This window comes from Anas acuta, chromosome 2, assembly GCF_963932015.1.
Source record: "Anas acuta chromosome 2, bAnaAcu1.1, whole genome shotgun sequence".
In the NCBI taxonomy this organism is placed as follows: domain Eukaryota; kingdom Metazoa; phylum Chordata; class Aves; order Anseriformes; family Anatidae; genus Anas; species Anas acuta.
Window position 1 is genome coordinate 86,258,147 of NC_088980.1, and position 121,896 is coordinate 86,380,042.

The 121,896-nt window shown below is 40.3% G+C and overlaps 1 protein-coding gene and 2 long non-coding RNA genes across 18 annotated transcripts; 2 read left to right on the plus strand and 1 right to left on the minus strand.

Annotated features, from left to right (window-relative positions):
• Nucleotides 1-35,749: 35,749 nt before the first annotated feature.
• IKZF1 (IKAROS family zinc finger 1) lies at nt 35,750-109,635 on the plus strand. 15 transcript variants are annotated; one of them, XM_068671058.1, is made up of 10 exons: nt 36,457-36,787; nt 37,354-37,537; nt 49,597-49,650; nt 57,162-57,281; nt 84,609-84,668; nt 86,828-87,088; nt 93,361-93,528; nt 95,480-95,605; nt 100,694-100,828; nt 105,225-109,635. In XM_068671058.1, exons 3-10 carry the CDS (start codon nt 49,611-49,613, stop codon nt 105,929-105,931), a joined length of 1,617 nt encoding a protein of 538 aa, XP_068527159.1. In that variant the 5' UTR covers nt 36,457-36,787; nt 37,354-37,537; nt 49,597-49,610; the 3' UTR covers nt 105,932-109,635. The 15 variants fall into 15 exon arrangements, with proteins under 15 accessions (XP_068527162.1, XP_068527171.1, XP_068527170.1 ...); XM_068671059.1 differs by lacking the exon at nt 36,457-36,787 and adding an exon at nt 36,934-36,948; XM_068671061.1 differs by lacking the exons at nt 36,457-36,787; nt 37,354-37,537 and adding an exon at nt 35,750-35,925.
• Nucleotides 109,636-113,528: 3,893 nt separating this feature from the next.
• Nucleotides 113,529-117,567, minus strand: LOC137850747 (uncharacterized). The gene is made up of 2 exons (XR_011092786.1): nt 116,984-117,567; nt 113,529-116,350 (listed from the first exon to the last, which is right to left on the minus strand). It is a non-coding gene; the product is annotated as an uncharacterized lncRNA (long non-coding RNA).
• A 1,153-nt stretch (nt 117,568-118,720) lies between these two features.
• On the plus strand, nt 118,721-120,444 carry LOC137851763 (uncharacterized). Of its 2 annotated transcripts, XR_011093442.1 has the most exons (3): nt 118,767-119,128; nt 119,722-119,763; nt 119,965-120,444. It is a non-coding gene; the product is annotated as an uncharacterized lncRNA (long non-coding RNA). The 2 variants fall into 2 exon arrangements; XR_011093443.1 differs by lacking the exon at nt 119,722-119,763 and having other exon boundaries at nt 118,721-119,128.
• Nucleotides 120,445-121,896: the final 1,452 nt, after the last annotated feature.

Below are 121,896 nucleotides of genomic sequence, written 5' to 3' on the forward strand. Positions count from 1 at the left end.
GAAGGTTGCTCAAATTCTGCAGAGAAGCTTCACTAAGACCCCTGGTTTGGAGCTAGGGAGTGTACTCTGGAGGGCAGGAAAGGGGGTTGGCTGAAAGAGTGGTTTCTCCTTGTAGGAAAAAATGCCTTATGCTCTTCTACCTTGAGGTTGTAGCTGAACTCCCCTCCTTGGCAGTTTTTACATGTTCTAGACAGCTGATGCTTTCTGTGGAGTCCTGTGCAAAAGCACCTTATTTCTCTGCATGAATGGTGTAGTGATTTTGGGTGGTCAAGTCAGAACAGTAGACTCTGCTAGACTGAAATATGAGCATTGCAGCACCATTGTTCTGTAATTCTGTCTGTTCATCTGTGTGCCCTAATACTCCATCTGGTGAGAGAAGTACTTCCTGGTATTGGATGTTTTTTGCAGAGATCCTAATTCCTTCCTGGGGACTTGCAAACTGAAACTAGACTACAGATGTTGGATAAATGTCCTAGATAGTGACTCATTTCAGTTGGGTACACAATAAGGAGTAGCATGAAATTTTAAAGATTAGTCATTTTTGTCTAGTAATGAATACATCTAGTTTCAAGATTACTGACATAAGGGCATCTGTGTTTCATTCTAGAGCAAAGAGAATCAAAGTAATATAAAAGAACAAGAGAAAAGAAAAAAAAAAAAAAAGATATATTTAGCAGTAACTCATTTCTCTTAATTTGACTACGAAAAAATTACATATTTATGCAAAGCACAAATACCCAGGGCCTCCCAGCTTCACTACTGACCTAAACTGCTGGGGCTTCCCGTGAAGCTGTTTTGATATGCACTTTGCCTTCCCGTATGATCCATTCTTGCATCCCGTGTGATCAAGCTGGTTTGCATCCCTCTGCACCAGAGTGCCAAAGAAAGCCCAAAATCTTTACATGAAAGGAGACAGGTTGGAGTGCATCAGCCAGGGAAAGCAGGCTGAGAAGTACTGTGTAGAGTAGGTTTCTTCCTACTAGTAGAGTAAGTCAAGCCTGGTGCAAGTTGAATGGACCCTGTGCACAGCACTTGGGATGTGCTGTGCATGACTGCAGCCCCAGCTGTCCCTTGATTCAGTCACCCAGTACCAACAAAACCAAGTCAGCATGAGCTTCATTTGACATGGGCTGTACAGATCTGCCTCGAGTGCCAGAGGCAGCCAAAGGAAGCCTTGTTGGAGTCCTGCCATTGTTGCTGCACGGCTGAGCTGAAGGTGCTTTGGTTGGCTCAGCCCATGCTAGAGGGTTGTGTTTCCACCTGCAAATGCTAACATATCCTGTGAGTTGTTAGAAGGGCTGATGAGCCCCCATATGACAGCAGATCTGGCTTACTGTCATTCATTCCTTCTAGGCATACTCTAGCATGATCAGACCCAAGTCCAGAGCCCGTATTACAGAATGTCAGCTGAGTTGGAAACATACTGCTGTATCAGAATGAGGTGTGCTCATTATATATTTGTTTTATCTCTGAGATCAGACTTCTTTTCGTTGTAATGCTTGCTCTGGATAAATCACATGAATAGAAGCTCTTGATGATGAATTTTCCTAGTCCTGTTTCTATTTTTTAAATATAAATTACCTCAAACTGCCTCTTTTTTTAAGATAACTAGGCACAAGTTTGGAGTTGATAGTGAGTAGTGTAGTGTTTTGTCTCTATTGAACAGGAAAGGATAAGGAAAAACGTGGTTAAGAGGTTCCTAGGACATTTATCTGAACCCTGTCTACATTTTGATAGCAGAAATCTTTCAAAATCCTGCTACCTACTGAGATTCTCACTACTTCCTTCTTTCAGACAGCCTTATATATTTCTAGAAAAATCTTTCCCACCATATTTTTCATATATACTTCCTATTCCAAACCACGAAAAATGCAGCACAGATTACTTCTTGATAAGTTTGTGTACAGGAAAGCTCTTTGGCCTTTCTTTTCAGGGAAATCCCTGACTTTGTTAAAAAGCAAATACTCTTCAAGCAAATAGTCATTTACGCTTTCAGAGTACCATTGACACTTTATCTAATAACTCCAGGAAGTGACGAGGTATGTATAAATGTTAGTGTTAAACTTTCAAAATTTTAATATATGAGTGGTAGGCTGTTCTGTCACTGAAAATTAGAGGGTTTTTTGTTGTTGTTGTTTTGTTTTGTTTTGTTTTGTTTTTTCCCCCCACAAACCAATAAAACTGCATTTTACCCTGGAGGTATGTAATCAAGTTTGATTATTATTTTTTAGATCATGTAGATAGGTATTAGTGATAAACAGAAGTAGAACTGAACAAAAAAAAAGATTCATTTTGGTACTCAGTGTACTTGATCTTAATCTAGCAGATTCAAACCCTGCAATCAAACTTTTGTCTTTGGTTAGATTTACATTTCATCCAAATTGTTGATACTCTCTGTATGATAGGATGCTATTAGAGACAGAAGCTCTGTCTGTGATACTGCCCTACTTCTGCAGAGTGGCTATTTAAAATGCTCTCACAACATGATTTTTTGGAAGGAAAAAAAAAAAAAAAAAAAAGTAAAGCTTATCAATTGAGAATTTGATTTATTTAAAGAAGACTTTGTTGTAGAATGTAAATATTGTATATATACTTGTTATAACTACTATAAATACTATTACTAGAGTAGTAGTACACTGTAGTAACTACTATAAATGCATTTCAGTTTGTGTACAACAATACATATGTTGACCTTAATGCATTGAAAAGGTGATCTAATTCAAAAGCTTTTTCTGTTTATGAAAGAGTCATATTTCCCTCTTCTATGTGTTTTAAAATCCAGCCTTAGCAGCACACAAAGTTCAATATTGTGATTTTCCTGTTCTTAGCTCTTTCAACAGAACTGATTTTCCTGTTCTTAGCTCTTTCAACAGAACTGCTACATGTGAGAGCACTTACTGTAAAACAGAGGTTACGGTGCTGAGCATCATCATATTCAAGAATTAGACATAGCTATATAAGAAATGGCTTTTAGTGATCATTACTGTTGCGATGGAGGAAATTACTATATTCCTTACTCAAAACATTCATACAAAGTCAAGCGTGACTACCAACCATACATTTATTCATACAAAAGAAGTCTACAGAATGTAGGTGTTCCCCTTACATCAGCTTATATCCTGTTGACAACTCAAATGACACTAGGTCCATTTATTAGTTTCTGGTGGTTTAACTGACAACTTTTGGCCTCATAAAATGTACTATAAATACTATCTGTAGTACAGCTTTGCTGTTTAGTGGTACACCAAGTGTTCAGATGGCTGAAAATGCTGTTTCCCAATGGGAAATGTGGCATTTGGCAATCGTTTGTTCCAGTTTCCTTTGAGGACATGAAGGAAAGGTTTTACCAAAGTAATCCCTGAATAAAAACAGGCAACATGATGATTAATACCAAAGCATTGGATTATGGAATGAATGCTAAAGTGCAAACTTTATTATACCTGAAAAGAAGATAGGGTGATTGCATACCTCTACAGGGAAATACATGCTTGTTCTTTCCACACACCAGGATGCTGGGAAAATTACATGGGATTGATTTCATGAGTTTGGAAATGGGCCCTAATGTTGAGAATGACTTCACAGCCCGAACTCTGGACATATTTGGCAGTGTGGATTTAAGAACCTCTTGCTCCCAGAGAAGTCAGTTCTGCCAGTGGTTTCAACACAGAGGGGGTTTGGCTCAGAAAGGACAAGTTATGATATAATGAAGTCCCACCGTGAGGTGAAAAAAAGTAGACTTGTTTTCCTCTGGAACAGGATAGTTTGTAGGGAGAGAAGAAAAAACACCCTGTCCAATTATTCCTCTTGATTCCTCTACAGAGCTATTCAGAAAGCTTATAAAATGCAAGGGTTATAGAAAATACTCTCTTCAGCCCAAAGAAGAGGAGACAGAGGGGAGGCCTCATGGTGGCCTGCAGCTCCCTCAGGAGGGGAGCGGAGGGGCAGGCGCTGAGCTCTGCTCTCTGGGGACAGCGACAGGACCCAAGGGAACAGCATGGAGCTGGGACAGGGGAGGGTCAGTCTGGGGGTTAGGGAAAGGTTCTGCACCCAGAGGGTGGTCAGGCACTGGGACAGGCAGTGGTCACAGCACCGAACCTGATGGAGTTCAGTAAGTGTTTGGACAATGCTCTCAGATGTTTGGTTTAATTTTGGTGTGTTCCTGTGTGGACCCAAGAGTTGGGTTGGATGATCCTTGTGGATCCCTTCCAACTCAGGATATTCCATGTTTCTAGGAGCCTATGATTCTAAGTTTAGCCAAAGTAAGATTAACACTTTGCTGCACTTTAATATCACTTTTCCAATACCTACATTCACCATCTTCCTCATCAGTAGAGATTTTATAATTGGTCTTTTGTTTTTTTCACCCTTCTCAAGGACAGGAGGATTCTGGAGCTGTGCTCTCATAGGACCTTAGGCAGCATGTAGACCACTTGGTGACTATCAGCTAAACTGAACGTGATGTAGGAATCGCTATTATATTGAGTTCCTCCAGACCTTTCTAGAGAGTTCATGCCTGCATAGAGAAAAGTGCTCCAGACTAGAGACTGAACCAAAAGAGGAGAGAAGGAGGCCATCACCTAGCCTTGCAGCAGTGGGCAGATGACCACCTGGCATTGGTGGGTCACAGACACCAGTCGCCCAGAGGCAGCCACCACACACACCACCTCCCCTCAGAGTTTCTTTTTTACGTGACCTTTCCCTCCCCGCACATATTAACTAGGCATGTGACAACGTGGAGGTAGGTAGCAGCTTGGGTGGGCTGTACATTTTCCTTGGGAAGACTTTAACCATCATTTAAAAAATAAGTCTAAACTCTCATGTGTAGATGCAATGAAGTGAAACAGTTAAATGCTGATCTCAGAATAAGACATGAGACCACAAAATCTTTTTTTTTTTTAAGCGGCAGAGTAATAGCCTCACTGCTGAAGCAAACAGAAAATGTGTTGCCTGTGCAGATAAGAGAACCTCAGAGTACCTTTGAAACTGTGACTCAGCACACTGAAGTTACTACTGATTTACAAGAAGTTGCTGACTCATTTACTAATTGTATGTCAATGGCAATCAAAAAGTGTCACTGTTTTTCTCCAGACAGACTTAGACGTTGCTATTGGTGGTGATCACTAGCAAAGAAAGGTCAGAAAAGTTTTTTAGGAAGGCAAATGATTCTGCACTCTCCAACGCTGATTGGCCATGTTGGGAATTACAGACGGCTTTCAGTAACAAAAATAATCATTAACAAGATGGGTGCTGGAGAATATTTGTTTGATTCTGGATGCTTGGTTTCTTGCAGGGTGGTAAGGAAAGTCTGTAATTTGAGATTGATCAAGTCTTGGATGTCATCCTGAGGCACCATTAGAGACAAGGAAAGAAAAGAGTCAGAGACAGATTTGAGTTATTCCTGATACTTCTTTTTTTTGTTGTTGTTGTTTTTTAAGGTACACTGACTCTTTAGATCAACAATCGGATTTTTTTCTTCTTCACAGCAGCAAAAAAGATAATGTATGTCCCTGAAGGGATCTACTGAATTCAGTAAATATCTATTCTGATGCATTTTTTAAGTTTTTTATGTGAGGTTAATGCTTTTCCATCAAAAGTAACTTGCTAAATATGAGTTATTTCATTCAGATTTACTAACAGTGCATGCACTAAAAAGCAGGGAAATGCAAATTAAGCAGCCATTAGTATCCAGACAGTCAGTCCCAGCTGATGTAATATTCAGCAATGTGCTCTGATTCTATTCAGGACAAGTGATGCTGCACTTCCAGCCACCCATAGTACAAACCTCCAGTTACTTCCGCACACCCAAACTAACTCCAGCTTCAGTAATATGAGATGGCATATGGCTGATGCTGTGTGAACACAGTGTTCCTGGAAGTTTTGAGTTCAGCATTCAAATTGGAAGGCAATTCTAGGGAATCCTCTGTCACCTATGCCCTGCTTCCTAATTTCACATTTCCTCACATATTAAATACCTGTTCAGTAATTTTGGAGTCTTTGCGTGTCATTGTCTTTTAGTAGAGAAGTCAGTAAAATGGATGCCAGAGAAGCGTTGCATAGAGATGGTAGCTAAACATTTTGGGCTTTGTAGGGCTGGTAAGGGCACTTAAGATCAACATTGTGTCTACGTGAGACATCTGCTATTCACTTCACGTACAAGAATGTCACCGTAACCAGCTCTAAAAATGCCTTGAAGAGAGAGAAGCTTGTTTCAGCCAAAGGGTTACCTCTAAAAGCACTCCAGGAATCTGGAGTGCAAAGACACAGGTTGAACCAGTATTGATACAACCTTCTCAGATCTCTCAAGATGGGAACAGATGGTGCAGTTGTCTCAATGCTCCCTCACCAAGAGTCTCTAAAAGATATTTACATCAAAATCACTTATATTTCTCATCAATTAAACCAAGGCAGGGCAGGTATGGAAACCATGAGCAATGAGCAATTTGCAAACATTGCATTCCTCTGGGCCAATGTATGTGCCTCACACACAGGGAAACTGTCTCCTCAGCAGAGTCGGGTAGAAAATTCAAAGTACTTGCTTTGCACCTCATGGAGTAGGGCCCAACCCTCAGTTTCCCGTATCCTAGCTGACCATTTTTTTAAATATGTGTAAAAGGATCCTACTACCTTATTTTTTTTCTTTTGTTTAGGCCTCGATGTCCTAAGGGCTGTTGACTGAGAAGTGAAATAAATCCTTCCAAGACTTGGCAGGAGTGAAGTGCTCAGCTGCTCAGAGGAACTAGGACCCTAGCATTTGTATGGTATGCCTGGAGGACTGGGGTTTTTCTGGAAGAATTAGAAGTACCCATAGGCTTAGGCGGCTGCTGGGTGGATTGGATGCCACTAGCACCTAAATACAGGATTCACGCACATCTCTTGTGAGTGTAGTCCAGAGCTTTTCCACATTGCCCTGCCAAAATGCCTCAAGTCTAACCAACTGAGAGATGAGAAGCTAGGTCACTTTTGACGATTTTTTCTTACTGTTCCCTGAAGGGTTAATTAGTATATAGTAATAATAACTGCTTGGTCTGTTTACAGTACTTTTTGACAATAGAGCCCAACATTAGTTTTACAAATAGGAAAACTAAGGAAAAAGGCAGATATTTGCCCAAATTCACACATTTAGTGAGGCTTAACACTAAAGGCAGCTCTGCTTTGCCTATTGACTTTTCTTTCCACATGCCCCCAAAGTCCTTCTTTGGAACCCAACAATTAAAATAAAATTGCCTGCACATTCCCAAAGACTTGTACTAGCTAAAAATGAGGAACATCACTGGAAGAAAATAAAAACAAACAAAACAAAACAAAACAAAAAACACTTTCCATTGAAATCAGAAGGAACTTGGACAGCAAATGCATTGAAGCATCAATTTTATCCAAAATAAATGTAATTATTAAATAAAATAAATAAATTTATTTATCAATTTCATCCAAAATAAAATAAATAAAAATGCACTTTCCCATGAGAACTATATAACTATATATGTGCTATATAACTATACTTGTATAACTGCATGGAATTACACAGCCACACAATACAAAATATAATCAACTAATCCACTATGAGAGATATATAGCAGAGGACAGTCTCTCACTGAAAGTCTTTCATGCTCATGTGTATGATAAGTCCCAGACGCTGTGATCTTCTCTACATTTGGTTTTCATGGGATTTTTTAAGAGGCAAGAAAAAGGAGAATCATAGTCCTGCTCCAAGTCCTTAGAAGATTCACAGATATACTAATAAATTTAGTATTAAAATTAATTCTGTATTAAATTCATAGCATAACAATGTATTTTATTCTGAGGAGAGGGAAAAAAGAAGATCAGTTTAGGGGTGCACCAATGTCCTCTTTCCAGAAGTTATTCTGAGAAAACTTATTAAGCACTGATTTTTGGATCTGACCTGTAACATATTGCTTGGGTGCCTGGCAATAACAAAGTTTATGCTATCGTGCTCCTGGCCATCTCTTCCTATGGCAAATTTACACTTTTTTTGATTTTTACCTTTGTTGCCCATCATGCAGTGTTTCAATATTGTCTCTTTAAATATGTGAGTTCTGCTGTGGCTCTTGCAGTGCTTTTAACTCTGCTAGTTGTCAGGAACTGCTCTACACAGCAGCTAAAGCCTAAAACTTTCATATGTGCTTTGAAAGCAGTTAGTTACAGCCCTGTGGCTTCTGCACATTGTTTTTATCATATGAAGACCTAAAGGCACAGCGTATTTTCTCCTCTAGTGGTCTGCTACTCAGCCTTTTCATTCTCTTCCTTTGAACAGCTTCTGCCTCTGCTTCCTCCTCAAGGTGCTTCCTCCCCACGTCCTTTGCCCATATTTTCCCGCTATGTCTTGCAGCATCGGATCCAGTGCAGGAGGCAGTAAAGCTGCTGTGGGAACAGGAGAAGCTGCCACCAGTGCCCCAGTCATGGAGGGGCCCTACAATGAGGGGGATTCTCTGGGGAGAATCCACTAGCACTCGTGGCTCCCTTGGGCTGCGCATGCAGTATCAGGGGCTGCAGATGGTTGAATCATCCAGCTAGATTTTGTCTTTTTGGAGGAACATCTGCTTGAGGAATAATGTGGTGACAATTCAGAGTATACCTCACTCTACTGAACTTGTTTGGCTGATGTCTTGCTGCTGAATTTTGCTTTCCCTAGTGTTTCACATGGTCTTTATGTGACACTTACGCAGGCAAAAATGAGGTGTAGCTCGCAAAGAGTTTCCAGAGTAAGAGTAACAGGGGGGTGCATGAGGGGAGGTGTTTCCTGGAGATTAGTTTATAGCTGGTATGACTCAACCCTGATAAGATCAGCTTATAACAGGGTAGCTGATCATGATTTCTGAAAAAAAAAAAAAAAAAAAAAAAAGTGCAATTTTATGTCTTGCATTTTTTCTTAGAGAAGCCATAACACTGTTGCAGTCAGCAGTTGGTGATTTTAAAGAATGAGTCTTCAGCATCCACGTATTGCCTTGCCTTTGTCACCGAGGTTACTGAGGTGACATGGTTAACACACTTACATACATAGCATATCTATGCTTCTGAGAACGTCTGCACCCTCGTTCTGGTCTGCAGGTCACCGGAAAGGCTTTTGCTTTCTACCTCAAGAAAATGACATGTTCAGAGACAAGGGTGCAACCTCAGACTGCGTCAGAGAAGGGCAGGGTCCTCTTAAGATCCAGGCTAGGCCTCCTTCTCCCTCAGCATCACTTCCCCTAGCACTGTGCATATGAAGTGTTAAAGCTCTCTGTTTAACACTGATGGAAGGAAGCTTAGACTGGGAAAGGATTTGGTGAAGTTGGTGGCAAAACTCACTTAATTTCAATGGGAGCACATCTGGACCATGAGAGCAGTCACCACCACATTTTGCTGGTATTGCTGCATTAGTTAAGGGTGAGAAACTAACCACAGCACTGCCACAGATACATGCCAAGGTGCTGCAGACAGCCACCACTATCCCTCTTCTGGTGACCTGTGTGGCATTTGAGGAAGGTGGTTTAGAAGTGCTAGGACTTCGTCAGCAGAGGCCATTTGTTGTACAGATGAAGTATCTACAAAGTGATCAAAGGAATTTTGGAGAAAGTGGCAGCTAAAAATAAAAATGTGAATTTCTGTTTCTGAGAGAAACTACCTCTGCAAAATGTCCGTTTCTGGCAAATACCTGGGAGCACGGAGGAGGTGGGACAAAGATGGCTGAAAAAGGAAAAACAGAATATATGAAACCCTCCAAATTTTGCAATCTGTTATTAAAAGCCTTTTGGGTTGTGCATGTGTGTGCCTTCTCACTAGTTCCTCAGGAGAAAAACAGTTCCCAATAAAGGTCTGTACTTGTGTGATACTGAGAGAATTAGTATTATGTGATATGTTTAGCAAATGCTGGTTAAGATACTCTCTAAACAACAACTTCAAATTTAGAGCAATGCGTGGCACACATAGGTACCTTTTCCCCTTGGAGGCCATAAAACATTGACTTCATAATTAAAGGCCATATGGAGAATCATAATGGTTACAGCTTAACGGTAGCTCAGCAGAGAGGTGAACTCAGAAGTATTTACAGTAAGGCTGCCGGTGTTTCGGAAGGGCAGCTGTGTTCATGAGGCACATCTGAATGTGCTTCCCACCCAGCGGGGAACAATGTTCTCAGCTCCCACTCGCTGCCCACCCTGGCAATGCAAGAACCGCTTGGGTGCTTTGCTATATTTAGCCAAGGCTTGGTTCTCTCCTGCCCAGGTGAGTGGGAGGTGCTGAAACCAAGATGGGGGAGGAAATGAGGTGTGTGGGAGCGAGGTGGTGCATCCTGAAGCTGGGAGGCACTGGGAAGAGGTGGGTCAGCCTCCTGCAAACCTCGTGGTGGGAGTGGAAGGCAAGGAGGTGATGCAAAGAAAAAGCAGCTAGCACTCGTGCGGAGGTGGAGTGGGGTGTTTGCTTTGGGTGGGAAGCTTGAGCTGTGTGAATGAAGATGCAGGGGAAAGGGGGGGACTGAAAGAGGTGGGTTAGAGGAAACTGTGAATATGTTGCAGCTCCGCTTTGTGAGCTGGCAGAGCACACGCTGGGACCAGCTCCATACGGGCCGTGTGGGAATGATGTAGAAAAGAGTCACAAATTCCACTAGCTATACGTGATAGAAAAGTTCCCATGCCTGAAAGCTTTGTTACATGTATAGCTGGGCTAATCTTTCATTTGTAATACGTGTTGTTATTGTCATCTTAAGAGTTGATCAGACAATATTCCTCAGCTCTAAGAAATTCCCTCCCTTCAAGCTGAAATCTGATAGTGGAGACAGAACGTTTTTCTTTCTGAACAGGTTTTTTGTTTGGGGTTTTGTTTGTGGTTGTTGGTTGTGGTTGTTTTTTGTTTGTTTGTTTTTTGTTTTGTTTTTTTTTTTTTAACAAAGTAAAAGTTTTAAACTGAAAGTTTTCTACCTGCATTGATGGTTGATTCTTATTTGAACTGGTTATCTCTTAGCTTGCAGGGACGAGTGCTTCACACACATAGGTACAGAGAAAGAATCCCTGCTCCGAAAATCTCACTGCCTTTGAGGATCAGACAAACCATACATCTATTCCACTGTAAAATCAGTGGTGTGTTAATACTTTTTAAATAAGGGGTTTGAATTAAAGACACATTAAACAGTGAAGCTGCAGGGGAAAGCTAGCACAACTTTGAATGGGAACTGCAATTTATTCTCACTGTTGATGAGAAGTTTGATGGCTAATCATGACCACTGAACAAGAATTAAAGCAACTTCTATGTAGCCTGGCATGTGGTATTCAGAAATAAATTCTTTTTCTCAGGTAGATGAGATCCCTTCTGTGGGGAAGGAATGTGTATTATCTTAATTTTACAATGGGAAAATGCTTGTGATCACAGAAGAACAGCTAAGTGAGGAATGACAGATTTTCTTAGCTGATTTCTTTTAGCATTCAAGGAATGTTTGTGAGCTGATATTTCAACCAGGCTCCATGGGGTTGGATAGCACCCACTTTGAACTCAAGGAACCTTAAGTATCTTTAAGATAGAAAACAGGCAAAATGCAAAATGTGGGTATCATTTGTATTTCAGAAGAATATCTGTCTTAATTGCATGATTTTTTCTTTCATAACCAATGAATGGAAAAAAAAAATAGAAAGAGTTGGTATACTGGACAAAACATTATGTTTTGGAATTACAAGAGAAAAAGGGAAAAATAGGGTGGAAAAGAGGAACTGTTTTATTAGGTTGCAACTTGCATTCTTTATTTGGCATCTATTTCATTACCTCCTATTTCCTGCCTATAGCGTAATGTCCTCTCTTTTCCTGTTGCCCAAGCATTTTACAGAACATGTCTTGCATGTCTGTTGGCAATCAGGGACAATTTGACATTCTCTGCTATTTACATGACTTGATACCAGGTCTTTTTCAAAATAGCCCATCCTATGAGCAGAACACATCTCCCCCTTTCCATCACCACTTTATACATTTAAGAACAGCAGAATTTGTCTGCAACTAATTTTAGGGCCACAGATCCATGTGTGCACTCGGACCAAGATACCATTCTTGGCCATTTTCCTTTGTGGAGTCAAAAGGTACACATGACAGCCTGTGCTGTTCCCAGCACCACAAGGATATGACTTTGTGCCAACATCTTCCAAGCATGAGTTTTAATCACCAGATCTTCTACAAGCTGTAAGGTCTCCTGCAATTACTCTTCATATCTCAGTGTTTCAGGGGCAGTCAGAACAGGTTGCTTATATGAAACCAAGGGACGTGTCCTCTAGCTCATGCCTGACACATTTCCAGACGTAAAGATAAACTGTAGTCATTTTTCAACAGCCACTCTCAAACCCGCGGGGGTGGCTCTGTCTCTCCTTGCAGACCCAGTGCCCTCTCAGGCACAGCTCTGTGCCCAGCAGACAGCAGGGCACACTTTTTGCCCTGCAGATGCTTTGCCACCTCAGCTGTCCTCTCCCACCTGGCACTTGCTTGCTCTTTGCTGGCCCATACATGAGACACAGACAGACACTGTCACAAGGTAATACACCCACTCTCGTTTTCCACAGCCCTCTGTTTCTTAACCTGGAAAGCGTGCCCTGCTCAGAATCTGCTGTCACTACTGGCTTAGCTAGGCATGGCCTCAACTGTGTATCAGAGCACTTTTGTTTCAAACCCATGTATTGATACTGTTTGAGTCTATGCAGCAGGGACTTCTTCATGATCCTTTCTCACAGGCAATCACTTGGCAGACACACCACTTCTGAGCTCAAAGGTAGGATGACTGAAACTATTACCCAAATCTATCCCTTCTCTATCTATTTTTCAGGTCACCAAGCAGGTGCTCAGTATCACACCCTCTCATCTCAGCTTGTTATCTTCTTTGGCATTACAGAGTAGATACAAGTATCTTATCATGGGTAACAATCAGTGACATCTTTTTGATAATCAAATTTTGGGTCAATGTAGCTCCATAACCAACATAGTATTTACTGACTGACAGAAGTTTTCTGAGTTCAGTGACACATTTCTTGGCGGCTTTGGCAGTTTATTCTGCAGGAGCTCCAGTTAAGGCCATGAAGTGAAAGATATCCTTTGTCATTTCCACTCCTGCCTTATGTCGACATTTTTCCTTCCATTTTACACCATTTGTTCCACAGTATATACACACGACTATCATCACACATTCTTTAACATCTCTGTGTGGAGAGCTGGGTGAATGGTACCATCCTCAGGCACCTGACATAAGGATCTAGTCTGCTCTTTTTGCTTTGGATTTCAGGTAAAAATAAATAAAAAAATAAAATAAAATCCTGTGACTCAGATGTCTAATTCTGCCCATGGTCACTGTAGTGGTCAAATGGGGCTACCAGGATTTCCTGCTTTTCAGGCACTAATCCTGGTAGTGCTCACTACAAAACTGCTGTGGTGATTATTTAAGTAACTGCCCATAGGTCCTGAGCTACTGAAGATTACACTTCCTATAAAAATATTTTAAAAAATTAATATAGGGCTGTCAGATGCTACTACAGAGAACAAGAAGCTGTAGTACCCATAGCTAGAAAAAAATATATTTTTTGTAATGTACAGAACATCTGTTAATTACCAAAGATTCATGAACTACTAGGAGGTGGAACTTAAACATAACTTAATATATAGTGGGTTCTACTAAAGCCCCCAAGTTCTCCCTCTTTTAAGCAACTTTCTGCAGAATTTGAATGCATGGACTTTGGCTAAGTGAGCTTTATATCTAGACAGTAAGGGTGATGGAAATGGCCCTCTAAGCGTATGCCCAGGTCTTGCAGCCAGGCAGCTTTCAGGGGTGAATCCTCCCGCCTTTGACCCCTGTTGGTGCTAGAAGGAGCAGGTAGGTGCGAGTTCAAAATGACTGGGCCTAAGAATAGAGACTGAAGAACAAGAAATTCCCGTTTATTGTTCATGGGAGGATTCTGTCTCTTTGGCTTCTGTTCAACTGGAACATCAAGTACCTTGGAGGGGGAGAAATACCATGGCAATAAAGGGTGGAGGAGGCCTGTAGCTATATATGCTTTTTTATTTTTATTTATTTATTTTTGATTTTATTTTTTTAATTTTTATTCCATAAAAGTACACCAGCTGAGTGCAATGACAGGAATGCAGGGGTCCTGAATAAAACAACCTCTCTTGTCCCTTTTGAACTGTATAAGCATGGATCTTTGGCTAGAGCACCTATTGTATTGAACAGTGAGCAGCTGCTGCTGATATACAATTGAGAACTGAAAGCTATTTAGAGAAATAATTGCTTTAGTTTCCAAGATGCTCCTGGAAATGAGATATAAATTTCTCATTATAGTCTTACCTGGCAAAATACAGTATGTTCTAAACAATAATTAAAAATTCTTAAATTAAAAATTCTTAAAGAAGGTGAGTTTGTCTTCCAGGTTTGTAATGGAGAAAAAAAAAAAAAAAAAAAAGTAGGAACAAACAATCCTCTTGTACAGGGGAGAATAGTAATCGTGTCCTGTTCTCTCACTGGAGTGCGAAATGGAACACCTGTGCTCGTCTTCTCTGGAATAATGCTTGGGAGCATATTCATCTCCTGGGGTATTTTTCCTTGAAAAAAGGCAACTGAAAAAGGAAGAGCGAGAATCTGGATACCTTTATTTTTACAGTCCATCCCACAAAATATGATGTAGAGTGTCTTATTGCTTAAATTTCCTGACTAACTAGTGCATTTGAGTAATTCTTTTGTAAGTTTTCTCTTCTCAAATTGCTTTTAAGGGATAGTGCTTTTAAAATTCACCCAAAAGTACAAGTATCATTCAAAAGTGTAGGCAGCTAGCATATTTCTTGCATCTTGCTATTAAAATCCCTTTTTTCTTTCTAATGCTGATGATCTCCAGGTTACTTTTTCAGAATTCCAAAACTGACTGCAAACACTGTCGATGAACACAGGTAAACACACAAAAAAATCATCATATAAATATTGACTTAAGAGTCACTTCCTAAATACTATCTAATACTGGGAATCAGGACATTGGTTAAGAGGTTACTAATTCTGAGAATTCATCTCCTGCATTTTATAGTTAAGAATTTCTTCCCTTTTTTGTACTTCACAACAAAGATTGTAACACTTGCAATCTCCCTTCTAAGTGTGGTTGCAGGACTAATAATCTTCTCTAAGGTAGTTCAGTTAAAAAACAGACTTTCCTTACATGCAACCACATTCTGAACTAACCTTATACATGCTACCATTTCTATATCAAATAAGCTTTGTAGGACGTCACCTTCTACCTTTGCTTTTTTTTATTTCCGTTTTTCCTACTACTCAAGATATGTAAAAATTGAGAACTGTGGGATTAAACCATGACCAACAAAAGACTTATTTCCAGAATTTTAACTTGCTCACACAGCTGTCCTTTAAAAGTCCTTATTTTTAAATGAAAATCCCACAGTGACTTCCTAGCAATCCTGTCTTACACTGAGTGTTCACCCATTTTTTTTTCCAGAAGTATGGCTCACTGACAGGCCTCATGGTTCTCATCTGACATGAAAACTTGTAAGTGAAAAACATTAATTTTGTCCAGTAAAACATTCAGCCTTTATCTCTTAACCTGCAGTCTGAAAGCCATGCAGAGCTGGGAACGTCCTTGTGCTTCATGGAGCACATCCATTGCCCCCGCTGTTTAGCATACAGGAGTTGTAAGAACTGCTGTGTTGTCTTCCTCCATACAGTGAGCCTTTTGCATGGTAATGGCCAAATACTGGGGCTGGCAGAGGCCTTCAGAGGCTCCTCTAGGGGGAGGACTGGCTGGGGAGGAAGCCTTAATGTGTGCTGTCTGGATTCAGTTCTTTGAGATTCCTTTAAGTGCAAACCCTGCAATATTTTTCAAATGAACCAAACCTAAAGAGGCAGAAAATCTCCATGTAGTCTAGGTAAGGTGAATATAGACTTTAAAAATGTTATCAGAAAAGCCATCTCCCACTGCAATGTATCCTGTTTCTGTGATGCTGTTTTGGAGAAGAGCAGCAACTACTCCTGTTTAGGAGTAGAGCATCGATATCAGTAGATCTTAAGAGCTGTTGCTTCCCTGTGTCATATACCAAAGCATAAGCAAGTTCCTGGGAAGGAAAAAACAAAACAAAACAAAACAAACAAACAAAAAAAACCAGAGACAATATTAGTACATTTAGTACATTTCTATTGGCCGTTTGAGTTATGAAATCTCTTTTGATAGCTGAAATTAAACTCGTTTCCACCAATGCAGACAAATGAGATGGATGTCTCACTCATAGCCTGTCTCAAAAACTTCTGGAGAAGTATTTCCTTTTGTGAGTAGTCAGTCTCCTCAGTGACTCCAAGTCTAGATAGGACAAGCAAGGTAGAAAATGTTTTGGAGTCCTGGTAAATCTCCTTTGCCACAGCTTGATGCAAGCTATGTAATGAAAGAAAGCTAAAAGAAACCTGTGCAGACAGTAATGGAAGGTTGGTCCTGAACAGGGAAAACTGAAAGGAAACTTGGTCTTAATCTAGTGACAGGAAGTTAACCTAGCAGCTCCCTGAGCTCTGGTTAGCTTGAAAATCTGTTAGCTTACCAGCTGTCAATCCTGTTTTGTAATGTCTTTGTAATTTTTTATTTTTAATCTCTCATAGTGTTGGGACATATTGCAGGGGTGCCTGCAGGGGTGGTGAGTTGCATCAGCTAACAGTGAGAAGTGTGGATGACCAGCCCCTAATAGTCTGGGGCTCTTCTACCAACTCTTTAATGACTGGAGACAGTGAGCAGGTGGAGACTGTTTTCACTACAACCTGACTAGGAGTGCGGAGTGCTTTGAGTGATGTTGATAGGGGGCAGAAAGCCATAAATTCACCCCTGTGCCTTGCAACCCTAGTAGCAAAACAGCATCAATTTGCTTGGACCTAAAGAAGGCTCGGGAGCAGTTAATGTATTAGCAAGCTGGTCTATAATTACCCTAAGAACTAGTTTGAGGTCATTATTACTGTTACAAAATGTAATAGCAGTATTACATAATCATAATAACAATAGTACATCTCTGAATGGTTGCAGATTGCTTCTTTTGACAGCTGTGGTAGAAAATGGATCACTGGATGGTCATGAAATGAATATTTTCCCTAATCAGAATGGAGAGCTTTATTACCCTTATAATTACTTGTTTAGCAGTCACTTATTAATTTTTTTTTTTTTTTTAGGTTCATGAGTAATAAAATAGGCCTGTTTATTAAATAACATTTTAATTAGGAATCATTTTTAACATGTGCCAAGTTCTTAATGTTTTCTCCCATGCAATTACGTAGATGAATGCTTGTATTTCTGATAACTTCATTGACACCATCAGCCAAACTAAGTCTCCCTGGTAGGGAGTTCATATAAAATAACAGGCTCCATATGCCTTAGCTTCTCCAAAACAAGTAATTTTCAACATACATGATAGAATATTGCTTATTCTATTTAATAGCTTTTGCAGCCTCCCCCTAGGTACTGTGTATTTACAATTTGTTTGAATTCAAATGTGCTGGGTTTGCTTAGGTAAATTTCTTATTGACTGCACTAGAGAGCTTGCATTTAAACTTTTTAAAATAAAATTTCACATTTTCATGAAAATGCACCTCAGATAAAATGTTAACAGATTGTTTTGCAAATATATACATACTATTTGGCCATGCATAAAACCCGTTAAAACATTATGAATGTTGATGAAACATTGAGTATATATTTTAAGTGTTGATCTAAGAATGAAATAGTAACGATCATTCTGATTAAAAGAAAATGTCTTTCTTTTGTGTCTTTCATAAGCCTTTTTTTTTTTTTTTTTTTTTTTTTTTTTTTTCCCTATATGAATTTTGAATGAGAATCAGCATCTTCAGAGTGCCTGCTCATTCACAAATCGGATATTGGCATGGTTTCTTCTCTTGTCCTGAGACTGAAACTCACATTCAGGTCAAGAACAGACAGCTGTCTTTGTCTTTTCACTAATGTGGAACATGAACAAATGAAATCCTCTATTACGTCAGCCACTATGACTAATTTTGGCATAGGAATTAGGCTAGAGAAGTATGAATTCTGGTGATAGCATGGGACCTAGAGATTCCTTGCCCAGTGCCAGCTACTTTAGTGAGCCTTTGCTAATATATGCTCACCAGTAATTTTGTTCTGTAAATGCATACATCTTCCATGTGCTTATCTACTGCTTCCCTAGCTCTTCTGTACAGGTTAGAGGCCGTAACAAATGGCAACACAAATTGTCTAATGAGAATCTGTTTCAAACATGAGCTTGTATTTTAGTCCATTGTCATTTTTAGGAATTTCAGTTGTATGTCCCAGAGATACCTGAAATTGTATCTGTTCAAGAGTCAATGTAATTTCACCAGGACAATTTAGCCACTGAGAGACATCCCTAAAAAAGGGATGTCATGTGGTCCCAGCTTTTCCTTAAAACCTCTTGTATGGAATTATTCTAGTGTGTAACAGTTGACATTTCTCAGTAAACAGTGGTGTGTAATTCCTCTTTTATAAGTTTAAACTCAGTTTTGAAAGAAGTTTGAGGTGGGCTAAGTTTTCAAACTTGATTGTAAATGAGAAGTGCATTCTGTTCTGAAGTGAATGTTTTCATTCACACACAGGAATGAAGGGATTGAAGAAAAGAATAAATTGTTCTTCCTTCTGGAAAAATTCTAAAATACTTTTTCACTATGTGACATTTTCAGGGATAAGATCTCCAGTTTGTGAAAAACCTACATTTATTTTTTTTTTATTTATGGATCTTACAGGGCTCAAAAGAGAGCGAACTTAGATCACATGTATACCTCATTCTATACTATAAGAACAAAAACAAACAAAAAGTCCACGGGCACTTCTCCAGGTAGTAGAATTTGGATAATTAAGCTTTTCAAAAAACATGGGAACTAGATGAATCTGGCTGGGGACTGGTCAGGCTTGTGGCTGCCAATTGGGTGACTTGTCTATACATCAGAGAAATGAAGCAATTTGCAGAATGGAGACATTTTCTTTGACTTTGTGCTTCAGCTTTTCCTTTTTCCTTAGGCTTGATTCCTTTCTCCTTTGACCTGGGATGCATTGTAGCTAGTCTTGGGTGGTCAGACTCACCAACCCACATAACTTTGCTCAAGTCTTCTCTGCTTCAATTGTATAACTTACCTGGGAGAATCTCTGGAGTCACAGCATTTTGTCTGGCCACAAATACGGTTTTCCTTTACCTTTTGCTTTGGTGCTTCTTTGACTTCCTAATCAATCTATTTCCTCAACTATGGACCCTGTTTCAAATTTATATGCCTGATTCTAGCCTTAACCCAAGTAATCAGGCCTATTCCTTCTCATCAAATTGGATCTTGCATGCATATTTGAGAAGAGTACATCAAAGCATGTAACCTGCTTTGCTAAAGGAAGGAAAAATACTCCCTTGCTCATCAGTAATGCCAACAGGAGATCAGGTCAGATGGAGTCAGGGAAGCAACAGTGGAAATAAGCTGATTCTCATACCATATAAGGACCTGGCCCTCAGAACACTTAGGCCCAAATTCAGATAAGCAAAGCCACATTAGTATATAAAGTCTGCTATAGGAGTTACTCACTGGTATCAAAGCTCTTGTCTGCATATTGATTCTATGATACTTTATTCTTTAACATCTACATGCATTGATAATGCCTGGGGTTACACTTATTCCATTGATTTACTTTGTTAGCACCTAAGTTTCATGACTTAAAATTTGATTTGCCCCATGGAACTCAATGAAAATTTCATTGTCTTTTCAAGAATTAATTTGATGTTGTAATGAATTATTCCATGGTTAAACTAGTTTCCCTCCCTGTAATTAGGCAAATCATACAAACATCTGAATGCCTGTTTGTATTCATAAACTTTGATTGTCTGTGCTGCTTTTTCCCCCCAGTTTGGTGAGCAGTGTAGCTCTAGCTTTGCAATTGGACCTGCTCTGAGAGCAGGTGGACTTGGTGACTTCCCGAGACCTTCCAGCCTAAGCTGTTCTGTCATTCAGCAGCTCTCTGTCACAAGTTTTGACCATCAGCAAACAGTTTTGAAGAAAATAGGGAACTTCAGGAGAGTACTGCTTAGAAAGTAATTTTCAGTGAGAATTTGTTACTATATGGAACAGTGTGAGAATATGAAAGGAGAGGACCTGAGTGTACTTGCAGTTCAAGATGTGAAAGAATTTCCACTACTTGTTAATTTACATACATGTAAAACACATGTGCATTTAAACTTACATGTGCATGAAAGAATGGTTAAAAATAGTTAACAAGAGTTTGTGCTTGTTTAGAGTTTGTGCTGTTTTTTCCTCCTGAGAGTCAACAGACAGGGTGCATTTAGTCTTCCAGTGCAAAAGTGCATGCCTTGCAGCTTCCTTGCAGACAGCAAGTACCTCCCAGCTGTGAGGTGACTGCGATGTGTGCACTTGCAGCATTTCCAGTGAAACTTTTTTTAGGGTGGTCAGCAGCAGAAAAGAACTGCCTCTTTGCCCTTTACTGGTACTCAAGGTTTGGCAGTTGAGATGATAAAAAGATGGAAGGATGGGCAGGTGAGATAACAGAAGGCAGGTAGTTGCTGAGATAATAAAATACAGTGTAATTTAATGATGAAAACTGAGCGTCTTCACTGGCCCAGCCTCTTATTTGACTTGTATCTTTGTAATGTAAACTCTTGGAGAGTGAATCCATTACTGCTTGTGTGCCCAATAGCATTTCTATGTACTAACTCAACTGAAACATGTAGTGGTAATAGAAGCATGTAGTGATAATTACTGGTTTGAAATAACGGCATGACACAGGAGAAATTCGAGGTCTTGTCTTTGCTCTCCATAGTGGAAGTTACAGGACTCATACGGAATCACAGACTTTATTTCCAACACGCCCAATAAAATTACCTTCAGTTCTCACAAAAGGGTAATCCTTTGACTGGCATCACTTACAAGTGAAGATTTGATTATGTTGGTAATTCTGTGTAGTTTCTCCAGCTTATCTTGTAGTAAAGGATAGTAGAATTGAGTGTGTGATTTTCATGTAGTCAGAATCTGGGTTTGAGATCCACATCTGGTTCCTGGGCTTTCTGTGCCCTCACTGGAAATTCTCTCCTGGACAAAGATATTGCAGCATTGAATTGAAATGAAAATCTTGGATTTCTTCAGACTGTTGCATGTAGAGAAATTATTGTTGTCCCTGGGCAATGCTTCCTTATTCCCAGGAGTAGGGAAAACTCCACCATGTTCTGGTATCAACAGGGCTCTTTGAAGGCTGAACAAGGTGGAGAAGGTGGGGAACACAAGCTGGTTCTTGATAGTCGCAGTCCTTGAAATCTCCTTTGATAGTTTAGTTTTACATTATGATGTCTGCTTTTTTTTTTTTTTTTTTCCTGACAAAACACAGCAGAAATTCCTCCTCTCCACCTGCTTCCTGCTCTCCCACACAACCTTTTATCTGACAGTCCTTGTTACAGCCAGCTATAGGAGACCTGGGCTCAAATTCCCCATCTGCCTGTAGGATGGAGCCCATACTTGCTATAAAAGGACCTTGCCAGTTGATTGAATGGCAGATATATTGACCATGCAGGGCAATGCTGTCTGTCTTGCCTATTAAAACAGCTTTATGCAAGTGGGAAAGAGGCTTGAAGCTAGATTCTGTAACTGAGTGCTTTTCACAAATTTTTCACAGTAGTGCCAGCAGGGTGCACAAGTAAATTTGAGTTTGCTCAGGCCGAGGAGGGATGTGGATGTGGATGCATGGTCTGTGTGTGTGTTCTGACTCCTGGCTTCTATGATAAAAGAAGGGTGCTGGCTTCTCTGGGGGAAGCACAAAATGAGGGGCTGCCACATTTAGGTGGCAGATGAGGTTCGGTTTGAGACTCCACGTTATCCTACTGAGACACCTAAGCACGTAACTTCATACATGTCAGTTTAAGACCTTTTGTGCATCAGCTTCCTTGACAGTTGGATCTGAGGCTCTGAGGCTTGGACCCTGCTTGTATCTGTGCTACTTCTTCCTCTCTGAAAAAAACCTTCTGATGTGAAGATTGCCTTATCACGACAACCTCAACTCAACTGTTTGGAAATGTTCTTTAGGCGAGATAAGTTTCCTTTTTACAAGGAAAAAAAAAAAAAAGAAAAAAAAAAAAAGAAAAAAAGAAAAAAAAAAGAAAAAAAAAAAGGAACATTGGTGCTCTAAGGATTAATAGAAGGTTTTCTACCTAATCAAGTCTAAAGGGCTGCTACCATGTCTAGCCGTTCTGGTTTCAAGGACACAGGCAAACAATGCTTGTCAAACTTGACTCTCTGAAAAGACACTAGCTTTTTCTGTGGTGGTACCCCTCAGTTTCTATTGCACTGGCTTGTCCTATTTTAAATTTGTAATGAAAGAAAAAAAAATTCTAAAGCTGGTAATCATGTGCCTTCCTTGTATAAAAACACATCTTGTTTTTATCATCAGTAACCTGTACTACACAAGAGCTCTGACACATACATTTCAGGATAGATTAGGAATTGCCTGCTGCATTTACATAACATTAAAATCACTGTCTAGATACACAAAATAAAATGAATACCTTCCTGATTCTCTAGTATGGGCTTGCATAAAAACGATTTTACCTTGCTTTCTTTTTTTTTTTTTTTTTTTTTTTTTTTTTTTTCATGAATGCAACAGCCCCTCTCTTTATTTAGTAGGTTGGAAGAGAAGAATTTGAAAGCTGAGTGAGGGGACACCTATGTAATTCATTTTTCTGGCAGACTTGGACAGCATGCTTACTGCATTTTAAAAAAATGGGGGGAAAAAGTGTTATGAAAAAGTGTATGGAGTGTGTGACATCTGGGCTCTATCTGACTCCCCATCATTCCTTGCAGCTGCCGGAAGCCAGCCGCTCGTCTTTCCAAACCACAGGCTCATGTGGGTAATGATATGATTTCCTCTCTCTTGTGTTTTTTTCATGTGCTTCAAGAAGAGTAACCCCCAAAACTCTACACACCCAGTTAATCAGGACAGTAGTGGCTCCTCTCATCCTCCTGAAGTGATTCTTGCAGTGCTGGGACAAGTGGTTGGAGGCTACATCTTCTGGCCCAAGTAGAATGGTTGTCCTCATAAGCATTTTTCTTGCTTGCTTTGGGTTTTATCCTTCATCTCATTAATAAGTAGTGCCCTTACTAACTGAAAAAAGGAAGTGGAATCCATATAATCTGTTTTAAGGCTAGTATAAGATCTTTGCTATTTGACTTTTGGAGGCAAAGCATTCCCATGCCACAAGAAAAAAATCCCAAATTTAGAGTTTTGTTTCATTTATCATCGGTGTTCTCTACCGAGGACCTCTAAAATGCTACCTGTATGTCTATAAGTGTTGTAAATAATAGATTTTATATCAAGGGAATTAAGGTTACACTAATCACACGAAGTATCCATATAACTATTTCTTATGATCAGAAGCCCCATATAGTTTATTCTTCAGGTAACCGTCTTGTAGTCCACATGAAGCCTTTTCTATGGTAGCTATAAATTCCAGTGCTTTTGTGCCTATTACAAACAGGCTGTTGGTTTTAACTTTAAGAAACAATAATCTGAGTTTCACACAAAGCTGTAGATGAGAACCTGGAAACAGTGAAGGAAAGGGCAGAAAACCCATTGGCTTCTTGGGGGCAAGGATTGTACTCCAGCCCTGATTTGGTTTTGCCGGCTTAAGGTATTTCAATGTTTGTAAACCTTCCAGTATTTGAAACTAGATGCTCAGGCAATAAGTGTTTGCAAACACGCTGTTATCAGGTTTTATACTGAAGAATGTATTTTGTGAATATAAGTAGCTATATGAGTGGTAACTTGCTCATACTCATTCTGCCTTGACCCATGAGGTCTGTTTTAAAATGTGGCTCATTGTTCCTAACCCTCTAATAAACAGCTTTATTAAATACTGTGCCCTAGCATTAAATGAGTTATGTTTGTTCTATAAGATTGATATGGAATGTAGCAGAAGATGTTGTTTTTAACCAAAGTTAAAACATTTTAATATTTAAAAGAACAACTCATCAAAGACATGTCTTTAACATATATGTTTTTTTTTCTCATTTAGATTCTATCTGTTATAGACTCTAAGGGCTACCTCAAACTTAAATTTCTTAGAAAAGAAGGCCTTTTTCTCATAGGTTTTGTGATTTAAGTTTGGGCACTTGGGATTTTTGGTTTATTTTTTTTTTGAGAGTCCAAGAGGTAAGGGAGCACTCAGAAGTGATAAAACAGTAACTGTTTAGTGCAGTATCACTCTCATCCTGCTCACAGCATATAACTATTGTCAAACCATCTGCCAAGGTGAGTACAAATCCCTATTGACAGAGTCACAAGGAACATGGAGGATTTTGAGAGCCATTCTCAGTGAGGAGAGAAGAAAGATTCATGTTTGGAAAATGCAACTGCAGGCTGGTGAAGGCATAATGCAAAGGTCCATTGAATGTCAGTGCTTATATTTTGATAGATTGAGAGTTTATAGGCTGGAAAAGCCTCAATCAAAATGCAAGTTTATTTATTTATTTATTATCGATTGACAGATAGAATGAATAGCTAGTGAATGAATCTAGGAAAATATTTAATTTGGTCAAAGGGGTGAGCAAGGATAATGAACTCTAAAGCCATATTCTCAAAGAATATAACCAAATATAGATGTTTTTTCTCATCCTTAGAAGAAAGAATATTGCAATAATCAAGAAAAAAGGGAGGGGGGTTGAATTCGGCTGTTTTATATGTTGGATGTACAGCAAAGGTCTTTTTTAGCAATGTTCTAAAATAGGAGTTTTCAAGGACTGCCAGTAGTCTAAATGTGAAAAACACAAGAGAGTTTTGAGTTGAGGGGGAAGTTTCATGGTGACAGCCTGAGTAAAGAGGTAGGATGCTGGTTTTGTCTACTATGATTCAGAGGAAGGAATGACACCTGTTTTGGCACTGTTGAACGTGGTTTAGAGAAATATCCACAAAAACATGTTAGACGAGGCTGAAATTTCACTTTGGACAGAAAATTACTAGCCCGACATAGTCTCTCAATGATCAACATGGAAATAATTGGTAGCTGAACTTGTAATTGCAAGAACACCTTCCATCTTCACATTTGGGAGGGAAAAAAAAAAAAAAAAAGGCCTAGGACTGAGCCCAGCAGAATCCCCAGAGAAAGAGAGAAAGAGGGGCTTCCAAAAACTGTGACAAAGCTAGGAGGAGAACCAAGAATCAGCCAAGAATCAGCACTGATTCTGAAGTCATCAAGAAAAACTAGTTTATGTAAAAGGATGCAGACAGAACAAGAAGGGTAAGTGAGTTCTGGCTCTGAAACTTGGCTGGGAAATGATCATTAGAGATTTTGACCAGAATAGTTGGGGGTGGTGGGAAGAATATCACTGTATCCTTGTCTATGCTGATAGCACTTCATCTGGCTTTGACCACTGTTGAAGACAGAATATTGGGTTAGAGGATCCTTTGGTCTGACCAAGTTCATCTGTTCTTAATTTCAGTGGGAGTAAAAGGTGCAGAAACTAGATTAGATGTTCTGGGGTGCAAATGGAATACGGGAAATGTTATCGGTACTTGCAGACAGTACACTCAGCGTGTTCAGATATGAAAGGGAAATGTAGGAGGTAGCTGGACAGGCAAGGGAAGCCAAGGGTGAGAGAGAACAGCAGAACTGGCATGGGAACCATGGGGGAGATGGTTTGTACAGAAAAGTAAAGAAGGGAGTGAAAATGGGGGTGAGGGAGATCAAGATATGATAAGGTGGATGGAGCTACAGGGGAAACTGGAAGTATTAGAGGAAAATAATTGAAAAAATCCTGTGCCTGTGGGAGTGGTGAAGGGGAGTTGCACAAAACAAAGGAAACAAAGTGGTGCTGTTGGGATTGTACAGGAGATGTTGGGCAAGTTGCAATTGTTGCATCTGTGTAAATTGTGAACTAGAAAAGCAGGGCAAAGTGCAATAAATGTCAACTGTTAGTCCTCACCCTTTTTGTTCATATAATAACAGTGAAATTATATATGCAATATGAGGAACTTACACTGCGAGCACCTTGCAGTGCTTTGGCCAAACAGCCACACGCAGAGGTGGCCAATTGCTTGCAGTCATCCAAATACATAAATAACATGTGATTCCCTCAGTGTTTTGCTCACTCACCCCTGGGGACTGCTGGGGGGGTTCCCTTATCCTAAATCCTTCCTGCAACAGCAGCAGCAGCAGCAGCCAGCTTTCCCTCCACTCTGTCTCCACCTGCCTGGCCAGTTGGAGACTGGGTGCACAGTTTGCGTAGTCCTGCACAGCCTAAGAGCTCAAAAACCCAGGGTATAAAATGTTAGGGATGTCAAATACAGAAAATTTTATGTGATCACAGAGAGATTATAGGAAGCAATGTGGTCTAAGGAGTAAGGCATCTGGTAAGGGCTGGAAGGCATGTGTTATATTTAGCTCTTCCATGGAGCAGCTTCACGTTGTTGGTAAAACAAAAACAAACAAACAAAAAAACTTGTGAAATTTGTGAGGACTGTTTTCCCCAAAATGACCTAAGGAATTTAGCAATTTTATGCCACTGTACACTGCCATTGCTTTACGTGGTCTGAAAATTCCTTCCTGGCAAAAAGCTGCAGCTTAGTATTGCACTGGTCCTAACAAGAGTACCTTAATTTGCCACAAAGAAGTCTATCAAAACTATGCAAAATCCATCCAGTTCTGAACTCACTCAGGGAATACAAATTGTGGCATAGCTGCATGCATATACCATGTGTACCTGGAAACAGTGGAAACTGAAAATCCAGCATTCCCCCCAAGAGCCAGGCTCAGAAGACAGCTTCTCACTTTGGTTGCATTTTACTGTAATAGGAGTGAAATGAGAACTTTAATTTCGGTTCTTAAGAGGATAAAAATAGCTTTTGATTATTTTACTTAGTTATGCGTTTACTTATAAGGTATATTGCAAGGTGTGTATGTTCAAGAATCTTTGTACTCCCCTTCCTTAATATAGTTAATAATCTCAAATTACTTTGGCTGTAAAGCACTTCTGCTCTTTAATTTATAGAAGTGGCAAAATGTGGCAATGATTCTAATACATGTTTATCTTCCTGATTCTTCATGGAACAAGAAGAAGAAGCTGGCAGAATAAACATAAGAGGTTTTGTTAGTTAGTTTTTGTGTTAGTTAGATTTTGTATATTTAAACAGTATTCTTGACTCTGTTTCCCTATGTACTTTTCCATGAAATATTACATTTTTTTTCAGACTGATATCTACTAGGCCAAATTCTCACTCGGGGTAGATCAGACTTGCACTTTTAGAACTGGTTAGTTTGCCTCGACTGAACTGTGGATTTTATTTTATGTGATGGAGCTTGTGAGTGATGACTTTGGTGGTGATGGTCTTTACTAACAAGCTGTAGCAGCAACCACAAGAACAATAAAGTGACAGGAAAATATTTTATAGTAAATAAAATTTGGAATGTGTGATTTCTGCATACGTTTGGAACGATATAAGACAAAAAATCCTGGGTTCTGAAAATGCTGAGGTTCTGAAATAATGGCCAAATTCAATTGCTTTTATTTCAAAATCAGTCTATGAGTTACAAGCAAGCAATAGTTAGGATGCAGAGACGAAATGTGTATAAACAAAGAATCATGGGATCTGCTCTATGAATGTTCATGCCTATTATTTTAATATATGCACAAATGAATACTCCAAGAAGTTGGAAGTAACCAAAAAGCAGAGAGGTGTAAGTGGAATATTGCCTGCTTTGGCTGAATTCAGAGAGCACCATTGTCCTCTGATTAGAAACTTGGGTCATATTTGTGGATGTTTACTCTATTAGCTCAGCAACTATGAGCGATAGTGTTTTCTGAACTTCAAACACAACATTCTACATGTTCAGTCTGATTTTTTTTTAAAAAACCGTGAGCCCCGCAACTGTTGGAGGGAAGCAAGAAAAATGTTCTCATTTACTACATGCCTACTTTTATTCAATTATGAGCCAAACTTTTACTCTATGTAACAATAAGTACTTATTGATTTAAGAACAAAAAGACATATCGATCCAAAGGGAAAATACACTGTACATGTTGATCAATACTTAACTTGTAGGACAAAACATCTTGATATTCACTTCAGGGCATCAATATATACATATTACTGCATGTTTGTGTCATTAAGTCAGGTAACTGGGCTAGATTTCCATCTAACGGTCTAAACTCTCTTAATGATTATTTTTCTAGTCAAATATTAGTCTCTAAAGGGAAGAAGGAGTTAGAGGACCAGAAAAAGAATTATTGTTCACCTCCCTTGAGATAAATAATACTTTTCATTAAGCTCAGCTAATGCCTATCAAGAGCCACCAGATTGATTATTTAATATAAACAGTTATAATTCTGCCAAGTAATTACCTTGGTATTTACCTGTACCAAGGTAAAATTTGAATGTAAGCATACCTGTGTGAAGATATTTAGGTGCCTAACTTGTAATTAGTTCTATGTCAATATCAGCTTGTATGGAAAGGAACTGTTTCCTTTTAATTTTCAAAGATAAAGCGCATTTAGGTTCCCAGAATACCTTTAGACACTCTGAGCAATCCGGGCATCACTGCTTCATTTCTTTCAGCCTCGTCATAAACCAGGAGTTTCTTCTTGCTGGAATTCATTGGCATAGAACTAACCATAAATTATACAAAGATAAACTAATTATGGAGTAATGGGGCAGTTGCAGTACACATTTTTTTTCTCTGACATTTCTTTTCTGTCCTATAATAGCTCTAACACTGGGTTAATCATTTTTATTTAAATGTTTTCTTTATGGCTAATTTCACCCCGATATCACTCGTCTCCATCTTGAGTCTCCTGAGGCACTCGCTATGAAGGACACACCCAGGGAAGGGGCAGGCTTGGGACAAAGAGAAGCTGTGACAGCTACATAGTTAATATTTATTCTTGACATGATCAACTCCATAATAAAAATGTATAATACATGTTGCTTCAGACCAGAATAAATTACATGGCACTCTCTTTAAACCACCTTTACAGTCTCCTCCTGCAAATAATAAGTCTGCAAGCTCTGGGTTCTTTCTGCATGACTTTACCCATGTGGAGCCTTTCTTAAGCCTCCACATAGCTGAAATTCATGTGTAAATTCTCATCGTCTTGTGTCTCAGTCACCTCTGCCTCATCTCTTGCCCTTGACAGTTCCAAGCCTATCTTGTCCTGCTTGTAACCTTTCATAGTGCTGGAATCATCATTGCTTTAGCACATGGTTTGGGGGGTTGTATTTGTTCCTGGCTCTCCCTCCTCTGGTTAATTTAATACGTTCTTTACTTACCCATACTTTTCCTGGAAGCCCTTGTATCCCTGACTGCTCCCTGCAGCCTGCTTGTTCACTTTTCAAACCAGCACTTTCTCTTTCCTCACTGGTTACCTGTGGGAGTGGGAAGGAGGTGTCTGTGTGTCCCACCCTGGCTACTTCATTTTATTCCTTGAACCTGTTCATAGCTGTTATTCCTAGAAAACTTGATAACAACTGCAGCGACATTCCACTTCAAGCCCTGGCCTATTGGTTTGCCTGATAATATCTCACGTTTTCCTCTAGTTCCCTGAGCTGTGCGCAGCTTTTGGTTCTCACTTGCCTAATCTATAGGTTGTGAGTTGTCTGCACACTCTCCCACATGATGGAGTCCTAATCCCTGGGTGGTACCTGCCCATTTTCAGGTTGTGCAAAAAAAAATATAAATAATCCTAAGTATGGCTCTTTAAAAGCCCAACTTGTAAAAGGTTGCTTGCCTGTAAAACAGACAAGTGTGAACCTAGATGAAGGGAATAGGTATGGCGTGAATCTACTGAGGTAAGGAGCTGCACAGCAGGACTCAGATAGCCACATTGGTGTCCTCAGGCTGGCATTCGCGTGGCTATGGGCTTCCAGCTCACAGCTGGCTGGTCAGCAGAGAGCAAAATGTGACAGCAGAGAAGCTCAAGCCTGCCCTGTAAACATGCCTTTATAATGGACTCCTTTACTATGCTTCGTGAACTTTTCAAAATGTTTGTGGTGTCCTGTGAACCCCCTTGTGAAATAAGAAAAGTGTTAACATTGCCTTTTTCTCCAGAGAGCTATGGTTCACCCAAAACTGCACAGCAAACACTGTCCAAGCCTCTTGCTTGCAAACCAGAGCCCCAATCTCTACAGCTCTCCTTATCGCTCTTGTTTGTTATAGAAGAAAACTCCCCCTTGGATCCCTTAACAGAAAATTTTAACTGCTATTAAACAAAAAAAAAGGTTTCCAACAAGTGATAGAGATCACAACGGCAGTCTGACCACAACGGCAGTCTGACCACATACCTGTCTTCATTAGCTACACAGATAACCAAGAGAGGAGACATATACTCTCAGCTATGTTGAAATACTTTGGAACAGAAAGGCCCAAAGGTGGGTCTGTTTCCCCAGACCTGGGATGTTTGGCACATCTATGCAGCAAGAATCCAAAGCTGTAATCCCCCACTAACTATACACAGGGAGCATAATGGATGGTCTTCTGAGCAAGAGGGGCCTGTAGGAGATGGCAGACCTCATGGAGACCAGTTTTGTTTTCTAGGGCCAAATGAGCATGCCTATTGTAAACCTGAATTAAACTTTAGTAATATAAAGGTTTAGTGAAGGAAGATCTCTCACAGAATGAATACTAGATTCACTCATTCTTGACACTTTCAAGCAGTTCAGAAATGGTGTTACATGATTCACATAATCATAAAAAGCAGCTTAATGTTGAACCACCATGCAGTGCAACTGTTCAGAGATACTCACTGAATAATTACCCGTAATAAATTAATTTGAAACAATCAGGATTTGATATTGAGACTTTCTTCAGCAGTAAAGTTGGGTCAATCCTTCAAGTATTAGCAATGCCATTAGTTTACTTTTTCTGGAAATCAAACACAACATGGTTTTGGATCTTTCTAACCTGAATTCATTAGAGCTTTGTTATGTGAAGATATAGTCAGAAAACTCTAAGAGATGGATTTAAAAAACAATAATTAAAACACAAACCTCTATGGCCAATATACTTATTCATTAACACAACTTTCCATTGCTGTCTGCCTGCTCCTTAGTAGACAGCAATAAAATGACAGTAGGCTTGTTTCGTTACACAGTTGTCAGAAAATCCAACAGATATGTACTTTTAAGTTTTTAAATATGTCCATAATAATTTTTAGGTAGTAATCATAAAAGTCACTGAGGAAGAGGATGAACTTTCCATTTGCCAGTCAACCATCATTCTGAATTTCTAATATCTTCCTTATTAATCAAGATTAAAGCCATAAAATAATAATGATAATAATAATAATAAGATTTTTATCTTTTTCCTATTTCCAGCTAATTTCTGGATAAAATTTTGTCAGTAGTCTCTCAAGAGAAAGAGCTGCAAACTCTTTTACAACTCTATTACTGAAGAACATTGTGGATCTTGGTGTTTTGAGTGTCTGACTAAGCTCATGCCTGAGTTCCTAACCACTGTGATCTTCTACTGTATATGGTTGTAAACAGACAACCATAACACCTCCATTTTCCATGATACAATATCCATGGGAAAAAAATAACGTATTAGTTGAACATCAGATGCAGTGGGTAATGCAAAGGCAGTGTGATAATCCCTCTTAGCCCCTTTTGTATATGTTTTACCCCTCTTTTGTAAAAGGACAATGACTTAAGACATTTTAACTGAAGTTCAGCTATAGCTATACTTCAAGAATTCACAAGTTTGGAAGGGACCAGTAACAGAAGAACTAACATGATAAAACATTTATTTTCTTAAATTTGTACATAGGCTTAGTGATATCTGGAAAGCAGGTGATTGCCCTTTTGTAACCACAGAATCATTGAAGCTCTTGAGATCATCTAGTCTGACCACCCCTGTTCAGCTAGAGCAGGTTGCCCTAGACCATGCACAGCTAGGTTTTGAATATCTCTGCAGATGGAGACTCCACAACCTCTCTGGTAAACCTGTTCCAGTGTTTGACCACCTTAACTGACCACCAGTTAAAAAAAATATTGTCTTGTGTTCAGGAAAAGTTTTCTGTGCCCGTTGCTTCTTGTCCTGTCAGTGAGCACCACTGAGTAGAGCCTGGCTCTGTCTCCATTGCACCCTCCCTTCAGGTATTTGCATACACTGATAAGTTTCCCCCTGAGCCTTCTCTGCTCCGGGCTGAACAGTCCCATTGCTCCCAGCCTCTCATCATGTGAAAGATTCTCCAGTCTTTAATCATCTTTGTTGCTCTGCACTGGAAAGGGCATGTTTTCCTTCATGTAGGGTCAGAGAGTTCTGGAATCCGAGCTGATATGTATTAGTACAGAAATGATTGCAGTCCTGTTCTAAAGCATTTCTGTTCTCACTTTTAACCTTGGAAATCTCATTTTTAACCCTGGCAACTACTCAGGTTCAGTAGCTGTCTCCAGGTGAAACTCTAAGTAGAATTGTTTCTATATTCTATGTAATATGAACTACAGAAAAAAAGTATAAACTTGATCTATCATTTAAAATAGTTGAAGGGGGGAAACATTTTTTTTTTTTCATAGGCCATTGGGGGCATTTTAGAACAGAGAGTCAGAATTTTGGTTTCAGTTACGTTAGATTAAACCCTACATGTCATGGCTTTATATGCAGAGTAACTTTGAAGCTGGAAGAGTGGTGTGGCCAACTCGTCATGTGTATCCTAGCTGAGATTGCTGTTGGTAACAGTACTGCCAACTGCTCCTACTTCTGGAGCCAACACTTTCTTACTGTATAAATAAATCAAGTCCTCCTCTCTTGCCCCAGCACATGGGTGTTACAGCTGCAAGCAAGTCCCTGGTAGGACTATAATCGATGGTGACCGTAAGTGAGGATGTCCCACTTTGCTAGATAGGCTAGGTAGTTCACATTGCCTGAGAAGACAGCAAATTGGAACAGCACATAGGAAGGTGACACTTGTTAACCAGTGCCTCTGGGTACTACCTGGACATAGCCAGCAGTAATTCCTGAGTGCCTGTGTAAGGAAATGGAGTGGTGGTGTGGCTGGCTCCTATAGCCACCATTGACAGGCCCACTAGCCACTTGTTCCGGAGATGGGCTGTTCAACTTGTCAAGGCTGTTCTGTGTGGAAATGCCAGAGTTCAGCCTGTAAAATGAGGAGAAAACAGGATGGATGCTAGTGGGAGCTCGCAGAGAAGTACTGGGTCTGCATTGAGCTGTGGTCCAGATGTGACTACAAGCAGCAAGTTTTAGAGAGGATGCTTTTCAACTAGTTGTGTGATACAATGTGTGGGGCTGATGATGTCCTGTGTATGCTCCCTCTCAAGTGTTTTGCTTGTGTGTGCATGTGTTTAATAAAGTGTTTAATTCCACTATAGTCATAAATATATGTAACCTTGAGACTCTGATGACTAGCAAACATCATTCAACTTCATGGTTCCACTTCATTCATTCACTCAGCAGTCATACAACATGTGGCTGCCCTTGATGCCAGAATATGTGTGCAGTCATATTCAGCCTGGCACATTCCCTTGCTGTAACATATTTTTCAAGTTTTTTTTTTTTTTTTAAATAGAAAAAAATCATTTATTAGAATATCGTATTCTTAAAATGGAAAGAATTTAACAAGGCCAGTGATGAAAAAGTGTTATTTTTTCTGTCTTTTCACCTTCTAATTCATGCAGATTAAAATCTCACCTATCTGATCAACTGTCATCCATATTTCCCTTGCGTTATTACAACAATTATTTATTCTGTGTTTGTGGTAGTGTCCATAAGGCACTAAGAGTTCCTCTGTCCTCTAGATGAGAAGCTCGAAGAGAATAACTTGAAAGAGAGGCCCAGGTACAGCAGTAGAGGGGCTTTTTAATTGTATGCAGGTGATTCCCCCCAAAAATGTTACGGTAGAAGTCAGTGGAAAATACAGAGACAGGGACTTGTAGCTTAGTTTGAGGAAGTCTGTGAAGAAAAGGTTTTGTGGAAAAAAAAGCCTAGAGGCAATTGCTCAAAATGCCTATATGTACATAATAAAACCAGAATGATGTGAGAGATCAAGAAAAGGACAGGTGGAATCCAATATAAGGTGGCTTAAGAGAGAGGTCAGTAAGAAGTACGGTGAGGAATCGGCACAGCAATGCAAGGAGGAAAATGACAAAATCAAATTGATGCAAAAGGAAGAAAACTTTGGTTCTGACATTTCATATTTACGTGTCAGTAGCAGAGGTGGTATTTCCCATGGTGTGCAAGGAGAGGAAATTGTGGACCTTTGAGATGCTAGTGAGGTAAAAGCATTACAGATTTGCTAAAAGGTGAAGGAGTACTTTGCTGAATTCAAAAATCTGAGACTGTGGTATAATGGATTAAAAATATATAAACAAAGGAAGATCTATGAAATGTTAGATATTATGCAGAATGGAAACAGTGACACCTATTAACTAGAGTCTCTGGGCACTATGTACGGTAAAGACTGTGGAACAAAGCTGGTCACACTTAGTATTATGGTAGAATTCATTGTTTGGGGGAGATTTATGACTGTAAAAAACATCATCCATTACCCATTTGTGCCTCTGGAAATTTAGCACATTTCAGGTGATAAACCTTCACCATGCTCATCTTGACTAGAACTTGTTTTCTGAACTTAATAAGAACTACTCACCCAACAAGTTTACAGTTCTGTAAGCGAATCCCATGCACACTGTGCCCAGGCCATCCTCTAAAAAATTAGGACTGGAACATAAATCTTGCAGTGGAGCAGCAACAGGAGCAGGAGCACCTGTCTGCTGCATTCCAGTTGTTATAAAGAATGTGAATGATCTGTGCATAAAGCTTCTCTGCTGATTCTCCATTTATAACACTTTTCTGGTTTATTTTTCTGCTTCCTCCTCCTCATCACCAGCCTGACAATGAACTGAAGCAGCATGAATGCAACACGCTGTCCATTTTGAGGACTGTTTGGTTAGACTCCTTTAATAAAGCAATGAATGGAGAATGGTAATACACTTCAATAGAAACATTGTACCTCCTGCAATAACAATTGCCATTTGTAATTAGGAAAGAATCTGAAGAAAAGCTTTGACTGTACAACCATGTTAGATGTTTTCCACAATAGAACTGATAGCAATGGGAAAATATCTGTAGTAGGTTTGGTCTGAGAATTTTTAGCCAGTAACGCGTTAGATGACCGTAAGGCCAGTTGTCCTTTTCCCTATGCATTGCCTACCTTATATCCTTTGCAACCCACTTTGGCTCATACAAAATTCCCAGTGATGTCAGTGGAAATACTGCAGGAAAAATGACTGCAGCAAAGATGACTGGCTCCTAAGGCAAGGGTCTGAGTGTATATCTGCACCTATAATTTAGCAGACCTGCTTGAACTATGACATTGTGGTTCTCCTCAGGCATTCACCACTGCTGTTCCAGCTAGGAGCCTGCCAGCAGCTAGAAACTCCCACAGGCTTCAGCCATAAAGGGATCCTCACAAGATCTTCCAAGTCCTGAGGGCTCCTGTGAGCCAATAACAAACCTCCGCGCAGTGACATACAGAAGATGCTAGACATCTCGCAAGATATAACTTCATCAGGCTCAGCTTGCCTATGTCCAGCAGCTTGATTCTAACCTTAAACATCAAATGCTTAACAAGAAATTGTGGCTTGTGTAGTGTGAAATCTGCCTTTAAGAGTGCGTGCCGAATTGGCTTCCCCCCTTCATCTGGGGCAGGCTGACCTGCGGGCTCTATGGGAACTGGAAGGCAGAAAAGCCTCAAACAGCTTCTGAAAGCACGGCTCTCCTGCGAGATGTCAATCCTTCCACTTCAGAATATCCGGGCAGGACGCGTGCATCTGGGTAAAGCTGCTGTGTCCTCAAGTTAACCAGCTTCCACTTTCCAAGAGGGCAGTCAGCCAAGTTCTCCCTGCCCGTGTTCCCCAGTCTCACCAAGGCAGAGCCCCCTGGATTTCCTGGAGAAAGGTATTAACTGCTGAGGGCACGGTGGCACCTTTTCCTGGATTTTTATGTTTCTTTCTTTCTTTCTTCCTTTTAAATGGCTGGGTGTGATTTACAGATCAAAAGCTCTTGTTTCCCTATATACAAACCTGCTGAAACATGTGGGGGTCTTCTGGAATAAATAAGAGGAGAATTTGGCTCTGGGTTTCAACCCGATGAGACCTATAAGGTCTGCTCATGAGCAGTGACAAAAGGAGGGCTCTGCGTTTTTGCCAAGATGCAGTGAGGAAAACACTGCTTAAGAAACTGAGAAGCACCCGAGCATACCTGGCTCTCCTGGAGCTCACACAGGTATCACCCGCTCCATGCACACACAGCAGCGGTGTCTGCAGAGCTTCTCACGGGGAAGGAGTGCTTGCCGTAAACCCCCAGGTGCAGCCCTGCCGCTGCTGTCCTGAAAGTAGCCCGGCTTTGCGTTGGAGACGTTACTTTGTCACACAATATAAAATTTTATTAAGGGAGCTGTTCAGAAAAGCTTACAGTACAGGGCCCTCATCTTTCGGATGCTTACACACTGCCTCACTTTGCATCTCTGACCTGTCCCTTGCAAGTCACCGAGGTTACTCACACGCGTAAAGTTACCCACAGGCCGATGGGTTCTGTACCATGAGAGTGCAGATGAGGATAGGATATGAGAAAGGAAGTATTATTGTCCTCCTCTCGCAGATGAGGAACTGAGGCACGGCCAAAACGAGGGCCCGATCCTGCACGGCCGCTAGCTGCGCTCAGCCGCCGAGCATGTGAGCCGCTTCCCCCGGGCTCGCCGTGCCCCCCGAGCGCCCTGCAGGGTCTGCATCGCGGCGCCAGGCTCTCGCACCGCTTTTCGGTGAGTTACTTCGGATCCGGCGCCGGAATCACTCCCCGCTGCCTCCCGCAGCCCCGACCCGGACGGGGGGAGCGGGGACCCCAAAGGTACCGGGGAGAAGTTGGTGGGAGGGTGAAGGCGGGGGAGTGGAGGCTGGGGGGGCAGCGGAGCCCGGTAGGCAGGTCCGTCCGTCCGTCCGTCTGTCCTTCTTTCCTCCCTCCCTCCGCTTTCCTTCCTTGCCTCCCCCATCCCGGCTTTTTTTTTTTTTTTTTTTTGGCTTAAAACGCCGTCGGGGAGCGGAGGCGCTGGCTCCGGGAGCGCTGCCTTCACGGAGCCGAGCGGAGGTGCCCCTGTTCCCATCATCTCCAATCATCTCCCCATCTCTCATCATCTCCCATCTCAATTTCCCCATCTCCATCTCCCCATCTCCCATCTCCCATCATCTCCCCTCTCCCCGCCTTTCAGCCCCCGTGGCTCTGCTCCGGGAGCCTCATCCCGGGGACCTGCCAAATTAGCGGGGCGTTTCAGGGAAGCGCAGCTGCGGGCGGAGCGGCTGCCTGCCACAAGTTTTGTCCCTTGTCGCCCAGCCGGGGGGCTCCGCCGCGGGGTCCCCCCCCGCCCGGGCAGCGGCTGCGCTGCTGGAGAAGATGCGCGCAGGCACCCGGTGTGCGAGCCCTGCCCGCCGCGGCACTTGCTTCCGAGGAAACTTTTAATTTTGCGCCTCAAGAACCGGACCGCTTCTTGGATTACTTTCCTGCCGTGGTCCAGAAGGTAGGGTAGCGCTGCCAGACGCTCTGCGCCCACGGTTTTTACAAATTGGGATGGCGAGAGTACTGTGTCGGGAAACATTTGTGCCTTAGGTTCTCAAATGTTCTCAGGAAAGTGATGTTTTGTGGAATGCAACAGTTCCTAGACTAGCATGGCCACTAGCTTCAACTCTGTGAATGACTGTAAAGGACGGTACTGGTTCTTTCTTTTTTTTTCTTTTCTTTTCTTTTCTTTTCTTTTCTTTTCTTTTCTTTTCTTTTCTTTTCTTTTCTTTTCTTTTCTTTTCTTTTCTTTTCTTTTCTTTTCTTTTCTTTTCTTTTCTTTTCTTTTCTTTTCTTTTCTTTTCTTTTCTTTTCTTTTCTTTTCTTTTCTTTTCTTTTCTTTTCTTTTCTTTTCTTTTCTTTTCCTTTTTTCCTTTCTTTTCCTTTCCTTACATTAGGTCTGCATACACATAAAAGTGCAGATAGCATTTTCACAGGATTTTGTGCAGGGATTAGAAGTTAGAGGGAGAGATCTTCCTGACCAGATAGTTTTCTTTCAAATAAGTAGACAGCACAGAGGTTGCATGCGTATGCATTTATTGTCCAGCAGTCTGAAACAAAAAGGTATATAATCCTGATAATAATTCATGCCTTTACCTTTACAACCCATTTGCTAGACTTTAATAATCCAGTTTTAAAATTAAAGGCTGCAGTGCATTGTAAGGGTCAAATCCTTTAAAAGACGCACTCTGCTAGCTTTCAGTTGACTGCTCACATCAGTAGTTACTCGCACGCACAAGGGAGTACAAAATAGTATGGCTGTCTGTGAAACATTATAAATGATCATTGAAATGTAGTGAAAACTGTTAATATATTGCAGTGAGAATTGTTCCAAATACTTTGAAAGACTTTATCTGAATCAGCTCTACAGGCGGATGTTGTGACCAGCTTACTGCGCTGTTCTCACCTTGCTGGTGAATCGCATAGTTTATGGGGCTGGGAGTTTTACTGAAATGGAGAATATTGAGGATGGAGTGGCTTGCTTATATGAAAGGGAAGTTGCTCCTGAATTTCACAAACCACAGTTTTACCCTTAACTAACTTTGTTAATTCTTAATCTTCTTCTATTCTCTAATGAGGGAAATTTTAAGACAAAAAAAAGTGAGAATAGTTTTAAGTTACCACGCAAAGGCCCAATATTCCTCTTTGTGGGTTAATATAACAGCAGCATATAGTAGTTCGTGCTATGTGCCTTTTCCAAAAGGTGTCACCTCTCCCATGTAGGAGCTTCTGTTTAATGTTGACATGCTTTCCTTTGATTTTTAACTCATAAATGTTTTTTTTTTAAACTGAATAAAACACACAGGATATACTGCCAAGACTGCAATATATCTCCACTTGCTCCTTCCTCCCTACTGCCCCCCCACCCCAAAGGGCACCCCAGTTCTGAACAAAGCTCTTCCAAGCTGCAGTTTGATGGGCTTTTTGCCTTATTGCTGTATTAAAGCCTCTGAAACTGCTACATGTGGGCATGAGAAACCAAGCATAGACCATGTACAAGTACTCTTAAACTGATAGCTGTCCTTAGCAGAACTGCATGGGGAAGTGTCCAAAATACTGCAGAGCTCTGCACTTTCCTTAGTTCATGTTTCTGTTATCCCAGACTCGCTTCCAGTCCTAAAGATTTTCTCACAAATGTTGAAATTAGTGACTATCCATATGTTCTTGGAGGGGGGTGGGGTGGGGAGAAGTACATTAACCTAAACCCAGAACACTAGATATACTGCAAGTCTGGAAAAAAAAAAAAAAAAAAAAAGAAAAAGAAAAAGAAAAAAAAAAGAAAGAAAAAAAAAAAAAGGAATAGAAATGATATGCCTTAAGAGGAGGTGAATTTAAAACAGAAAGACAGGAGAAAGAAGGCTTATCCGCTGAGAATATCCGAGCAATCCATAAAGAGGTCGGTGGCAGCCCAGTGCTGGTCATCCTCAGGAGCCAGGGTTTCAAAGCTAATGCACTCTGTTTATCTGTGAGAGTCACCCACTTTCTGGGTATGACTTCCAGGGGAAGTAGCAGGCAGGCAGAGGCATAATGTGGGATTTTGTTACTGTCCTAACTCAGCTCAGAAGGACCAGTGGACCCCAGTGAGGAACGAGTGATCATGGATCTCTCTGACCCAACACAGCGATGGGAAGACAAGGCGTGGGGCTGGCTTATCTCCTTGCCCTTTGTGTCCACGATAACTTGGAGGAGCTTAGGCATTTCTCCTATACACATCATTTGTCCCGGCTGAGTACATCTCAGGCTGTCCCCCTGAGCATCATGAGCTGACGGGTTTTTGTAGGTCACGCGCGGGGGTAGCAGCGGAGAGAAGCCGGTCGTATACCTGTGACTTCCCACTTGGGCTCCCAGCTGCCCGTGAGCTCCCTGGGAATAGTCTGGTGGCATGTCCCATTATGCAAGCACGAATGATGCCTTTGTCATTTGTGTTACACGCAGCATGCAATAAAAATGCAATAGTCTCCATCCCCACGTTACCGTAACAGTTTTTCTTTCCCTTGTGGAGGTTAATACCGAAATCCTGGTTTGCTTGCCACTTCCACTGCATAGCTATGCAGAAATGTAAGTGCAGAATCAATCCACAGAGTTTTACAACAATGCAAAACTTGTTTCTCATTGTTAAAATTAGATAAGTGCAAAACAAAGCCAAAAATATTTCCAGACATTTTATTTGAGCTTAGGTACTTCTCACACTAACAGTGCAATCTTACAGAAAACAAGGAAATGGGTCCAGTTTGTATTTAAGCAACAGAAAATGAGGAAGGGCATAATGAATTGTATGCTAGATCTGGCAGATCATTTTTGGCAACTTTTTTTTTCTTAAAGTCCAGAGGATATCAAAAGTCATGGATCACAGCCTAATTGTGTGGCTCCTCATCAGGAAAAACTTCCACTGAGGACTTGTGGGATTTTATTTATATGTTTTATGTGTAAAAAGAGCTGGGTCCACAGTGAATTTTATTGTTTTACAGTCAAGATTCACATATGTATTTGATTACATTTTGACCAGTCATTATGTTCTACCATTATTAAAAGTAATAGAATTAGACCAAAGAAAACATAATAAAGTAGTAAAATGCAGTGCAGCAACAATGGGGTCTTTAGAAAAAGTTGTCATCTTTACGTGCATAGAGAGGGATATGTTGCCGACATTGTAATGGACTCCCGTGGAATTCCCCTTTCAAATCGACAAACCCCACTTTTCTAGGAAGTATAAGATCACCCAGATGAAAGGTTTGGGAACGTTTTCTTCGCAGAATCAAAAAAGAAGGGGGAATGGACGAGGTTGCACTACTGGAAAAACATCAGATGGTTAAATGCGTTTGCTAGATACATTCGGTAGAATACCAGGAATCTATTGTATCAGCTGAAAAGTGGGAGGTGAGGACTCTTGTCAGTTTTTCTGGGAATATGATTCTTTAGGATTTTTTTTTTCAGTGCCTGCCACACAATGCAGGAGTCAAAAGAGGAAAAATTTACTCCTCATTGGCATTTTTTCTTTAATCCAAAGATTTATATATATATATATTTATCTATTTTCCTGTTGGAGAGCTATAGCATTTAGAGAAAAGTTTTAATTCAATTTGAAGCAAGACAGGCAGCCTTGGTCTTCTTGATTTTATGTCAGTTTTTAAACAGGAGGATACTTTAAGTACCTTCCACTCATCCAAAGAGGCTGCACAAGTTTCACCTCCCTAGTGGCTATCCAGCAAAACTGACTTCAGCTGGGAAACTCCATGCTTCCAAGGTCAGCCGCGGTGCATTGTCCCTAAGACTGTAATCTATACATAAACATAACATCAGCTCAGAGTCAGCAAGAGTTTTGTTTGCTTCCTAAACTTAAACAGCATTATGTTAGCCCCAGAGGCTTTGCTGTGATGAATCTTTATTAAAAACCCAACAACGTTTGCCTCACCCTTTTCCTTTAAGACTCACCTTCCTCGATGCTTTAAGCTCGTGGACAAGAAGAGGCTGCAGGTTTTTTGCACTGGGCAGGTCACTGCCAAGGCAGTGTGGTGATTGCAAAGGTAGGTCCTAGTCCTGGAAAGATACGTGCATGTTCTTAACTTTATTTGTACCACTGAAAATTCATGTGGATGGGACAATGCAGGTTTGGGACCTGCATGGCACACTCGTGCATCTGGTATAAATGCCTCAAACTCAAAGGGCCATTCAGATCACAGTTTTGAAGAGCATTCACACTGGAATTGTCTTTTTTTTTTTTTTTCTTCTAATATGGGAAGTGTCTACTACTTCTTTAGCTTATTTTGAAATATATTACATCCGAATGATTTAAATTTCTTCTTCTGATCCCAGTTGCTCTAGCTTTCTCAGTAAAAGAAAAACTTGTTCTCTATGATAGGTTTGATTCCCTGCTGCATTGCTTCATTTTTCCACTTGTGTCAACTCACTGAGAACAGTGGAGTAATTGCAATATGAAGCTGGAATTGTCAGTAGTGGATTGGGTCCAAAATATTTGCAAAAGCAAAATGAGTTAACTGAAAAATGTAGTGTGGAGAAACTTGCTAATTCATTTCAATTATAGTAATTTTAGGAGTTATTTTTAGGTTTATTTGGGAAAAAAAAATCACACGGATCTTTAATATGCTTATTCAGGCTGATAATGTCCTTTAATAATCCGTAACAGCTTGAACAGTTTGGAGAGAAATTAGGAAGCAATTCTGAGATCGTGAAGCAGAGTTATTGAAACCTCCTATAATTTGGACAAATCGACTACTGATAAATTGTTGGGGATACTTGGCAATAACAATTCAAGACATAAAGAGATCCTTTTATTTTTTCTCGGTTGCATATTTAGATATGCATTGCTAAAGACATCCTCTGCTTTTAAGCTGTATGTATGTATATACATGGATACAAAAAGTTCAGGTTTGCATCTGCTACTTGTTTTCTCTCGAGTGAGAGCTCTGGAATAATATCCAAGAGCTCCGTTTGGTCACTGGAGAAAGTGCAGTGTTCTTAGATTGAGTGCCTCAATTTACACAGCTCACCTTTTTAGTCAGTTTATTTGTATGATGGAAATGTGTGCATTTTCCCTGTCATGGCGAATTTATTTCTCTTTTCTTCACTAAAAATCAAGCAAAAAGGTGACAGAGTTTAATGAGTTAATAAAACGTGGCCTTAATTAGGAAAATTACCTTCATATTTTTCTCATATTGTGCAACTAATTTTAATGATTGGTTACAGTTCAAAAACTAGAAGGAAGAACCTTTTTCATATTTGCAAGGATATCAAGTCCAGCCATTTGCATACAGTCACTGAAAGACCTTTTAAAGATCCCCTCTAACTATGAATTGTAACAAAAATATGGGTCAGTACAGTAGAATGTTAGAAGGAGTACATATGGAAAACACATACATGCATACAAGATACACTCTTTATCATTTGTCAGCACTTGTACAAAGAATTCCCAAAGAACTGAGAATTATGTAGGAGCTCTGAGACAACTTTTTTTACACCCTCACAATTGTTCACTAACATGGAAATTAATTTTACATGTGCCAGACATACAAATGTTTCAAATCTGTACTGTTAGCAGAGTTCTTTTCTTAATCTCATGTGTTGAATTACAGAGCTTCCTTCATTCTGCAGACAGGAGCTCTCCATTGAAATTTGACTGTATGCTTATAATTGTATTGTCAGTTCGTGTAGTTAACCAGAATTTACACTAGGCAGGAATAGAGAAGTGATTGAATAAACTAAACATCTCCCTAGACTTCATAGAAAACTCTGAATATAAAATTAATGGAGAGAGAGGAATAAAGGGAGAAAAAATGATCCACTTAGTTTTAACCTTTTTTATTTTTAATGCAATCTTTTAAAAGACCTGGGGGGTGTTTTTAAAACAGCATTGGAAGGACACTGAAATGCTAATTGTGACTCTCTGGTTTTAGTTTTCAGAAAAGGACCACCCCCCATCTTTGTAGTTATTATTTACATTGAGCAGTGTGATGAGGCGGAAATTAAAAATAGAATTAAAATGGTTCTAAAGTAGAGTCATTCACAGAGATTGTGAAGTCTAGCATATTAAATTACAATAATAAAGCTAATTATCAGCTGCTTGCTGAGATATTGAACACTTTTAATTAAAACTAGTTTGTAGGATTCTAGCAATTTTCTTCAAGTATTTCCACTGGTTGTACAATACATACTACTTTTTACCCACATTTGACAGCCTTCCTGTTTTGTGCTCAGTCATTTGTAGTAGGTAAAAGTCATATGTGAAGGTAAAAGTCTATGAAAAAAAAAAAAAGTTATATTATGTCTTTAAAAAAATAATATATATATTAATAATATATATATTAAAAAAAAAAAGGAAGCTCAAGATTAAACAAGATTAAATACTTCTACAGGGCTGTCTTTATGCGTCCTTTCTCTTGGTTATTACTTCAAACCCATCAACTCCAGTGGATGAAAGGGGCTTGTTTCAAGGCCATCTGACCATGCAATGAGAAATGCAGCTGTATTACAGGTATGCAGGTAGATGCAACTCCCATCTTAAAAAGAAAAAGGCTGATGACGCAGCGTATATAGCCCTTATCACCTGTTGTTAATGTGCAAATTCTCCCATGGGGTACACTATCTGCTATAGGTGTTCAGCTGGTGCTGAGTTTTCCAGGCTGCAGCCTGGTTTTGCTTTATTTACTTATTTTTTCAACTTCTTCACCTGCCATAGAAGGTTGAATCTAGGACCTGTCTTGGGTGCTTTGCTTCAGTTTAGGTTGTAAAGTGGGTTGGGGTTTTACGTTTTTGCTTGCTGGTTTGGATTTTTGTTTGCCAAAGCCATGGCCTACATGACTAGGAGCCAATAAAATGCGTCAGAGACCACAAAGAGGAGACGCTCTCACACAAGCACTCGGCCAGGGCCAGCCACTCCAGCGACCTGTGCAAGCGGTCCCTTTTCCTGCCGCCAGGCTGCTTGCACAAGTTGGGGTTGCGAAATCGACCATTTCCCCACCGGGGCTGTGGAAGCAAGGCTTGGGTTGGCCAGGTTGCTCTTTTGTTTTATCACAGTTAACCCAGAGCTAGCGCGGCTGGAGAGTGCATGTTCCACGCACATTCTGTGCTTTCAAAGGACCTGGAGAACACAGGTCCTCAGAACAAAGTTTTTACTCCCCTCCAAACTTCTCAAAAGCTCCTGTTCTCTGCTCTAAGGCTTTGTGGAAAATCGTACGTGCACCTGAAGGTTGTATGCAGGACAGAAGTGTTCCTTCAGGGACCTTTCTGTTTACTCGAAGGCTACACCTACAAGTAGGAAACATGCAGCAGGACATGGTGTGCATTTATGTACTTTTTGCAGCACCAGAAGTAGAGCTATATATAGATGGAAGGACAGCTCTGAGTTTAGGTGTGCTGATGTAAGTCCAAACAAAGTCCACAAATGAATAAATTGGTGACTTCGTGTCCATACCATAATGGCACTGGGCTGAGTGTCAAGCACATCTTTTTGCAGAGAAGTCAGTAGCTTCTACATAGCTGTTAAACAAAGAAGAAAACACAATGCTTAGTGTTTGGCATTGGATTAGGTCATCTCATTGAATTATTTTGTTGGCCTTAAGAGAGTAGGGTTTGTAGAAGGACTGATGTGCTTATATATTTGTTTGAATTGATAATACACTGCATAAATGCTAAGCATTCATTTTCCCAGAAAAGTTTACTTTTGAATTTGCATCATAAAGCAGGAGATGAAATAATAAACTAAGACTTGCAAATAATTAATTTGCTGTATTCTGATAGATTGGAAAATCTTGACCTTGCAATGACTTTATCCTATTTACACACAGAATCCTAAAAGGTCCCAAATTCACTTCCAGCTGTAATTTACATTTGCAGTAAGCAAAGCAGTGCCTCAGTGATTCATAGGACCTGCTCTGATGTATGCTTAAGACATAGCACAAGTTGTGTTGCGGAGAGTTGCAAGGAGAGAAAACAGTCAAGTGTAAATTTTCTTTTGGGCTCAGGATGCTGCACAACCTGGACAAATGCCAGCTAAGTTAAATCCAAAACTTTTGTGTGATCATGGTCAGTAAGGCACTTTATTTTTTGAAACAAAATCAGCACAGCCTTTCAGCTTTAGTGTGTGTTTATTATCAATTAGCTCAATGCCTTAGGACTGCAACATTTGATTCTTTTTCCAAAACATTAGAGTAGCTTTATCTGTGATCTGGTATTTGAATTGTGAAGAGGAAAACATACAGGTTTGAGTTCTGCATCTGAAAAGACTTGAAGAAATGCTTTTATATATTTTTGGTGGGAACATGTGAGCCCTTTCAGTAAGGGAGCAAACTTTGAAGCTCTTTGGATTCCTAAACACAAAAATCTGGTATCACCTAGGTGCTAGTCCATTTACTGCTATACATGAGAGCTACATGTATTCACTGTTTGAAAGTGACATAGCTTTGGTGAGCTGCCCACCCATCTTTTGATTTCTAATGTAGACTCCTAAGTTACCTAATGTAAGTAGATGAAAGTGCATTGAAGACAGTGAAGTCAAACATGCTTCTTATGCTAGTGATAAATTGGATTCTGTAGACACAACTTGCAATGCAAAGTTGTAAAACATTTTTTGCTTGACAAAACAAACAGGGTCCCATGTCATAAACACTTCTTATAAGAAAAAAAAGTGTTTGTAAAGGTCATTGACAAATTGATATCAAATAGATACTTTGGTATAAATCCTGATATCCATACATAGGGCTCTCTTGTGCTTTCCTGGAACCTGGTGTCAATGTTTCCGCTAGAGCAGAGGAGAAAAGGGAGGCAAACATAGGTCATAGCTTCCTATTCATAGATTTACTATGCCAAAGCCAAAGAGATGAATTCCACTTTTAGCACTTAAAATTTAGCTCAGGCCACGTTACGCCCAAGTGCTGTTTGAAAAAAAATAAATAAATGGTAACGATAACAGAGCCCAAACCAACACACTGTTGCCATTGCAGAATTGGGGGTGGAGGGATGCCCTGCCATGTTTATTTTGGTGATAAAGAGCCTACACTGAAATTAGCTGCGATTTCATTGGTATTTACGAGATACAATAACGTAATATAGTGTAGGAGTGTAATGTTCCCCTGTGAGTGGTTCAGAACATTTTTAGGATTTTTTTTAATTTCTTTTTTTCTTGTTGTCGTTTTATCCATTCACTTAGTGCTTGTGGATCTTCAACCACATTTAGGAACCACGTTTATTTGTTCTAAGTAATTGTTAGAGGAAAAAAATCTTTCCCTCCTCAATTTTCCACTGTCTCTATTTTTCTTTCCATGTTTCATCCCCAGGAAATGGAAGAGAATTCATCTCTGATAAGGGAGGGCATCAGTTTTAGGACAGACAGTAGTCTACTCTCACAGAAAGTAAGCCAGATGATAAGCCATTCCACAGATGATAATAAAAATAATAATAATTGTACTCTAGTTTACCTCCCCATTTGACAACTGGGGAGTGTTTTCAAATTGAATTCTGTCTGATGGCAGCCAAAGGCAGGAAGGAGTACAACAGAAGTGTGATGCCAAAATTGCACGAATGCGGAATGCAAAGCTTGTCATGTCAAGGGCAGGTAAATTCAGGAATACTGAAATGGAAGCATGGCTTTTAAATACTCTTGTCTGCAAAAAAAACAAACAAAAAAAAGTGGCAAACACCATTGATTTCCCTAAAGAAGGTATTTTCTCCTTTGTCACTTCCTCTTCCCATTGTCATTCCCAATCCTGACGAAGCCCTAAGCAATTGTGAAAAAGCGGGTGCAGTAGGAATGAAGTACCCTTCATGAATGTGATTCCTTTCTTGTGGACATTTTCTTAGGATGCTTTCTGTGGTTGGCTGAGGTTCACTGTATTCTGTGGAAAAATGTGTAGTAATCAACTGATTAATAGCAGCCAGGTAACCCACGCAGGCAGTAATAAATGCATGGGTATGTCTTTTTTTTTTTTTTTTTTGTCTTCCTTTGTGTTCAGTCATGCTTGCAGGAGAAATCAGGGACTGAGCAATGTTGCACTATACCACCTGCCATAACTGCACCTCATTTGCAGTCACTGAGCAGGCTACCATTATAGAAAGGTGTTGGGTTTTCCCTCTTGCAAGAGAAGCTGTATTTCCCACTGACTACTTATTTAAAAATGGACCAATTGAATGCTCTTCAGTCCCATAGGAACAGATGCAAATTGTTGGGTGGTAGGTGACTTTCTGTGTTTTGCATAGCTGTAATCATTTCTGAGAATTACAGATAAAAGTTACACAAATTGTTTTGTCTGGAATTAAAAGTTTAAGACAGAATAATGCAAGACAAAACATTAGTGAACATAAAGTAGTGTCATGGTAGGTGTGCAACAGGCAGAACCTTCTGTAAGAATTCAAATCTTATTTTTTTTTGCAAGCTGCATAGGCAAAAACCTGTTCCCCAACCAATCTGTCTGCAGTTCTGCAGTCTCCACTCACTTTCTGCAAGTCTTGCACAGACCTGATGATGGAAGCTGGCTTTTGCAAGGTGGGGCAGCAGCGTATTGGATCTCAGATATACTGCTGGCATACAGAAGAAAGGAGGCCATCAAACTTATGAGATGAATATCTGTGACCACTGCTATTATACTTCTCCACTGCAGTTTGCTGGGTAGCGGGCTGAAGACTTGGAAAAAAAAAAAAAAAAGAAAAAGAAAAAAAAAAGCAAATTATGCAAGTTGGGCTAAAAAGGCAAGGCTATCATTGGTACCCTTTCTGTAAGAACCCAGGCCACATCCTCATCCACTTCTAACCCTCGAGAAAATGCATCTTCTTTAATCCCAGGAAGCAGGGTTGATGGGAGAAGTCTCTCGGTTTTAAGGAACAGCAAAGAGCCAGCTCCCTTTCTGGAGGGATGTGAAGTCAGTCACGTCCCGCTGGAGACGTGACCTAGCGTGCCGTAGCTGAACAGAGAGCTCACAGGCCTTTTCCCCTCCCCACCTGAGGCCACCTCAGCCTCCCACGCCAGACTTTAAGGCCGGGGTGGGTTGTGCTGGGACTACCTGCTCTGGCAACACACATATCATCTACAGGGCTACCAGCTGTCCGCAGCTGGCACATGGGGCCCAAGCCTGCTGGCTCCTGTGCTGGCTGAGAACCTGAGCTTTATTTCTACCCCACTAACCCTCTGCCTGCTTCTCCCTGGTGTTTGTGGTCAGTGGTCGCTTGCTCTTCGGAACATGGTGTGTCGCAAGAGGAGGGCAGGAGCTTCCCAGTATGACTTACCAGGCGGCGGAGCCAGCCATCTGTCAGCAAAACAGGAAGGCCTGGGTTCCCTTTCTCTCCTGGGCTCGTTTCGCTATTTTAGGGAGCTGTACTTCTCCCCGCGTAGCGCGAGGCCGGTGTGGTCTGGAGGAAGGACTCCTGAACGAGCGAGGGGCCAAAGCCTGAGGCTGCTGTTCTGCCCATCTGCTGCTGCTTGAGGTGTATTCATTATTAATGGAGGTAGTGGCGGTGGCTGCTCAGATATGCAGCCCTGCCTGGGTAAATGAGACATTCTTCAGCAAATTGCTTCGTTTTTTGATTGCTGATTGTACGCGTGTCACCAAGCTGACTCAAGGTTCATCGATGCATGCTCAGTAAATTAGAAAGAACATAACTATGGATCAACCAAGAGAATGAATTCTGTGCCTACAATGACCCAGGGCCATTTAATTTTCTGCTTAATTTTGTTGCAGTCAGTTTGCATTTTGGGTTATTATGCAGTAGGAAATTAACAATAAATAACAAATTTGGTCCTCCTGTGCTTGTAATGATATTTTTATAAATCTTTGTAATGCTGTTTTTAAAAGGATCAAGGTCTGTGCCAGTCTGATACTCCAGCAAGTATGCAGGGAGGAAATAAAGAGAAAAATACATTATTCTTCCCAGATAATCTTATAGTTAAATAGCAAAGGGCTTTTATTCTTTCCCCTTCTTTCTCCTTCTATGTGCGTGTGTGTGTGGGGGGGTTCTTTTTCTGTGTGTATATGTGTGTTATTTTGCATTAACTTAAAGCTTTTCCTCTCTTCTCAGATAACTTGAGGAAAATGGAAACAGATGAGGCTCAAGATATGTCCCAGGTTTCAGGTGAGGTCCTTAACAAATACATCTATAAAGAAAATCCTAAATTCCTGCTCATCTTTCAAGCACAGTACAATGATTTTCTTGTTGTCAATAAAATTGCTTTGGGTCTTTTTTAAAAATCAGAATGGGAATTGAGATATAATTAATGATATCACTTAATATCAAGCTCAACAGTGCATGGATTTTCTAAAAAGAACTGGGAAAATAAAGAAGTCAAGGGAATATAGCAGCATAAAGTAATTTTGCATTAAACCTGTGGTAGCGTATCCCTGAAGAATGGTCAGGTGCACGTACACACTCTTTCTTTTGGGAGCAAAATTCTGATTGTTACAAAATAAATACAGAACAAAGTTCACCAGAGAGGAGGGGGGCAAATACTAATTAAAAGCAAACAAACTTTATTTACCACATAGGATTATTTGACTTTTTCCAAAGCTTTTGGTTTTACTTACAAACATTTAAAAAGAAAAAAGAAAAAGAAAAGGACTGATTGACATGAGACTTTAAGCTTGTAACTGCTTTTGTCCAAGGTGATAATATTTTGAAAAGTGTTTGAACAATAGAGAAGGTAGGTTTCTAAAATGTGCCCTGTGATGGTATGGATAGGATTTTGCAGTCTTATCACCTATTGATATTCCTATGGGGAATTCAATTCTTAATTTCCTTGGAAATTGGTTCTTTAGCAAATTGGTGCTGGAACTTAGCAAAGCAGCGCTTATTAATACTTCAGTGCTTCAGCAGTTGAAAAAGGACAAGTTAGCCTCTTTCCTAGTTTCCCTGATGTGTTGACAGCTGCAACGGTTAATGGCTTTCAGTTTTCACTTTTAGTGTTCAGACTGGAGCACGCCAGCCCTGTTCACTGGGGCCTCCTTCCGGCATAGGTACTGGGCACGTGGCTCATTTTCAAGAGAGAGCTCTTGGGCACTGCAGGTTCAAGACCTGGAGGCCAATTGTAAGCTCCTGGTATAGTGTGGCTGGCCAAGTTATGTGTTCCGTGACATATATTAACACAATTTTCTCTATATATATTTTTTTTCAATCCTTTATAAAAATATTGAGGAGTTTCCACAAAAATTGCAACTGAGGACATTTAGTGTCATCTGAAAATTGAAAATCAGAGACACTTTCCAATTGAAAGAACACCAATATAACAATTCTTCATGCTAACAGAAGGTTCTCAGTCATGTTTGGTATAGGGAAGTCATTCCTAGTCAGCTCTATGGTGGCATGTTGCACTCCCCTCCTCAGTTTACAATTTTAAAATTGCAACTGGGTGTGCTTAACAGCAATGTTTTGCTGCATGCTGAAACAACTTGTAAATGAAATAAAACATGTCCTGTACCTGCTGTGTTTGGAGCATGTGTGGCTCCAACAGAAAAGGCAGTGGGCTCTTACTCCTGCAATTCTGTGGTGACAAAACACTGTGGATCTGCTCAGGGCACTGAGACGGGCAATGATTTGAGCCCAGCTATTCTGCATGCTGCAGAAGCCCTTTCCTGCTCGCGTGAGCTCCGGGGGGCAGGAGCTCTGACCTCCTCTTCCTGCATGGTGTCACATATTGCCCTGGATGCCCACACCTAGCCTTTGTGGTATTTTCACAGTGGCATTAACTCAAGTTCACACCTGTTGCCTCTTACAAGGGCACTGATATTTTTCTTTGGATGTAAGGAGGAGAAATGTGGAAGATGCTACCTTGAGTCAAGAAATGGATTAGAAGGTCACACACTTTGCCTTCTTTATGGTCTGCCTCTTCCTCTAAGAGGGGAGATTTGCAGGAAACTAATATTGTGAACGTAACTATGCATTTAAATATGAATACATGTAGCTAATTTGTAGCTCTCAAAGTTTTCAGGGTCTGCAGTACTTTCCAGTGACTTTTAGCAATTCTAGCAACTCATGCTGATGAGTATAGTAATATTCTGTGATGAGGGAGGGTTTCCTAGTAAATATATCAGTGTAAGAGGAATTTTACCTCTGAAAAAGACATAGACCTACACAAACAGATTACAGAAAAAGAAAAAAGAAAAAAAAAAAAAGGAAAAAAACAAACAAACAAAAAAAAAAACGTTTTGCACTGAACTCTTCCTGTTCTTCCTGTCCCCAAGCTGCTGATAATTTCATCTGGTACTTTCTGTGAGCAGAGGGTATGGGTTGTACTGGATTGTTAACTGGATTTGTGAACAAGTGGTCAAAAAAAAGAACTTGCAAATGTACTTTCATTTATGATGTGAGTTGATTGTGAATGCAGCCCTCTGCACACAGATGTTTATCAGATCACCTTCCATAGATATTGGCTCCTCATCAGCTCTTACTAGACCTTAGAAATAGAGGACCTGAAGGTACAGGGATATTATTCCTTTCTTATGGGCTGGCAGATCCAGAAAGGCAGTTTCCCCCTCTTGTCCTCTTCCTGGGATTCTACATTCTTCTTGGATGAATCCTTGCATGGTGAGGGATGGTTCTCTATACTGAGAACCAGTTAGACAGTTGCACAGTTTCAGGAATGTGGGATTGTCATGCCAGTTGAAAAGTACTTCTATTTGTTTCTCCTGCTCTGTGACTAATGCTCATCAGATGTAGAATACTCTGAGTCTTTGGAATTAGATGACTTGGTTCACCAGCACACTGGGCTATGCTTTTAAAAAATATAGTTGGGGGGGATTGTTTTGTTTTGTTTTTAACCACCAGAAATAAAATAGTTCTCCAGAAACAGTATTCCAGCTCAAAGGCAGTGTTTTGTAACCATTTGCCCTATGCAGCTGTAGCTGACTCAGGTGTGGCAGGGGTGAGCCAGGCCACTAGACTATGAAACTTGCATAAGTGAGCCAGACCCCGTGTGTGTGCAGGTATTCCCATGTCTGGGAATCCAGGCATTGCTTGCTCCTGGAGGAACCGAAATACTGTGAGACCAGCTCAGAGTTCACGCTTTTTATTCTTCTCCTGAAAGTGGTATTTCATGAGGCAAGCAGTTGCAGTTCTGAAATGAGGAGAGAGCTGACATACATTTAACCAAACAGTATCCGGCACCCATACAAGAGAGTCAGAAAACACAGATAATATCTCACTTAACAAGCAGTATTTTTCCTGCCTTTTTTTCTCTCTCAGTTCTAGGGCCTAACAGTTAAGGAAGATGAAAAAACAGTGCAAATGTTTCCACATCTAACATAAAAAGATCCCCCCAGCACCTACAGGCTGTGCCAATGCTCTGCAAAAGCAGGAAGAAGAGTTTTGCATTTGAAATTCTTGCTAGATTCTGGGGAGGCATAAATGAGTGTATCCTGGGCTGATTTCTACCACCTGAGAGCCTGCGTGCTGTCCCAGTGTGACTCTCTTCATTCACTTGGGACCAGAGGTTCTGCTAATGAAAATGAAACATGAACTGGGTTCTGACTGTCATCTAGAAAACCTGAATATTGCTGTTCCTGCTTAACTTCATCAGTGGTTCCAATATTCCCATACAAAACAACCCTCGGATATTAAATACATCCAACATTCCTTTGTGAGAGAGTAGTGAGCTAAATTTCTGTAAGAAATCCTGTTCTGGCTTTCTTTTCAACAGCTGTAGCTTTAGGAACACCGTTTTGGCATGTGAATGGAAGAGCTTCCAGAACTGAGTGGGGATATTAAAGCACCACGAGGCACACAAACTTTGACAGGAATAAATTACAGGGCTGGGTACTTAATTCCCTTCCTCTCTTTCCTCATATCTTTATTAAACTGGTAGGGCACAGATGAGGATACTGAAGTACTGAAGATCTTACCAGACACCACTGATAGGTTAGGCCATTCTGTGAAAATTTTCATACAGAGATGGCAATGTTCGAAAATCTAAGGCTGTCTTTCAGAGCTTCAGTAGAAATCAGGGTTAATGTGTCACACAGCCTTCATTTGAAGTCACTTGTGTTTATGACTTAGCCAAGGGCACCATCAGTCAGTGTCAGTGCCAGAAATAGAAATTCAGCTCTACAGCTCCGTTGTCTTCTTCATTTGGTATCTCACATGGCTCTATATAAAAGTAATAATATTAATCATAAGACAAAAACAACTCCAGAGATTAATTTATGCCTCTTTATTGTCTTTGAGAAAAATATAAAATAAGAATGGAATAAGTCTATGATACTTTGCTCTGTTATATGACATTTTAATACTTTACGCCAGTATTTGCACTAGCTTTTTTTTTCGTCTCTGTCCTTTTGACCAGTCATTATTCTAGACACGCCTGTTAGAAAGTAAATGGGAAACTGTTCCTCCTTTGCCCCCTTTCCATTTCTAAATTCATTGGCAAAAGGATGTTAGTGAGATTGCATATCTGTAAGATTACCACACAGTGGTGAACTTATCATGGTGTAACAATTTAGATGTAGTTAAGGCATGAAATATGAATATCATGCTCTGGAATCCAAAACACAGAACTCAACAAATGTATCTATTTAAATCAACTATTTTTACTCTGCCTTTTGCATGCAGGGATTTCTCTATCATGTGTAACATGGAGAAATCAAATGATGTGAGATGAGTCAGTAAAGCCAAATTTACTTAGTAAAGTTTTCTTAGCTGCAGTCTCCTGTGAAGAGGAAAGCATACCATACCTCCACCAAGTCCGTGAGGCTGGTCTGATTCATGCCACCTGGACAAATGGTTATTAATTTAAGATGTAGAAGGTCCATATCAGTTTAGTAAACTCAAACTGTTCAACATAAACTGTGAAAGTACTTATCTACTAAAAGGTTTCTTTTCCAAAAGAGTGCATTGACTTGTCTTCAAAACATCCTACTTTGCCTACTTATTTTAGGCTGCCTAACTGCATGTTAAGAAAGTTTTAGTTTGCTGTTTGTTACCTCAGAGCTCTGATACTGTGTGTTTATACCAGTTAGCCACATGGGTAGCCATAAAAGCCCTCAGCTTTTTTAGGTTAACTGTACTTCTGAATCTAGAGCAAGGCAATGCTTCAACTTCCATTTGGGTAACTGGGAGCATACTTTGAACCTTGGAAGTTGCACGTGGCTTTCAGTTATTTTTAACAAATGCCCTTAAGCTATATGTAGTGTCAAGAGAGCTGGTTCTGACCAGACTATCTCTTGCCCTCAGATTAACCTTCTGCTTTTTCATTTATTTTTTGATTGTTTTTGTTTTGGTTTCTGTTGTTGTTTTTCTTTTTTTTTTTCTTTTTTTTTTTTTTGGAGGGGGAGAAATTGTAAAAGCTGGAATATTTCAGCTGTCACTCTTCATCCACGCCTCCTATCTGTAAGATATATCTCAGCTCGGCATGCATGGAATTTGCATCAGAAAAGCTTCTGGAAGTTCTTTAAGTTCCTTAAATCCCATAAATAAATGTTTTTACTTTCCTCTGCTGTGAAATTCATAGTCCTTCTTTTCCATTTACACAATCCACTCTCGCTGTTGCATTCGCATGTGGTGGGCATGACTTTGTCCAATGAAGAACATAGCACAGAAGCTGAAGCCTTATGAAATCAACTAGTCCATGCCACTGCCTGCGCAACCCTGGCCTTTACCTGTCCTCAGGTCCTCTGGCTGGACAGTTTTAGATGGTTCACCTAGTGCTGCTCCCACCATCTCTTTTCAGAGATTATTCACAGTTTGATAGGTGCATCATTAAGAAATGTTCATTTCATTAATTTAAACCTAGATTTGTGCACGAATACAACCCACACCAGCAAATTTACCCCACTGTTACCCTATTTTCAAATATTTTGAGCTGATCTTCACTAGAGGATTAGTCATTCAAGGCAGTTAAGGATCAAAGAGATCTAAGTGGTTTATTGTCCTTCTTTCAAGGACATACAAATACATATTTTTAACAATGTTTCTTGTGGGAATTTGAGGCACCTATACTCTTCTGCAAATGAGAGAACACAGATTATCCCAGTGTGAGAGGGCTTCAGTTGCATGACCCTCAGGGCACAGGAGGATATTGCACAGCCGGGCAGCCTTTCCCTTGGCCTGAGGAGGAAGCCGTGACTGGGACTGTCATAAATAGGAGCAGCCCAAAGTTTGCCAGGCTCCTGGAAGAGAGCAAAATGTTGTGTAAAATGACTTAAACCTACCTGGCTTTCCTGCTGTGATCAGTAAACAGTTCAGAAGGCATGATGCTTTGCTCTGACCTGGAGGTTGGAGGTTGAAAACCATTTTCTTTTTTTCCCAAGTCCCATCTAGAGCAAATCCATAAAGACCGTTATCACTTAAGTAAGCAAAGTCTGTTTTATTTTTTCCTTTTCTGAGAACTAATTTCAGAATTAATAAATGTTTGTGTGTTAATGCAGGAATGCTCATTAGAAAAACACTAATTGGCTAGGCCTCTGTGCCATGAAATTGCTGCCCCTGATGCTGTGCTGATTGCCATAGGATGTCTAATAGATTGCATTACTGTAAATTGGTAACATCTCCATTTTGGAGACAAAGGTCTTATGTCAATATTACTGAGTTCAGATACTTATCTGGGCTATTACTCTTTGCTATTAATCCAAAGACTAGTCTCTTTGTAATAATCAAAGAAATTAATCGCGTAATAATTCTTTTGGTAGTTGCTTCCATGGCATGTTTTGCTGGCAGATACGTGAAATAATTTTAAAAGAAGTTCTTCAAGACAGGGATTACTGTGAGCAGTACATGTATGCTATGACTGAGATCTAACCAAGAAACCATTCCTGGAAGCGCATTACTTAGCAGGAGTTATTTTCCTTACTGTATTGCATTTGGCACTAAAACAGTTCCATTATATTTAAAATAGGCTAAAGCACTAGACTGGTTTGTTCTGCAAAACCTTGTGTATGAAGGATACTGGGGTTTGTTTCCTATCTACAAATAAGCGAACATAAAACCCTTGAAGTCGTGCTTTGACTGACCCCTCCTAATTGTACATGTTTTTAGAAGGTCCCAGGAGCTGTAGGCACTTAATTACTTGTGGGTACAAGGACCAGCCAAAGCTTGATCTGTGGGTATTAGTGAACCTTGCTGAAGATTTAGTTGAATTTTTAGCTGAAGATAAAATTTTATTCTTTGGGTAGTTCTGTCAGAGCCTCAGAATACTTGTGGGTTAGACTTCACTATGTTTTTGAAGCAAAAAAATGACATGCTCTCAAGAAGCTTTTGCAGAAGAAAGAAGAGTATTTAAAACAAAGACTATTTTATACCCTTTATGCTCTGTCAGTCTATGTTGGCTGAACTGGATCTTCTGAGCACAGCAGCTGAAAAGCATCTGTGTGCTATGAACACACAAAAGGTTAAGATTTGTAACCATGTATCCAGACTTCAGTAAATTTGGAAGAAACAATGGCCACAGGTTCATCTCACAGATACAATTCCTCTGTATTCTAATGAAGCTTTCTCTGCAAGACAGCAGGTTTTGGTCCTGAAGAACGTCATACTTTTAGTAGCATTATTAATTGACAACTTCTTTTTTGTTAAGTTTTATTTGGTTTGTGGTTCCTCTTATGGTATTATTTGAAAATGAGGCTATTCTGATGACTCACTGATGCTGCTTTCTTCACTACTAGGAAAGGAAAGTCCTCCAATTAGTGATGTCCCAGATGATGCAGATGAACCTATGCCTGTACCAGAGGACCTTTCAACTAGTACTGGAGGACAACAGAGTGCTAAGAATGAAAGAGTCTTGGGTAAGATGACTAGTCCACTCTGATGGGAAGTATTACACAGTATAATGTTAAAGTTCTTTGTAGCATGCTGGTATACAAGTAGGTCCTGTGCTTTTTCATCTCGTTCAGCAAAGGATTACTCAGGTGCTTAGTGTGTTTTGTGCAATCATCTCTTGGGGAAAGGCATTTTGAAGGACACCAAGCCTTTTCATCTGCAGAGACGTTAAAAAGATCCAACTATTTATCTTATTTCTAAAGCATGACTGATTGCATGAAATTCCCCCCAGGAAAGACTGTTTTCATTCTGTGTAGGAAATGGAAAGAAATATGTGGTACGAGGTCAAAACTACCTGAACTCAGATTTGATACAAATTCAGGAGACTCTCAGATATTTTTATTATTATTGACTATTTTGAATGTTAACTGCTATTAAGATTTTTCCTGAAATGTCATAGTAGAAAACATACATTATTTGTGTTTCAGATTCTGCCATCTGATCTTCATTTTTCCTTGCATTTTTAACCTGGGAGAACTTTAAAATACATTCAAATTTTGTTCTTCTAGGTAAAAGTCCACCATCAATAGCCTATTGGATTAAGATTATTTTCAAGAGATGATTTTGCAAAATTCTGATTCTTTTTAGGAATCCCAAGGTCTGCAAGAAGGACTAGTGATGCTGCTGACTGCTGCATGCATCAGCTCACATGTAGGCTGCTAAAAAAATAATTTACAGTATTACTTGAGCGTGATGCTTGTTTGCCAGGAGGGAAAAATAAATAAATAAATAAATCACAATGACTCCCAGCATACCAGAATGCTTTGATCAATGCCCTATACGATAAAAAATATTTAAGGACAGGAGTGTCTATCAAAATATGTTTATCTGCAAATAAAAAATACCACTCTTCATTTTTACATTCCCGCTGTAAGAATGAGGATCAGGGTGGGAGACTGTTGCCTTTTAATGTTTATAGTCTAAGGAAGTCCAGTAAAGGATGGTAGGTATAATGGGAGATTGAGAAGTCAAAATAACTAAGCCAAGATAATACAGCAGGATGGTGTCAGCATTAGGAAGACAGCCTACTTCCAAACTCCAGCCCTAGCTAGTAGGTAATAGAGCATCTTTTGCAGCTTCACTTGACCATTTGATACCCTCTTCCCAAAAATGTGCATGTAAAATTCAGCTCCTACATTCACCTAACAAACATAGTTAATTTTCAAGAAAGCATTTTAATAAACTGATCACTTAACTAGTGCTTTTTTTTTTTTTTTCTCAATCTGTAGCTCTTTACACAAAATCCTGCCTTTACTGCTTGTCTGTTAACTCAGTAAAACAAGTTAAGCCTCCTTTCTCCCACGGTAACAAAATCCTACAAAATATTCCAGACTCAATAAAGAAGAATAATACTTTTAAAAGTCCCTTGTCTAAAACTGAATAATCACACAGGATTTTGTATGTATTGAATATACTTCACCTCACAAATATCACACAGAATCAGCAATGATGAAATTTATGTTTGCTGATGATGTAATGATTTTCCCAGTAGTTCAATTATTTATCAATATAAGCACATATTAAAAGTTACTGTAATAAATGAAGGAGAAAATGTTATTTCTGATGTCTGAAATACAAATTCCATCTGTTGTTCTCATTAGTTTAACTTTGTGCACTCAGCAATAAAACAGATTTTACTTGTCCTGACTTCAACACTTTTTTTCCACAGCCACTTTCTCTAGCTGTGGTGCTTTGGTTTAGAAGGATACATTTTATACAGAGGTGTTTACCATAGCCAACAGACAGAAAGACAATTCATAGCATTCTGTTTTACAGATAATCTTAACTGTAGGTTTCAACTCCAACTTTTGTCATGTTTGTCTTTTCTGTAAAAGTGCTCATACTTTTGCCTCGTCTGCTTCCTTTTCTAGCCCTAACCTGACTTTTTTGAAAGAGTATACTTTTTAAAAATATATACATATTCCCCTTATTCAAAAAAAAAAAAAAAGATCTGAACACATGCACCAGATGTGTCATGATCTGAATGATTGTTCTGCACATTCTGGATCATTTTCAGATCAGTCTGTTAGTGATAAGATAAAGCAATGCCTTAAGAGGGGTGTTTGGCTTATATGATCCCATAGATCTACTAGGGATGAAGGAGACCGTCTTCTTATGTTGGTCTGGCAGCGTAGGCAGGCTTAGCGTTCAGTTCATTGCTGTCATTTCTAAGTCCTAGGATCTGTTTCTCACCTCTATTTATGACAAAACTTAGGTAGAAAAGGATGCTCTGAAAACGTAGTTTGGTAGATAAGCAGGTTGTAAAGAACCAGTGATGTTATATATATCTTACATCTGGGAGATAGGCTGTGGCCTATGATAACCAACAGGCAGTGCACATGAGCAGATACAACCAGGCAACACTTTTTCTCTATATGACTTTCCTAATGTTCCATCTGCTTCTGTCATGAAAAGGGAATCCCCTGTGCACTTTACTGCATATGCATTCTACTTGATCCGTGGCACCCTGAAAGATCAGCTGCCCTCACTGCATGCACTGAGGAATGTTAATTTGAGTCAGGCATTTATCAAAGAGGGCCACTGGGCTCTGGAGAACTTTTTGTACATGTAGTGTTATAGATGTGACAATGGAAATTGCAATTTTCTTAAATTAAGAGAGCAACTATTTACCGCATCTTACTAAAATAAGGTGAGAAATCTGTTGTTAATTTTAATCAGCCTGTGAGATAGAAATGTTCAAATGACCGTTTGCTTACTCAGATTTGTAGTAACACTTCATGAAACCTTTAACCCCGGTGACAAAAGTTTAATTACCTTCTTCATCAATTTAGCATTTTAAAGGTCAAAGATTAGGGGAAATAAGTTATTTTTAAAAGAGAAAGATAGGCTCTAGCTCCTTTGTGTATTTTTAAAAGTCTCCTTTCTTTCTTCTTCAAACTCTAGGCTGAGATTTGAACTTGGTGCTATAGACCTGATAGAAAGAACCATTTGAAACATCTTTCCCCCTCTGAGTGAAGGTGAAGTAGACTTCATAAATTAAAGTATTAAATTCACCTGCCAGATTTTCATTGGTGCCCTCAGTTTCTGAGTGTCTCAATTAAAATGACTAGAGAGGGTACACATTTCAAAGGGAGATGTTCAGATGTTTGTGAAATGTATGCTCTGAGTTGTATTCTCAGACAGAGGAACTCAAGCAATGGGTTGCTTCTGACCGATGCAAAAATAATAAATGGGTGTGAAAAGATCATTTGTGGAAGTCGTCAACAGCTTGTCGTAAGAGCTGAAGCATGTTAGCATGTTAAAAAAAAAAAAAAAAAAAAAAAAAAAAAAGTGTCCTGGTTACTGCAACATCTCTTCATTTCCTTCATGAGCTTGCTATCTTTTTAATGTTACAAATCCCAGAATGCCGTCACGTGTTGAGCAAATTTTATTTCTGCTGCTCTGACCACTAAGTCTTCACCCTTCTTTGTCTTCTTCTCCACCCCAGATTTCCTTTTCAGGCTGATCTGGTCCATATGGCTTTTTATTTATTTATTTATTTTAATCTGCTCACCCACCTGCTCTACATTGCAGGAGTTAGTTGTTCTAGAAAACACAGTGAACACTTTCAGACAAGCAAAGAGATGGAAATTTAAGGCACAAGAGACTCTCTTTCACCATCCATATTGGTCCATGAAGTTCCTAAATACTTTTGGAACTTCTGATCTAAGTTATTTGGAAGTACACATGCCACTGAAATTCCATTTCATTAAAAATTAGTGCTTTGTAGCCTATTTTAGAAGGGCTGCCATATTTCCCACGCTAACCTGTAACACAGAAGCTAATTTGAAGTATCTTCTGCTGATTTTTACTGCCTCCGTTCAAGTTTCACGTTAAATGTTGCGTGCACCTTTTGTGGATAATCAGTACTGAACATCCTGTGTGTGGTAGACGGTTGCAATTTAGGACTGTTTCTGCATGGGGACTGCATCCTAATTCAAGCCATGTGTAGGAAGCTAATGATTCAGTGAGCTGTAGGTCAGGCCCTGCCTCTCGCAGAAAAAAGCCACTTGTAGCAGTGGTAGTGCCTAAAAAGGCAACTAGAGCATTTCTTTATCATTAACAGCCCATACTATAGCTGGCCATGGGTGAAAAACACAAAGTCATCTCACAGTTTCAATGGCTTTAGGAAGAGACTGTGGGCTCAGGGGCTCAGTGTTTCCGTACTGGCGGCTGCCTGATGCTGAAGATGACCATTTAGACTTCCAACACCTAATTCATGGGTTTTTCTCTGAAAAAAAGTGATCATACCTTAGTCATGGATTACAGTATGGGCCTGAAATATACAACGCATACAGATCTTCTTCTTCCTGAGAAGGGGTAGTGGGGAGACCTCTTCTCACAAAGCTGTGTTAAAACATGGGACAACTGACAGAAGTGCTTTATTTCCTTAAAAGGAGCTCAGGCACTTGAGAGCCAGGACACGAGCAGAGCCGAGGGGCCACCAGGCCAACCACAGCAGCGTGCCATTACATCAAACTGCTGCAACCCATGCAGAGCTGGGTGGAGGCAGAGCAAAAGTGTGGAAAGGCTGCAGGCGGAGGGGAGAAGGGAGAAAAGCCAAAAGGGGAAGTGCCCCACCCCGGCTTGCAAAATCGGTCCCGCTGCTTGAGACAGGTCTGGCTCGCTGCTGCCCTGGCACTTTTGTAGGGCAGGGAAAAGGGTCAAGGAAAAAGACTGCCAGAGCCAAAACGCTCCTCCTGTAGGAGTTCAATTGCTCTGATGGTAGTATGTTGTGTGTGAGTAATAAAATGCATGTGACATGTATGCACGTGGACATGTTGTTATTCAGAGAGCTAACATAACTGGGAGGGCCATGTAACATGTTTTGCCTGCTCAGATTTCAGATGTATATCTCTGTTGTTCAAAGGTATGAACCTTTTCATATCTTTTCAACAGGAGCCAATTAGCCTTTGTACGTAATTGGTGATGAAACCTTATCTAATGCGGTTCTACCAGCCCTGAGAGCAGAGAGAAAATTTGTTTCCAGATGTTTCAGGGAGCTTTAAGAATTGTCTTTAGAGTACTCACATAACCCTCCACAATGAAACAGGGCTTGAAAGTCCAACTGAGGAGACTTCTCAAGGAATTGAAAAACTTGTAAGTGAAATATTTCAGGAACTTTTTGAAATAGGGAAGTTGGGAATCTCCCCTCTCGCTTGGTCTGAAGCCCCTAATTCTAGCCCCAAACAAGTCCCCCACTGAATATTGCGAGCTCTGAGACTCTGTTGGGGTCTGTATTCCCAGAAGGGGAACACAGGAGATACTTTTGTCAGGATTATTTTCAAGTTGTATGCAAAATTCCTCTGGGAATTTGCATAGAGGAGGATGGAGTGGTCTAGTGGGAGAAGGCACATGACTGGTTTAAAGAATGTCCTTATATATGCTGTATGTGGTGTACAATGTATGTCAGTCTTCGAAGATACATGATGCTTGTGCAAAGTGTGAAACAATCTGTTAGACTGAGGTGCAGAATATGCAGGTAGACGGGGCCACAGGAAAGCTGAGGTATTCACCACGCTACCAGAGCCAAGCTCTGCCCAACGTCATGACTTATAGCTTAGCAAAATTGGCATGGATTTTCAAAAGGCCAGTGAAAAAACAGACCTCTTATTGAAAGCAAATTCCTTTGTCAAATTTAAAAATGCTTGCTGCAATGGTGGAGGCTGAACATTTTGAAAACCAACTTGCAGGTAGTTTTTTGAAGGGCCTATGAGGAGAACTTCCATAGTCCTAGTGTGTGTGCACTCTAGTAGCTCAATTAACTCAATCCATGCAAAGCACAGCCAGACCGCTGTGTAACCTGTCACATAAAACTTTGTAAAACCTTGTAAAACCAGAGCACATGATAAAATCAAATCCTTAAGAACAGAACTGATCCTAGGGAAAAAAAAAAAAAAAAATGGTTGCACTTTCCAACAATTTTCAACTCATTTTGCAAGGAGTTTTTCCGCTCCTCGCCCCTTTGGTAGAAGCGTGGCTTCTGTTGCCACTGTGTGGCAACATAATGTCGCAGCAGGTGATGAAGCTGCCTATTTTTCCCGATTTCTCCAAAGCTGAGTAGTTTGTGGAGCTGCAGCCAATTCCAAGAGTGTCTGCTGGGTTTCAAAGGGGCACATCAGTGCAAAAGGCAGGGAGAGCCTCAAAGCCATGAAAGTTGTATTTCTTCACTGTTGAGAAAGCAGCGAGCATCGTTTGAACTGGAGACATGCAGTATGTTTAGCAGTGTGGCTTTTAAGTACGGATACTGAGCCTGCTGATCTAATCTGCAGTTAGAGGAAGTTGTCTTTATCTCAGCAAAAGAGATGTGCCTCAGAGATAAGCCCCTTTCTAGCTCGGGAGTTAAAATTATCTAGCAGGATCTCAGCCGTGGCTGCAGCACGACTCAGAAGCACAGGGCTTTGGCTGGAAGTGGGGCATATTTTAAGCTGAGGAGGACCTCTTTAACTGCAGCTTGCTAAGCCTCAGGTTATTTTAGGGGAATGACTGCACCATGAATCTGGATGGACCTCCCAGCACCACCCATCCCTCTATTTCGTACTATTTCTTGTTTACTCGTTATTGTAGGTTTGCTTGCTTTTCGTCTTGAGCAACTTCTCGTTCAAGCCAAGTGCTCCCCAGGAGCCTACCCCAAGTGGAAAGGTTAACTGCTGGGCTGAGGCACAGCATGAGCCACCTGCCTCCACAGAGGCACTGTTTTGGAACAAGCTTCTGTTTTGATTTAGTTCAAACTCTCCTCACATTTCTGTAATTTCAGCTCTTGCTGTGGTGCCTCGCTGGGAGGAGGCTGTTTCTGGCTGCAGCTGACCTGCAGAGGCATGCCTTCCCCAAAGTGCAAGCCTCCCAAGCACTGTCCCACAGCAAAACGTGCAAATGAAGTGTCCCTGTGGCTTCATCTCTGCATTAGAGATTTGCAGCATTGCTGTCCTACCACGGTTTCTGCAGTGTAGAACAAACCCTTTCATGGAGGGATGTCCTTTCTGGAGCTGTAGTCCTAAAGGCAGGAACCAATACCCCTTATTGCAGCAGGGCAATAGTCCTGCAGTTTGTCCCTGAAACACCATTCTCACTGAGCTCACTAGGTGAGACTGCTTGAAGCCTCAAAAGATAGTGTCTCCAGAAAAAAAAAAAAAAAAAAAAAAAAAAAACATTGACACATCTGCAGTAGGGTAGGAATGCCATAGCAGCTAGCACAGGCTCTCTCTCAATGTGTCATTTATGGGGAAGAAGCAAGCTGAACTGTGAATGTGAAGCAGCTGGGACCCCAGGCTTTTTGTCCCCAGAGACGACTTGTTGGAAATTATCTTGCGTCATCCAGCTGCCTTCCTGAATAAGCAAGCCAGCAGAGCAGCAGCCCAAGAGCAGGTTAGACCTACAACATGCAATTTGAGACACTTTCTGCTGCTCCCACCCTCCTAAATAGGTGAATTCAGCATTGTAAAAGTGTGTATCCTAGAAAAGTAATCAATTTGGTGTGTGTTTCTCTTCCCTTGTTTTTTACACATTTTTAAGTTGGAAGTAGTGCCTAGTTCTTCTATTCACTGGGGACTTGTTTCTCAAAAAACACTCTTAGGTGTCTAAGTTATAGGCATAAGATCCCAAGAAGGTGTCTAATCTATCCTTCCACCATCAGCCATAGGAGCACCACAGGCACCAAATGGGATTTTTGGAAGTAACACCTGCTCCTTTGATGTCAATTAAATTTCAACTGTAACATGCCAAAATTCATATCTAAAAGTGGAATTAAGAATCCCATTGAAGATTTGTAGAGGATTAGTAAATGCAGAGGTAACACAGAATTACTGCCAGTTTAAAACCAGAAGAAGGCTGCTCCAGAAATGAAAGTAAAACTCCATGTTTTGCTCTTTGGTTTTCACCTTCCATTTCCCCTGTTTCCCCTCTCCTGAAGATAGTCCGAAAGTATCTAATTTGGGAATTTTAATAAATATAACAAAGGTGGAGAAACAGCTGAATTAGTTGACTTCCACTGTTCCAAGCTACAAATTAGAGTGTGATGTTAAAAAGAAAAATAAAATAAAAATTAAAAAAAGAAAAAAAGAAAGTACCAAGTACCCCCTGTACTAAAGAGTAAGGAGAACTTTCACATAAGCCTGTTTTTGTTTTGGTTTGTTTTTTTACCCTGGAAATGTAACTTCTGAGGAAGAAGTAACTCTCACCAGAGTTTTCAGTAACTTCTAGATTATTTTATAGAACAACGTAAGAACTTGCTTGCTTTCTGACCCCTCCTATAAAAAAAATAAATAAATAAATAAAAAATGAGAGGTCTAAAAGGGATTGTTTAGTCCTTCATATAACACAGCATCTGCACATGATTTTAACCCTCCCTGCTGATTAAGTAATGTAACAGAAATGATTAGTGCAAAGGAAAGGTGGGTTTTAACTAGTGGGTTGGTGTCACTTCCAGCTTGTTTTGCAATTAATAGAAGAGGAAATATTCATTCTCCATATTTCATCACTTAAAAGCATCCTGTATTTGTAAGAAGCTGTGATCAGCCAACATCCCCACTATGGATTTGAACTTCCCAAATCTTTGGTGGGTTTTGTGTTTTGTTTTTTTGTTGTTGTTGTTTTTTTTTTTTTTTGTCTGAGCTGAGAGCTTTGTGTTGTGATTTTTAATGACGGCTTAGGGTGTTTTGGGGAGGAGATCAGTCCCTTCTCATTCACAGTACTGTGCACCTCAGCATTACATGGACTGAGTTCTGAGCCTATTTTTTCCTGCTCTGAATATGTGTTGCAACGCTCGGAAGTGGTGGCAGTGGTTGGTGTTGAAGTGGGATGGTTTCACTAGCACTGAAATGGCTCCTGCCGGCTAGGGAACCCTGCCATTTCTGCCCCCCTCATGCTGCATCTGTGTTTTGGAGATATCTTCCCAGGTCTTTCCATATGAGAATTTCTTTTCAGGGGAGACCAACACATGCACACATGCACATAAAGAACTTGCCACAAAAAAAATTGATTAGCCGTACTGTGGGGTCAGTGTGACAGACTGAGACCTGCTGCTCGCCTTTTGTGCCAAGATTCACAAATGGAAAGAAACACCTAGGTGGCCAAGGAAAGTGTCAAATTGTCCGTGATCCCTCCCAACCCACCAGTGGGCTGGATTTACAGTTTGGGCTGTGAATTTCACTGTTTCTTCTGAGCAAACCACCCAGTTGCTCCCCCTGCTTCCCTGCTCATTGTCTTGCCAGTATGGAAGTGCTCAGCACTGGTTTCCCCTGGCTGAAGCCATGAGCAAAGAGCTGAAAATATCCCCTCAACATCAAAATGACTTTGCTACAGAGGCACCATCCTTTTTGAATTGCGACTACTCAGTTTTCCTTCCAGAGCCCAAATAATTCTGTAACTGACACCTCACATTGCTGAAAGCTGGAGGGGAGGTAGGGAAGTCCTGTGGGCCAGCATGCTTGCTGGGACTTTGTTCTACTGCAGGTGTGGATCTACGACAATTTATCTAGAAGTCATTTAGGAACTAGACTTTTCTGGCAAGAGGTTGAGCTTCCTTCCCATTTGTCCACATAACGGCAAGTAGAAATAAAAATGAGAAATGATAATGTGCTAGCGGAAAACTTCAGTGGCTTTGGAGCCTAACACGTGCAAAAGACAAGGAATGAGTAATGGTAATGAGGCATTACCTCTGGTAGCAACACATTTGTTTAATCTTACCCTGTGTTGCTAGTAGATCCTAGTAGAATTGGTATGCTATCATGGGCTTATTGCAGTGTTAAGTGGATTTTTTTTTCTCCCTGCAAAACAGTCTTGAGAAGTCTCATATTGTTTGTTCTGTAATTACACATTAATGAGTCTGTACATTTGCTATACACTGTAACCATTGCTAATAAGCTCTTTTCCTCTGTGCTGTGAGAGACTGATTTATACAATACACGATTTAGCCCTTTGTGTTAAAGAGACAGTGCAAAAATATTTTTCATTCCTACAATTTTTTGTAATTCATTGCTTCTTTCATAATCCCTTTGTAGTTTGAAATGACTGTGTATTTTCCAGCCAAAGGGAGGCATTTATTCCACTTTCTCTCTTTTACACATTAAAGGGCATGCACACATGTATGTACAAAGATTTGTCTGTCTGCACTCATAATTTTGTGCCTGCAAAGCCAAATTCTCCTGTGTGTATGTGTGTGTGTAAAAAACTGAGAGAGCACATGTACACAAAAGAGTATTTCTCCTGAAAGCTGAGCTTTTCATTCTTTTTACAGGGGAAATGAAAAAAACTATCAAACATACACTCTGAAAAAAAAAAAATAAATGCACGTAACAAAAAAAGAGGAATATGTTAGTTCCTACTAACTCGTCTGTATCCCTGTAAGAAACCCAAGTGTAAATTCCACTCGGGAAGTGGGCAGCAGCTGAGGAAGATACATTTGTACCCATTGTGGCTTTTGCAGTCTCTACAGAGCCTAGGAGCCTCTCTACTGTGAGGTGGATGTTTTGGGCCACCAAGAAGTTAATGAAGAGAGGAGCTGGGAAGAGGAGAGGGAGAGTCGTGCTCCATCTTCATCCTTTCTCTCCGCTCCTCGCCTTGCAGGTGGTGCCCTGCAGAGCATGTGCATGACACGGCTGAGCCCAGTGAGGTTAAGATGAAGGAGGTGGCTTTTCGTCTTTCCATACTGTGCTCCTTGCTCGGCAGGTGAAGGCATACATAGGCTCTTGGGGTTGTCTCCTTGCAGCACAGGAGGTCATGACAGGAGGCTGGCAGCCGCCCTGTCATGCTGATGCTCACAAGGGGACATGCAGTGGGAAGCAACCAAGGGCTCCAGGGTCCTGGGAGAGAGTTTCCTGCAGGTAACATTGCTCCAAGAGAGAGATGGCTCCTCATCTCTCCTGAGAAGAGGCCAAGGAGTTTCCTTTGCCTTCCTCTCTGAGGAAAAGGCAAAGTACAGAGCCCTGTCCCCATAAACCCCCTCAAGCCCTGCAAGCTCTCCTGATGTGAATAGTCATTCACCAGCTCAGTCACCTCTGGTTGGCATCAGTTTAAGTGCTGTTCATTCACTTGTTAAGATATTTTATTCACTTAATTTCCACCAGTGTCCATCAGATGGAGTCTGTAATGGAGAGTGAGGACTAAGCTGATGAAGTGGTTTCCTCAGAAGATTCTTTTACAGTCCTAAATTTAGCTTTGCACAGTGAAGCTTTGGGAGACATCTGGTCCTCAAAACAGAAGGATAGACTGACATGTTGAAACAATTACATGGAAAAAGCTGATAGAGTATCTCTTATCTCTTGTTTGAGATACAGCTTTCCACTAAAAGCTGATGCATGCCTAACTCGATAACTTTCTTAGAGATATTTCAGTAGCTAATTGAGCAAATGAGTATGAAAGCACGATTAAAAGAACAACTGTAACAGATGTAGTGATGGACCCTTCCACTCCCCCATCCCAGAAAGCAAGTGATGTTCAGGGAATCTCCTTATGCACGTTTTGGGGAGAATATGACCCCTCCTCACAAGGACTAGGCTGGTTGAGCAAAATGCAGCCTCCAGCCTACCTCAGTGAGGACTGCTGTTTGCCATACAATGTTTGTTGTTTTTTCACCCCTCTCTTTTACCCTCAGTGAGACAGAGCACAGATAGTTATGTTACTTGCATACTTCCTGAGAACACAGTGATCCACACGTTCTGGGCTGTGGGTTGCATTTTTCATGTTCGGGCCTGGGATGGGAGTTCATCAGATAGCAACGTGGAGCTCTAGCAAGTAGCACATTTGCATCAGCAGAAACAAATTTCACAAGACTTGCTGGGAAGGTTTGCCGCAGCATACCACGGTCCTGTGCTGCTAACAGCCACTGTGCATTCATTCGATAAAAAGATGACAACAGAAAATGAAACTTTTAACGTTCTCTTCTACAAGCACTCAAGAAGCATGTCACCCTGGAGGCATGAGCCCATGGCTCACATCAGCTCTTCTGGGACTCAATGGAACCTTTCAGTAAAGGGAACATGCAGCTGTGGATGAGGCCAGCTGCATGTGTCCTGGTGGCCAGGAGAGTTCTCAGTACTGCTGAGACAAGGGGCAACCAAATGAACTGGTTGGTCCAATATTTTGTTTCTGCTTGCTGACCAGTTTACCAGTTAATGACTTATTTTCTAAAGGCCAAGCCTGCACACTTGCCTGGCAGTGACCTGGTTTAGCCTGTATGACCCGGTAAGCCATCTTATAATTTCAGATGTATGTGTTCACAGGCGGTGAAGTTTGCAGGATTAAGTTTGCTTTCTGGACCTCACACTGTACTCCACAGTGCAGCGCAGACAGAACACAGATATCAAAGTATGCTTTAGCTAATAAGAAATAACAGCTTCTCTAGAGGTGCCTTGCACCTCAAAGGTGAACAGGTTTTTCACCTTTTCCATTTGCCTCACTCTTAGTCTGGCCACACAGTCTGGGTGTTAGCATGAAATTTAGGTACATTGTGAAACCTGGACTGAGTAGTATTGGAGCAGTCTCTCCAGCTTGGCAGCAACAAATAGTTGCAATATGGTAGTCTATGGGAAAGAAGGAGGTTTCCTAGTGTGTAGTAGCACATTAGGTGATTTTTCACATGCCTAACAGCCTAGGATTTTTATTTTATTGACACCAAACATGGGAATGAACTTAGAGACACAGCTTTAGAGAGAAACTAGTCACTGTGTGAGTAGTGCTATCAGAATGATCAAATTCTGTGTAAATTATATTCAGCAAGAATATAATTTTGAGTCTTACCAGTTCTTAGGTTTTGAGTTCAGTGTTGTTCCTTTAAACACACAGACACACACACACATACACACACATACATTTAGATGCTTGCAGAGTCAGAACTGCAGAGTTTTGCCTGTCTAAAAACCATCCCTATTTGGCACTTTAATAGGCTCCGTCACCAGCAGATAAATGTGGCTGCATGAAATATACAGGTGCACAGCAGAAAACTTGTAACAGATACTCTTAGAAGCTTTTGTGTTTGGTAAAAAATGCAGAACAATGTGTGTTCTTTTGAAATATTTGGAAAGACTTTTAAGCATAAACTGAGCAGGTGCTTTCAAAAGAGGCAGAGTCCTCCAAGTAAAGGGCACTTACACTGTCTAGGACATGCAACCAAAAGCAGAGAGTAAGTTTGACAAAACTCTGCCTGCTAGATACTTTCAAATAACTCTAAATGCTGAGAGGGCAAGAAATGCCAAGGCTGATAGTCTGAGTAGATCACAAACACTTACAGGAGGCAAAATTTTGAACACTTGCTGAATGCCTGGCACCAATTTTCACAGCACAGATCTTATTCTAATTGTGTATAATTGCTTGTCCTGTGTTCATATTAGCTGGAAAAAATCACTCTTATTTTTTATCCAAGAAAAGGGAACAGGGGATGAATTGAGCTTTGAGTGTTTCTACTGGTATTTCTCTGATTGTTTTGCTTTTATCTATGAATTTGCGTTGTAACATAGGGTTTCTAGAAAAGGAATCAGTGCTATGCTTCTCTAGACACCGCACAAACACAAACAGCATGCCCCAAAGAGCTTGCAACAATCTAGTTAAGGCTATCATCAGTGATTAATTAAGTCTCCTATTTCCTAGGAGCAGGACACAATAAAATATAATAAACTGTGATGTAGAATATATAACATAAAGAGTATTCTGGAGACCACAGGGCAAATTTGTTTGTTTTTGTTAGTTGCAGAAAAATAGTTTAGTGTCTTCTTCCAGTGTGCAGTGGAATTGGTTTGGCATAAAGTGTTCAAAGTACTCAGATTCATTTTAACAATGTCTCCTTAACTTGGAAAGTGAGATCAAAAAGTATAAAACAGGTAAATATAAATAAATTAAGGATTTTGTGATGTTACACGAGGGCAAAAAAATATATTGGCAGCAAGTGATTAGATCGTTTTGGAAATCGTGAAATCATTAATTTCCTGACTCCTGACTGATCTAGAACTTAGTACAGAAGAACAACATACAACATCACTTGAACTTCTGGAAAAAAAGGGGGGGTGATTTCCAGCTCTGTGTCTGATTTGTATGGGCAAGAGCCTATGGCAGGGCAGTGAATGGAATTGCAGTCTAATGCTGATGTGAGAGGAGAGTGAATGAGGCCGATTCTGTAGGATGAGCAGGTGAAGGTAAATCTTGGATTTATGCCCAAACTGTCTTAACTTTCAGGGGTTCAAATCCATACTCTTATCCAGGCTTTTCTTTTTGCTGAGATACTTCTGAAGATCTTTTGCATTACAGAAAAATACTCCAGCAGTTTGTTTTTGGAATGAGATTTCACACCTCGTAACTGAAGATGTATGAGAAGCACTACAAATCTGAACTGGAGATGGCACAGTTTTCAGTATTTAGTCATTTCCTACAATAAAGGCCCAGGCTGAGCCCCTCTCATTTCTTTTCTCAAGCCACTCGTATCTTCTGCCATGCTGGTTGCAGGGTAGTGGGAAATTTTAAACTGTTCTGGATATTTTAAACAGCTTGCACCATTTTTTTCCTGAAGTAGACTTTGGGACTTTCACATCTCTCTCTGAACAGAGAGATAGCATAGGAACAGGCCAGCTGAGGAAAGTTACAGTTCCTTACCTGCTCCTGTATCAATAGTCTAGGGAAGAAAAACCCTGCTTTTTGACCTGGAGCAATCCCAGTTAAGAGGATCTCCAATTTTTTATAGATATAACCAAGGTTTATTAGGCTGGACAATAAAAAGCTTCCTACTGAAGTGTAATTCTGTGGGACATGTCACAGATTATCAGTGTATTTTTGCAATACCTAAGTGGTACAGCCTGTCTAGCTACCCCTGCTGTCTGTCCTGTGGTCGGTCCCTAGTTGCCTCCCGCGGGACACGTGCCAGGAGGGTGACTGGTGCGTGGACAGATTTCAGCCTCACGTGTTAGGACACTTGTAAGGCATGTACCCAGATATAGGAATCACTCCAGACAGTAATATAACTTTTGTGTTTCACCATTATTAAAAAAAAAAAAAAAAAAAAAAAAAAAAAAAAAAAAAAGTCACATCGCCATTAAAAAAGAGTTGAAAAATGTCCAGATAGGGAAGTAAGGGCACATGATGGATTAAGTGCCTTTCCCATGGCCACACAGGAAGTCTGTGGCTGAGCTAGGAATTAAACCTAGATTTCCTGAGTCTCAATCCAGTGCCCTGTCCATCTTTGGGGACATACTATTTTGTTTCTTATCAGATTTTCTGTAGGCTGAAGCAGAAACTTGCTGCTTGTGAGGAAGGTAACTATTAAAGGTACTATTTATATTCAATGAGAAACTGAGAATAGTTCTGGACCAAGTATTGCCCATTTCTGTTGCTACTTAATGTTCTCTTTTTTCCAAGTTTACATCAGCATAAAAATCCCCTTGTGGTATTGCTCCTTAACCAAGCAAACTGCTCATGCCTTTCCTTATGGCTAGAACTGCAGTAGAAGCTAATGCTTAGTTGTTTCCCACTGTCCTGATTTAACAGTTAGTAGCATTATGACTGTCCTGACAGGAAAATAATCATGCTTCTCCCTCTTTCACTTGCCGCTTCTCATCCAAAATCAAACAGAAAAATTGCATCCATTTGCTGTGGAGAACATCCATAGCTACGTTCTCTCTCACAGTACTCTTTTGACTTGGCAGGGTCTTGATTCTTGCACAGCTGCGTGACTGATTTTTGTCTTTGGAAATGCCGAACTAAATCAAGAGTAAAGATCTCCACTGAAGTTAAAACCAGACTAAAGCCAGGAGCAGTCAGGTCATGGCCATCACACCCAAAATACGCATCAGCCCTTCCCTGTAACAGATAAGACAAGGCAGGCAAAACCTTCACAATGCTCGTACTTCTCTCCCATAACATCTCAGGAAATGCTGCCATTCTTCAGAAGCTAACTCCTTCATACACGGTTAAATTCCTCTCTTCTCTTTCCTGCACATCCCAAAATATATTAACGTTAGCTGAGGAACTCAATACTGATTGAGTGGCCCAGAATGTATTTCCTAATTCACAGATAAACAGTAGGGAAAATATCAGAGCCTGCTGGTGCTCTCTGTGCAAGAGTGTTTCAAAGAAAGTGAAGCCTCACTAATACCCATTTCTTATCACCTCCTGACAGCCTCCTTTGTGGGGGAATAGCCACAAATGGTTTTGAACGAGCTCTTCCAACAGGGTAGCTTTCACGCAGCGATGAACAAATAATTATACCGCAGTACACCTTTGTGTAACACTCCTGTCTTCATTTACATACAGGATTTCACCACTATCTTCCTGAGAAACTACAAAATTCAGTTAGCCGCCGGATAACATAAAGAGTGGAGCTTGACTCAAAAGGGATGCGTAACTATAAGGGCTGTGATATATATAGAGGGTCATTTCTCAAGTTTTACTTTTTACTCAGCCCTTTATCAGACTAATTCTCACTGAAAAAGCACTGAGAGTGAGGGAGTGTATAAAGCTTGGTCCTGTTCTGTTCTTAAAGAGGTTCACATTCTGCTTTGTGACTCTTTTGCCTGCAAATGGAGAAGAGAAAATTCTGCATGTGAATTTTAAACGCATTCTGCTCCAGACGAGTTTCATTCTGAAGCAGCAGGACAGAACGGCACATGCTCTCAGTGGAAGGACTTCCTAAGCTGTCTGCTCCATCCACTGGCAATCGGGCAGGATTGCCCGGTTAGGCAATTCATACTCTTCTTTAGCTAATTTCCTTCTGTACTCTTCCATCACTCTGTCCTGCGTGGCTACCCTCAGCAAATAAGACCATTGCCTAATCAAGCACACTCACCCTGAAGCATCCTGAGACGCTCATGTTGGATTTACCTCTTTTCTTCTTTAGAAGGATTTGAGTCCATCCACCTGCTTTATATGAAGGCAAGGAGGGGTTTCTAGGTTAAGGGTTGGTGCAGCCTTGCTGCATAGAGAGCAGCGCACTTCAGTAACTGTCTTAAAGTAGGTGGAAAGGGGAATACAGGTCAAGTGAGTGAAAGTCAGATGGGAGTAGTAATCTAGAAGATTGCTGGAGAGGCAGAAAAAGCTAAGCCTATGTATTTTATTATTTATTTATTTTCTGCTAAGCCACCAAGTATAATTCCTGGTCTGTGCTTCCCTTTCTGTCACTTCTCCATAATTCTTAGCATTTCAGTTGGGCTGCTGTCTCTCGGCTGCTTCCTCTTTTCCTGCTTTCCTATATTTCATTATTTGCACTTCTTCCTCTTCAAGCTCTTTTACAACAGAGCAAGGAGGATGTGGAAACCCAGTTACAATATGACACACAAACTGCAGTGTCACAATTGCAGCTATTTGGTTTCACCTCCGGGAGTGTGCAGAAGCAGGTCAGGGTGGAGAGGGAGGAGTGGGGGCCAAGGGAAAGAAGGGAAAGATCTATAAATAGGCAAGAGAAATGACAGAAAGTCATGAGGCTGCTGGCTCAGGAACTTGGGATAATGGCTTTCCATATAGTTTAAGATAATCCCAAACTGAATAATCACCATTTCCTTGAATGAAAGAAGAGATGGCAGTCTGTCCCAGTTTAAGGGTCTCCCATGATACTGCTGCAATAGAAAAGTTAAAGTCCTGATGTGTTTCTGAACTTTGGTGTGGAGTAAGAAACAAAAGCTTAGCAGACCTCTAGGCCTCTTGTGTGCAGAACTCATAGCCTTGCCCTTTCAACAACAAAAATAACAGAACCCCACAGGAAAAAAATCATATTAGTACCTGTACATGTATGTGTGAAATAAGGCTTTGGAAGAGGCCATGGGTGAGAATGAGGAGGTGCTGTAGCTCTCTTGAGACATCACGCAACTGGGAAAATATCCCCTCAGTCTTTGCTCCAGCTACTTCCTAGGGCAGCCATCAATCGGAAGTATGTATTTCTTCTCTGTTTTTATTTATTTGTTTATTTATTGTGGAATTTTCTAGAAGCCTTTCAGCTTGGTTGTTATGATTTTGCATCGTAGCAACTGGTGTAGGACTTGCTCCAAACTTCTAGGCCATGACAGATGCTAGGGAGATAAACAACTGTGGGTTGGGAGGAAATGGGTAATATGTCCAGACTGCTCAGTGTGTTTGTGGAAGGAGTTAGAGGAACAGCAGATAGAGGTTTCCTGTTAAGCCGGACAAGGGGGAAGCTGTGATGTTTCTCATCTATGGCTGCGATTGGACTCAAGTTCAACAGCATTCTTAGTGTGGGTTTCTTATTTCTCCACCCCCCATGAAAAGCTCAGGTTGTCTTAAAAGTCTAAATACTACTATAAGTCAAGGAGACTTGAACTTCCAAATAATTTAGATACTTCCAAATTGCTCCCCACTGCTGCACAGTTGCTTGCACTCTGTAGGGTGCTGTGGTAGAATAGGGGTTTGATGGCCTCCTTCTGCTGCAGATTAGGAAGCAAGGCCTGAGCCAGCTCTGGAGCTCTGAAACCAGGATATGTCAATACGTGTCCCTTTTGTTAACTACTTCTTCATTGATCAACTTAGAGGTCACGGCAAAGAGTTTGTGAGAGGCTAACACATGCCTGCCTGCACATGCATGCTAAGCAGAGGGTGGTCTGGTTTTCAGAGGTGACTAGATGCCCAGAATTTAGATATGGAACTTGAGATAGTGGTCTTACTTCTCAGTGAACAGTGTTTTCCAGGCTGATCTGTGTCTTCTGATAATCTCATTTTGTTAGTGCCTCAATTCAGAGAGCCTCAAAGCATTAGTTGCTCTTGTAAAAATCTTTTGTTGATAGGCAAATGTTTATTTTTGTTTGTTTGTTTTGTTTTGTTTAAAAAAAAAAAAAAAAAAGTAGGTGTATTGAAATGAGTGGAAGAGTTTGGAGAAATCCAAGCAACATTTAAATCATAATAGGTTACTCTGTACTACAGCCAGAAGTGAAGGCCTTGATGAAAGAATTCTGTGGTCTGCTATGTAGGTTTCACCTGACCATAGTAGGCTGTTTGGAGCTATTTATGAAAATGTAGTGTAAAAGTGGTTCTACTGAAGATCATTTAATTCAACAACTATTATTTTGTAAGCCTTTTCCCTTGAAGCTCTGCCAGCAACATGTTGGCTTAGATGCTTTGCTGATCTATCCATGTGAAGAAAACGGTTGCATTTTGATGTAAGATACTGACACTCAGTATGGTGATTGTTTCTGACTGTTTGAAGATTGTGATCTTGACTGTGTTTCCAGCGAGTTTCAAATGTCAGATTACTCGTTCGAGAGAACAGAAAATATTTTTAAAACATTTTTTCTACATTCATCAGCCTTAAGCATTGCTAAAGATTTGTTCAGGGTTTGAGGAAGCTGGGCCACATGGCCTTTCTCATCTGGAGGCATGATAATACCTGCACCCAACCTCAGCTTGGAGCACCCTTCTGTGGCATGATTTCCTTCTGATTTTGGAAATACCCATCAGGACAGGAATAGGGACTCCTCTAAGTTCAGTAGTTTCAAATGGCAGCTGAGGTGCACTTGGAGATGAGAGCTAGAAAGTTGCCACAAGCTTGGCCCACTTTGAGTCTGATTTCCTTCCTGAACCATTTTTAGGGCAGAGCAGCCTCACTAAACTCCTCATGGCTTACTTATGGCCTCAGTGAAATTAGAAGAGTTTCACAGGACTTTTTGCCATCTGTGAGCATTAATTACGTATCTCCACCACTAATGACTTCAGTGGAATTATGGGCACTTGCCATGAATGAAGTTATGCCCCCCTGTATCTAAATGCTGTAGTTGTGAGAATTCCTTCTGATCTCATTTGCATGTGTATTTTTTTTCTTTTTTTTTTTTTTCCAAGAAACTGGGATTTTTGGAAAAATCTGTCCTTGTTTTTGAGTCAGTTGTTACAGAAAGCTATTGAAATTTAGGTTTTCCTCTTAGCACTGTGTTCAGAGACCCCAGGAAACAGTATACAACATTGCAAGTGTTGGATGTCTCACAAAAGGGAAAATTATGTCAAGGATAACTTATCACAGTGCTAATGTGGTTAAGGTTGGATTCTGTGCAGAGAAGGAAGGCAAGGAGGCTGTTTTTGCTGAGGTAAAAGCAACTAAACAGCAGACATGAAAAATGGCCAAGGAAATGAGGAAAGACAAGAAATCTCTCAAAAAAAATTGGACTGAACAGAGTCTGCAGACTTCCAGAATGATCCAGATATGTCAGCTCTTCAGAGTCTCCCCACATCATTGGGAGTTCCTTACCAGTCAGCATGGAGGACTGATTGCCTGGAGGGGACTCACCACAGATCCAGTGACAAAGCATTCACTGTAATATGTGATGAGAAAGAGTCAATTTCGTCCTGACATTTTTCTCCTCAATATCTATCCGGTGTGATTCACCATTAGATATTCATATAACTTCTTTCATTAGATATTCAGATAACTTCTTTAGGATTTCTATAGAACAGTTCCTGCTTCTTCCCCAGATGTAGACTAGGATTTTATTTCAGTGGATTGATGAGTGATCAGGTAAACAGCAGTCTACATTGCAAAACCTTCTGGCAATATTTCTACAACAAGAAAAGAAAAAACAGCATCAAATAAATACTTCTAGAAAAATAACTGAGCTCTCAGGAGCAGCAGGTCTAAAGTAGGCCACCTCAGTATTACCTTCTTTTTAGAGTCATGATCATCTGCTTTACTACTGGATTGTGATTACTACATTTAATCTTCTTTAATCTAGAATAAAATACTAGTATCCCTGCTTTTTTCACTTTCTGGTGAGGGAGGGAGATACAGAGGAACCTGTTATGGAATTTATTTTGACAGTTGATCATTCAATAAAATTGTCATAAAATTTGTCTCAAGTGCTGAAATGGCAAGATTCTTCTCCATTTCAACCTCAGACCTCTTCTCAAAAGAGGAGACTGACAATGCACAGCATTGGCAGAGCACCCATAGGCACCTCCCCAAACCTAAACACAGCTGCTTGGTCTAATTTTAGATCTACTAACCCTTTGACAGCTGAGGAACTATCAACACTTGGTAAAATAGTGCTCAGGGCATCATCATGGTACCTAAATAATCCCTGGTAAAAGTCCCTGTGTTTGTCTCTCTGGCCGAGAAGGCATAGCATAAATGTTCAAATGGATGGACTTACAGGGCCAGATCCCGAGCCAGTGTGGATCTGTGCCACTCCAGGGACAGCATGAAAGATTGTAGATTCAGTTCACTGAGCTAGAGCATGAAAAGGGGAAGGTTTGCAAGGGCTAGTTTTGCATGTAGGGCAAGGCAAATGTAGGTGCTCTGAAGCAATATACAAAACAGTTCTCCTTCCCCATCCCTGTGCACCCGCACACCACACCAGCTGTACAGCAAGCCCATGAGCTGTGTCCTTCCATTACTACCACAGATCCAAGGACAGACACCTCTTTGCTTCTAAGCAGTAGCTTTCTTCTGCAGGGTAGCAACTGCCATCTTCATCTGGCATAGGTCTGACCAATATCCTCTGTACACGTTCAGGTTTCAAAAAGTTTTCTCTTGCTTGGACAGGCTTAAAATTCCCCCTCTGACTGGTGTTCACAACACTTGTACATAACTGACCCCATACTTTGATCCCTGTATTTCTGCATTTAAGCCCTGTGCTTTGGCTTTGTAGCACAGTAAGGATGAATTCCAGTGATGACCGCATGGCTTCATGTAAGACTCTAGCCATCTGAAAGGAGTTTCTTCTGTCTCCTTGTTGAATCTTGTCTTAGCCACTCCTCCAAAATGCTGTTATTTGCAGGTGCACACTCTGCATGAGCTATAAGGGGCCTGTAATTGCCAAACTCTTGTTTTCACCTTCTCCCACTCTACCACGTGCAACTTCCATCAGCTAGAGTTTTGTTGCATTAGTTGAGGGCAAGTTAACACTCATTAATATTACAAAAACATGCCTTGTGGAAGGATTAGAGAAGGGGGATACCTTGCAAATACTAAATTATCAAATGTCTTTGGCTTTGCTTCCCCTGGACGACTGCTGCTGTGTTGGGAAGAGCGCAAGCTGCAATGTTTATAGGGTTTCTGGTGAATGCAGCCTTTGACAGTGCCAGACTCAGCACATAAGCATGAGTTTCCGCACAAATATACCCATGTGAGCCAGGAATATTTTCATATAAGGCAGTGTTTTTACCTCACTGTTGTGTATAGTTACTTGAGGTTACTTGGCTTTTTAAAAATTTCTTGCTAAATGCCCTTTTGCTACTTCCTCATCTTTTAATGCCCACATAAAAAAGTCTGATGGAAGCAGAAGACATAAAGTTCTTGAGGATGAGAAGCTCTGTTCTTGCCGTAATTTGTCGGCAAACCTTTCTCTCCAGTTTGAAAATCTTCCCAGCTTACTTCTCAAAACAGAAAAGTGTCAAGAAATTCTGTTACCAGCAAGCCTCTAGCAGTTTCCTTAGCTTCTCTATCACGCGGCCAGCAAAAGACAAGGAGCAGTCCCTGTAGAGGAAGCATGGGTTACACTATGTGTGGAACTTGAGAAATAGGTTTAGCATGTCTTTTCATGATAATGCTCTTTCTCTCTTAACTTCATTTCACTGGTAATTCAGATGAACACCAAGCAGCCAGGTAGTTGTAACCAGTTCTTTGAAAAAACAGCTTGAAGCCAGTACAAAATGTACCAGCGAGTAGCATGATAAAGACGATGAATATGAACTAGATCGGAGCCTTGGACTGGTTACAGATCGTTTCCTGCTGAAACACCAGTTCACTTTCAAAAGCAGCTAGCTTCAAGTGTGTGAGTAGATTTCAGGATCATTACTTGAATCTGCCTTCAACCTCTCCATCTTTGCTGGTACGTTAGAGGATCCCCATAGGTAACCAACTGGCGATTACTGTAAGTCTGCACCGCGGAGCAAGAGTTGCTTCTTTGTGAACCTAGAGAGGAAATATTTGTCGGTTATTTTGTTTGCTTGCTTGCATTCCTTTCAGCTCCAGAGTACTGGGTCGATCTGCTTGCTGTGCTGCTGCAGCCGAGCCACAGAGGCAGACGGGCATGTGCATGGGTGCTGGCATGGGCAGGCTGGGAGCCTCCCACCATGCAGCCATGAGAGGAAAATGGCCACGGCAGGCATGAGGTGGGTGGAGCGCCTCACGCTGGTTGTCCTGAAGGAGATAGCTTATCTGAGGGCGCCTGTCTTTCTGGAATAATATACGTTTGATTGAAAGCCAAAATTAGAGTAAGGGAGAAATAGGCTGCCGGCAGCAGATTGGCACTTGGTGTCAAAGGAGGGGCAGCTCTGACCCCGCCAGGGCAAACTTCTTATCCGCTGTGCCCAGTCTGCCGTGCCTACAGGTGTGCCCCAGCAGTTCATGCTGTTACACTTCTTTCTGTTATTTTTGTTTCTCTTTAAAAATCCAGCTGAGAGCTTCTCATTAAAAAAGCCATAATTTTTATCTGTCTCCCCCTCGCAGCCTGTGGTAAAGAACGCGGCGCGCTCAAGCAAAGCGATAAGGTGCCTGCAATGCCGTATTGCTGGGCTTCCTCACCAGCCTTGGGCGTTCGCCTCCCTCTGTCTTAGTGGTCTCATGTCTCATGACACCACAAATGCTCGATCCTTTTTTAATGGACACCCTGCAACATGAGACATGTGCAACATGGGCTGCATGCAGCCTGTTTTATTTACTGATTAGTTTCTTCTTGTACATAGCAATTACGTCACATTGTAGGCTCTAACCTTTTAGGCTTTTCTGAGCTGGTTTCTCATGTGCAGGTACCGCAAATGCCTGATAAAACTGGACGGTGCAGTGCCCTATGTACAAAGGATTGGGCAAAACAGTCATTTCTAACAGCACCTGGATATATCCCCTTTTCCTGAAGTTGAATATCTATTTACTTGTGATCAGTCCCAGCTATTCTGTGTCTTCTGAATTTCACTGAAGAAGGGCTGAGACCATTACATAGCTCATTGTGATTGCTCTGCTCAGGCCTTTCGTTGTCATTTTATACAGCTACATGATTCTTCGTGTCACTTCAGAAGCTCATCAGGGAAAGATACTATTAATGGAAACACAATTTAAGTTAAAGAATCTGTCTTTTTGGTTGTCAAGCCTAGCTAGTAAGAACTGAATCCTTAAATATTCTGAGGACAAACAACCTGCTTGTGTGTCTTGTATTTCTGAGAATGGCATCCTCCACCTGCAGAGCCTTTCGGTTGTGAGAACGGAACTGATGCCACAGAAAATGACCATGATGTGAAAAGAAAAGGGGAAGGTTTGGATTTCAGGTCATAGCTACATACTAGGGTTTGGTGCTCCGAAACAAAGCAGAGTAGCTGTTATGCCTTATAGTAGAAATAACAGGTGGAATTGCTTGCAATATTCTTTTATATCTATATTTTGCATTTATGTAAACAGGAAGAGATCCTGGTTGCTTTGCTGACACATTGGTGTATTGGGGTGGTTTATTTTGGTTTAATAGGCTTTTTTAAACTTATACCTTTTTAGCAACATTTTTTATAATTTGCTAGCAAGGATGGTGTTAAAGGTTTTCTCCTTCTCACCATAACATTGCTAATCCACTGTTCAAATCAACCGAATATTGTTGCAGCTTCACCTTTCTACTGCTTGAATAGCTGTGGTGCCTTCATGCAAAACTCTTGCTGGACTTTAAAGCTACCGTGAAGCATCAACTAACATCAACAAAATACTTCTGACTTGTCTTGGAATAAAAAATGAGCCATTCAAACAAAAAATTACATGCACCTAAATTATTTGAAACAACTTGAAGATGCATTTTCTCTGCTATTGGCTGCAAAGTATGTGAAGGACATTGTATGGACTAATGTCATAACCAAAAATTAGATTATCATGGTTATTTTTAAAGAAAGGCTAAAGGACAACTTCTTCAAGGCATTTATATGCCACAGGATGCAGTTAAGTACTTAGCTGGGATAAAAGTACTAAAGATACTTAAATCCCATTAAAAATAAAAGGGAGTTCAGTACCTTTATTTTTCATATGCCCCAGAAACTTCTGTATGATCTATTTTATTTTTATTTTTTTGTTACTCCCTGAATTCCTTTGATAGCCAGGTATTATGTTTTTTTTCTTTAAAAATCCCAGCTGAGAAGAATATAAACTGGGATGTAAATGACCCCTTTAAAGGGGGATTTTGGCCCAGGTGCTTAAAACTCGTCTCACAAAACTTTGCAAGTCTTTTACATCTGGGAGGGAGTCTTGTAACTACAAGAGAAGGTAAAATGTCAGTCAGCTGGAAACAAATCATTAGTCCTTCACATGCCTTATCCCTAGTTGCCTGCTACTCTTGTCCTTTAAAAGCTGCCCTCCAAACCTTCCTGTTTCTTGGGAAGTCAATTTGGTTTCTCCTTTCTCCTTGCTACCAGACTCTTTCACACATTGCAAAACGCCCCCCTTCCCTCTTGACATTGCTCAGCTCTTTCCAGGGAAGCATGACTCTGGCTCCTTGCCCTCTTCCATGCCCACCCGAGTGTCTCAGCCTGAGTCCTCTGCAGAGCCCATTAAACTGCCCTTCCCCAGAAAAAGGTGCCTGGAACTGGAAAGGGAGATTAATCGTATTGTCACTCCTCTTCCCCTTGATACGTCTTTTTTTTTTTTTTTTTTGTTCCATTTCCAAGGACTTCTGCATAAACCACCTTTAATCACACAATGCAGGACATTCTTTGTAACATAAAGTTCAAATGTTCTTCAGAAAGTCCCACATGAAGCTCCCAAGAGACACCAGAGAGTGCAAGAGACCCACCCAATGCCCAGCTTTTGGGTTGCTTTTCCACAATATGGATGGGTAAAAAGGCAGGTGAGGGCAGACCTGTCAGTTCAGTGACACTGCAGTGATACTCTACGCTCGTTGCACAAAAAAAAGTGTTCGTATTAAACTCTCCTGAACTGCACCAGTGTGTACAAAGAGAATAAAACACAGAGCCTTCTAAGGTAATCTCCAACAAAATTAACGTAGATTAAGTAATAGATAAGTAATACCTTAATGGTGTTGGCAGAGCCAATGAGAAATTATATTACCATGATTTATTGTAGAACTAATTAGTGTCTGCATGTATGTGTAGATAGTCATGAATGTGCCAGAAATGATTTCTACAAAGACTATATTGAGTAACTGTTTGAGAAACCTGTACAAATGCTGAATGTGCATCTGAAAATATCTGATTCCTAGTTATTTGTCACATTATCAGTGCCCCAGAAATGATTCTGCCCATGATAACAAGGGAGAGACAGAACCTCTCTCACAAAAGAAATAATTTTTGTTTTGTTTTGGTTTGGTTTGGTTTCAGTCTAAGTCTCCAGACAAAGCTGTGCAGCCTGTTTTCCCATTTCTCAGTCAGGCTTGACAAAAATCCTGAGTGTTTCTGCTGGAGTGCTTTCTCTCTCCCATTCCATCTCCTGCACTGGTGGAGCTTTTGTCAATAATTCTCCTTTGAAGAAACAAGTTTGTAAAATGTGCTGCCAAAACAAGTGCAACTGTAGGGACATCCTGCATGCTAGGTCTAGTCTACACAGATTACTGTGCTGCACAGTGTAGCTGTGCTGCTCCCGGGGCACTGCTGCAAGAGAGCTTCAGCGAGGTTTGATTGGATCAATATCTCGCTGTCACTGTCAAGTAATGACCTGTATCAGTGTGCTCTGGGGCATGTTAATTTGCACTTGGCACTCATAATATGCACTGTATAGTGTATATGTGCAGCTACTTTTCTGTAGATACAATGAGAGCCTCAGAAATAAAAACAAACAAATATACCACTACCTAATAATACATATATAATCCAACTCCCTCTTCTTCCATTACATAAGAACATCAGGTGTGAGAAAACAAAAACAATACAATTTAACTTTTTACAACTGTGGTGACTAGAAAGAAGCACGTATAAGAAAGAGATCTCTGGCATACAAAGAGGGCGTGATGGGAAAAAAAAAGGAAATAATCCTGAGAGGAAGCTCGCATTGTAGGGGCCTGTGGTTCCTTTGGGGACCAGGAGAAGACTGGGTTAGTTGCTCTGCTCCTGTGTTGACCCTTTCCAGACACTTCAGCCAAAATTCCTCTTAACTTCAGCAGAAGTTAACCTGTGAGCAAGGGGAATGCCCAGGAAAGGTTATGCTTTTAGAAAACATGATAAAACTTGTTGGATACTTTGGAAAATGTGGCATTTTTACAAACCAGAGTTGTTTTAGGCAGATCAGAATTCCCCTGCTTGCTGCCCTAATGCTGCTCCTGCTTTGTCCTGAACTACCTGTGTTACTTCTGTGCTGATAGCTCTGTCTTTCTCCTAGGTATTTCTCGTATAGCAATAATGCCATCTTCTTTTACATTTACTGCTAGCAGTACCACAAACCAGCATCCTGTTTGCCTTCTTTGTTGCAGCTGCATATGGGGCAGAAGGCTTTAGGGACTTTCATGCAATAATTCCCAAATCTTTTTCCCGTAAGTATACTGCAAATTCAGCTTACTACAGAGAGCATTTCCATCAAGTTCCTACTTTTATGATATTTTGTGTGTCATTTCACTTCTCAGTAATGTACATTTGTCTGCATGTGCTATCAAAGGGCTTAAGGAGTCTGATTTTTTTGATTTGTTCATATATGTTCTGTTTTAACTTAACATAAAGCCTACTTCAAAAGTCACCTTTTCCAAATTCCTGGCAGGCAAGGCATCTGTAATTATATTTACACACAAATTATTATGTACATGTTTGCATACTAATTATTAATCTTAAAAGAATTGGTGTATGATTTATGAAAAATCTGTCATATCCTTAAGGTGAATAGTTCTATTGCTTCTGCTCACTACAGCGAAAACATCATTATGGGGTAGTATTCTATTAATTTGGTGGAATACTACAGACCGCTTCTGATTAGCCACTTATGCTGTCATTGTACAACGTTGTTTTGTCAATGATTTTTTATTTTATTATGTACCTCTAAATTATTGCCCTTTTTAGAACATAAGTTTTAAAGGACATCCTTCTATTTAGGGTATGCACATTCTATCTGGCATATGATTTCTACTCAAAATGCAGTATTTGAAAAAAAAAAAAAAAAAAAAAAAAAACATTCAAATGCCTACAATGGCAGACATTATAAAAGGTGTCCAGTCAAGCAGTGCTCAGAAATGTGCACACTTTTATTCCCAGCATGTTCCCTGATAGGGCTTTGATTCAGGTACTATTGTCAGTCACTTCCATGCAATCCAATTGGAAGACCTGGGCGGCTGCAGGATGTAACAGAGGACAGTTTGGCAAACATTACATTTTCCAATAAATCTCAAGATCTTTCAACCTTTGATGTAATTAGTGCCCATATTTTAGTTATGTCATTGCTACAACAACACTTATGAATAAAGCTACCATGTAACTACTGCTGTACAAAAGACAAAGACCTGGTTCTTTATGGGGTGAAATAGACCCCTTATGTACTCAGCTAGCCACTACAGCAAATGCTTTCCTTTTTGGAGGTTCAGTGAAGGATGTTTTTTTTTTACTAAAAGGAAAGTAAGATTTGGGGCAATGAACTGCTCTTTTGGAGCTTAACGAAGAACTGTTTTTCCACTGAAATCATCAGATCAAAAAACAAGGAATTAACTGTAAAGATGGTTTATTTTACACAAGAGATAACACAGTCCTGCAGCGAGAAGAGGAACAAATAACACCATTAACTGATCTAAATCTTGGCCCTTTTCTGTAAGATTTAGGTTTGAGTCTTGACTGTGTTTATATCAGATAAAGTTTACCAACCTATGTGCTATCACATGTAGTCAGGCTATGCCAAATTTACACTTGCCTTTTTCTTCTAGTTGTAACCAATTGTCACTTATGGAATTCTAATACAAAGGAGTTGTCCAATAAAGTCAAAACAGTTCTCCCACCCATCTTTGTTGATTTGGCTGTTTTTTCAGAGCAACTGATGGCTGTAGCTGATTCTCTCCTTTTACTTTGTGACACTAATCTTGCTATCCTAAAACACAATTATCACTCCTATAATTTCCTATAATGCCAATCCTTGCCCTTAAAGTCCTTTCATCGTTTTGCACTCTAATTTATTTATCAGTATTTGTACTCTTTCCTCAGTGTGAACATTGTCCTTGCTTACCCTATAGAAACCTACAAAGCAAGTATTTGAATTTAGCACAGCCCTCAGGACATTCCTGCCAAATGGATTATGTTGCATTTTCGATTCATTTTCATCCATTGTCTTTGATATGTTACATATTTTCACAATTGCTTGGGACAATTCCATGAGATGTGGATTCGTTATAAATTTAATTCCAATTAGCCTGAATTGTCAAAATGAATATTACAAATGCAAAAATCTCAAAGTGACCTAGGAACAGACTTGTAATGTTATTTGGGTTCCCAGATCCCCGGATGTCTTGTATTTGTCTTACTGATGATACTCATTGTTCATTGCTCCATGTGTTGCAAATTCATCACATGGCACATAGAAATGTAGTCATGTTTGTAGCTGTTGTTATTCAGGTATATTGTACATTCTGTGTAGAAGTTATCTCCTTTGATGTGACTGTTTCTTGGCCACTATATTTGTTCTGTAACAAAACTGAGTGGCATCCTCTATTGTTTTTTTCAGCCGGTAATATTAAAATAGAGACTCAGAGTGATGAAGAGAATGGGCGTGCCTGTGAAATGAATGGGGAAGAATGTGCGGAGGATTTACGAATGCTTGATACCTCGGGAGAGAAAATGAATGGCTCACACAATGGCCCAGGCAGCAAGGCTATGTCAGGAGTTGGAGGCATTCGACTTCCTAACGGAAAGCTAAAATGTGATATCTGTGGGATAATTTGCATCGGTCCCAATGTGCTCATGGTTCACAAACGAAGCCACACTGGTAAGGCCTGGCATAGTTTTTCCTTTAGTTGTCAAGAATTGGCCACATATTAGAAACTAAGACTTTTTCTTTGAGTATCATGCACGTTTCCTCTTGTAAGATAATGCAGCATCGGTGGGCATTTGGAACTTGGTTATTTTGTTATTGCATTCTGGACAGCACAGAGACCGAGATTTCTTCTTGATAGAAGTCCATCTATTGGGTTAGAATTGGAAAACAGTAACAACAAAACAAACAAACAAACAAACAAACAAACAAACAAAACCACTAACCAAGATTTGTCAGCAGAACAGAAAATGGGCATAATTTCATTTATTCAATTTTACAGTTGTACAGTATGCTGATACCAAAATTGATGTCTGAAGGACAGCTTCTTTGGTTTGAAGCTATATGAAAAAATTCAAGATTTTTTTTTTAATGAAATAATTCTTGTTTAATTTCTAAGAATTGCTGAAAAATATTGTGAACAACTCTGAAATTGACACAGTTCTGATGTTTCCAATAATGCAGCAAAGTTCATTATGGATAGGTGATTATGAAAGTGATTGGCAAAATGAATAAGTAGAATAAAGTTTTAAGTGAACTACACTGGCAGTCTTAGGGAAAAATGAGTTAATTTTCTGTCAAACTTTTCATGAAGTAAAAGCAAGTATTGTCACTGGTCAGATCTGGACTAAAAGGTCTCCATTGGGACACTAAAATAGACATGTAAAAGAGGTTGTGCTCTGCAGTGATAGCTTTCCATTATCAAAGTGCTGTGAATCTTGCTTAAATTTTCCAATTCTAAATAGTCTCAAAGATTGCAAAAAATGAAGAGGCTGAAACAAATGAAGACGAAAAGACCAGGGTGAGTCTCAGCTTACCTGATATAAGCTATATAAAAACAAGGCTTCCAATCTAAACTGTAAGGTCTTCTGTAGACAAAGGAGAAGAGCTAAACTGTACTGTTGTGCTGCTCAAGTTACTTTGAAAACAAATAATTATTTATTCAGCAGTTTTGCATGCTTAGATTCCACTGAAATAGTTGAGCAAACAGATATTTTCTTCCTCCACATCTCCCCTAAACATGCTTAAATGGTTTCCCCAGAATTGCTAAGGAATGAGATTAGCAAAGAGCCTTCAGAGTTTGGTGGAGAGGATTCTTGAGGAACCCTGAAGCCCCCCAGTGATGATGTCTGCAATTTTACTTATGACTGCTCAAGATCTCAAAGTGTGCTGTCCCTGGGTTAACGTGGATTAGCCATGTTCAGAAGCAATCCACAGGTAGCAGTGCTGTGTTTGCCTGCTTCACAGTACTCTGCAGTTCAGTGTGATGAATCCTTCAGCCAGGGAAGAGGAGATACATATCTTTATTGGAAAAGCCACAATTTGTTCCTAGAAGGGAGGCTGCAATGCACTTCCTAGATACAACAGAATGCTATCTTAGCATTGAATTTTAGCAGGATCCTTCAAAAGCTGATAAATGTCCCCAGATTAAGGAAAATAGCTAAGAAAAACAAGATGAGCAGTGCAAAATCAGTAAAAACAAAAAATCACAAGCCCTCTAGTCACAAGAGAAGAAAGAGAAAAAATTGTGTACGGAAAACGACTTGGACCTGAGGCCTTTACAAGAGGCCCATGGGTTTAAGGAAGTTTAGTAGCACTTGAAATAAAATGCTGCAACTTAAAATGCATTCAGAGGCAGGCTTTGCGTTTGATTAAGGAGGCTGCTGCTTTATTAACTGTAAGTTGAGGAGGAACAGAAGGAGCTACTGTTTGATTCAGTGCAGTTAAAATACTAAGTCAATTAAAAACTTGATAAAAAAGATGACAAAATGAGAAAGAGAAACAGAGAAATAGTAGACATGTTTATGTGCAGACACGTGCACGTGGAAATGGGAGTGAGAACAAAGCAACCCAACTACAGCTGTGCTTGTTCCAGTATTACAAAAAAAAAAAAAAAAAAAAGAGAGAGAGAGAGAGAGAAGAAAGTGGCTTAACCATGTGAATTTGTCCAGAATTCATCTTGTAGAGATGAATTGTTTGCATGGCCCAGTCCTTCACGGTGGATTATGGCCATGGTGAGCACCTCTGAAAATCGCAGGGTGGTGGCAGCAGAGCAGCCACAGCCGTGGCTAACACATCGCCTGCTGCAGCTGAGAAGGAGCTATTTTGGGTTCCCAAAGATCAGAAACGGTGTTTACACCAAGGCTGAATGGCCTCTGTGGGGACACGCCTGGCTTTTGCGGGGCTGTGGGCAGAGTAGCGTTCGTTTCCAGCACGCCAGTTAGCATCCGGGCGGCCGTGCCACACCAGCCGTGCCTTGGTGGGGGGAACTCTGCCACGACTCCCCCTCTGCCAGCCTCTCCAAAGGCTCCATCCTTGCATCCTAGGGAAGACTTAAGCTTCCACAGAACTGTACTGGGCAGAGCAGTCGGTTCCAAACACCCCCAGGCACTGCTTCGCAAGCCCTGTCAGCCTGTAGGTGCAGGGCCTACACGATTTCTTGGCCCCTTGTGGTGCCCATCCCATGACAACAGAGTCCTCTCTTTAGTCAGGGAACACAGCTAAAGCCTCTTGAGCTGTACGTGGCTCAACAGAACCTCCTCCTGTTACCAGTAATAAAACTGAAGGCTATCAAGTCGAATCCCTGTATCTTTCCATGGAAATAAAGCCTTTGCTTTCTGTCCTGTCTCGCCCCCAAGCCCAATTGCAAGCAGACCTTGTAGGGGAGCTGTGCACTTTCAGGGACTGGAGGTACCAGGGGCTCAGAGCTGGTAGTCAAAAGGGATGTCACAGGGAGATAGTGGTGACTGCTTTTCCTTTCAGTTGTGCTGTGAAAATTAAAGTAGAAATGGGGTATACAATTACAGACATTTAACTGACTATGCCGACGCCCGTTTCAATACATGCCTGATGAAGGAATAAGCCTCGCAAATGAATTACTTTGCTGCTAATTCATGTAAAACCTGCATATGCAGTGAGGTTTCCTTAAATAAATATTTGATAGGTGAACAAAACTCTAGCACACTGAACTGCCAAAATAAAATGACTGCCTGACCTGATAAAAGCCATAATTACTTTTAATGAATACACCTGCCAAGTGCAGATATGCAGAGCAGCACCTGATATGTCTAGCCCCTTCTGCCTGCAAGTAGCTGTAAAAACCTGACTGCTTCCCAGGACTTCACCTGTTGCTTCCAGCTGTGGAGTGAATCCAATTCACAGGTGTCCAATTCCAGTCACTCCCTTTCCCTGAGGCTTTTAGTGAGTTTATTTTCTCCAGCCTGCCGCTGCTTTCTTGCTCGGGGTTTATGAAAAGGGAGAGAAAAACCTCCTCCTGCCCCCTGAAAACAAGAGATCAGGGAATCACATCAGGCTTCCCTTTCTTAGTGTGCACATATGGGTGTGCATGTGTGCAGATATGTACATATATGTGTGTGCATTTATTTGTGTATATTCCCTCTTTATGCACACACTCCTTTAGCTTAAGTCTAAGTTAGTTCAGTTATGTCTTGATTGGATCTGAATGTCTCAAATTTATTTAGAAAGTGAGTGCTTGCTGAAGAAAGTGTTTCTGAGCATGTGAAGGAGGAGAGCTATGAGCAGCTGAGTGTTAGGTTACTTTGTCATTACATTGCTTAATAACTGAGAAATATTTCAATTAAGATGATAAATATTCTTCTCAGAATAAGTAATCCAGGGCCTGGGTCCCACTAAGACTTGCAGTGCACCATGGTGTTGGTTGATTCAATTCAGGGCCCCACTCCAGTTTTGTTCTCGGGCCCCTGTTCCTCCATAGCTGCATGTTGTGAAGTGAAATCCACACGAGGCAGACAAGTGCTGTTCAGTAGGGACAAGAAAATAACACACAAAGCAGGCAGAAGATGCATTATGCGTTTTTACCTTTCATTCTCTCTCTTCCCCATTGCCAGGGGATGCTGCCACAGCCAGTGACCTTCTGTCAGGGACCAGCTCCCTCCTAACATGGCTGGGAGCTGTGCTTGGTGTATGGGATGACAGAAACCACACAAAATGCAGGAGATCCCCACACCAGTATCTGTAAAACGAACAACCAAGGGCTGGCAAACCTACATGTCGTACCAGGTTCTTTAATGCTGATGTAGTTTGATGTGTACAGCCGTGCAAGCCTGGGATCCCTTGTGTGTCATCCCATTGTAGGTTTTGTAGAAATACTTGCTATGCATCAGCCTCGCTGGAAATGCTCCATCCATCTGTCCTTTCCACCAATGCAAGGTTTCACCCTGTAATTATGAGAGTTGTAGGCTGGAGCTACATTTCGTTCTTACTTTACACATATCTCCCAGAGTACTTTTACAATCTTCATTTTCCCCTCTAAGTAAAAATAACAGAGATGAATGCTAGGAAAAACTGTCTAGTAAAAATTAGCCATTCCTTCTGAATCCGTGTACCTCATTGCAAACTGGCTTCATTACTGTTTCGGTCCATTTCTGAAAAATACTTGCCACACTGAGTACTGTCACAGAGACGAGGAGGTAGAGCCGGTACACTCGTACCCATTTTCTTTTTCCTCTAAGAACTGCTGTGCATGGCTTATTAAGTACATTGCAAAATCCTGCAAGCTTAATGCTTGCATTTCTGTAGGCCCCCAGTTGTACCAGCTGCGGATGTAGATGAGATGCATACGGTTACTAGACGGTCAAAAAAAGTGGGTTCATTTGGCTGGTCAGGGAGTAGGCTGACCTGCTTGGAGTTATTTGACCAGTGAAAATATCTTGCCATAATGTAGGTTTATTTCACTGTTAACTAAATGCTACAGTTTCTAGCCTTGATTGAAGAGCTTGCAGATTTTTGTGTTGGGACTGTGCTGCTATCTAATTGCTTTGAAGCTTTTCTACAGTGTTACCCAAAAGTAAAAAATGATCATGCTGCACATAAATGCACGTGTGGACATACAAGTTGCTCCTTGATGTCCAAAACAGTAAATGATGATTAAGTGACAGAGAAGAAAGAAATTATTTAACTTGTATTTATTTTTTACATGTTTTAACTTCAGCATTGGAACTATATATTCAGTTTTATTGCTATATAAAGAAAATCAAAGCTAAGAGCAGGTCATCTCTGAGCTGCTCCTAATATTGTGAATGCATTACAATTACTAAAGCAGATTACATCGGTGCCTAAGAAAAACAGAATTCAGCAAATGAGTTTCAAATGCTGGTTTGACTTAGTCAAGGGCTATGTCTTATAAGTGGGTATGCAGGAGCAGTTCATGTTTATGAAGTGCTCTCGTATAGATTTTCCTCTATTCCTATCTGGTACAACTGGAAACATAAGAGATTTTATTTTCTGCTGACTTAAGAAAAGGCCTCATGCAACTTAAACTAAAAATAAATAGCTAAGTGAATAAATGACCATTTGTAAACAGCATTAACGAGTAAACAACAGCCATACTATTTTTTGCAAAGGCCGCCTGATTTGCTTCCTTGATAGCAGGTACCCATTTAGAAAAAGCAAGGCTGTGTCACTTCAGGTTTTGCCCTGTGTGTTTCCAAAGCATGAACCAGGAGAACCCATTTATACAACTCCTCTGCTAATACCTTGCTGAGAGAAGAGTTGGGACTCCTGTATGGAAGTACAGGGCTCTCTTTGCACTGTCTTAACTTATGTGATTTTACTCTCTCTTTCTCTCTCTTTCTCTGTCTCTTTCCTGATTTGGCTGCTTAGGGACAGACAGGTAATGGAGAAGAAATTGAAAGGGAAAATACAGGGAAAATGTAAATGAAAAGAAGTTATTATAACTGTTATAATGAAGTGCCTTTCATTTAAATATAAGAATGTAACGCTGAAATGAACTTGTGATCCTGAAATGCATTTTTAATGAGTTTCCTTTTTATTTTGCTGCTTCAGTGGCATATTTTAAAGACCCTTTGAAAAAAGCCACATTAAAAACCCCACCAAATGCCACAACATGCAAAATTGGATATTGGTTTATTCCAAAACTGCTGATCAGGAAGAGTGGCTCTTCAACACAAAATGTTGCAGTCACTTTATTTAAATGAGTTTGAATTTGCATTGTGATGTGCCATTCTGATTTAGAAAAAAAAAATTAGATTTTCAGATCAAATTGACCCAGCCAGTGAAGCATTAAGAAACTGGCAGGTTTAGTCTGAAAGCCTCATGTTATATCAAACCTGCAGCCGGTGGAAGTCACAGAGCAGCAGTGAGAAAACAACTTTTTTCGCTGAAATCTTTCTCTTGTTACTGCGTAAGATTTTTTGTTCTCACATATTTTCTCCTTCTCCCCTTAGGAGAACGCCCTTTCCAGTGCAATCAGTGCGGGGCCTCTTTTACCCAGAAAGGCAACCTTCTGCGCCACATAAAGTTGCACTCGGGCGAAAAGCCCTTCAAATGTCACTTGTGTAACTATGCCTGCCGACGCAGGGATGCCCTCACAGGCCACCTGAGGACTCACTCGGGTAAGTGAAGGTGCGGGACCACTCGGGGGCACCGAGAAGGTGGGGGCTTTGATGGCCACCAAGCCTGAGAGGTCTTCTCACCCTGGGAAGGCGAGTAGTCTCATGGCAGTGTTAACCAAGCTGTGAACTGGCTACAGTGTTTTAGCAGCAAAGAAATGACTAATTTCTGCTTGCACTCATGATCCTTCAGCTGAGCTGATCTTTTTCCCATACTTCTTGGCCAATTAGAAGTTTCTGTATTAGGGTTTCATCTTACAAGCCTTGTGTGAGTAATTCATTTCATGGAACTACCAACATGAATGAAAGCTGTTGAATGCTTTAGGGCTTAGATGTCATTTATCCGCATACAGAGATATCACAGGGTCTAAGCACAGTAGGTTTTAAGTCATGAAGTCTCAAAAACCTTCAGTCTGGTAGTCATTCTCAGTGTAAGGCGTGAATACCACCTACAGCATTTAGCAGCAGTTATTTGTTGCATCTGGTTATTACAAGTATGTTGAAAGAGAATAGTGGGGGCAAGTGAGAGGGAGGGAGAGAGAAAGATAAGAATATTCCAAAAATGAGGATTCTGCTAGAGGTTTTCTGCATTTTCCCTCAATAGTAATATAGAGATATGAATGAATATTTTTGAATAGTTGCATTTTTCCAGTGCTGTTGACCTCACTGATTTACAAAAGCCCTAGTCACATTCCTTCTGTGAAGAAAAAACAATTTAGCAACTTTATAAAGTACCTTAAAAAGCAGAGTGTAGTCTCACCAAGTTTCACAAGCTAAGCTGGAAATACAGATTGAATATGACACCTCCAAGACAAATTGCTGGAACTGACACTGGTAACTTTACTTGTGAAAGGTGACTTTGGGGACAGTTGCTTTGACTAGTGGAAGGAGGCTCTCAAAGGGACATTTTTGTGTTGTACAGAACTAAGGAAATTCGTCTAACACACATTAAATGATAAGAACCCTAGGGTTGGTCCCACGTATCCAAAATAAATTCATGTTTAAAATTCTATTTTTCCTCTCTCCCCCTTACTGATTTTAGTGGCTGTGGAATTTAAACCATGATTTTTCATACATACATGAAACTACACCTCAACACTTTCAGCAAATGCTTAGGATTCCATAGCTAAAAGAAAATGCATAAAATATAGATTTGGATTGGTTCCTGTAATTAGAAAATTGACACAAAGACATTATAAAATGAGTTAGATGCCTGAGTCTGATATTCACCTGAGAATTTGTAAATAAAATTCAAAAGTTCAGCTGTATAACCACCTAAAATTGTTAAACCACTTATGAGGTGACAGTCTTTTCACACTAAGACAGAAAATTCAGGTCCAGAAGTCCACGAAACCCAACTATCATTGTGAAATTCCTGGAACTGCCTGGATCTGCATTGGTGTAAAACAACACTTTTTGTCAGGTCCTTTCTCTTGAATTTCCAGAAGCAGAGAGCAAGGAAACACATGAAATCTAACAATCTACCAATCATTGTCCTAAAAGAGTTGAGCTGATTCTTGTTACAGGAGAATTAATATACGGTCATGGGCAGGTGCAAAAACAGACCTATGAACAGGTCTTCCTTGTTCACAGTCTTCGTGGGAGCTAGGCTTTAGGATAACTTTACTCAGATCTTTGAAGGTGTCTCAGTTTCTAGCTTGCATAGATGTCATTTTGGAAGATTTAGTGTTACAGTCCTTATCTGATGTGAATCATCTGAAATAAGTTTGCAGCACCCACAGAATTGGCTTGTTTATGCAAAGATATACAATTAGTTTTCCATTATTTTCTAAAAATTGACAAAATCTTTCTTCAATTCACCTCATGGGTTTCTTTTGGGGTGTTTTTTTTGTTGTTGTTGTTTGTTTTGGTTTGGTTTGGTTTTGTTCTTACCAGTATTAACATGCTGTTGAATACCTCATCTGAACTTTTCAATTAATTTTATTTTCTCCAGTTGGCAAACCCCATAAGTGTGGATACTGTGGTCGCAGCTATAAGCAGCGCAGCTCTCTGGAAGAACATAAAGAACGCTGTCATAACTACCTTCAAACCATGAGTATCTCAAGCAACCTTTATTCAGGTAATAAAAGCATCCATTTGGGGGTTAGCAGTGTACTGTCGCATACTCAGAAAAAGAGTTTAAAAGGAACAGTAGTACCATTTGTGGCATCTTTTCTTTGTCGGAGAGGCAGAATGTTACACATACACCCAAACACTACCATATTTATAATATTGCATCTGAATTTATTCTATATTTGATAAATATTTGGATTTTGTCTTATTTTGTTTAGCTCAAAAAAAAAAAAAAAAAAGCCAAAATGAAAGTCAGATACATATTAAGACATTTGCAAGACCTAGAACATTCCAGTTCACTATCTCAAGACCAAAATGTAACTACATCATCTCAACACTTTTTCCTTTTGCTTGGAGACCTATATCACAGTACATCTGTGGGTGTGTTCTTAATAATGAGTTAGTTAATATCAATGGTTTAGGTAGGACTGGAGGATCTCCTGCAGCATTTCTTATCTCCTGCCATTCCCAGGATCTTAATGGACTCTCTTGATGACTGGGACCAATGCATATGGCAAGAATGAGCTATCTGTCTTTCATTTCAGTCTTCCAAACAAGAGGACAACTAGCCAGAGGGATTTAACGTAGCCAATCTTACTAAGCCCAGAAAGGGTAAGAATATGTTGACAGCCTACATCAACGTCTTCCCATGTCCCACCAGTTTTAATAGGAACTGTTGCTCTTCTTTGAGAAACTGGTCTTATGTAGAATGTAAAGGCCATCTCTTGAAGAATATAGAATCTAAAACTATGCCCAGAAATACAGCAAGCAGGCATATGTTGGGGCTTAGATCTTTTTCTTTTTTTTTTTAACAAAGATCATTAGGATCTGTATGGGATTGTTTGCAGAAAGTACCCACACATAATTTTAGCTAATTGTAATATCTAGCATCTGAGCTTCAGGTTGAGTAAGTTATGTTTCTTGCACACCTTTTGATCCTGTCAGTATATATTATTCAGTTTGTCAAATGACAAAGTGGAAGGTTCTCTCTGACCCATTTTCAATGATGCCTCATATTACATCTGGACAGAACCTGAATATGTTTTTACATGCCATCAAATAATGTAAAGTATATGCACATAATGGTAACTGGCATAATGTGACTGACAACTGTCTGGCAGACAGTGTGTGAGAGCAGTGCCTCTTCTAATTTTATTGGGGGGATGGAGAAAGTATAAATAGAAAAGCCCAAAGTAATATACAGTAGGCAGCAATACTTACTCCTCAAAAAGGTGATTGGATTTAGAAGCAAATATTCTGTCTTGGAATTCAATTTTTCAAGTGTCTGGCACTGGATTTGAAATGCCTGCATGCAACACATGTAAATCAGCATGAATTAGTAGCTGAACTACTTCTAAAGACTTAATTAGTAAGCAGAAATGTCCATATGAAATTGATGTCAGGAATCAGAAACTATAATTAGAAATATTATAGTTTTAGAGATAGATAGAACTTTGTTTATAGCAAATCATGACAGAAAAGAGTTTACAGTAACTTAGTATTGAATGTCTAATATCTGATAGGGGTGAAAACCTGGGATATTGATGAATGCTTTGGAAGAATTACCTTCCTAGCATATACTGAAAATATCACATAAATCCACATTAGATATAATAAGAGTGATTTTGCAATTTAGGAAAAAAAATACAGGATTAACTTCTGGTTTTAGCCCTTGTATTCTGCCCAAGATTTCACTCTTAAAAATAAAATTCTAAATATTACTACGCAGTTAATAAATCAATCCTTTATTTTTCTAAAAATAAATCTTGCCCACTTTTATTTTTTTCCAGTATATTGCATTGTAAACAATCTTTTCTGTTTCACTGCAAACAGGGTAGTTCTGGGTATACATACCAACATACCATTTTGCAATGTTTACATTATTTCCCATATAAACTCAAAGATGAAAATGTGCAATGAAACAGTTCAGAATGAGTGAGCATCCTTCTGGATTTTTTCTTATATTTCTTCTTATATCTAGAAAATGAAGTAATTATACTGCCACTATTCTTACGATATGTGAGGGTGTGATACAGAGCTATGAAGGCCTTTCTTTTTCCAGACTCAGAAAAATTGGTACAAATATTTTCTAGGGCATCTGATTTGACATTCTGCTACAGCGGGTTGACTTTTTACAGCATTTTTAAAATACCTCATGCAGAATAAATTAAAAAGAATAAATCAGTTGAAAGAAACTAAACTGGTAAAAGGTTTCCATCAGCTTGTAAATCTAACAAATGTAATTGGGAAAGTACTTATATAAGGGAAAGATCCAGCAAATACGAGTAAGAAGGGAAACAAGAGATTGTATTCATATTTTATTTTTTGATTGCTTTCTTTAAGAGAAGGAGATTCAGCATGAAATTAGGAACCTGTTGAAATTAGTGGAAAAATTCTTTAGAGATCAGTGTCCATGTGAAGCTCTTCTCTTGGAGGTATTCATTGGAGTTTTGCATTTGACTTGAGTGGAAGTGTGCTGAAGTCCTATCAGGCCTATGTAAAATCATGGAATCACAGAATTGTTTGGGTTAAAAAACATCTAGTTCCAACCCCCCTGCCATGGGCAGGGACACCTCCCACCAGACCGGGTTGCCCAAAGCCCCATCCAGCCTGGCCTTGAGCACTTCTGGAGATGGGGCATCCACAGCTTCTCTGGGCAATCTGTGCCAGTGCCCCATTAACCTCTGAGTAAAGAATTTCTTCTGAATATTCAATCTAAATCTCCCCTCTTTTAGTTTAAAGCCATTCTCCCTTGTCCTGTCCATCCACTCCCTGACAAAGACTCCCTCTCCAGCTTTCCTGTAGGCCTCCTTTAAAGAGGGCTTCCAATACCTAAGGTTTCCCCTCTGTGCCTTTTCATCTCCAGGCTTGACAACCCCAAGTTCCTCAGCCTGTCTCCATAGGAGAGGTGCTCCAGCCCTCTGATTATCTTTGCGGCCCTCCTCTATATGCACTCCAACAGGTCCATGTCCTTCTTGAGCTGGGACCCCCAGAGCTGAAAGCAGTGCTCCAGGTAGGGTCTTAGGAGAGTGGAGTAGAGGGGAAGAGTCATGTCCCTCGACCTGCTGGCCGTACTTTTTTTGATGCAGCCTGGGATACAGCTGGAAAACCATATATAACAGAGAAAAAATAGTTTATGAAGCTTAAAAAGGGTCAATTACAGCTCTTGAAGCACCTGTGGATTTTGACTAGGAAAGACAATTTTTTTTTGTGTGTTTGTGTTTTTTTTTTCAGTTCATAAACAAAGAATTACAGAAAGTTAACAGGTGGGTTGCAAATGTCAGAAGGGTCAGTTGCAAAGGCTGCAAATTAGTATTTGATTTAACTTGTCCAAGTTTATATATATTAACAGTTTTAAAAGTTGTAATATTGAAAGTTTGAATGAAGTTGAAGATATAATTTACCCTCTTTTGAACTATGAGAAATGAACCGTTGTACGTCCTAAACAGATACTTCTCAATCCTTTCACTTTTATAACTAGAAATCCAATCTCCTGTTTCACTGCTAAACTATCTGCTTTAAACATTCTTGGTAAGTCTCTTCCTAAGTAGTAACTGGAAGCCTTAGCCAGTGCAAGATGCTATCACATGGTTATTCAGTGTTGATGAGATAGCTTCAATGTCCTTTACTATCCTGCACCCTCATGACCAAATGCTGTTAATTCACATCTTGTGTCAGTCACAGGCTTTTGCATCTTCATGAGCTGGGGCATCATTACATCTGACTCCCTGTCATGGCAGCAGTGAATCAAGAGCCAGCCGTGTGCTCTTCTGCTTGGTAATGTGAGCCATTGCTGTCTGGGGCACTTCTCCTGCTCTTTCCAGTTATCCACCAGGGCCTCATGTTTAAATCTTTCAGGAGCAATGAAACTTCTACAGTTTTTGCTTTTATGGCAGTTCTATATCATCGAAATAATATTGCACAGGACCTGCATTTTCCCAGCTACTAGGAAACAGACAAGTACCAGACTAATGGTTCTGGGAGCCTTTCTCACAGCTAAATGGAATAAATCCATAATAAATTCTCAGCAAGCACAGAAAGCAAAATGTAGCAAAGTACCTCACCTAGTTGAAATAGTGTGTGGAATCTAAGTCTAAAAACCATGTTTTGCTTCTACCTTTTATAGTAACTCACAAGTTCAGGAACAATATAAATATCCTAGTAGCACGTAAAAATAAAATTAACTGCTTTCCCACCTTCCTCTGAAAAAAAAAAAGAAAAAAAAAAAAAAAAGTGCTGTGATCTCACAACATATTACCTTTTCATTATTTGCTGGAAGTCAGAAACACCTTTCCATGTATTTTTTAGCCATTGTTTCGCAGGTTCATTTTCATATATCCCTTCTGTTTCTGCAGGAAAATACTGAAGTGAAATGTAGTGAAATAGTCTCCCTGCTCTAGAGCCTCACAGCCAAGTTCCTTTCTAATTCTACAGTGTCTTAGCAGCTGCAGAAAGTTATAAAACAGGTTTGAGTATCAGAAATCAGCGCTCCACTACAGATGTGACTTTAGCAATTTAGCTGAAATTGTGATTTAAAGTCGAAAATTGCATTGAGGAAATATGGCAATATTTACTAGTGGGGAAAAAAAAAAAAAAAAAGTAGGGGAAAAGGTAGGGGGCATGGTGATGTAACTTGCAACTACATTTTCCACTACTGGAGCTGAGAAGTTTGTCCATTGTTCCTGCTAAAGAAGTGGTAATCATGTAGGCTGTTCGACTGTGAGAGGTGGGGGTGACAGCGGGAGGGTGAAAAGACGAGCTGCTTCGCATCCAGTATAATGTCAGAGCCTCACAGAGCAGTGCAGAGTGGCTGTATATCAAGGGCAGAGTGATTGTGCTACATACAGGCAGATGCCTTGCAGTTGCAGTCTCGTTTCTGTATCCTGAACGAGGGAAACATGAACATGTGTATAGAGGTTAATCAGCGTAAGGGACTTTGTTACAGTCAGAACTGACCTGTGTCTGCAGTGGTGAGCTCCGTGTTTGAACTGGTTGAGAGCTGGAAGACATTAGCTAAGAAACTTTAACCTGAAGACGATGGTTCCATTAACATGGAACAAGCGTGCCTAACCCTTCTGATGTCATTTGATTTCAGTCATAAAAGAGGAAACTAACCAGAGTGAAATGGCTGAAGACCTGTGCAAGATAGGGTCAGAAAGATCCCTCGTGCTGGATAGACTAGCAAGTAACGTCGCCAAACGTAAGAGCTCTATGCCTCAGAAATTTGTTGGTAAGAGTTAAACGTTTGCTGTCTCCTAAAAAAATGAAACAAAACAAAAACCCCAACAAAACTCACAGGATTTTTACTTTTGCTTTATGATTTTAATTGTTTAACTAAATTAGCAATATTTACTTCTATAGAAGCAGATACAGCAATGTGTTGGGGAAGAAAAAGCCAGCCAATCTGGCTATACACTATACATTTCTGCAAGTTTAAATTCCCATATCTGGAGATCTATTTTAAGTCTTTCTTTTTTTTAATGCTTATGAGCCAGATCTTTACAAGATCTACCCAGGTTCCTGAGGTTGCCTTAAGAACCTGAAAGCAGCTTTATGAATGTCTTCTGTTGGGGAAGTATTTGACTACAATTTCAGGATTATTTTATTATCTTATTAGATGAGATCCAGATCTGGGCATGCTGGTATATGTGAATTCATTCATGAATAGTTGAGCATAGCCTGGATAACGCTCTTCACCCCTTCACAAAGTCTGTATATTTCTACAGCCCAAAATGATTGTGGAAATAAATGTACATAGTTCTGAGAATAATATCTAAATGAAAATAACGTTGGGTAAATTCTAAGTATAGTGCAAAAAAATCATGGCTGTTTGCACCTAGTAGACATATTTTTTGTCTTAACAATGAAAAAACAGAGGCTACACCTATTTTATTCTGCTTGTTAAGCCTTCTGCTAAATGATGGTTAGATCAGTTCTGTAGCAGTCAGACACAGACAATATTTTATCAGCTATATTGAATTAGTCTTAAATGAGTAATAACATGCGAAATTTGATGATAGCATATACTCATGTCTACTCAGATTCTTTTATAATTCTCTGTACATTCATTTATTTATTCTATAAGAGACAGAGAAAAGTGAAGTCTTTATAAAAACACAGATTATAAAGGTCTTCAGTCAAAAGTCAAGGCAAAACTAGACCCATTTATGTGACAGAAATTGCAAATAAACATTCTTCAGTGAGGACACAAGAATGAACAGAAAATTAGTATTTTTGAGACAAGGGAAGGAGAATCTCAGCTACAGCTGGAACAAAAAGTTTGCAGTCAAAGTCCAAGATTGTGTTCAATTCCCAAAGGAAAAATTGCAGGAGGTCGTCAAGGATAAAAAATGCTTATGCTCAGAAAATGAAGGACAAAATTTGTAGTAGAGTTAGCTACTAAAAAATATAGCCACCATGTGAGGCAAACCAGATTCCTTTAGACTCCCCAGTATTAGACTGTATTAGGCAAATATATTAATTCTATGAAAGCTCCAGGAAGACCAGAAGGGTTAAAATCTAAAAGGTATTAGCAAGCATCTTACATGCAATTTAACTGTGGGTGTGGACAAACTTTTTCATTCTCTTTTTTTCTCTTCACCCTGAGAAATGGTAAAGGCAGCCAGTTTAACTATGAGTATTAAGAGAGCAGAGTTTTCTGTCAGTTAGTTATTCAGGGTGCAATGTAGGAAGACAGTGTACTGACAGGAGATATTTATGGAAAATTGATAACCTTCAAAAGTATAAACTTTTCAGGCTGGGAAATGCCCTCAAATCCTTTCCTTTCCCATTCTCACCTGCTGCCTCATGTAATAGGTAAATTCCTGATTAACATGAGGTCAGGGCAGTTGGTCAGGAGACCTTTGTGTAATAAAACATATTTATTGTTCCTGTAGATTACTGTGTCATCCCAATCCCCATGCTGAATTACAGGGAGAAGGAGCAAATGGCATCCTTTGCATAAGAGAATGATTGTCTGCCGCTTCCCCTGTTGTTCTCACAGCTAAATCCATTATCTATCCAAAGTGAGATTGTTCACCAAATTAAGCCAGTTATCTGTAAAATTCTTTGACAGCAAAAGTGTTCACGATGCCCTCTATGTATTGCAAACTGGAATAGTTCCCAGACCTGAAAACAGAACTGGGCCTTCCAAACTAGAGAGTGGGAACGACAGGTGAGATTGACACATGTTTATCACACTAAAACAATAGGCAGCAAAGAAAACTGAGTGGTAAAAAAATAAAATAAAAGGTCCACATGCGCTGAGTGCGTTTGTGTTACTGTTTAAGTACTTGCTGCAGAACTCTGAACAGTGCAAAGCTTGAAGTGCATCAAACCATTAGTAGTTTAATTTACTTATGCTCTAATAACCACAGAAATGAGCTATTATTTTTAATGAATGCAAGTATTATCGGCTTTGCCCAGATGTAGAAATGATACCTGCCTACCTCAAGTTTGTGTATTTTCAGACAGTTCTGTGTGGAAACAAATTTTTCTTATGAGTACTTGATCCTTTCAGTCCAAGTACCAGCTAGTTATGCTACATAAAGCAAATACTACCCAAGAAACGGCTATTAAAATTATGGTTTCCAGATGCCCAAAATTTTGTGCATAATGAAAACCAGTCCAAATTTTCAGTGATATACAGTGTCCATTGAATACAAATGATCTTGACCTCATTTCTTCCCCCGTGAGTCAAGGGTATATGTTCTTATTGGGAGAGTTTTTCTGTATATCAATCAAGAGTCTTTCACAACTCCTATTATGAATCTTGAGCCTCAAACTCTGCCTGAAAACTATACCACTAGAATGAGTAAATCTGAAAAAAACATGTATGCATCACAGTAGTGGGGTGCTCAAATTGGCAGAATGATAGGGAAAGGAAACAAGAGGAAGCAGAAGCTTGTGCAGTACGGTTAGAAAGTGCCCGTACTCTGCATCCCTTATAGAAACTTATGTAGTGCCAGGAGTGTTTCTTTCTCTGCTTGCAGAGCATGGACAAACTGGTATGGAACTGCACCTCATGGGAAAGGCAGACAGTAGGACTTTCTATACTTGAGGCCTGTCATTGCAATAGGTCATGCCAGAAGTTTTCTAGGCTGTGGTTTTGCTCTTCACTGGCTTTGAATATTCAATTTGAGTAGAAACTGGGTGGGAAATCATTGAGGAATTAATTTGGGGAACTTCTGGTAATTTTTCCATGCTCCTATTAGCATTTATTAGGCAAATGAAGATACATTTTATCGTGTCATTTGTATATTGGGGTCTTCAAGGAAAAGGACAGGGGAATCTTCTAAGGTCTGCAATTAAATGTCATGTTGACTAGGAAATGGTGACAGCACTACAGACTTCATAGAGATGTTTATGGCTCTCATTGCATTTCCAAAGATTTCCTGCAGAGCTAGGAAAGCTATCCAGACGGTACATGATGTGGTACTGGTAGTCCCTAGGAATATATTGGGATTTTTCTCCCTTTTTTATCTGTGCAGATTTGTTAGGGGCCTAATAACATTGATGGTTTACAAACACTGTTTGAGAATACTGTTCAGGTTCATAAAATCAGTGTCTGTGCCTTTAAATAGTTTCTCCCACTTATTAACTTTTACCTTCTATGTTTTTCTTGATCCTTTCTGTCCAGAAATTTTCAATCATAGAATCATAGTATATCACAGAATATCCCAAGTTGGAAGGGACCCACCAGGATCACCAAGTCCAACTCCCAGCACCACACAGGTCTACCCAAAAATTCAGACCATATTTTGAGAAATTATAGTGACGTTCAACATTCAATATGTGGGGATCCAGCCAGAGATATATTAGTGCAATCTGATTTTAAGAAATAAAGAGTACCCCTTAGCTTTGGCATTGCAAATCAGAGTCAAGGTTAGAAGCAGTAAGAATCTTGCTCTGTGCATGCCTTTCTACCTGATAGGAAAAATATATGGTTCTTCCCTGCTCTTGTAGGTTATAATGTTTTTGACACAAAATTTCTAAGAGCATGTGAACCTTCTCATAATGTGTCTAATGTATGGCTTGTTTAAAAAACAATGCGTGGGAGGAAGGTTGCAATATGGAAAGTTAAGTTTTTGTTGGTTTCTTTCAGAAATTACATATGACCACAGTAGTGATATGGGTTAGTTGTAAGAAACCGAAAGTTTAAAACTAAAACATTGTAATTACAATTAAAAAAGTGTAATGTTTTAGGGAAAAATTGGTAATGTGTTTCATTCTCTGAAGTATAAAGCCCAGGCTCCCTGTAACTGTGCTGGTACACTAGCCACAAAGGTATGCCCCAGTTCACTGCAGCAGTCAGATGAGGGAGTTCACTTAGACAGGATAAGGCAAGGATGAAGCACTCAATCTGTAGCTCCCACAAGTCCCCATAGAATTATTTTAAAAAATCTGTTTTCTTCCATTTTGGTTTTCCAAAGAGCTCAGATTATTTTTCAGGTTAAAAGAGCACCAACCTACCAATTTTCTGACCAGCTATATTAGAGATCTGTGAATACCACAAGTGAATTTCACATGTGGATTTAATCAGTTCTGTTGTTTGATTAGTCCATGGTAATCATCTCCTTAATTATGTAGGAATGAATGGTCTAACTCCTGACTGTTTTCCACCACAGGTGAGAAATGCCTGTCTGATCTTCCATATGATGCCACCACCAACTATGAGAAGGAGAATGAGATAATGCAGACGCACGTCATAGACCAGGCCATTAACAATGCCATCAGCTACCTGGGGGCAGAGTCCTTGCGCCCCCTCGTCCAGACACCGCCAGGTGGCTCTGAAGTGGTGCCCGTCATCAGCCCCATGTATCAGCTCCACAAACCTCTCGGGGACAATCAGGCTCGCTCCAACCACACAGCTCAGGACAGCGCAGTGGAAAACTTGTTGCTGCTTTCCAAAGCCAAATCTGTCTCCTCTGAACGGGATGCCTCTCCCAGCAACAGCTGCCAAGACTCAACAGATACCGAGAGCAATAACGAGGAACGCAGTGGTTTAATTTACCTGACAAATCACATAGGTCCCCATGCAAGAAATGGCATATCCATAAAAGAAGAAAGCAGGCAATATGATGTCTTGAGGGCAGGTACTGACAATTCCCAGGATGCTTTCAAAGTGATCAGCAGCAATGGGGAGCAAGTGAAAGTTTACAAGTGCGAACACTGTCGAGTCCTTTTCTTGGATCATGTGATGTACACAATCCATATGGGCTGCCACGGGTTCCGCGATCCTTTCGAGTGCAACATGTGTGGCTACCACAGCCAGGACAGGTATGAATTCTCTTCCCACATAACTCGAGGGGAGCACCGTTTCCACATGAGTTAAAACTCCTCCGGCATGGATCCAGCCTCAACAGCTGCATTACTGGAGCTGCACAAGCAACAACAGCAGCGAAGCACAAGTCTACTGGACAGCAAAAGGAACAAGAAAATCCAAAATCCAGAGATCTTCTCCCACAAGAAAAGAGTTTTCTTTTGGTAGCATGCATTGCAACTCAGTTTTCTAAAGTGAACATTAAAGTTTTTACTGAAAGTATTTGATCACCAAAAACCTTTAGTAATGTAAGTAGGAGCTTTTGTAGTCAGATAGCTGAAAGCCCTTCCCTTAAGTGATGCTTCTTGCAAATCTCCCTTGCCAAAACTGTTAACCATGCGCAGAATGCACAACACTGATGAGAACATGATAGACAGGAATGGCCTAGCTTGCTCTCTTAACACCCTGAGCATAGGGCTCTTCCACCAGATGCATATTTTTTGACTTTCTGGTATTATTTGACTCATTTGGGAAGAATTTAAAGTCAACTAAAGATTGTAGGGGCCCATCGCAGATGACTTCACAGACAGCTGGGGTGGGACTGGAACCCAGCCAGAGGGTCCAGGGTTACTTTGGCAGGAATATGTAGAGTATTTCCACGTGCAAGGGTGCTTCTGGGATTGACATCATGGCATGCCTTGTTTGTGTCTCTAGGCAAGCGAGCAGGTGTGTGACAGATACGAGGCACACCCCTGTAATATACTCTGTGAAGTACGGATTGCATTTAATGTATAGAAAAGAGTGTCGATGGCTCTTCTTTAAATAAATGTTTTCTCTCCCTATCCAATAAAACCCCACTTTTCATTAAGAAACCCCTCCTCTTGCTGCATAAACAAGTTACAGTGTATTTAATTTTTCTTTCTCTTTTAAGTTTTAGTTAGTTAGAGAAGTATGATGTACAGTTGAGAAAAGCACTAGCTAGAAATATGTGTGGCAAAAGTCTCCTTATGCACATTTCTCATCTTTTTACACTGCCTGGAAAATACCCAAATACCCCTATATTTTGTCTGTGAGAAATTCTCACTCTGCTACCACAGAAGATGTCCTCTTGTAGATTTTGTGGCTCTACTTGTGTTGCACTTAATTACTTGTAAAACACCGAGCTGAATTAAACCACCCAGTCAAAAATCTGTAGCCCTCTCCCTCTTTCCTTACACTTGCTATTTAATGAGGGACCAATCCCTCAAAGGTGGGTTCCTTGGCAAAGGTGCTGAGCACCCTGGCTTCCTATTCAACAAAACACTTACTATGTACTTTAAGTTAATTTTACTTTAGCAGAGCTAATTTTAAGGTTAAAAAAAAAAAAATGGTGTATTGCTGAACAGAGACCAGAGAATGCAGCGCTTTGCAGAGCACAGTAAAATCTGTCAAGAGCTTTCTCCATGGCAGCTTCTGCTGCAGATATTGTAACTTCGGTCAGAATAAAAACTTCTATGACACATACTTTTTATCCCCAAACACATCTGATATAAAAAAAAGTATTTTTTAAAAACTTCTTCTTAACTTCCTCTTCCAAATAGATCATTCCTTTCCCTGAACATCCCCGTAGTGTAAGATGGGTCTAAAAAGAAATCTTGCAGCTACACAAAAAACTCTCATTGGTGCTGCAGCATTTCCTGGTCAGCATTCATAAAAACAAGCCACCCAATTAACTTAATGAGTAAATACTTTCACTCAGAATAACAAATGGATGTTCTCCAATAAACAAGATCATGTAACCAACAAGGGGAGCAGTCTTGTAATACAGTTACATGTTCTCCATCCCCAAGTGCATGCAAGGACAGATATGTGTTATAAAAGAGATTTGAGGGAACTGTGAACACTTGTACCTAGGGCAATTCTGCTTGGTAGGCGTAGTTATATTTAATGCACAGTTCTAGTACAGACACCCAGTTCCTTCTTCTGCTTTCACTTTTGCAGGTGTAAGCCAGGAGCAACAACACGGAAGTCAGAGGAAAGATACTGATGAAATAATGAATTATAAAACTGTGCAGAACAGAAGCTTTTACACTCTTACCTTTCTTAGCTTTTTATGCCACTGGCAGGACACTTACTGGATAGAACGTGTGTGCACAGACAGCAGTGCTGTTACCCTGTAAGTGCATGTGGGCGTGCACGGTGTGCAGCTTTGTCACCAGATGCCTTGCATGCTTCTCTGCAAACTGCTTCATGTACCTGCTACATCAGTGAAAACAGATCGTTAACACACACCAGGAAGGGCAGAGCACACTGAGTGGCCAGAGACCCCCAGACATTGGTACAACACACCACAGACCCAGAGCTGAGCTCCTCCTGCTCCCCCATTTTAGCTCTGTTCCCTCACAGGACAGCAATTACGGTTTGGTCAGCGATGTTTGTTACATATTCAGCTTCTGGACAGCCTGTGTGTGACAATGAGGCAGTACGGCTCTGTAAAGGGATGACCTGGAATAGACCTTCAAGGGAGGAGCTTAAAATTTTGTTTGGGTGTTCTAAGTAAAGTTTAAGTGGGTTCATTTTTTCATAGTTGGTAGGAATACGTTCACCTGTCCTTACCCCTCTCAATTTCCAATTGATTCAGACCAAGAAGGGACAAAGTAGTTTCTTAGCCCCTTTTCAACACCATTTGTGTAGTCACTCTGCTTTTATTACTCTTCTACCACTTTTCCACTATTCTTAGACTTAGGTCTCTATACACCCCATGTTATAATATTTTTTTTAATGCTCCATTTTAAGACACACAAAGCTATAAAATAGGGGATGGGGGTGGCAAAAGTTTACTCAGGTGATTTTGTTTATTTGTTTTTATGAAAATACAATACAAATAAAGCCACATTCCTCAATCTTGTAAGCAAGCATAGTTTCAATTGAGTTCAAAACTGCCTCAGACTCCGCTTTTAAATACAATTTCTGATTTCTGGCAAGGTTCACTGCCTTTGCAACATTTGTGTGCTCACATGCATGTGTATGACTTTCCGTGTCGCTTTTCTCTTCAACATGCACATGCCCTAACAAAAGTTTTGTGTATCATAAATATTTTATATACATATATAAGTGTGTGTATATATATATATACATCTAAAATGGTTTGTATCACATGACGATGCACTGTCAGTCACAGTGGGTTTGTTTCCTGGGTCTGGAGCTTTCTTATTTATAGTATCACAGAATATGTTGATGTTGTATATTAAAAAGTACAGTGGTATAAGTAAGTAATATTAAGATACAGTGTATCAGAGGGCATAGTCAAAATGCAGAAGCAAACAGCATTCCCTTTCATGAAGGGGCTTTTTGGGGTTGTTTTTTGTTTGGATTTTGCACAAAATCACCTTCCATTTGTTTAGAACCAAGTGTTTCAATAATTTTATTGATGAACATGCAGGGAAGACATGAAAGTAGGATGTTGTGTGTGTACATCTAAACAAACTGTGCCCTCAGAAAACTAGTTTAGCATAATCTCCCTTTTCTCTCCTTTGCTTTTGGTGCAATAGCCTAAGATGGTTTAGCTGAACCCTAAAAAAATAAACATGGTGAATGGCTTTAAGTTTAGACCTGTTTGAAAAAAAATGAAAAAGAACCGCTTCCCAGCCCTCCCCAGGCACTGCCTTTTCCAACAGAAACATTGTATTTACACATTTCTTTTCTGTGATTTTCTATTGTAACTTTGTTTTATCTTTGAGAACATTGTATTTAAAAAAAAAAAAAGCAAATTTCATAAAAATTGGAAATGTTATTAAGTTATGTCTGCAAAGTGAGATGTATCTTGTAAGAGAAGAGAAAGTGGTTTAAAAAAAAAAAAAAAAAAAAAAGAAAGAAAAAACACCAAAACCCAGGACATTTCTGTTGCTCTCCTGGTAGGAGACAAAGTAGTTGTGCTCATCTGCATGCGTGGGCAATGTGTGGTCCCATGTGATGCTCAAAGGGGAAAGCATCAGGCAGAGCCTCAGCCTCTGCTGCTGCACCCACAGCTCACCTCACAGCGAGGCTGACCTTGCTGCCCTCCCAACCCGTCCTCTGTGGCCAAAAAAGTGGCGCTGTTTCAACCACCCTGCACCTCCTCCAAGCCACCTGAAGCAGCCCTATCAGGCCACTTCCAGCTGAATATCAAACCCATACACTTGCTACATCCTACCTGCAGTGCCCCCAGCCACAAAAACTTGGGCAGCTGCTTCGAGCGCCTGACTTTAAGGAGGTTTCTTCCCTTCCAGCTGTCCCTCACCCTTTCCTCCCATCAGCAAGGCTAAGCCATTACCGAACACAATTACTTCTGCATGTAGAGCCATGGTAATTCAAAATAAAACACTGAGGAATTATTTCTACTACTTACCATAACAAAGGTGATTTCTCTGTGGGTGTCTCTGGTTCCCTCAGATTCCAGCACAGTAAATTTCACATCACATATTTAATGCAAACAAGAATCATTGGCTGGTTTAGGAAGAGCATAGTTTATAAAGTTTTAGAAATATTTCCATTTGTAAAACTGTATTATTGTAAACAAAATGAGATTAAAAAAAAAAAAAAAAAAAAAAAAAAACTAATGATATTGTAATCTTTTACAGGTTCCCAAAATCTAGATTTTTCAAATTACTGTGATAGGTTTTCATCAAAAACTGCTACTACTTTTCTACAAGAAGGAAGCTTCTGATGTTCTGATTCTTTTGTTCACCACCACAGCCAGTTCTCAGTAAATGAGCTGAACTACAAATTTCTGTTTCAGCAGGTGACTCTCTGGCAAATTAAACAGGGGCTGTTAGTAATAAATCACAGAAATAAACCAAATGTAATATTCCCCATCAAAGTTACTAAATCTTTGAACTTAAGTAGAGACATCCACAGATAAATGAAAGTTTGTGTAACTAAAGATCCGTACTATCTATTATGTTGCAAAGACTCTCTTTCCAATCATCTTATATTTTTGTTACTCCTGTAGCTTGATTAGATTACATCAGTAACTGCTGTAGGTGCAAAGAGATGAAGTATTACACAGATTCAAACACAGAACAACCAGGGGTGAACATTTTCAGCTGTGAGTCCCCAGCTAGGCTTCCCAATCCATCTAAACATCAAAAACATCTAAACATTGAAACAGTGTTAAAATGTGCTCGCTCACCAATGCTTTCTAGTCCGTCTTTAAAATCATGAAATAAACAAAAACATTCAAAGTTTTTCCCATAGATGTCAAAATGAGAACTCAGAGCCAGACCTGGAGCACATAGATGTGATAATGAAACAATTTCCTAATTATTTGAGGGGTAGGGAGGGAAAAAAAAAAAGAAAAAGAAAAAAAAAAAAAGAATACTTTATTTGAGGAAAAGTGCTTAAAAATGCTCCTGACTTTCCCAACAGACAGAAAGTATTGCACCATTTTTGCCAGCTTGTGAACAGAGCTGATCAAAAATGAAGGAGAGAAGGTTTCCCACTGAAAGCTTCAAACTTTCAGCAGCAGCAATTTGAAAGCTGGAAGTGTTGTGACTGGAAAACCAAAGTGTTTGATTTCTGAAAAATCTGTTCCCCTGTGCCTTGTGGGTCAAAGCTCAAGGGCATCCTCCCCTGCTCTGGGCCAACTGGGTTGCATCCGCAATCACGAAATGCAATCTGCTGCCTGAAAGGAAAATGGTGTGAGATCGTCTTGTGGTCCTAATGCATCAAGGAAGACCCAAATCCATGAGATCTGGCCTGTAAAAGCCAACAGGAATCTTCATTTTTGAATGAGGTCCATGATCACCGTTTCCCAGTTTTAATTTTTGGCCCATCTTTTCTTTTTCCCCAATTTTTCCCCAAAATTTCAGGGCTGCTGAATGCACAATTCTCGACTAAATCACTGAAGGCTGTGCACATGCGCATTCCTAAAATCCTGCCACTGCTGCCAGAAGATGGGTATCAAAAAATAAATAAATAAAAAAAAAATAAAAAAATTTAGCAGTTTCCCCAAAAATGAGGTGGATGGCAGTAAGAATTACAAAGCCAGGCCTCAGAGAGGAGGAGTTCATCACATCTCAACAGAAAGATGGACTGCAGCGAGCGTGGCTGGAATTGCACTCACACCAAAAAGGAGAGATTCCTATTAATTGCAGTGAGAGTTTGGCTGAATTCAGCCGTTAGCATTACAGGTTGTTAATTTATTTAAAGTAAGGCCTCACTGCTTTAAAGAAGGTCCCAGGTCACAGAACAATTCCCATTTTATCTGTCCCGACCACACGTATGAAGCATGTGAGTGATAGAGGGCAGCTGCCGCTGTTTCTGCCGCGGGTGGCGGCTGCAAATCACACAAACCAACGCCTTCCTGTCCCTTGGGAGAGAAGTGAAGGTTCTGGTTTATAAGCAGTTAGTGAAAAAAAAAATAAAAAAAATCTACACCTTGCAGCAGACAGTGAGCCCAGGGCTGGCAGGGTGAGGAAGTTAATCAGCACCGAGCAGGCTGTTCGGGATGAGGCCAAACAGATGGCTCGTCTCTGAAACGGCAAAACGGGAAGCAGATGTGGCCACCGCTTCTCCCCATGCATAACTGGGAACCAGCCGGTTGGTGAGGAAATTTGCATAACAAGGATAATTTGGTATCAAAACTGTCCCTAGAAGTGATCTGAATGGATCTGGGCACAGTTGACAGTTTTCACTTCTTGTTTCCCACTCAGTGTTCAACCAGATTAAATTTTAATTTTGAACCTAGTGTCTGCCCGAGGTTGCTTTTAGCTATTTTCTAGGGAAACTATGATGCGGGCAGGGGGGACTCATCAAGTCCGTACTGAAGCTTTCAGGGCCAAAACACTCATCTCTCTTAAGTCAGTGAAAATTTTAGTGACTAATTTCAGCGGGCTCCCGTTTTCACTTTAAAGCCTGTAAACTTCACGCCACCCCACGAACAAAGAGTAAAACCTCCCAAGCTGGCATCCCCTCTTTGCACACACCGAACTTCATCGTGACCGGAGGCGAGCATGGTGCAAGCCCAAGGTGCAGCCCCCGCTTTGCAAGCTCCTTACTGTGAAGAACAGAGCCCAGAGCCCCAGATGTGTGAGCTCGTCTCCTCTCCTTGCCTCCTGGCAGCCAAAACAACTCAGAACACAACATAAATATTTGGGCAGCAGCTTAACATGTACCTATGATATACTATAAGTGAAGGAGGGTTTTCTTTTTTATTTTTTCCCCTCTTCCTCTCTTTGAAAGGCTGTAGTAATGTCTATTTGACCACAGCTTTTACTTTAGTGTTCCTGTTGCATTGATAAAGACTAAATACTGCAGTCTTTGTACACCATCAAAATTAGAGATCCAAAGAGCTCTTAAAATTCAAGGATGTTCAAATATGGATTCAAACATTGCAGATTTGTTTCACTGATAGCAGCAGAATGAAAAAGCATCTTCATCATCTTACAGAGATTCCTGTGCTCAGCCAAGGGAGAGACTACAGGATCCTTCTCCTTTGAGCTGGAGAAAAAGACAAAATAAATACTTGCTGAAAAACATGCTTGCAGGTGCTAACAGATGCGCTGTTACACGAATTTCACATTTTTTTTAGCACAGCACATTAAAGATTCACCTTTCCATCTCAGAAGTCCTACTCTGAACCACCAACAAGCTCTATTTTTGCACTGCATCCAGTCACGAGGCTGACACATAGCCTAATAATCTGTATGGTATTTTATTTGCATAGTCTGTAGCAAAAGCACTTGACACGCTTCCACATGTATGTGGGGGTTTTTTTTTGGACTCATCAAATATTAGTACAAATTAGAATGATTACTTCTGCTTTGGAAACATCTGTCTCACCATGCCTTTTGTGAGCTCTCTGAGATACAAAACAGTTTCAAACCGCCTAATATTATGCTAGTACCTGTCAGAGAATTCTGTTGAAGTAGCCAGAGTAGTAAACCTGAATAAGGGAAAATAATCAAGCTGATGCAGAGTACACCCTACTAAAACACCCTGCAGTTCATGCGTCTGCAGCTTTCTGCTTCTCCCTAAGCCACAACTACTCTGCATTGACCTTAAAATAAAGACTGGATCCTGATCAGCAGAGAGTACAGATCAGCAGACAAGAAAAGCTGATGTGGTTTTAGGAAGACAATGAAATACACTTATCAATAAACTGAGAAATGTAAAATTGAGGATTTTCAACAAAATCCCAAAGCCCAGGACAGAAGAAAAGAGACTGTTGGCATCTGTTTGAGTTTTGTATAACAGTTCTCGATGGCTGAATCACAATTTGGTCATTGAAGATAGGGACAAATGTACCAGAAGTGATAGGAAGACCAGAAGGGAAATGAAGGGTGGTAGAAGATCAGGTGGAAAAATTAACACATCTAGTTCAGCAGTGATGAAGAAAGAAATTACTCTCTACCATAAGGGTTATTACCAGAGAATTAAGAAAGGCCCAAACCAGTGCATTTCGGGAAATTCTACCATACTTAATGTCATACTTGCACGTCTTTTATACTATGGAACAGTTGGCCTCTTGCCTTCATCACTCTTAAATGTGAAATCAATTTGTGAAGTAAAATTACTTTTTGTTTGGATATTAGCAACTTCTCAACCTCCCTTTGTAAAAATAAAATAAAAAAATTTAAAAAAATCCACTCAGCCAATGCAGGTGTTCTCATAATACATTCATACTTCCTTTTTTTCTGCAATACCTGACAAAGCAGAGAGTCAGATAGTGTAAATCCTTTTTAACAATCCTTTTCAGTTTGTCGTTAACCTTATTTGATATTTTGATATTGATATTTCTTAATATCCTGGTCTCTGGAGACGCAGTTGCAGAGAATATCAATTTTTGCTTCAAATAAAGGAGGTATTTAGCCCAATTTACTGGAAGGGGGAATTAAAATAAGTGGAGTTTTCTTTAATGACTCAGAAGCGAAAAGGAATACCATTTCATCCTATTATCTTTAAGCTTATGCTCTAGTTTCCAGAATCCAAGATAAAATTTACGTAAAGTTGGTAAAAGGAAGCTTTACTCTAAAACTATTAAATCCTTCCCCCTTTTCTGAAAGGGAAATTGTGGCAAAGAAAGCCTAGATTCCTTATGCAAGATCATGCAATGAGTTAGTGACAAAAATCAGGATTGGCAGCCAGATCTTCTATCACTTGCTTATTCTCCAGCCACAAAGTAGGCTTCCTTTCCGTGGGTAGAAAATTCAGGAATCTGTATTTGCAATCCCTTGCACTAAACTCTTAAGAGCTGTAAAAAGGACCTAAATTTAAGAATCCAAATCAGGCATTAATTATGTCAAAATGTGTGTGTATACCTGTACTGTATGTGCATCTAATTCAAAATAGTTAATTTTTAACCAACAGTGGTCAGTTTTCTTTCCACTTCTCTGTTACTGACAGTTCTTACACTACCTACATTTACAGAATATTTTGCCCAGATATACAAAGATATATAATCCTTTCCATGATCAACTGCTGAAGTCAGACAACATCAGCTTTGCAAATGTCTTTAAATGATGCATAGATGAAGAGGAAAACAACAGTGGAAAAGAGGTTCTCTGCCTGACATACGGAACTTCAGACCTCTTCTCAGCATTCCTATAGACACGTAATGAACTTTACTAAAGAGTTATAATGAGCTGCTCAAAAAAAGAGGTCTGTAGCAATTAACCAGTTTAACAGTTGGGATGCTTTTCTAAGCTAAGGAAATAAATAAATAAATGAATAAATAAATAAGGGGAAAAATAAAGCCAAACCACTCTATTTAGCCTCCCAATGATCTCAGGCCAAATGAAGCAACAAACAGCCAACAGGGGAATAGCCCAATGAAGAAAAATATCATGCTCCAAACAAAAGGAAGCAAAGGATGGATTTAGTTTAGCAGGCTAGTTTTACAGCAGAAAACAGAAGTCTTGCTGGAAACTTTGCACAAATACCAACGTGCAAAATAGAAACTTCAGATAAGATGTGGAAAGAGGGTGGGATTTCCAGAAAATAGGGAAGGACTTGTTACACCCTCCTTGTCAAATTTTGCAGGATCACCACAGCTTCTCTGGAGAAACAGTACTACACATGGGGAAAGCTGAGAGCTTTCCTTTTGGTTCTGCTTCTCCTAAATAAACTGCTTGCCTAATTTCCTTTGTAATTAGAGAAATATTTGAGTCAAAAAGCCATCCTTTCTATATGCTACTGGCCATACGTATTTGCTACTAAGCCTCTGGCCACTTAGGCAATTTGGAACATTATATCCTTAACCTACTTTTTCTCTGAAGTCAATATGTAGGTTGTACTGATCTTTAGAAAGCTAAAGCTGCTGGCAGGATCATGTCATTTAGCAGCTCTGAGAAGAGCCTCTCCAAAAGGCACACAGGAACGGAGGGCCAAGTCTCTGCTGTTCAGTACCACACCATCCATCTGCTGCCAGTCTCAACTGCGTGCCTCAGGACACACCATTTCCTCATGTATGGGGCACGTGCTTCCACAGCACTCCTTGGCAAGTTCGCTAGCATGTGGCTACAAAGCATATACCTAGGAGAAACACATACACAGAGGGTTGGTGGCAGTGGAGAGAGGATGGTAGATTTACACAATATAAATTAGGGACAGTAAAATACTAAAATTAATGTCTTCAGAAATGTACTTTGCCCATTCTTGTTTTCTTCAGACTAAGCCTGCCTGTGCATCAGGAAAACACTGTAAGGAATGAAGGTAAATGGTAACTGCAAGAGAGTGGCTTTTGCAGTTAGCTTTTTAGAAAGTGTTTTTTCAGTGATAAGGAAAAATCTTTGTTTTGCCCAGAGAAGCTGTGGTTGCCCCCTCCCCTGGAGGTGTTCAAGGCCAGGTGGGATGGGGCTTTGGGCAACCTGGTCTGGGGGAAGGTGTCCCTGCCCACAGCAGGGGGTTGGAATTGGAACTGGGTGATCTTTAAGGTCCCTTCCAGCCCAAACCATTCCATGATTCTATGGGAAAAACAAACAAAAAAAATGGAACAAGTGCAATGTAAAATCAGCATACAAAAGGTAGGCCTGGAAATGAGTCCTGTGAAGATGCACATTATAGAGAAGGGATCCTTTTCCTTTTCTTTTTTACAGCTGGTCCTATATTAATTTCATTTTTAACTATGTATCATGAAAAAAAGTTTACCTATGGAAGTCTGCTTACCTCCAGGTGCTAACCTCCAGTGGTCACCCCTAGCAAGAGTTCAGTCACTGCACATTCAGACCCACAGGACAGATCACGAGAGAGGTGTTGTTACCATTTCCTCTCTCTTCCCTCGGATGACTGGTCTTTAAAGTGAATGCTGCCTTCAAAAAAGGAGCATTGCAATGGCGTGCTGCCTTCCGCCTGACCCCCCACGCCTCTGCTGTTGCCTTTCCAGGGATTTGTCAAGCAGCACTACACCTCAGATTGAATGCGCCGTCCAGTAACTTGTTGGTTCAACAAAAGGCATCGCTGAAACAAGCTGTCTGACTCAAAGAGCATGCACTTCCTGTTGTTGGCAGAAAGTGAGACTTCTCACTGTTCCCCCTTGCTTCCTTTAAAAACAGTGCCAGGAATTGATGTAAATTGGCTGCAAAGCATCTGACCCACAAAGCAGGGAAGTGAGAAACTGCAGGACTCTGGAAGACAAAGCAATATTAGCCACCTATTTTTAAATATACGCTTTACATATATTTTTGATTAATGATCTTGGATTGCATCAGCGTGGTTCGCTTAAAATATGCTCAAGGGGCTGATACTTTCAGCAGCTCCTGAGAACCCTGCCCAATTCCAACACTCACAAATCATACAAGTGGTTTCTTTAGTCAGGAAAACGGTCTACAATGCCGACCACAAACAGACACGTCTTACCCTGCCAAGACAACTCAATCATACATTAATTGGAGGGACCATCCAGCAAGCTAATTAATTACCCAACACGAAGGGGCTGGCCCTTCTGGGATTTCTGTCAAGTGGGTCAGGAGAAGGTCCCTGCGCTGCTGGTGCAGTGGTGTTGCCAGAAGTGTCAGCCTATTACGATAGCACTAATGATTTTCACTTGCAAGACGTGAAGAGAGCAACAAATGCCACTTGCTATCAACCAAAACTCAAATGAATTGAGACTGTTGAATTAATTGGATTCAGCTCCTGCTATGTACCTGTTATGTATCTAAACTTCAATGCATTCACTTCAGGATCTCCAGCCTGGGAGGCTGCTCATTTCTGTTCATTTGTTCTACTATTAAAGTCCTAAGATCAAGGATGAGTTTCAACACAAATGCACAAATGTATCAGGATTCTCGCCTCTTTGCCCAACCTCTCAGGCTATAATTAATTAACACAAGCTGAAATTAATTTTTTAAAAATCCTGCCTTTGTTGTCAGGTAGTTCTAAAGGTGTCAGGCTGTTTTTCACAGCTCCCAGTAAAAAAATAAATTAATAAAAACACCGTAAAAAAGTCCACCAAATGAATCAACAGTTTTCCTTAATAAAATGCCAGTACCAAGTCATTAATATTAGATGATTTTAAGTGACAAAAGAAGGAAACCACTTTGACTACCCTTGGGCTTTCCTTAAGAAACTGGGTGGACTTGTTTGGGAAAAGATCTCCATCTGGTGGCAGGCTGTAAAAAGATCAAGTCAACACTACAGGTGCATTACTTTCCCTTGAAAAGACTGAAGTTACTAGAAATGGAGTGGATTTATTGTGGATATATTTTTCTCCATGAAGTTCTAAACCTCACATGGGATACACTGAGCAAGGCTTCTTTTAGTCTTGTCAAGCCTGTCCTAGTTGCGTGTCTTACTATTAAATATTCATCCTCTCCCTTACAAGGCACTCTGCTAAGCACTGTTAAATTCTTCCTCTCTCTCTGCACATTTAACACAACCAACCAGCCAGAGCAGGTGGGTAAGGGAACGAGGAAAACCGACAAGAATTTGTGGTAAAACCTGTGAATACCATTAGTGCTTGGAATTATCTGGGACAATCTGTATAGTTTCTGGGCCAGGTGAAACAAATCTAATATAACCTGTCTCCCCCCAAGGCTTTTTACCTTTTAGTCCAGGAACACAGGTACACCTTGAGAGTGGCTGTCCCACCTGGGGACACCCATAAGGTTCTGCCAGCACTTTTGCCACTCTCCAGGAGGAAGGACTTCAGATAGCTCATAACCAGTTTTAGGCATTGAGCTGCTTTACTTTGAACAAATAGAAAAGCATTTGAGCCGACCTGGTTAACATTTCTGACAGCAGAACTCTCCCTGCTGGCAGTGCTGTGGGAAAGACATCCCCCCACTTGTGGATCATGCAAAGCAGAGAGGACTGGTATGTAAGACTCCTAACAGGTATTTCTCCCCACAATGTGGAGGGATAATATTCTACAGATAAAATGTTACCTTCACTGGTACAACTTATCCCTACCTCAGGGTCACTAAAGAGCTGATTTGTGCTATCCTACCTATTTAGGGAGTTGTACTATTACTACTTTTAAAGGCACGTGAGAAATACTTTCAATGGAATTAAGTTATGATAGAGCAGGCCCCAGAATTTGAAAGCTCTGGAACATTTACAGATAGAGTATTAGCATGTACTTTTTGCAGGTAACAGCACAACTTTCTGAAAACTTGATCTTGAGCTTGCTTCCATTGTTTTCATGCAAAACATCTAATCTTAGAGCGCCTTCTGGTATCACTGTGTAAATTATATTTACTTTTTTTTCAGTCAACTATAAGACTGCTTAATCTGGTGCTTTACTATCAAATGACAATGTGGAGCCTTTTAAATTTATAATTAAAATTGTTGAAAAAAACACTAGAGGATGTTCAGAAAATAACAGACTGATCACAGAACGTGGGAACAGATTACCTGTTACCTCCCTTGTCACTACAGGCATGTTTTCTACCTCCTCTTCACTGTAGGTGTAGATATACCAGCCCAAAGTTTCTGTGGCCTTCTTGAAAGTAAGTTCTTTTTTTCTAATCTTATGCCATCAATGCTAAACGCATGCTTTTATATGATGTTAAGCAGATAATGAAAAGATATCATCATTGCTCTTCAACTTATATGTGTTTATTTGCATATTTATTTATATATGATTAGTTCCCCCACTACACTTTACAATTTTCCTTGTTGATTTGGGTTTTCTCCCTCTTTTTTTCTAGCTAGATGCCAAGTTATGGCATCTTTGGAGTACCTGGCATCAGAATAGCTTGCAGAAACCAGCTTCTAGCGTTCACACCCTCTCTGGGTGGGGGGACACACTTAATCTACTTACATGGCTATATTCTTCACTACAACCGATTTATATCCATCCTGCTGTGGGCAAGATACACCAGTACCTCCAATTGCCATCCTTCCCTGTTGGGTTTACTGGGATGGCTGAGAGCAGTAACAACTTCTGTCACGAGGGCTAGCCACACACTGGATGTCTCCATCTAACTAACCACAAATGGGAGCTGTCAGCCTCCACAGTTCAAAACCCAAGGCGCCATAAAGACTGTGACTAACCTGACTGTGTGCTGCAAACCCCTCCAGATGAGGGCTGGGAGGGCTCTTGTGGGCAATAATTTCTTCTGGCATTAATCACTATATCTTGTAAGTAACTGGTACGTAATAAATGCAATAGATTGAGAGCATTCGAACTCCCTGTGTCAATCTCACATCTCTTCTTATTTATTTGGGGAAAAAAAAAAAAAGATTAAATAAATAAGGTCAAAAGTTCTTCTTCAGAATACTGAATTAAATGCACGAGCACAAGTTGTTTCATGAAAGCTCTTGTAAGAAATTTCATTGGCTATATCACATTTGCAAGGATAAGCAGTTACTAGCTGAAAGAGGTACCAAACAAAAACACTTACTTGGAATAGGAGAAAATAGACTTGTAGGTCTTAGTCACTACTGAGTAATATTTCTAACTGGTGACATTTATTAATCAAAATGATTCTGGGTAACAGGCTTAAGTGGAGGATCACCCCAAATGAAAGAGACATCCTTTCCTCTGAAAAGTTATCAGAAGAAATTTTTACTAGTACCAGTAAATAGAGAAATAATAAAACGTATTCAAAGTTGAAAAGCAGAAGCCTAGAAAATTTCATCTTTCATTACATTTTAGCCCACAGCATGGAATTCAATCTATAAGAATATGGTAGGAATTTTCACAAGCCACTGGCGGGATTTTTTTTGATCAACTTCTTTAAAAAAAAAAAAAAAAAAAAGAGTTCTACACTTTAGGACAGCCTCAGCTCCTGGAATTTTTTCTCAAATGGCTTTCCTGAAAAGCCTCAGAAGAGCCTAGCTGTCTTTCTTGCTTGGATGTTTGGTTATGCCTGCATACAATGATAGCCAAAGGCATGCATTATATTTACAGAAGTACTACACAGTGCAGGATGCCACGCTAACCTTGAAGTCCACAAACTAGCTCACCTCAGATAAAAGGCCCGCTCTTGTCTGTGCATAGGTTTCTGGTGCTGTTAGAGAATATGAGACCATCTAAACCACACGCATCTCTTACTCTGAGTCAGGATGAACTATTTGGTTTTGATGCTACAACCAAAATCCAAAATAGCAGCAGCCTTACCCTGCTTAAGCCTGCAGAGCTGACGGTTCCCCTTTTCTGGTGCCCTCCTCTCTGCCCTGCTAATGACTCCAGTCATGCCCAGACGGGGAAATGGCAATCGTTCCCCCTTTCCCCACTAACCTACAGTGAGGAAGTGCTGCAACGTCTCTCTACCAGACAAAAAGCAGATTCAATTTCTTTTCAACATCCCTGCATCTGTCACTCACTTTCCTCATCGCTTGGCTCCTGAAAGAAGACAATAGTGCTTTTTGCTTGCTGTTGCACCTTCCTCCACCACAGCAGAATAACCTAATATCCTGCTAGGACAGGTAATGTGCCTTGGCAATATCAGAATACAGGATATATCTTACCTTAAAACTCTTACAAATAAATTATTAAAATATTGCAGTACCAGTACACAGTTAACTGTAAAACCATTTTTAAAGCGCAGCTACAGCCAAACTGCAAGATTATATCAAAGATGATTTCAGAGAGGTCTTTCCTGCCTCAGTGTCAATATTTTCATTAGTGACTTCAG

What these genes read in the sequence shown, in the direction of transcription:
- IKZF1 (XM_068671061.1), top strand. Translation starts at nt 49,611, where the DNA reads ATGGAAACAGATGAGGCTCAAGATATGTCCCAGGTTTCAG. An exon ending in CCACCTGAGGACTCACTCGG is followed by an intron (nt 93,529 to 95,479) that starts GTAAGTGAAGGT and finishes TATTTTCTCCAG; the next exon opens with TTGGCAAACCCCATAAGTGT. An exon ending in TATGCCTCAGAAATTTGTTG is followed by an intron (nt 100,829 to 105,224) that starts GTAAGAGTTAAA and finishes TTTCCACCACAG; the next exon opens with GTGAGAAATGCCTGTCTGAT.